We start from the raw sequence: 144,179 nt of genomic DNA on the forward strand, positions 1-144,179 counted from the left end.
GTCCAATAGACTTGGTGAATGTAATGACCAAAACGTTCTATCTCTGAACTGTCCAGTATGGTAGCCAAGCTCCACATGTGGCTACTGAGCCCTTGAAGTGTGGTGTGACTAATGACATAGATTTTTAATTTTGTTTAATTTCAGTTCATTTACATTTAAATAGCCACATGAGACTGGTGACTACCATAATGGCCAACACAAATCTTTTCCTAAATATAAACAAATTTAAAGTAAAATGAATGTTTCATATTGCAAAATACTTTTCAGTTGCCAAGACTGCTAATGCCGCCTTGTCTGTACTTGAAAATCCTATTTCATTATGCAAAATCTATCAACTTCATGCTGAGAAGGATTGTTATTTAATTTGTTTTCTTACTTAGTTCTGCCACTCAAATTATTCCCCCACTCCTGATATAGTGTCTGTCTCTATTGTATTGTCCTAACCAGGACAGAGATGTGGAGAAATGTTTTGCTGGGGCCTGAACTGTTTTTTCACTATATGAGATCTTCTAAAATGGAGTTTAGGTGAAGGGCTTACCTTTTCCATATCTAGAGTAAAACTTGTGGGCAAAGAAGGTCCTGAGTTGAAAAAGGAAGTGGAGAGAAGAGGAAGGGGGACGTGAGTAGGGCACAGAAATTGGTTTATAACTGTCCCCTTTGCTTATCTCCCAAATGTGGAGATAAATGACAATTGACAGCTTCCAACCACAACTTTGTTTCCATGGAAATGTTCATTGTTCTGAGGGAAGAGACCAGGACTTTGTGTAATAAATATTCAATACATGATAATGGCTTAAATGAATAAACAAAGCCACATCCATGTACACCACCTCCAACAACATCAGGAGGGACTTTGCAGTCACCCATTCTTTGGGACACAGTAATTTGATACATTTAACTACAGTCCTTTAAGGACCTTGGCTGACTGTATCAGCTCCCTGGGATTCAGTTTCATCTTTAAAAATGGAAAGAAGAACCCATCTTCTTGATCTTCACTAGGGTGTGTTAGGTTCCCTAACAGAATTGTTGGATGTGTGGCAAAAGATGACTACAAAAGTGGCACATCCAGGCATTCCTCTGTATAGGAGCACCACTTCAGGGACACTGTATTTGTTAGCTAGGGCTGCCTGAACAAAGTACCACAAATGGAGTGGTTTAAACAACAGAAAGTTACTGCCTCACAGCTCTTGAGGCTGGAAATCCAAGATCGAGTTGTCAGTAGGACAACACTCCCTCTGAAGGCCGAGGGAAGGGTCTGTCGTAGGCCTCTCTCCTAGCTCTTGGTAGTTCACTGGCTCAAGGAAACATGACTGCAATCTTCACATGATGTTCTCTGTGTGTGTGTCTGGGTCCACATTTCTTTTTATAAGGATGCCAGTCATATTGGAATTAGGGCCTATTCTACTCCATTACAACTTAACTAATTACACTACAAAGACTCTTTTTCCAAATAAGTCATATTCTGAAGTTCCGGGTGTTAGGACTTAAACACATGAATTTTGGAAAGACATAGTTCAACTCACAACATGCATGTTCCAGAGTCAACCATTTTCAAATATGTTGTTATATTGCATTCACCTAGTACTTTATTCATTTTCTAAAATTTTTATGTATTTTTCCAGGTAGATCATGTATCATTTCCATTCAACAGATATGAGGTAAGAAGAGATAAAGAAGGAAAGGAGAGAAAGAGGAGATAAAGAAGGAAATTGTGACATTCCTAAATTACACAATTGTTTCCATCACTGGTTTCCAAGTATCCTGAATTCTAGGCCAGTGATTTTATGATTTTACTCTAAGATTAGATTATCTTGCCTCTTCACCATACATTATTTATTTTTCTAAAGCTGCCTTTATTGCTGTTGCTCTAATTCCCACCCAAACTAAATGTTTAAAAGCCACCTGATCTTTCCTGTTTTCTGTGCCCATAAAAATTCCAACTTGATCCTTTGTTATGTCATTTGGTCTGAATAGTAAGATAAACTTTTCACAAAGATTGACACTGGGTTCTGGGTCTTCCTGGAGGCAAACCAGATAGTTTGAGGCAAGCCTTGGTTCCTCAGAGTAATGGGAGTATTCTTGGGCATCAGGCTGATGGAATCTCTGGAATTTACCAGGGGCAAACCAAAGAGATAGTGGAAAATGCTGAGGGTTGGAAGTCAGGTAGGACCTGGCTAAAGTTCCACAATGGCCATATACTAGCTGTAAGTAACATCTCAGGCTTAATATAATCTCAGTAATACAATTGGACTCATCAAAATCCATATAAAAGCATTTTATAAATCATAAAACACTGTACAAAGTGACTGTAATGGGGTTTGTGGGGGGCACTTGGTGAAGGGGGGAGTCTAGTAATCGTAATGTTCCTCATGTAATTGTAGATTAATGATACAAAAAAAACCACTGTACAAATGCTAGTTCTTCATGTAATAGTAGGTATATTCCACTATTGTCCCACTGAGCACCCGAGCAGGTTGTTCTGGCCGTACTGCCACCTCCTGCCATCTAGGTGTTCAGTACTCTCCCCTCTGTTCCTCAGTATCCTGACCATGGAAAGTATTCTGCCCAAAAAGATGGGTCAAGGAAAGAGTAAGTAAATGTGAGGCACAAGTGGGCAATCCTGCTGATGACCAGAATGGAATGAGGAGGCTGTGGATGGGGGGACATGTCTGGGAACAATGACTGGACCCCATGCTCGCCCCAGCTCCAGACGTTCCTTACTCAGGGCTGGCACTGCAATTCTATCTTATCCATGCAGTTCTCTGTACTCTTCCCTTCATACCATGGAAACATCACCTACAGCAGGGCGAGTTTCAGTATGGTAGGAGAAGTTATACTGGGTCAAATAATCTTTCAGTTCTTTCTGAACTTTTCAAAGCTAAAGAGTCAAGAGTTTGACTGCTCTCTCCTCTGTTGACCTTCCTCAAGTTAATGGATAGCATATAATTAGATACCTGGCAATAAATGGAAAGGGCTTCAGGCCTCAGAAAGAGGGTGGACTGGGCGATAGATAGATAGACATATTAGATAGATAGGCAGATGATAGATAGATAGATAGATAGATAGATAGATAGATAGATAGATAGATAGATAGATAGATAGATAGATGATAGATAGATAGATAGATAGATAGATAGATAGATAGATAGATAGATAGATAAATAAATAGATAGATAGATGATAGATCTATATCAAGTCTTAAAAACCTTCTTATTAGGAATATTAGGTAGAAAGATAGACATGAGTAGCCAGGAAAGGAGAAGATAAGCCTCAAGAAGAAGCCACCTGGATAAGGGTCAAAGAAAAAGCCACTGAACCTCTGCCCAGGTAGGGGGTCCCATGTGAGAAGAGCAAAGGCTTTGCAGGGAAATAACTCCCTCCCCAACCAGACCCCAATGGCAGCACAATCGAATGGAACTAAGAACTGCCCAGATCACACCTCAGCGTGGGGAAAGGACATGCTCACGGAGAGGGATGGCTGTACAGAAAGGCCTGTAAATCAAATAACCCCACCTTGTCAGGGGAAGAGGCGCCTCCTAACCGGAGTGCAATATACAATCCTCCTGCCCAACAGATCGAGGCCTTTGTTTACCGTGACCCTGGCCCACTCCTCCCTTGGAGTGCATTCAAGTAAAACTGTCCCTGTGCTTTGCTATTGTGTCTCTGCCTTTCAATTTTTGGTTTCACTGGGGCCAAGGACTGAGGAGAACAAACTCAACCAGTAACACCATCATTCAAAAATCTGGTCAATACATATTTCATAGTGGAGACTTCTCTGCCCCATTATAAGGCAAAATCACGGGTCAAATTCATTCTATGAAGGTCATGTAATATAGATGTAGTCAAAGAGGCTTCTATTGGGCAGCAGGGAATCTACTGAGTACCATCTTGCTTTGCTAGTATCAACTGTGTGATCTGGGGCTGGTCCCTGAACACCTGTGATTAGCTGAATAACGGTTTACAAAGATACCAGGTTCTAATCTCCTGAACCTGTAAATGTTACCTTGTAAGAAAAAAGGATCACTGCAAATGTGATTGAACTAAACATCTTGAGATGAAGAGATTATCTTGGATGATCTGGGTAGGCCCTAAATGCAAGAATCTCTATAAGAGGTAGAGGAGGATTTCAGTTACAGGGACAGAAGGTGATGGGAAGACAGAGCAGAGAGAGCTCTGAAGATGCCACACTGCTGGCCTTGAAGAAAGAGGAAGGGCATCATTCACCAGCGAATGGAAGGAATGCCCAAAGCTACCAGATACTGGAAAACCCTAGAGCCTCCAGAGGGATCACAACTCTGCCAACACCTTGCCTTCTGCCTCAGTGATACTGATTTCAGACTTCTGGCCTCCAGAACAATGAAAGAATAAATTGCTATTGTTTTAAGCCAAGAAGTTTTTGGTAATAGAATCATCAGGAGAGCTTTAAAATTATCTTGATGTGGGTCTGGCACCAGAGCTCCTGTTTTAATAGTCTGGGGTGAGACCTGAGTATCAGTATCTATAAGAGTTCTCCAAGTGATAAGGTGTAGGAAGGCACGGTGTCTCTAGACTCGATGGTTCTTCCCAAATCGAACATGCTTTGGTTCTGGGTCTTCGCACTTTAACACAATTAACTGTTTGAATGTGGGAGAATGGATCTCTGGGGAAGAAAGAGTAAAAACAGCCTCCAGGAGAAACTGAGACTGAGTGTTGATGAGAGTCTGAGGGACATCACACAGCACAGCGCCCATTAGCATGCCTTTGGTGTTCATCGGCCTTCCTCTCCTGGGGAGGGTGAAACCACCCCTGGAAGAGAGGAAACACTGTAGAATGAGGTGACTTTCAGAAAGGCTCCATCAAATGGTGGGATAATTGAGTTCTGTGCTCTGCCAGAATAAAAATCAAAGGGCCAGCAGGAATTTAAAGGACCCTCTTTTTAAATGATTCATTAATCCATTTATGAAATACTTATAGGACTGCTTCCTTGTATGACATTCAACAGTATGCTATTCAGTCATTCAACAAATACAGGGTGCATACTGTGTATTAAGCACCCTTCTAGGTACTTGAGATCCAGACCAAATCCAGAAAGATCCTATCCTTTATGAGGTGCTGTGGAGAAATACATGCTGTGATGAAAGATAAATCAGGGGTTGGAGAAGGGAGAATGGGGAGGGAGGCAGTGTGCATAACTGAACAGGGAGCGGCTCACTGAAGATACAGTCCAGCAAAGCCCTGAGGTGGGTGAAGACAAGGGCCTTGGGCATTTACTTCAAGAGCTTCCCCAGCAATAATACTGGTGGCCACTTTTTCCAAAAATCTAGAGAATCATCTATTCCAGAACTTGATTACTTGATTCAAGAATCTATCTATTCTCTTCTGCTATGGTCTATTTAAAAATTACTTGGAAATGGGAAATATGAGAACCTTTTTAAATAAAGGGAGACTGCATTGGTGAAGAATTGGGTCTATCAAGAAGCCCCTTCTTTACTCTTTTTAGCAATGAAAAGAGCAAATGGAAACTTTTCAGGCAAATACCCCAAAAGCAAAAGCTGAGCCATTGTGGGGCTTCAGTCTCCAAAGGGCAAATTCCTTGACAAGAAGCTCAAGGGAAAATCAGTGACAGGGCAGTAGAAGCCACTAGGCTCCATGCTGATTTTCAGCACTGTGATGTGATTTCTCTTCTATCATTTTTGGACCAGTCCCCTTTCCAATTAGAGATCACAGCTGCTAAGAATAAAGTGGTGTCTGCTTAACTGGCAGAAGACACAATGGCCCACTCAGACCATCAATAGGAGTCATTGTTTTGGAAATACGACCATTGAGATTTTTAAAATGCTAATGCATTAATTTCTCTTTCAATGCTGATTGTCACCCAGTTCCTTTTTTAAATGAGGGAGATTTTTTTTTCTATATAGTGGGTCAAAAACTTTTTTCATGAAAACACAGTTTCCAAATTTTAAAACTTCCAGGAATCTTTGATGTTGTTTGTTTAACCAACTCATTTATAGGAGAGAATGCAGCCCAGAAAGGCTGAGTAACTTGGTTAAAGCTACACTGCTACTTAATGGGGGAGTTTGGAACAAGGAACCAGACTGCAGTCTCCATCCAGCATTCTTTCTACTATAGCAGGCTGTGCCCTCAGAAACATGAGGGTGATCTCTAACTCACCATTACCTTTTCTTTGCAATAAGCAAGTGCCAAAGAAGCATCTCTTCCCAAGTAATTTGTCCTTAGTATTCAAATGTGAAGATGAGTAAAATTTCTCAGCCTTCTTGTTGAAGCACTGCTGCTACTTTTCCCACTGGAGGAAAGGAAGTACTTGCACACTGGGCAGATTGGGTGAATCAAAGGGATGTGTTATTCTTTCAGACATAGGCATGTTTCCTGGCGCAGCACGTTCTGTGGCTTATGTGGACTTTAGATTTCGAGTTTGCCTCCTTCAGGTGGCCCAACGCGTGGTTCGTTCCTGGTGAATTGCTCCTGCCAGATACCTGAGGATGCTTCAGCCATCTGAAGGCAGTGACCTGAAGGCTGCACACTCAGGAGTCTCATTTGGAAAGGGGATCCCTCTACCATTCTGGAAAATGCAAGTATGATTCAGTTCGCACCTAACATTAGGCAAGCTTTATTTTATCTGCATATCCATAATTCTGCTGTCACTAGCAGGAAACAGAACCCTGATTTAGATATGCAGCTTTAGCACCTACAGAGCACAGTGAACTTGGAGTTCAGAGAATTTTTGCTTTAAGTGCTGTATTCAATTTATTCAACAAAAATATTATTAAGATCTACTAAAAGCCAAGCCCTATACTAGGTGTTAAAGAAAAATCATTCATGACAATTGTTCAAGATGGAAAGCAGACTTCATTCAAAGGAGGACTGTGGAGATAGGTGTAGGGACCACTCTAGGTAGTTACTGCAGGGGGAAAAAGATTGGGCTCAACTCTAAACACAGCCTGGGCAGGGTGGGGGTCAGTAGATAGAAACTTACTAGAAGGAAACATCAGGGGTAAGAGGAGATCCTTGCTAAACCAACCTAATACGATTCTGGCTGAAGAAAGTCCAGGATGATCAGATATTGCTTGGAGGTTGAGGAGTGGGGCTGGAGAATAGGAAACCCAATTAGATATCATGGGTGATCAGATGTTGAGGATGGGGGGTTCTGGTTAAACCTACATAGGAAGACTCTTGCTAAAATTGAGAAAAGACTGCAGGAGTGCCTGAATAGTTTGGTCAAAAAAAGAATCTTTGTTAAAAGCAACAAGGGATAATGTTGAGCTATGACAGGTTTCCTGTTTTGTCATGACTTGCAGTGTGACCTTTGAGAAATCCATCTTACATCTCTCAGCCTCAGTTTTCTCATCTTTATGACAGACATTTTAATACTTGCCTTCAGATCTTCACATGCAAAATATAATACCTTATAAACTGTGAATCATGTTTCAAATGCAAGCAAGAATTTTAAATATGTCCTTCTGGGGAATGTTAGTTGATAACAATAGGTGCCAACACTGTACTAGGATCATTTCATCATTGCAACATCCTGCAAGGTAGGCAGTACTATTTCCTTAAAACCAGCGGTAACTGAGCTCAGCGAGGTGAAGGGCTTGCCCAAGTCCCCAAGGTCAGGAGATGGAGGATATGGGATTTAAGCAATTTTTGCTGCTCAGAAGGCTCTAAAGTGAAGGCCATACATATGTGACTTCCTCAGAATGGACCTGACTTCAATTTAGCAAGAAAAAAAACAAATGGCTGTCAATCTCTTGGAGTAAACTAACTGTTAGATAGAAAGACATGAGCAGCTGGGGAAGGGGAAGATAAGGTTCAAGGAAAAACCTGCCAGCCACTGAAGGAAACAAAGGCTTTGCAGGGAGATTACTTCCTTGCCTATTGGGACCATGTTAACTGGTCCCAACCAGATCACAACATAGGAGCAATGAAACAAAACTAAGAACTGTCTAAACCACACTTCATCATAATCTCATTAAAGTAAAATTACAGTTTTTTTGCTCACTGCCTCTCCCCACTCCCCTACCACTCTACATACCAAGGGCTTTTCTGTGTGCATTTTGGGACAAGACATGCGCATTGAGAGGAATGGGTGTATAACTGGAACTGTCAATCAAATGACCTCACCCTGTCAATCAAAGGGGCACCTCCTGGCTAGGACATGATAAATAGAACCTCCCCTAAAAGTTTGGTGCCTTTGTCTGCATTGACTCAGGCCCACTCCTCCTCTAGAGTGTATTCAAATAAAACTTTCCCTCTACTTCACTATTGTGTCTCTGCCTTTCAATTCTTTGCTGTGGCAGGGATAAGAACTGGGAGAACAAACTCAACATGCAACATATTTGGTGCCCTGACATGGGTTGCAACTCCTGCCATTAAGGTGTGCTAAATAAAAACCTCCTGCAGCTTAAACTTTATAATGTGTCTCTTAACTGAATTCTTTCCTTCAAGAAGATAAAAACCAAGGAATTCCACAATCCACCTCCCACTAACAACCAAACTGGTTTGTAAAATTTTATGCACTTCCAGCGACATACATCCCTAGTCCCCCAGCAATAGAAATTGTCTTCTAGACCACAGGTCTTACGTCCTGATACAAATTACAGAATCACCAAAAGCAATCATTGAAATCATACACCTAGGCCAATCAGTCTACAAACTTGACAACTTAGTCAAGAGATATGTAGTCTCCACTGTCAAAAAAAATTTTGTGTGTGTAGGCCCAAGCAATTTCAGTATGATAAACTGCGATAAATAAAGTTTACCTGGGACTCATACAAAGAATTTTAGGAACTGACCTTTGTAGGTCTAGACACTGCTTTTTTATTTTTTTAACCACAAGTAAAAACATCAAAATCAAAACAAACCTAAAAACTAACAACAAAAATTTCTAAATCAATAACTGTTCTTTAGAATACTAAACATCCAGAAAGAATTATCAGGAAAGAAAACTTTCTGTGAGTTTGTTCGCATCTTTTTTTTTTTTTTTTTTGGCTCTGCTTAATTTTATAACATTATCAAATCAAGTCTAAAAATTAAATAACAGATAATACACCCAGATATAAGAAAAGCAAATGGGAGTCAAAAGAAGAGTAAGACATTGATTAAGATGATTTGTTAGTAATAGTTTTTTTAAAAGTAATACCTCTCACTATAAAGATCTTTCCATCAGCTTCTCTAAGTTGATTCTGGTAAATTTAAATTATCTTTTAACTCCCGGTCTCTGTTCTGTCATAGCCACATTTGTGTTTACAAGTAATCACGCTTTCCTCCTGACAGCTGGTTTTCTAATTTTCCAGTTTCTAAAAACGTATAAACAGAAGAAAATCTGATAAAAATAACTCAACATCATGTGATATATTGACACATTAAAGAAATCCTGTTGTTGCTTAACCAAGGTCATATTTCTATTCTTAAATATTCCCTAACAAGAAACAAAATTTCTATGTAATGTCTGAATATCTTTGGTTTACACTTAAAGTCTCATATGCTATTTTTAGAAATGCACATGTAATACATTATTTTCTATTTTCTTTTTCATTATAGAGTGATGTTATCTAATAAATAAGCCATCTCTCAAACTCTGATCCAAAATGTGATTTACCACAAAATTCAAGTAGTTTAAGGTAGGGAAAAGCAATTAAAAGAGTTGTAAAATGGAAGAAAAAGAAAAGATGGGAAAATATATAATGAACCTTAACTTTCCATTAGAAAACAATTTTTCAAGTGAAACGTAATTTTTCTAAATGCTGAATGACTGTTATAGAAACCATGTGCAACACTATATGGGTACTTAAGAAAACAGGAAAATTGTCCCTTAAGACAAAAATTCGACAATATTTTCACAGTGAAAGTTAGGCAAAAGGTTTGGAAATTTTTAGAATGTTTCACTTAAACTATTCAGCAGTTTTGAATTACTTATGTAGTAACAGGATGGTTTACCTGTGAAAACCAAATACTGTATTAAGTTTCAGCACATATTCAACAATTATACAGAGTACTTTACAAAAGGAAAATGCCTTTCTTGATAGCAAAATGACAGAGAAATGTAAACTAAAATTACACAGCATTGAAAGGGAGCCTATCATTATTCCCTCTTATTTAAATCAACTGTCAGGAAGAAAACTGTTGGGAGTCATGGAATAAAACAAATGAACCATCATAACAAAGAAGACACAAGAATATTTCAAAACATAATGCAAGAGTAAAATCTAGCCCCTCTTAAAAAGTTTAGAACACACTGTTAGTTCACAGGCAATAATATGCCAGGTTAACCTGAAAACAGTTGTAGTGGCTTTAAAACATGTATGCAAATTCTCTGACACCCAGTCTTCAAATGATGGGCCAGACTTGGTGCCTCACTACCAATAAAAAAAAGTGGCATAAGGGATACTGTGATATCCATGACTCGTTGAAAGAAAGGACCCAGCTTTTGCCTGGTGTACGAGTTCTCTCTTGGGGCACTATTAAAACCCAGCCACCATGCTGTGAGGGAGCTCAGGCCATAAAGAACTATACTTTTAATTTAAACAAAATTTTGAAATATTTATTTATAAGATAATAACTGTCTTTGAAATTAAGCAGTTTACTGAGCAATTAGTTTTGTCCATACACATTTACATGTTATTGCTGTAAAGAAGATATTTGTAATTTCTCCAGTTTCAATGTGAACATACAATTTGTAGTAACAAGATGCAGATTCAAGTACAGATCTTCTAATTTTTTGTTCTATTTTCACCCACATCTAATAGGAATAATAATACCATTTTTTCAACTTACTTTATAGGTAGCAGGCATAAGATTCATATGAAAAAATTTGCCAAAATCACTAAACATAGGGTAAAACACATAAAGTTTTATAATATTAACTATGTTCTAACATTTTATTTGCTTTTTATAGTCTAACCAAAATAATGATTGCATACTTTCAGGGCTATGAAACTCAGTAGTTAGACAAGGTGAATTAAAGTAGTAAAACTAGTCATAATAATAAACCAATTCATCCATGTTCTCAATTACATTAATAATAATAATTGTAAAAAAAGGTTAACATCTTGTGAAAATACTCATATTTCTTTAGGAGTTCTTGCCCATATCAATGGACTGTCTGGCATCAGCCACGGCATCAGGCACTCGGACAGTCATATTGTCCATAGATTTTGTCAAACAGATTTGGCAGCCCAACCAGTATCAAAACCATCAATATCTAGATTATTTTCAACCACAACATCTAGTAGAGAGTCACCAACTTTTCCTTTGGCTGTTAATGTTACACCATCACGGTTTACAAAGTGGACTGTTACTTTATCTTCTGAGCTGCGGTGCGCCTCCGCCGACGCGCTCAGCGCCCGGTGCGCCCCCACACGGCCCCCCAGGCCCCGCTCGGCGCTTCCGCCCGCCCCCGGCCGTCCGGGAGGCTCCCGGCTCCTGCGAGAAGCAGCCGCCGGTGGGCCGCGCCGCCGAGGGCCGCGGTGGCGGTGCGCAGGAGCCGCGCGCCCCCCGCGGCGGCCATAGCCCGCGGTCGCGTGACTCCCAGATGCGACGCGGGCCGCGAGAGCGTCCGCGAGCGCGGGAGGAGCGCTGCGCCGACGCCCGAGGGCCGCCGCGGAGCGTGCGGAGGCCGGCGTGCCGGCCGGGGCGTGGCCTGGACGGGCGCTGTTCGCATCTTTCTTTTAAGGTGACACGAGTGGTCCTGTGGCACATCCACCAAGTTAAGAACACCCCAGATGGACAGAAAAAACATCTAAGACTAAAGCTGAGGCCAAGGCCACACAGCGGCAGTTGAACTAGGTCCCAAATAACTGTCCACACCAATATTACATCACTCTTTATTAACAATACTCTGGCTTTTATTTGATTAATTAAAATAATTAAATTGTTGTTAATCAATACAACACTCAAGGGATCGTTTAAGTAATTCATTAAATAATTCAATTATACTACTTTTAAATTTCTATTTTTAAGATTTGTGTGTATGTGTGTGCTCTGTGTAGTCTTTCTGCCAAACTGCAGAAAGAGTGCTCCCTTAGGCATAATTCCTCACTTGGCCTGTATATATGCCACATATGCTATATTTATCATACCACATAGTCCAAATCGGATATAAATGTGTTGATGATAGTGTCATGAAATGTATAAAGACATCTATCTGTATTGCTTTGTAGTCCTGTCTCTTTCTGTCTAGCCTTAAAAAAATCCTGCAAGGTATGTTAAAAAGGTACTATCGCTCCCATTTCATAGGTGAAAAAACAGACTCCAAGAGTGTAAGCGACTCACTTGATAAAGCCTAATAGAGTCAGTGTCAAGTTGTAGGAAGAGGGCTTGGGAGCTGAGCCAACCTACTGCTTATACTTACTACTGGCTTTGCCTTCCTCTCTTCCCCCATCTTTCCCTTTCTGTCAGTAGTCAATAATGATTGAACTTCTTGAATTCAGTAAGGCATTTGGTCCAGCCATTGATAAATTTGTGGCCATCCTCCCATTCCAGTAATCTACATCTGACTTGTGCCAAACTTGTAATTTTAGCCCCATCAAATCTTCCAAAACCAGGTGTTACCTTACATCCTAGCTATTATAGATGCTTTTGTTGGCTGATACAGATAAACATGCATAGTGTTTAATGGAACACAAAATTTGCACTACAACTATGTTGTGATAATATAAATATTCCTTCCTCTGCAAGTTTCCTTGAGAACAATGATTTAGGGCAACAAAGTTATGTCAGGTAGTCCTGGACAAGACACCCCTTATCATCCACCCACCCCTTTTCACCAGATGGTAGAACGTACCCCCAAACCCTCCTGTTTATGGTAGAGTCTCCTGCCTTATCAGGGTCTAACAAGATGTAAAAAGCCCAATAGGGCTTTGAGACCACCAGCTTGGGTTGGCACCTGGGCTCTAAGACCCAAAAGGTGACCCAGAGTTACCTCAGGATCATAATAAATTTACATTGCAATTTTGGCCCCACCCCATGGGTTTGCTTAGTGTGGGTGGGTGTCTGTGCACTGAGAAAGTTATATAACCGGAAATTGTCAATCAATATGTCAATTGAATGATATAAGACCTGGGGAAGGAGTTACCATCTGTGGGTAAAATTGCAATATTTCCAGAATCTCTCACCTGGCCTTGTTCATCTCCATATCAATGGGTGTTTCCAAGGGTGGAGAAAAATAGTCTATCTCCGTATCAGTAGGTGATTACGTGGGAGTAGTGAGCGTATAACTGGACTGGAGAAGTTTGGAGGGGTCCCTTTTTTGCAGCCAGGGTATGAGAGACACCGTGAACTGCAGTGGATGACTGCTTGTAAGCAATAAACGGGTTTCTCCCACTTTATTTCTCCCTTTGACTAATTTCGGTTTCAAAGGTAATTTGCCCCAGGCTGGGAGAAAGATTTTCCCTCCTGGAGTTACATTATCTTTTAAAAAATCAATCCTAACCCTACTAATGGGGCTGCTTCTTGTTTCCAGACAGCCGGCTCTCCACCCTTCTTTGGAGTGTACTTATGCTTTGTTTAATAAACTCCTGCTGTTTAAAAGTGTCCTAAGTCTGTCTCTTGATTGAATTCTTTCCTTCAAGAAGACAAGAATCAGAAAAATGCATTGCATTCCACCAGTAACAGTTTGGGGTAATAACTGAGCAGACTTCCATAAAGGACAATGACTCACTGGAGGCTTAAGGGATGAGGAGATAGAAGTTTCACCCCATGTCTCCAGCAAGCCCACCATTCTGTTATACACCCTTACAGTGCAGCTACTATTTTTTATTTTCAGTAATAATGCAGTATCATTACATTGCCCTTAATCGCATGACCTCAGGCAAGCTTCTGACTCCTCCATCCTTCATTCATGAAGTGAAGATACATATCAATTGTTTCATTGTAAACTTTGAATGAGACTGTCTGAAGGCAATCAACATTTTTATGATTAACATCATTAGGAGAGGTCAGTGGGCTGTGGAAATGGGAGGTGGAGAGTGAAAGGACAAAGAGAAAGGAGAAACAGTAGCATGGGAAAACTACAAAATCCTACTTGTAAGTCAATTACCAATTTCCGCATTTAGTTCCTCCTTAAAGGGAGAAAACTAGTCTTTCCCAGAATATATGTAAAGACACGATGTTAAGCAGGCTTGATCACAGAAAAAAAGGAAGCAGAGGAGGTAGGTAAGTAGGTAGGTCAATACTGGGCTAAATAAAATGTGGTTTTTATATTTTTAAACTTTAATAAGTGAATGAAAATTATAAGACAAGTACAGAAATGTTGGTTTTCACAAGTTTATATGATTGTGGGAATATTTTCTCACAGTCTGTGTCACAGAATGTTCTGTGAAACACATTTTGCTTATATCTATAAAAAAAAGAGATAACTCCAGATAAAATATAGCTGAATTTCTCACATTTACATAGCAACTTTCAGTTTATCAATTACTTAATTGACATAATCTCTATATACGACATTTTGATGTCACTGCCCCACTGAATTTTACCTAATTTCACATGACTGAGATTAAAGCAGCTTGTCACCCATGTAAACAATAGAATTCTTTCTTGCTCTCCCTCGAGTTCCTCCCATTCTTTTCATTCCTGTGTCCTCTCCTTTTTCTCTAAAGACTAGATATAGGTCCAGAGGGATCCCAGGTTCAGCATTTTCTTCTCTGCCAGTAAGATCCTAAAGAGAAAAGGAGCCCTAGGAGTGCAGCTAACTTTAAGTTCAACTGGTCACTGAGTATGTACCACCTTATCCCTTACTAGTTGGTGATGTTAAGGATACACCATGCTCCCAGAACTTGGAAATGTTGGGAGAGAATAGCAGCAAATCAGGACTATATGTATATAAAGGTAAATAAAAGTTAGATTATTATGTCCCAGTTTAATTGCTACTGTTGGACAAGAGAAGATATGGGAGAAGTTGTCTTTTCCCACTTTATATTAGAGACATTGCTAGTATCGATAAAACATAAAAATAATTATCTGATAGCCTTTGTGTCATTTTTACCAACATGGCATCTGTAGGACACAGTTGATACATATTTTTTGGCTTCTCACAGCATCTCTTTCTTGAGGAAAGTCATACCTTCTTCCAACTCTTGGTTCAGATGATGTAGAAAGGAAAAATTCCACCCTGCTGATGGCTGGGTGAGGAGCCCAAGGCCAGACAACTCCCTCCTTTGGTCAAAGGGATCAGCTGAGGGGTGGGCACATGACATCAGCAGGTCAATTAGTGTTGACCCTGAGGACTTTTGCTGAAATTCACAGGGAAGAGCAGTTCTTTGTTCTCTGTGATCACTAGCTACGAGGTGATGCAAGTCTAGAAATTCTCGGGACTCAGTTAACCACCACAGTACTGTAGTTTGATGAGAATGAATTCAAAACTGAGGAAAGCAGTGCCTTGATAGAAAGGAGAACAAAACAGTTTACTCATGGCATTATTTGAATAACTGGATCCAGCCCTCCTGAAACTAGAAACACTTCTGAAGTTCTAGTTTTATAAGCCAAGAAATTCCTTTACCTAGAAAAATTCTTTATGCGATGGTAACTAAATGGATTTTGATTAACACACTTTAGAATTCTAAGTCTTTACAAAGAAACTGAAGAATGTATCATTTTACCATTTTGTCAAAGATGATTGGAAGGAGTTAACTAAATGTTTTCCTTCTTTAGAAACCTAATATACAGTGACATTTTAATTATTTTATTAAATTTTACTTTATTTTACTTAGTATTTTAATTTTAATTTTAAATTTGAAAATTCAAATTTCTAATGAAAAATTATTTGACTATTGTTTTAGTAATTGTCCATTTTCTCTAATTTTAAAAATGTATTGGCATGAAAGTATTCCATTTTGCTTTCTTTTAAAAAAATCTTTGTTGTCCATCTGTACCCTTTGTCCCACTCCTGCAGATCAGTGGATTTGTATATTCTCCCTTTTTTTTTATCAGTTGGTTCATGGGTTTCTCTGTCACTACTCTTTACATTGACTTCATCTGGGGATCACTGATCTGCTCTGATTTTTGTTTCCTACTTCATTTCTTTGTTTTCTACTTTATTTCTGATTTTTAAATTAATTCTTTCTTTCCTTCTATTGTGTTTTACCTGATGGGTTTTTTCCCCCCTAATGCTACAAATTTCCCTGTAGTAGTATTTTAAAATTTTGATATGTAGAAAGTTCATATATTTCAGTTTTAAATATTTTCTGAATTCCATAATAACTACTATTCAGTCACTAGGTAATTAGGAAGTTTAATTTTTTTACTTGTTTGTTTTGCTTTCTAACCACATCTGGCAATTTTCATTTTCTTTCTGTTACTGTTTTCTACTTACACCGTGGTTATAGAAAGGAGTTAGTACATCACTACTTAAACTTTGGTTTTCAAAGAAATGCACTTTGGATGTAGATAGATACATGACTGGTTTTTGAAAATGATCAATGTATGTAATTGTTAAGTACAGTTTGATATAAGTCAGTTAGATCAAGATTGTTAGTTGTGTTTTAAAATTTTTCTGTATTTCTCACCATTTTTATTTCAGCTTCATTCATTCATTCACACATTCATTTACTCAATAGATATGTATTAGTGCTACTACTACATGCCAGGAACTACTTTAGAACCTTGATATACAGTGAAAACAACTATAAAAATAAAAGCTCCTCTCATCAGAAAGCTTACTTTCTCAGGGGGAGAAGTAAGATGATTAATGTCTTGCTAATTTAGAAAAGGGAAGGAAAGAAAGAATGAAGAGGTATATACAATTTCAGGTAATGATAAGTACAATGGAAAAATAAAGAAGAAAATGGATAAGGAGTGCAAGTGTGATAAAGAGAAGGGGCTGGAATTTAAGTAGGATAGATAAGAAAGGCTCATTGGGAGAGTATGAGCCATGGGGATATCTGAAGTCAGAAAATTAGCAAGTACAAAGGTCCTACAGTGGGAGCATGCTTACTGTGATCAATGAATATGAGGGGGGAGTGAAGCTACAGTGAAACAATAAGGGAGAAAATAGGAAATGATGAGTTTAGTAGCACAAGACACTGAGTTGAGGGTGGGGAGAGATCATGTGGGGACTCTTAGCTCTTTTTCAGACTTTGGCTTTTATGCTAAGTGAGATGGAAATCCATTGGAGAGAGGTGGAGTGATAAAACCAGGTCACTAGGATATCATTATTATTTTGCAGGGTGGAAATGGGGAGACCAACTTCAGTAGGCAAAGGGCAGAGCCAGGGAAAACTGATGGAAGGTAACTAAAATGTATATGCAAAAAATGATTGTGGCTTGGACCAGGACTGTGTGAGTGGAGGTGGTAAAATGAATGTCTTCTGAATATGGCTTCAAGACATAGCTGGCCAGATTTGCTAACAGATCAGACTTGGAGTATGAGAAAAAAGAAAGGAGTGAAAATATGACTGCAGGAAAAGTTAATCTCTTCCCTCCTTCCACAACACCAAAAAGATTTTGAAAACTTTTACTCATCAGGCCTCTCCTTTGTATGTGTTAGTTTTGTAGTATTTTACCTATATCTTGCTTTGAACTATCCAAGTGAATCATTGTTACACTTACTGTTTTATAAACAGCTATTGCCATTTAGATTTGTCCACAGTAATATCTGTTGTTTTTCTGGACTCACCTAACTTGTAGCATACCCCTTCCTTCTGTATTCAACTTCCTTTTATCTAAAGTTTATTATATCAGCTATTAATTTATTGCTTCTCAGATCCACATTCTCCCTTCAATATTCGCTCTGCAATCATGGAAGAAATTCCTTTAAGCATTCCTTCTTAAAGTTGAGTGTGATTCAAGCTTTCTCCATAGAGGGCATGGAGAGGTACTGCAGTAGAAAGGAGTTGTGCTGTTTCTGGATGCACCTGTCAGTCAGCCATGTGGGTATGAGGACATTCAGTGGTGCACTGCCCCAGACACACAACCGGAACATACGGTCCCTTGGCAGTCTTGTAGCTCCAGCCTGGCCTGATGATCACCTTTCGTGGTCCTCTCAATAGGGGGACTGTGAGTGCTGCCCACAGTGGCCCCTCTGAACACGCACCCCCTTCTGCAGAAGTTTGCCTCCCATGATGCTGGCCTGTGATTTCATGCTTCTGGCATCTTGACTTCTTCTGTTTGCCTCTGTTCTGGGAGGTTTGTCTTCTGTAGCCTTCCTGATACTACCACCTTCCCAACAGGAACAACACACAGTATGCTGAAGACCTCTTGCCCACACCAGTGCCCCCACCTGCCCTGTACATCTGCATGACTGGCCACTACCTGTGACATGCCAGTGGTTTGCTTCTGCACCTTGGAGTGTTTTGAAGGTACTCTTGTCATTTTCACTCTAGTCGCATTTAAGATCTTCTCTTTGTCTATGGTGTTCTGCCATTTGACAGTGATGTTTCCAGCCCCTCCCAACTCCTATTAGGTTCTTCTTGCATGTCTAAATATGAGAATCTATGCTCTTCATCAACTCTAGAATATTCTCATCCATTTTCTCTTCAAACATTCTCTTTTCCTTATTCTCCCTACCCTTTCCTCCTGTGCTCCTATTAGATAAAAGTTAGGCTTCTTTCTAATCCCATTTTTGTAACCTCTCTTTCATATTATCTATCTGTTTACCTTCTGTGTTGATAATTTCTTTGGATCTACCTTCTATTTTCCCCAATTCTCTCTTCCAAGCTATTAATCTGAAATTTAATCCAGCCATTGATTTCCTAATATAAATAGCTCCAGTTTATATTTCCAGAAGTTCTATTTGATTCCTTTTCAAATTTACCTGTTCTTTCTTCAGTTTCTTATTCTTTTATCTTTTACTAAAGTCCTTTTGTAGTTCTTTAATCATTCTAAAAGCACTTATTCTGTAACTTTTGTATAACAATTCTGTCTGTGCTTCCTGCCATTTGTTGTGTCTGCTGAGTCTCCTGATGGAAAAAAATTTTCCTCAACTGCTTTATAATTTTTCATTGGAAGTTTTCCTTCATAAAGGATTTCTCCATAAAAATGCCATATGTCATAGTTGAGAGTACATCCTTCAGAAGAAAAATTTGGCCTCCTGAAAAATGCCCAAACCATTTTTTATGTTAGTTTGTCACCATGGAATTCTGAAACCATGCAGATAGTAAACAGTATGATCACTTATTCAAGGGAAAAGATGCCAATGGTTTAATTTATCAGAAGGAACTTTGTTCCCACTTAGAGTCCAGGCTGATAGAGAAGGTTCCTTGTTATCTCACTGTGGCAGGGGGCCATTTATGTCCAGTCTATCCTTTCACTAAAATGGTAGCCCTTGAAAGGTCAGACTTAATACAGTGGTCTTATCTATAATCCTTTGTCTCATGTGGGCCGACACCACCCTAGGCTAGTATGACTGTCTACCATCCATTCTAGGACTTCCACAGTTCCACAGTACCAACTCACCTGTTCATAGGTCTCTTGGTACCCTGTGTCTTCCATTACTTATTGATGAATTATGCATTCAAAAGGATGTTGTCTATATTTTTTTTTGAGAGGGCATCTCTCATATTTATTGATCAAATGGTTGTTAACAACAATGAAATTCTGTATAGAGGACTTAATGCACAGTCATTAATCAACCCCAAGCCTATATCTCAACAGTCTTCAATCTTCTGAAGCATAACAAACAAGTTCTTACATGGTGAACAAGGTCTTACATAGTGAATAAGTTCTTACATGGTGAACAGTGCAAGGGCAGTCATATCACAGAAACTTTCAGTTTTGATCACGCATCATGAACTATAAACAATCAAGTCAGATATGATTATTCGTTTGATTTTTATACTTGATTTATATGTGAATCCCACATTTCTCCCTTATTATTATTATTATTTTTTTAAATAAAATGATGAAGTGGTAAGTAGATGCAAGATAAAGGTAGAAAACATAATTTAGTGCTGTAAGAGGGCAAATGTAGATGGTCAGGTCTGTGCCTATAGACTAAGTATTAATCCAAGCTAGACAAGGGCAACAAAGGATGTTGTCTATATTTTAACTGGCATTTTGAAGTGTTTTTTTTTAGGAGAGTTTTGGTTTATCTATTCTATTGTATTTCCAGAGATAGAAGTATGTTTATTATTTTTAAATATTTCCCATAGTAAAATGTAGGTTGTCCTCATTCTGGCACAAACAATTGTAAAAAAACACTGCATTGCAACTAGTATTACAACTGGCAGAGGAGAAATGTAATTTTCCTATTGATAACCCTTTGTTTCCCAAAGTGTTTCTGTTGAACTAAAAGTCTAAGCACAGAGAACACGTTCTTATTTAAGTCTTCTGATCATATTAATTAGTGAATATTTTCAAAGTGCTTTTTGAGATGAAACCATTATTCATCAGCAAACCCAATTTTTTTTTTTATAATGATGACTCCTTTTAAAGATGCTAATTGGCCCACCTGCCATGAAAGAACGATTTCACCTTTGCATTAATGACTGAAACAACATACCTAGGGATCCTATTTATGAATTCATAAGTGAAATCTTCATAGGCAAGAAATATATACTTTTACTGTTACAACAGGAATGCAAATTCATGGCAATGAAACTGAATGTTTTGGCAATGCACTGCCTGAAAATGGAATGTTGCTTGTGTGGGAGCCGCAAGAGAAAACCCATTGTTTCTGTATATGTGAGAAATATTTCCATATCTCTCAGCAGAATAGACTTTACTGGCATAGTCCATTCTCAACATCTGTCTTGTAAATATTGTTTTATGCTATTTCTATTCTGTTCCTAAAGGGAAGAAAATTATTAAGTGGTATTTTCACCATTTAAAGGAAAATAACAGTAATAAGTAATTATCAGTGACAAGAAGAAGGTTTCTCTCAGGTTCTTTTCTAACATGCAAATAGTGTATATTATATTCTCTATAATGTTATCCAAATATTTCTTGGCACTTTTTTCAAAAGTATATTTTTATCCATGCTGTATTTCAGGGGATATCAAATGTTTAATATGGCATTGAAATTGACTTGATTTTTTTCCCAAGGGCTAAAATTATTTTTTATAAATCTTCCCTACAGATTCAAAACTATTTGGAAGGCAGCAATAATAGCCCTCTCATCTGAGAAATGTGAGAGGGCTATAAAAATCTTGCATGGAAAGCCAAGTACACTACAGCTCTCATAAACCTTAAATCTAAAAATAAACCTTTTCATGACATTTGTTTGAAAAAAGAGTTGTTCTCAGAGAATATTCTAGAAATTAATTTAATCCAAATGTCTCATTAAAAAGAAATTAGTTTTGAAGTCTTTGTTCCATAATAAAACAATCTAGTATATGAACAATGCACTAGTTGTCAAGGAGGCATTTGGAGATAGTGGGTTAACTCTTTCATGGGCCCAGGTGCCTTTGAATGGACTAAAGCACTCATTTGTTAAAGCAATACCCCAGGATCAGAAGAGCTAAGGGAAGGTGCTTAAATTATTCTCAGCAACCAGATTCTATCACAGGATAGTCTATCTGATTCATTATATAAAAATGAATCCAACAGGAATTTTGAAAATCTGATGATATACATAATGTTGAGAATTTGGTGTCTTTTTTCTTAATTTAAAAAATTGGGTTGTTGGTTTATGGATTTTATACTATATAAGCTTTGCTGTGTCTAAATAAAAAATTTCAAATAACTAGACAAAGAAACTCTTTACCACCAAAGAAGTTAATTAGATACATTTCAGGGGGCTGCAGGTATGTGTAAAATTTAAGATTTGGATGCTTACCTTTATGTATTGTACTAGGTGGTGGGTACATTAAAGGTGAATATAACACTGTCTGTGCTGTCAATAGTCCCAAGTCCAGAAGGGAAGCAGACTCATAAATCTGTATTTATAAAATAATGTAGTAAAATGACAGTATACGCTTCAACGTGCCTTGATGGCAGAAAGGAAGGAGTGATTAATTCCACTTGGAAAGCTTAGAGAGGACTTCCTTAGGAGGTATTTGTATGAAGATTGAAAGCTAAGGAGGAATTGTCTAGGTAGATAAGGGGAACAAAAGTCATCCCAGCAGATGTATGAAATATGACAGCAGATTAGGAGAACTGTAAAAAGTAAGTGTAACTGGATCACGACATATACCCAAGAAAATAGTGGAACTGGGGTTCCAGAGACATATACAAATATATATTTATACTTGAATATTTCAGCTATTTTATAAAGGTACCCAAGGGTCAGATTATGTCAAGAATGTTGTATTTTGTAACATATTACAAATTGAGTGCCTTAAAACAACACACATTTATTATCTCACAGTTTGCATGGGTCAGGATTCTAGACATGGCTTAGCTGGGTCCTGCATTCAAGGTATCACAAGGATACAGTTAAGATGTCTATTGTCTGTATTTTTCACCTGGAGGCTTATCTGGGGCAAAATTCACTTCCAAGCTCATTCAGGTTATTGATAGAGCTAATTTATATGCGGTTGTATGAGTAAAGTTCCCAGCTCTTTGCTAGCTTGTTAGCTAGAGGCTGCTCTCACATACTAGAGGCTGCCCACAGTTCCTTATCATGTGGCTTTCTCCCTAGGCAGTTCTCAGTACAGCAGTTTGCTTTTTCAAAGTCAGTAGGAAAGTATCTCTCCACTTTGGTAAGACAGAATCTTATATAATGTAGCCTAATCAAAGAAGTGATATCCCATCACCATTACCATATTCTATTGGTTATAAGGAAGCCACTAGTTTTTCCTTCAATCAAAGGGAGGGAATTATACAAGAATGTAACTCATTCAGAGGTCACCATAAGATATGCCTGCCTCACAGGGCTTGGAGGGATCTTTCAGTAGAATCAAACAGAAACTGAGTAAACTGTTTTGTTTTGTTTTTTAGTCTTCCAACAGTTTATTAGAAAGAATGTAGACATTAAAAAAAATCCTCCCTGTCATGAACATAAATTGAGGTTTTCAGCCCTGGGACAGCTGAATCAAAAAAAGAAAAAAATCCAATAGTGTATTAACATTTTTTTCACTCATTTGCCATACTGACAGTGTAAATACAAATTCGGTCTAAATGTAGACTCTCAAGCAACAATGTACAGCTTTTCTTCGTCCTCCATGCTAAGAGATATAAAAGTTTAAGGGTCAAACAACACCAAATGCACAGGCTTCAGAAAACCATCTAAGTTAGGACATTCACTAGTTTTAGCTAAGATGTATCTGAAACACTGACAAGGTTATCACTTGTGTAGTTATGTGAAGTGAATTTTTTGAAAAATAAAACCTTAGTGGAATAATCCTGAGGGATACAGCAGAGGAACAACAGGTTACCAGTTTAAGTGTTCTGTTTTCAGTTATTTTGAGCCCATGTTCCAAGATCTAAAATTTAATTATCTTTCCTTAATCTGGGCACTTTCTAGCATGTCAGTATCTATATTATGAAGTAAAGAGATTGAGGTGAAATGTTTTTAATCATAACTGCTGTTATCAATTGCCTGGACCTCAGTAGCATCATGGAAATCTGGGAAATGTTCATGTGAAAGGTTACTTACTGCCTTAGCTGACTTAAAATTGCCCCATACAATGGTACATATCGACCCTTAGTGAAGCCGTTAAAAAAAAAACAGGTTGAAAAATGGGTTAAAGGAGGCAAATACAACATCTGCCTTTAGAGCTATCAACTTGGGAATTCTCTCAGTGACGAAATCCTGCAGAAGTTATTTTTCTTTCTCAAAATTCGTTGACAACATTCCTTACTCCAGGTCTGGCATTTTTTCATCGTCACTGTCTTGTGAATCGTCATCTGCTCCATCTACTTCTGGTAAATCTACATCCTCGTCACCACCCATGTTGTTCATCATCTCAGAGAAACGGTCAAAATTAGACATCTCTTCATCTGAATCATCTCCCCAGTCTTTCCAATTATTGAAGTCCACACTAAGCCAATTAAGCTTTGCCCGTTCTTTTGTTAACCTTGGCCACGACTGGCCAGATTCTCCTTTTCGTAAACAACATAAAATTGATCTGTCAGTTCTTTTTTGCTTAGAATCATTTGGATCAATACAGTGAAAAAGATCGATTTCATTTAAATGTTTAAAATTATCACTTCCTCCAAGACAACTGAATGTAAGTTTGGATTTTTCAAAATTTACATTAACATCCTTACTGTCTTCAACACAAAATGCAATAAAGACATAGTCCCTTGCGGGCTGCATCGCAAACCGGGCGGGGGACGGGTGAACGCGTGGGCAGGCCTCTCCGGCGGCGACAACTACGGGGCAGTCGACTCCTCTCTGGTGACGACTGCAGAGCTTTCTCCGCGGTCACGGCCTCCTCTCGCTTCCCCCAGGCGACGGAGACGGCGACGGCGCACTCGACCTGGGTTCCCACAATGCACCGCGCTGAGAGCCGCTCCTCAGGCCGGGGAGGAGAGAAGTGTAAGAAAAGCGGCGCGAGGACAGAGGATGAGCGTGTGTGCGTGCGTGTAGGCGAGCAGCGCGGAGCTGAGTAAACTGTTTTGATGGTCATTTTCAATTCCTAATTTTCCAACGACTTGTGCTACAAAAATGGAGGTTAATTCCTTTGGAAAAATAACTGGCCCTAATATAAAACAACATGACACATAGAAACATAAACATTCTCAAATCAAAATAATAAAGAGAAAATGAAGACTTGATGAACTAATAATGCTCCAAATAGGTCATAAACATTCAGACACTAGAAATGAAATAATGTAAATTCTGTATTTGATAAAACAAACTTAATATCTAAAAGAAAGCACAAATGATAGTGCCACATGAGATTCCATCATTCCAACCCTTCCTTCCATGGTTCACAACTGAGTAACAGGAGCTGAGAGCTATCCAGCACATTGTGGAAACTATTTGGCTTCTGGGAATGATCACAACTAAGTGAAGTATGAAATAAAGCAAGAGAAATGGCAATCCAAATGCAGAATGTAATAACACGGAGTGAATTTCTTACTAAAACTAGAGAAGAGAAACTTAAAAATTCCATTATTTATGCAACAAATTGGCACTCCCACATGCCAGGCACTGTAAAAGGCACTGGGGACATAATGACAATCAAGGGAGACTCAGTTCATGTCCTCAAAGAATTCTTGACCTTGTAATGTGCAGGTATAAAGTGAGCTCCTCTAGATTTGCTCCCCTGCTAAAATGTGTACATAATCTGATTCTCTCCTGGATGATGGAGGCTTAGGCTGTACTTCCCATGGCTGCTCAGAACCAGATCTGCTTGCCCCTTAGACTTTGTCCCTGCCCCTGGGTTAAGCCTGCGGTAGCTAAAGCTAATTTCCAAAATATAAGGGACATTTGTGGGGAGCAAAATCCAGGTACGTACCCAAAAATGTTCTCTAGCTTGACTACATTTACAGAGAAAATAAAGTGTAGAGAATTCTGGAACTCTTATAGATTTAAATAAACTCAAATTTCCTCTCTATACAAGTCCCATTTTTAGTGTTTTTTGGATTATGTTATTTTGGTTTCTTTTCATTTGTTTCTTCTGCAAATTTGTAGACAACTGGGAGTTTGGAAAGAGGTGGAAAATCACTATCTAATAGCCTTTTGGTGCCTTTTTTTCAATAACCTAATGTAAAAGTATCTAGTTTGGTGTTGAACCATCCAGTAGAAAATATAATGTCTACCACCTTATTCCTGTCACTACTCTGGGCACTGGTGTAAGCTGAAAGAGGACACCATGAAGCAGAAGGAGGGCCAGGGGGCCAGTTGCCGAAAAACCTGCCTTGTAGCGTTGCATTCATTATATGAGCAGGGAATGATAGTTCTTAAGCTCAGAGATTTGATTCTATGAGAACATGAAATTATATCAGGGTACTGAGGGGAGGCTTAGCATATGCAAACTTCCCAGAGACTGATAGAAAAATCTAGATCTCCAATTCAGTTACTTACATTGGGACGTACAAAGTCAGTTCCTAAAAATAAATTCCAGCATACGAGTCTTTGGCTTGCTTGTCTTTTTAAATTCGCGGGGCTAAATGATATTTTACACAGTTTTGAGCCAAGTATTTTTCCCAGCATAATTGAGATGAAATTGACATATAACACTGTACGTTTAAGGTGTGCAACATGACAATTTGATATATGTCTATATTGTGAAATGATTTCCACAGTAAGGTTACTTAACACATCCATTGCCTCACGTAGTTACCTTTTTGTTTATTTGTGGTGAGAACTTCCCTTAGCAACTTTCAAGATGCAACACAGTATTGTTAAGTATAGCAGCATTCTATACACTGGATCCCCAAAACTTACCCATCTCATAACTGGAAGTTTGTACCCTTTTACCACTTTCACCCATTCCCTCCCCTCCCTGATCCCTGACAACCATCAATCTGCTCTCTGTTTCTATGAATTCATTTTTTTTAGATTCCACATTTGAGAGGGATCATACAGTATTTGGCTTTCTCTGACTTGTTTCACTTAGCACAAAGCCCTCAGGTTTCACCCATGAGGTCACAAATGGCAGCATTTCCTTTTTATGGCTGAATAATATTCCACTGTGTTGATGTATTTATGCATCACACATTTTCTTTATTATTTTATTTATCAACACTGAGTTTGTTTCCATATCTTGACTATGTAAATAATCCTTCAGAAACATGGGAGTATGGCTATCTCTCAAAGATGGGTATTTCATTTCCTTCAGCTATAATCCCAGAAGTGAGATTGCTGGATCATATGGTAGTTCTATTTTTAATTTTTTGAGGAATATTTTTCACTGTTTTGTTACTGATTTTAAGTTTATTACGCTCTTATCAGAAAACATTTTGTGTGAATTGAAATTTTTTCACTTGTTAAGATTAGTTTTATGACCCAGCATATGATCTCACAGCATATGTCATAATGCACACTTGGGAAGAATGTACATTCTGTGGCCAGGCTGCACACTGGAATGTCACTAGGACCTGTTGGTTGGTAGTGTTGGTCTGTGGTGGTGGTGTTCTAGTTACAGCTTTTCTCTTCTCAGTTGTATCAATTTTTCCTTCGTGTAATTTGAAGCTCTTTTGTCAGGTGAGTGTACATTTAGAATTTCATGAGTGAAATCATAACATTATGTAATGTCCCTCTTTACTCCTTATAATTTTCCTAGCTCTGAAGCTCTGAATATTTTGTCTGGTATTAATATAGCCTTTAGCTTTCTTTTGTTTATATTTTACATTTCCCTTAATGAAGGTCAGATTCTCTTAGCTTTCCATCATCTAAGTCTCTCTCTCTCTCTCTCTCTCTCTCCCTCTCTACTATTTTTGCATTCGTTCCACAAAACTTTTGCTTAGATAAAGGATTCTCTTCTGGGTTGGCAGTTCTTTTCTTTCCTCACTTTAAAGATACTATTGAACATTCTGTGGCCTCCATTGTATTTTATGAGAATTCTGTGATCATTCAAATTTTAGTTTTTCTTTTTAGCATTATGACATTTAGGCTTATCAGGCCTAACTGTTTGTTACTCATTTTGAATTTACACCTTATTAGGCCTAAACTCTTTGAATTTGCTCTGTTTGGGACTTCCTGAGCATATTGAATATCTAAATTTACATTTTTGTCAAAGCTGAGATCTTTTCTACTCTTAGTAAGAATACTTTTATCTAAAAAATGATTTTCTTTTCTTTTATAGAACACCTATAATGTGAAATTTAGACAATTTGATACTGTTCCACAAGTTTCTAAGGATGCATTCATTCTTTTCAATGTTTTTTCCTGTCTTTTCTTCAGTGGAGATAATTTCTACTACTCTGTTATCTTCATTATCTTCACATTTACAGACTCTTCTATCATCTCTGTTCAGTGGTTGAGCCCATGTAATTTCTTTTGTAATTTTTGGTAATTATATTTTTCAGTTCTAAATTTCACGATGTGGATTCTTTTTTATAGTTTTTCTTTTTTGGCTAAGAACTTTAGTCTTTCCAATTTTTTAAGAGTATTAAGCATTACCATATTTAATATGGCTATAATAGTTGCTTTAAAGTATTTATGTGATAATTCCATCACGAGGCATCTCAAAATAGGCATCTGTCCCTTCTTTTCCTTGAGAATTTTTCACATTCTCCATTGGTGTGGGTATGTGTGTGTTGCTTGTTTAAGCATGTACAGTAAATTTTGCATTTTGTTCTGGAAATTTTGAATATGATACTGTCATTTCTGAGTCATGTTTGTATAGGTGCATTCAGACCATTTACATTTAGGATGATTATGGATGGGTATGTACTTATTGCCATTGCAGGCTTTAGATTTGTGGTGACCAAATGTTCAAGGGTTACATCCTTACTATCTAAGAGACTAATTTAACTCACTTAGTATGCTATTACAAACACAAGCTAAATGTTCTTTTTTCTCTCTCTCCTTTTCTTCCTCCTCCATTCTATATATTGGGTATCATATTCTGTACTTTTTGTCTATACATTTTTATTATCTCTGGTGATAGCTATTTAACCTTAAGAACACTTCCATCTATAGGAGTCCCTCCAGAATACACTGTAGAGATGGTTTGTGGAATGTTAATTCTAGCAGCTTTTGCTTATATGGAAATTGTTTAATCCCTCCTTCAAATTTAAATGATAGCCTTGCCAGGTAGAGTATTCTTGGTTCGAGGCCCTTCTGCTTCATTGCATTAAATATATTATGCCACTCCCTTCTGGTCTGTAAGGTTTTTCCTGGGAAGGCTGATGATAGCCTGATGGGCTTTCTTTGTGTGTGATCTGTTTACTCTCTCTGGCTGCTTTTAATAGTCTGTCCTTATCCTTGATCTTTGCCATTTTAATTAGTACACGTTTTGGTGTGGTCTTCCTTGGGGCCTTGTGTTTGGAGATCTGTGCACCTCCACGGCCTGAAAGACTATCTCCTTCCCCAGATTGGGGAAGTTTTCAGAAATCACCTCCTCAAAGACACACTTTGCCTTTTTCACTCTCTTCTTCTGGTACCACTCTAATACGAATGTTGTTCTGTTTGGATGGGTCACACAGTTCTCTCAATATTCTTCCATTCCTAGAGACCCTTCTTTCCTGTTGCTCTTTCAGGATTAGTTGTGTTAATTATATTTTCATACTATATGTGGTTTTGGGAGGAGGCCTCTGTCTCACCTCCCATGCTGCCATCTGCAAACCAATCCTGTCAGTACTGTGGCTTCCTTACACTGATGTTATACTCACTGAAGGCAGCAGTCAACTCCTCCATGGTTAACTGTACTTACTCCCTTCATTTTGTGGTGCCACAGAGCATTGTGGGCAATATCTGAGATGAATTTATGGGCAGCTAGGGAGATGAGCTGAATTCCATGTGTGTTCTCTATTCCTTCACGGCCTCAAAGCCAGCATGGTTCAGGCAGTCTCCAGTCATTACATCTGGGAATAGAGATGTGGAATCCTCCAGCTGCAATCAGGAAGTCCACTAGAGGTGTGCTGAACACTGTCGGCCTCACTGCTCCATGGGCAGTGTTGAGCATCGGGTAAACGCCATTAGACAGGGCCCCCTCTGAGGATGCCCACCTCCCTGTGACAGCTTCCCCACTCAGCTCAGCCAGCTCTCTAGCCTGCGCCACCCTGTGTCCCATGCCCCCTGCTGCACCTCCAGCCCCAACATCTGTACTGTCACTGTGCCTTCTTCTTTTTGGAAGCAGTGCGCTGAGGGACGTGCTGCAGGGGCTGAGGCAGTGGAGGCCGGTGCCTCCTTGAGGTCTGAGTCTGCGTCGCCACAGTTTGTCATCTGGGTGGAAGAGGCAGCTCTCTATTCCTTCTTGAGAGAGTTTTGGTGATTGATAAGTACCACTACCAAGTAATTTGCCTATTTCAGCTATTTTGTCAAATTTACAAGTTTAGAACTCTTTATTGTATTTCCTTATCCTTTTAATGTCTTAAGGAATATAGTGATATGCCCTCTTTTGGGTAATTTGCTCTTGTTTTCTTTGGTTAGCTTGGAAGAGTTCTTTCAGTTTTATTGACATTTTTTTCCCTGCAAAGAACTAGCTTTTGATTTTACTGATTTTGTTGTCTACGTTCATTGATTTCCATTCTGTTCTTTAGTATTTCCTTCTATATTTAGCTTTGGTTTTATTTGCTTTTCGCTTTCTAGGTTTTTAAGATGGGAGCTTAGAGTATTCATTGGAGTTTTCTTTCTACTATGATTTACTGCCTTAATTTCTGTGTAAGAATCCTGTAAATTTTATGTTCTATTTCTATTTTCACACAATTCATATTATTTTCTCTTTGCCCTTGAAATGTCTTTATTGACCCATGGGTTACCTTGAGGTGTATTTAATTCCAACACTTGAGGTCCTGTTTTTTTTTTAACTGTTTTGTTACTGATTTTAAGTTTACTACCCTCTTATCAGAAAACATTTTGTGTGATTTGAAATTTTTTCACTTGTTAAGATTAGTTTTATGACCCAGTATATGATCTCACAGTGTATGTCATAATGCACACTTGAGTAGTATGTACATTCTGTGGCCAGGCTGCATACTGGAATGTCACTAGAACCTGTTGGTTGGTAGTGTTGGTCTGTGGTGGTGGTGTTCCAGTTACAGACTTTTCTGTTTTCAGTTGTATCAATTTTTGCCTCGTGTAATTTGAAGCTCCTTTGTCAGGTGAGTGTACATTTAGAATTTGATGAAGGAAATCATAACATTATGTAATGTCCCTCTTTACTCCTTGTAATTTTCCTAGCTCTGAAGCTCTGAATATTTTGTCTGGTATTAATATAGCCTTTAGCTTTCTTTTGTTTAATATTTTACATTTCCTTTAATGTAGGTCAGATTCTCTTAGCTTTCCATCATCTAAGTCTCTCTCTCTCTCTCTCTCTCTCTCTCTCTCTCTCTCTCTCTCTCTCTCTCTCTCTCTCTCTCTGTTATTTTTGTATTCATTCCACAAATCTTTTGCTTAGATAAAGGATTCTCTTCTGGATTGGCATTTCTTTTCTTTCCTTACTTTAAAGATAGTATCTTTGCTTTTTAGCATTATGACGTATTTAGGACTTATCAGACGTAACTGTTTGTTATTAAGTTTTGACCTTATTAGGCCTAAACTCTGAATTTTCTCCTTTTGGGGCTTGCTGAGCATCTTCAATCTCTAAATTTATGTTTTTTGTCAAATCTGGGATCTTTTCTGCTTTTAGTAAGAATTCTTTTTCTAAAAAAAATAAAATTTTCTTTTCCTTTATATAACACTTTAATGTGAAATTTATACAATTTGATACTGTCCCACGAGTTTCTAAGGATGTAATGTTTTTTCTTTCTTTTCAAAATTTTTACAAAGTTTTATGTAAAGTCATGCTTGTAATAAAGGTACTATAATTTGATAATTCATAGTTCTTAAATAAGTTCTTAAGTACATAGAAGGCTTTTTGTTTTTCACAGGTGTATAAATTGAATAGGTACACTTTATATAGAATTTAGTTCAATCTCCTCATTTTAGGAGTGATAAGTTAAATGACTTTTCTGTGGTCACATATTCTTGGAAGAATTGTAATTGAAGCATTGTTCCAGGGAACTAACGTCCAGAGCAGTGTGACTGGTAAAAGTGAAGAATATGTTGCAGCCTTGAAAATTTAGAAAAGGAATACAAACTAGTAATTTGAATTTTTAGTGCAATGTAGTATTAATTTAGGGAAGTGCAAAAGATATGTAAATGTGTTTTATGTAGTTAGATATTTAATAACAAGCATTATAATTGGTTCAGTTGACCACTAAAAGGGAGACAGGCTTAAAAAATTCTCTGTCATTTAAAAAATTTTTGAAATTAATAAAATTAAAAACATTCAAAAATTTAAAAAATATGCTTTGGGCATGGGAAAAACTGGCTAGAGCTTTATTTTCCCTTATGAGTTTAATGAAATCAATTTTTGTAGTTTTAAATTTTAATTGGTAAATTGAAGGAGGACATGTTAACTAACATTTAATGTACTGCTTACTGTACTAGTCTACACTTAACATTTATTAACTTGTTTAACCCTCACAGCTACTCTAGGAGGTAAGTTATTTCTTTCATTTTATAGACTTGGAAAATGAGGCTACCCAAGTTCATAGTTTGGTAAATAATTGTTGTCAGGATTCCTATCTAGGCAGTGTCATTCTAGAACCAGGTTCTGAAGCCTCTCATTTATAGCAGCCATTTTTGAAATTTGGTAATCTGATACAAAGGAACTGATACCAGACCCACCAGGGAATTCTGTAGTGTATCTATGTACATAATGAAGCAGATTTGATAAGGCCATATTTTAATATGAATCAGGTTATGAAGGAAACTTTTATCTATCTATGTTAAATTCATTATTTTCTCCCATTGCATTTTTCTTAGGAATGTCTGTGTTAGACTTGATTAAACACTGCCAAGTGGTATCTGAAAGGAAAAGAAATCTTACTGAATAAAATCTTTTATCTATTTTCTTGCCTTTGAAGGTTATTAATAGATGGGAATCTTCCTGTTGTTAGAAACATATAATGGGTACATTTTGAGTTGTTGGGCATGTTTTTAATGGTCTTCCTACTGTATTATCTCTTTTGCTTATGAGCTTATTGCATCAGAGTATACTGATACAGAAAGCCTTCCAGTACATACAGATTTATCTAATCTTTAGAAGTGTATGTATAGTATGTACTTACATACTATGTATAGTGGGAATCTTTTTTTTAAAGCAGCTCAGGTGATTGTGTTGATGAGCTGGGTTTAAGAGTCCTGCACTGGTGGGAAACACTTTTTCAGTGAAATTCCAAGTCTAAGATAATTTTATGTATGTAGTCAGAAAATGATATACTAATTATTCTTAGCAACTTTTGCTTTTCCTTTTTTCTTTTCTATTTCTCTACAATTGTTTATGCCAACGTAGCTTCATTCATACCGATTTCCCAAGGATTGGGAGAGCAGCATAATATTAGAATCAGCCAGCTAATTGCCCAGCAGGATGTCATCAACTATCCAAGCACAGAGCCTGAAGGACCCAGAGATTGCAGAGCTCTTCTCCAAAGAAGATCCAGAGAAGCGCTTCACAAATCTCATAAAAGTTGGCCAGGGAGGCTTTGGAGCAGTGTTCTTTGTAAGTGTTAAAGGCTTAATGTCAGTAACCAGCATTTATTTAATATCCAGTCCTTGCAGAGTAAAAATCAGTAATACAAAAAGACACAGGCAATAGTCTATTTTATAGTCACTTGCATTAGGTGTATATAAAAAGAGATCATTTTATTTATTGAGCTTCTTAGATTATTGAAAAAATGGGAAAGATATTCGGCTTTAATTTCCATGTTGTCTACACTACTTTAGCAGTTTTATGACTTACATTGTTATTGAATCAAATATTGCAAAACACTGACTTATGTAAAGTCCCATACACACATTTCATTATTATTCATTCATTATTTCTTCCTATTAAGAATGCTTTTTTTTTCTCAGCAACAAGTTTTGTATAGATGTTTAATATTTTGGTAATATTACAGATTTAGCTTTTTCATTTTAATGGGTACCTTAAGAGTAAAAGAGAAAATGTGTTCCAAATTCTTAACAGTTTGAACTTTTCACTTAATTCTCATTTGTAAATTAGAGGTAAAAACAAGGTAGTAGAAACTCCCTCTGCAATTTTCCTACCCAAAGGCAGCTGCTGTTAACATTTAAATAAACATCCTTGCAGAGTCTTTTTGTGTACACATGTTTTATGTGTGTGTGTGATGTAGGTTATGTTTGTTTGATTTCTGGATTGGACACAGAATAAGGGAAGAGGCACTCAGAAAGCAGGTATTTCATAAACAACCTTTTTTCTATGTTACAGTTTTGTCTGAATGTAAGCTTCTCCCATTGTTCTCCTTAATACTACTCTGGAGAAATATACAATAAAGAAGGGAAAAAATATACAGCCTCTTAGAAATGGGCCCAATAAGAGAACCTGTTGAAAAAATCCCTGTCATGTAGCCATTCAATGTGTGTCAGTAGTATTTTTTAGTTGACTTATTTTATTAAGTATAATTTATATACAGTAAATGCAGATATGTTAAATGTACAGTTTGATGAAATTAGAGAGTTATATGCCATACAACCAACAATTCAAGATACAGAATGGTGATAGTTGTGGGGAATAGAAAGAAGTAGAAAGAGGATAGAATGATAACTTGTTTTACCTCTTTTGATAATAAATATTTAGTATATTTGAAAGTTAAAATTGTCATTATGTATGGGGGGAGTCACTAATAGGCAAGCAGGAACAATGAATCCAACTGTATTTGGGCTATAACCACATTGGAGTAAAAACCAAAACTAATATGAGTAACTTTCATACACAGTATTTTAGCTGTATACCCTCTGTCTGGTTGGGAAGAGGAAACTGCAAACAAATCTTGAACTCTTCTCCGTAAACTTGTTTCATATTGGTATGGGTGTGACAGTTCTGAAACTGTGTGTTATAAGATTGAGTAGTGAATACTTTTGATGTCATTTTGGACTCAGATCCTAACTGAAAAGAATGATAGAAATAGGAAATTGGCAAATGTAAGGAAGAACCACGTGGGACTAGATAGGTATTGGAAAGGAATTTGTGGCTTTAACATGAACTAATTACATGACATATATTTCCTAGCTCTCTCTTCTGTAAGATTCTAGTTGCGTTGATATCTTAGTAGCAAGCAGCACACTTAGCACTCAGATCTTGGATTCCTCACTACATGGATCACGAGCTCTTGCAGTAATGGTTCATTCTACTGTGGGGACAAGGATCATAAAAGATAAGCTTTAGAATAACTTGAACCAGAAATTTAAAAAATACTTTTAAAATGAAAAATAGGACCTTTCAAGAGGATTCTAGAACCAGCTTGAAGATGCTCCTATTGGCCCCATCTGGAACAATTTGAGCATCAATATAGACATCTATTGATTATAACCCATTGAATATAATAGGAATTCCTAATTTCCATGACAGATATAGGATGGATAGATAGTTAGAAAGGGAGGGCTTTTCTTTATAATAGACTGCTGACTGATAAATGCAAAGGGAATGGTAGAGTTGGGAAAAAGCAGCATTTTGAAATCAACATTGCAAAGATTGTTTGGGGCTAGAATCTTCACTGGTTGCTAAAACCAGGGGGAAAGTTTGATGAGCAGAATATTTATATAGTTTAAAAGTATCTCTCCACAGATTGCTTGTTAGGTACAAAGTAGGAAACAGTGGTTATAACTATATACATTGGAAAGAAACAGTCAAACACCTTGAGTGGGTGATGAAAATTTGTAAGCAGTGATGAGCAGACATTGTATGCATCCAGATATGATACCCTGAAAAGGACACAATATTACTCATGTAGTATTTCAGCCAGAGATATGTAACCAGAATCTAATCTTGAAGAAGTTTCAGACAAACACAAATTTAGTAAGATAAGTACTGCTGTGTAGTCTCAAAAAATGCCAGTGTCATAAAGGAGAAGGAAGAGTTGAGGAAATTGCTCCAGATTAGAGGAGATGAAGAAGACATGATAAGTGAGCACAACTTGTAATCCTGAAGGGGCAGAGAAACATGACTGTGGATATTAAATATTTTTCTTTTGTTTTTTTTGTGTGTGTGTGATAGGCAAAAATAATCTCATTTTAATTGATTTAATTTTAATGTAATCATCGTTACTAATGAGTTTGGATTTTAATAAATTAGTCACTTTAACTTACTATTTTAAAGTAATACTAGAGCTGCATATTTTGCAATAATAATAGAGTTTACCCTATAATCTTCTTCTAGATCCTTTAAAGTTTACAAGTTTCATAACCACAGAACCTTTATCAAAACTAAGAAATCAACATTGATACACTGATACTATTAACTAAACAATACACTTTATTTAGATTTTCCCAGTCTTTGTGCTCTTTTCTGTTCTGGAATCTACTCCACGTGACCGCACTGCATTTAGTATACCCTCTTTTGAACTTTATCTTGCGCTAGTTAGAAATGCAGCTCTTTAGCAGAGCAATGAAATTGGACCCTTACCTCATACCATATGTGAACATTAAAATTATAAAACTCTTAGGGTAAAACTGCATGACCTTGGTTTTTTCAAAAGATTCTTAGAAATGAACAGAAGAAAAGCATAGATATTGGATGTGATCAAAATGTAAAACTTCTATGTTTCAAAACTGAAAAGACAACAATAGAATAGGAGAAATTATTTGTAAATCATGTGTCTGCTAAGGGACTTGTGTCTAGAATATATAAAGAACTCGTACAACTCAATAAAAAAAGGCAACCCAATTTTTAAATGGGCAAAGAATCTGAATTGACATTTCTCCAAAGATGTACAAATGGCCAAAAAGCACATAAAAAGATGCTCAACATTCACTGGTCTCAAATCTTGAAAACATTATACTAAGTGAAAGAAACCAGTCACAAAAGACCATATATTATATGGTTCCAAAGTGTACAGAATGGGCACATCTCCAGAGACACAGAAAGTAGATTAGTTGTTCCTTAGGGCTGAAGGGGTGACGAATAGGGATAGGAGAGTGATAGCTAAAGGGTGTGGGGTTTCTTTTTTCTTTTTTTTTTTTCATGGGGAAAAAATTTGAGGTAAGGTACACATAATATAAAATTTACCATTTTAACCATTTTTAAATGAAACAATTTGGAGTTTCTCTTTAAGGTGATGAAAGTTCTAAAATTGTAGTTATTGGTAAATTGCATATATCTATCATATCGATCAGTATTGCCATACATCTGTCAGTGTACTAAAAGCTATAGAATTACACACATTCAAATGGGTGAAATGTGTGCTATGTAAATTATATCACATTAAAACTGTTAGAAAAGAATGTAGCTGGTTAGACCCATTGACTGAAATCAAGGGGCTCACAAATTGATGAGTAGAGAACATTTTGGAAAAATTAATTCATATTCAAGATCTTATGCAGATAGATCCACTTCACCCATTATGTTAGGTGGTGCACATTTTCCTTAACCAGTCTGCTAGTAATTGAAATTGGAAGGTCATTAGTTGTGCCAAGGACCCACTTAAAAGAATATGTATATATATATATATTTTTAAGGAACACTATTTAGGTATAATTTACATACCTGCTTGTCTAATTTTTTAACAGCTTTTTTGAGATTTAAGTTACATACTCTCAGTTCACCAATTTTAAGTGTGCATTTCATAGATTTTTAGTAAGTTAGATTTTTGTAGCCATCACCATAATCTAATTTTAAAACATTTTATCTTTGGGAATTCATTAAAGACTGAATTGAAGATGAATTCTTGCACAGATGACTAGAGATGATTAACCCTTCTAACTGAACTCATTTGAAATGTTTTGCAGCTATCCTCTTGTGCCTTCTTTATATATCATCTTTTTTTTAAACACATAATGAGAATTTGGCTCTTACTTTCTAAAGAGTTAACTTTTATGTTTCTGTTATGCTTTCATTTTTTTATCAAAATTCTGCAGCAGTGGTAAATAGTAACGGTGATAGCATTTTAGCTGTCTTGTCTTAATTCTAGTTAATAGTTGTTTACAACAGACATGATTTATCATGTTGAGGAATTACCTTTCCCATGTGGGTTTTCTAAGAGTTTGGTCTTCCCTGCATTAAATACATTTAGAGTTGGGCTCTTTCTACATTTTCAGCATTTATTAAGCATTTATATGTATAAGTATATATTTTCCCCTTTGATTTGTGAAAAAATATGGCAAATTATGAAATGTTTTCCTGTATCAAAATTTTGCATTTCTGTGGTAATATATTTTATCCAAATGAAATATTCTTTTAATGCCTGGTAATATTTGGTTTTAAAATTTTATTTAGAGTTCCCTTGTCTACATTTATAAGTCAGATTGGTACCTAACTTTCTATTTTGCACTGCTTGTGAGGGTTTAGTTGTTGAGTTAGACGGCCTCCTTACAGTTAATGGGGTAGCTTTCCTTTTTCTCCCCTTTTATCCTGGGAAGTTCCCCTGGTGAAACTGCTCCACTCACAACAATTTTAAAGACAATTGGTATTCTTTTCAATCTCCCACCTCTGTTTTGCTCTAATTTTGTTCTCTAGATCAATTTTTATAGTTCTTTCCTAGAGAATTGTCCATTTCATTGAAATTTTGATATTTACAGGCCTAGCATAGACTTGTACTAGTCATTTTTTTGTTTGTTTATAGTTCTATTCAAATTTCTATATTTTTCCTCTCAACTAGCTGATTCAAAGATAAACATGTATTATTTTTATTTCAAAAGTACCAGCTCCTTGACAATTTGATATGCTTTTTGCTATCCATTTACTTATGTTTTTAATGTTCTTTAAAATCAGTTTTGGTAACTTTTTGGACATGGTAGTTTATAAATGTTAATTTTTACAGTGGTCTTCTGTCTTTTTTAGGCACGAGATGTGCACACCAATAACGTGGTGGCTATCAAGAAAATACCTTATAGTGGAAAGTTGGCTATGCAGGTAGGTGAAATATATATGTTTGTATTGGCATGTTAAAGAGGGCCATACCATTTTTAATTGGGGATAGGTGGAAATTTTTTCAAAAAATGTTGAAAAATATACAAATACAAAGGTTTATCTCAGTGAATTTTCTTCCACAGACTCAATGTGCCCATTAAACCTGTACCTAGAGCCATAAACAACATTCCTGACATCCCAGAAACCTCCCAACTGCATCCCTTACTTTTAAATTTTTTAGATATGTGCTGCTGACACAAGTTTAACTTTTTAAATTGTTCAGCAGATTATTCTATAATAGAGGGATTATCATGTCTGAGAAAGTACACTAGAATAAGGTACATTTGACAGTAAGTATACTGGATATAAATTTTTAATGGTTGAGAAATTATTTAACGGCTGTTTCAAATAATCATTGGCAGCAATATATATCTAATCTGAAAAATAAGGCAGTGGGTAATAATCTGAAAAATAAAATTACTGATACTGTGTTGCATGTACTTTAGTTCATCAGTGTTCTGATTAGTCCTTCCTTAATTGCATAAATTTATAAAATTACTTTCTAAGTCTGTTCTCTTTGTCTTTCTTTAATTCTTTAAAAAATTTATTAATTTTTAATTGTGGTAAAGTACACAAAACAAATTTACCATCTTAACCACTTTAAGTGTAAGTTCAGTGGTGTTAAGGAAATTCATATTGCTGTGCAACCTTCACCACCATTCATCTCCAGAATTCTTTCATTTTGCAAAAGTGATATTCTACAGCCATCAAACAATAACACCTCATTCCCTCCTCCCCGGAGCCCTTGGAAATCACCTCTCCACTTTCTGTCTCTATCAATTTGACTACTTTAGGTATCTCATGTAATTGAAACTATGCACTATTTGTCCTTTTGTGACTGGCTTGTTTCACTTAATACAGTGTCCTCAAAGTTCATCTATGTTGTAGTGGGTCAGAATTACCTTTCTTTTTAAAGCTGAATAATATTCCCGTGTGTGTGTGTGTGTGTAAAAACACCACATTTTGTCCATCTACCATCTGTAAATGGACACTTAGTTGCTTCTACCCCTTGGTTATTGTGAATAATGCTGCTATGCACATAGGTATACAAGTATTTCTTTGAGTTCCCACTTTTAAACTTTAGGGTATATGCCCAGAGGTAGAATTGCTAGATCAGTCTTTAATTTTCAAAGGTTTTGGCTTTCTACATTTCTGTAATCTCTGTTTTGTGGTAAATGTTGTTTTTTGTGATAATCATACTTATGGGTATGATAACACTGTTGTGATTGATCACTGTTCCATTATGTCGATACCTAAAAAAACTCTCAATTTCTAAAACCCCTAAAAAAACCTCCATTTTTTACAAGTTTAATTTAATTTGCCATTCTACAGTATAACTTTAAAACCAGCTTTCATAGCAGACTTGTGTTGGAGTCTGTTTAATCAGTCATGCCCAGAACAAAAAGTTTCACCTAGGGCATCATCTTCTCTCATGTAATATTGCGTCCTTCCTGGAAGTTTTTTTACTTTGAAGAATACAGGTTTTAGCTTGGTTTTGTTTTGAGAGTTTGCCTCCCAGAGCACTCAAATTTGAAATGTAAAGCCCATAAAACACTTTCTGAAGTTAGCATCTTACAGCTTACACATTTTACACTGTGAATATCTTGCTCTATTTTCTTGAGGGCTTATGAAATAACATAGGAGATACAGGATCTTAAATTCTAGTGCGAAACATTTTTTAAAGTTCTGTATTCTAGTTCCCCTACCTTTAGAAATATGATACGAGTCAGCGGTAAAGCTTGGAAAAATTGAAACAGGAACAAAAAACAGATTCCAAGTTCCCATCCCACATCCACTAAGCCTCTAGAGTCTCTGGGTATGGACCCAAGTACCTGTATTTTCAGTTCCCTGATTGCTTCTGACAAGTCACCCTACTTAGGATATGGCCTAAGTTTCTGAAGTTGCCATAGAGTAGCTTTTATTGCTGAAGGTTTATCTGTTACTAGTAGGCGTCAATGGGAAGGCTCTTCGGGAAATCCTGTAGGAAAATGTCTCCATCCTGCTTGGTTTTTCTGTGAACTTCCCTCTGTTAAAACCTAAGTGTTCACTAGCATTTTAGAATATGTGCATTTAGGAATTTAGGTAATTATTTGATTTGAGTTTAAACAGCAGAAAAAACTTAACATTTGGTTGACAATATAAGCCAAAAAACACAACAGCTGAACTTTAAGGTATGTAAATCATACAACAGTAAAGCTGCAAAAAAGAAGGGGGAGGTTGAAATTTTGAAGAAAAACCACTAAATATAGTATATAGTTTTCAACAGGCTTGGTGTGTGGTTCTCAAATTTTTATAAGACTCATTGATAATAAATTTTATGTGTCCTACCTGGAATGAATTTTATGTTATTGAGTTGTAAACTATATGAATGTAATTTCTTTCAAATATATTAGTTTGACATTTAAATATTACAAATAAAGCAAAGTTGTATGTTCTTGTTAACTTTTTAATCTAATAATTACTTTTGTACTTATATAGTTTTCTAAGGAAAGGCAACTGTTCCTAATTCTTTCCTTTATTCTTTTTTTTCTCCGCACAGAGATGGCAGGGTATTATTAAAGAAGTCAGGTTGCTAAGAACATTAAAACATCCCAACATTGTAATATACAAAGGCTGCTATTTACGTGAGCAGAGAGCATGGGTAGGTTTCTGCTCTCCCCTTGCTGTAATTTTAGTAGGTTTAGTTTATAATTAATTCAAAAATGTCTCAAAATAGTTGTGTAAAGTGATGCACAAACACCTTGAAATGTTAGTTCATACTGAGAAAAGAGGAGCAGCTTTTCCTGAAACTCTTAGGCAGTAAGAGATAACAGAACTTTTGCCGGTTGACTGCAGAGATTCAGCTGACCGTTACGTGCACGGGAAAATGTTCTGATGTATGTTAGCGGTGTCATTCTTCAAATGCTTTGTCAAACATTTGTTGAGAACAATCCTATCAAAGGATGAAAATCAGCATTTATTTTTGACATAAATGTATTGTAAGCTATTTAACCACAAGGATCTTGGTTGGAATATTGGTGGTGAATCCTGGTGAAATCTGAGCTGATTATGATCCTTTGGCTGAATAATACTAAAAGTAGAAAATTGGGACATTTTATTGCAGAAAATGGAAATTAATTTTACCCCATTGTTGAAACTAAGATAAGGTAGTAATCTTACAATGGTTTAGGCATAGTAATTATGTCTTTTCAGAGAAAGGCTGTTTTCTTTAAATGGGAATGACCTTTTATTTTTAATAAGCTACAGCTGATTATTATTTTAGTATACAGAACTTAGATTCATTTAGATTTGTAATGTTTGGTTTAATTTGATGGTAATGGTACTCCTAAATTTGAGGCTGTGGTAACAGAAAAAACAGTGGCAGAGAGGGTAGGCTGCCTCTCTGTCTTTCAAGTTTCTCCATCTGTAAAACAAGGATGATAATAGGGTCTCCTTCCAGAGGTGGTTATGAGGATTAAATTAGTTAATATATATAAAATACCTGGCACGTAAGAGGTGCTCTGTGTTTGCTTTATAGGAAAGATTTAAACTGTAACCTAAACTTTGTGTATATAGTACCAGAGGACGATTTTCTGCTTCCTAACAATACCGGTATTGCTACTATAGGTTAATATTAATGGAATATGTATATTCCTTTACAGCTTTAGTTAGTAATTATATGAAACACACATCTTCTACAAGCAGTTATATGTCGGCATTATAAAAGATTAATGTAGCATTGGCTTAACTTCATGTATGCATTTAACAAGTTTCAAAATGTATACTTATATTTAAAGGTAATTGATAACTATAGTTTGTTTCACTTCAAACTATCTTCTCAATCTCCTTGGTGAATTAATTTTATCTCATATAGAATCTTTTTATTTTAATCGTGTATTTTAATGTTTTTATCATTTTTTCCCCTGTAGCTTGTAATGGAATATTGTGCAGGATCTGTTTCAGATTTGCTGGAATGTAAGTTTCCTTTATTTATTAAGAAAAGTATTAGTATAATAAAATGAGAATTCATTATATAAAAAAAATTAAGAGATTTTTTAAATAATGTTAAAACTTTCAGGAAGAGTAAAAACCTTTGCCTTTTCTAGAGTCTCAGTGTGGTATGCACTGTGCTCATTAAATACTGTTTTAGCATAACAGATGAGTTTTCTTTCATTATGATTTAACAGGCATTTTTCTGCCTTCTTTATCATTAAACTTGATTTGTTCCTTCTGTTCAGAATGAAGATATGTAGGAATATAAAAAGGGAAAGCTTCTCTTTCATTGTTTTTATAATCATGAAATGTTAAATGTTAACTTAGAGGAAAATTGGCTGTGAATTATAATAACAAGGCACAACTGCACACTTTTTAAGTTCAATTGCTTTGTTTATTATCTTGGAAAGCAAAAAATTCCTTCTTGCTAAATGTTAGTTTTTTGAAATTTGCCCATATATTAGATATATGTATATATATTTTAAAATAAAAATGTTCTATAGAATAATTATTTTCAAATAAAATCTTATTTTAAGTTCACAAAATGCCATTACAAGAAATGGAAATAGCAGCAATTATACATGGTGCTCTTCAGGGATTAGCCTACTTACATTCTCGTGCCATGATCCATAGGTAAGTACTTTAAAAATTACCATATATTAATAAGCAAATTTATCAGACCTACAATTTATTAATCCTGGAAGCTTTGTTGGTTTTAGCTAAATAAAAGTATTCTGGAGTTCTACAAACTCTATTTTTCGGTTATCCATGTCTTAAAATGAATATACTAATTTATTTGATCTCTTGGATGAGAATAATTTTTATCTTTTTCTACACATGGTGCTGGGCTTTCTAAAGTATGTGCACTTTATAGATTTGTGGTAGAAATTTAATTATAGAAAAGTTTAATTTGTGAAGTGGAAAAGACGATAGGGATTATGTATTCTTACTTGTTTCATTTTACAGATGAAGAAACTGATGCCCCAATTTGTGACTCACTTCTCAAAGCTGATGAAGCAAGATAGATTAGACTAGAGCTAACCTAGATCTTTTGTCCTCCTGGTGACTCATAATGCAGGATTTGTTCCATTGATTCCATGACAGAGACAAGTAAAGCTACTTGACACTCTATGCTTTTGAGATAATCCTTGATAATCCTTGATAATGGATAGTAATTTAAAGATTAAACCATCATAAACTACATTTTTAGCATTGGTATTGGTTTTGCCTGTTTTTAGAAGGAAGCTAGCATTTTTAAAATTATGTATGTGAATCAGACAATACATAGTAAACATATAGTAGAGTCATTGCAAATTAATGGGTTATCAGTTTTTTAGATGAGGATAGTAAGGTCCAAGAGAAATCCACATGCATAGTAAATAAGAGAATGAAAGACTTGGAAGCAGAACCTACGGTTTTCTCAACTTCAAAGAACTTTCCATTTTTTAAGAAAACAAATGGAAGAAAATAGATTGACTTAATATTACACCCATTTTAATACTGTATAGTACGAATTGACAAGTGCTTAGAAATTTCTTTCTTTTTGAATGTTATGATGCCCATTGGGCATATAATCCCATTATAATTTTCTTAGTTCACATATACATTGCTGATTTAGAAAAGAGCTTAAAAGTACATTTGGGATCATTGATATTACGTTACCCATGTGTTTCAGTTTTCATTTCATATTTAGGTAGGAGAACTATGATAAAATTTGGAATGATATGAGTAATTAAAAAAAAAATTTGGGGCGTCAGGTTCTTTTTCTTCCATTATATTGTTAAGGCTATACTCAGAAATCTTACAGTCATATAAGAATGTTCAGCTAAATTTTTACAACCATTATTTGTACCAATAAACAGGCACTCAAATATCGAGTCTGTGCTATTAATTATCTAATTTTTTTCTTCTGTTTCTGCTGCTATTTTATCTTCTCTTTTAGAAAATTGTTACTATATACTTATAGGAATTCTGTGTATCTCATTTCTTAGTTTGGATCTTAATTCTCATTATCCCAACTGAGAGATTATCCAAGGCCTTAATTATTCTGATTTCTCCTTCCCTATTTTATAAATTTTTATATGATCTTTATCATTCTCAGTGTAATCTTACAAAGGAAAGACAAATAATTTTCTGTGTTCCTTAAACGCAGAGACATCAAAGCAAGAAATATCCTTCTGACACCAGAAGGCCAGGTGAAACTTGCTGACTTTGGATTTGCTTCCATGGCCTCTCCTGCCAAGTCTTTTGTGGGGACGCCGCATTGGTAAGCGTAGTCCTATCTGGTATTGATCCTCATAATTGAAATGGGCAGTGTGTGGTTGTACTTTTATCAGGTGCTTTACGTTTCTCCTGGAAATACAGTGCTGCTTTAGATATTACTCTAAGCACTGTAGTTTCAGATACAGATTTAGAGTGTTGCCCTTGTATCTCCTATTGTATCATTTGTCCCCCCTACGTTTCTTTCCTGTTATCATCCACATCATGTATTGGGGGTAGGAGTGAAAAAATTTAAATCTTTAAGAAGGGAGAAGAAAGAAATGCTAAGTGGAAATTTTCTTTAGATTTATACTTACTGTGTGTCAGTATCTTCTGAATAAGAGTACCTGAAGACTGGTAGCTGATTAGGAACTTTTTGTTTTCATTTTTTATTGTGGAGAATTTCAAGTATACAGGGAAATAGACAAAAATATAATGAAGGCGCACACAGCGGTCAGCTCAGCCTAACAGCACCTCCCCAGGGCCTGGCTGCCCTGTGTACTTGACCTTCTTGCCCTCCCTCCCACCTCCAGTTATCTGAAGCGACTTCAAGACATCATCTAATTTTATCCATAAATAATTCCATATTTATGTCAGCAAGTCTGAAGGGAATAATTTTCCACACCTTCAACTTCCATAGATGTCCTCTCTCTGTATATGTTGAGAAGTGTCTTAGGTCTACGGCATCTTCTTTTCCACCTACCTTTCAAATCTCCCAACTCCCAGTTTGTTAAAGAAAGGCTTCTCACCCATCCTGAAGAGTTGAGTGATGCATTGTTCTGAGAATTAAAAGCCTCAAACCATCCCCAGAGGGACAATCTGAGAACACATAACATCTAGAATATATAGCATCAGAAATATTGAAGATTTAGGACACCAAGTTTTGGCAAAGGGCCTTCTGCCTTCGCAGTCATCTCTCTTCAGTTCCTTTTACTCCTTGCTCTTTCTTTTCCCCAATTATCTTTCCTCCCATCTTCTTTTCTAGTGAATCACAAATTATCTCTTTTATAACTGCGACAATTGTTGTGAGGACACATTAACATGTTATTTACAATGAGAAATGAAGTTTGGCATTTCCTGACAGAAAATAATTCTGATTTCAATGGTTCATATGACCGTGCAGACTGGGTTTGCTAATTCGGTTATTATACAGCAGTGTTTTTAATGAATTGAATGAGCGAGGTCCTCAGCTCCAAGTTGTAAATATCTGTAAAGCACATATACATATGTGTGCATTATATCCTTTTCAATATTAAGTTTATAAAACTTAGATACCAACTCAAAAATGTACAAGTGGATACATTTTAAAATAAATTCATTGGAAGTAAGAAAATAAAACGTTTGAAGACCACTGTTCTGTATGACCAAAAATTTCTTATGTAGAACCCTAGTTTAGATAGAATCCTCTTCCCCTATATAAAAAAAGGGTTCTTTGGACAAATAATGCTTCTTAATGGTCACCCTCTTTACAAAACTGTGATCAATATTAGATACGAGAAAGGAGCTAAACATTAAAACAAAACTTAAAACATTAAAAACAAAACTACCTTTTTAACTGTTGAACTTGGTGACTCCCCAAGCTTACTTCAACATCTTAACACATTAGAAGCCCTCTATTATAGGCAATTGAAATTTGTATATGGTATATTAGGAACACAGCACTCTGTACATATTTACATATTTTTACACACAGGAACTCACATATGCCTGGGGACAATCTTATTAAGCAGACAGAAACTGTTCTAAATGTTTGTCTGTGCTTAACAAGTAGAAAGGAAGTATAAGGTAAAGCACCAGTGAGAACATCAGAGTCTAGCTGAAGATGCAAATTAGCATTTCATTTTATAGCCAAGACGCCTTCAAAGTTAATAATTGTATGTTTTACTTAGTTATGAGTGGCTGTCCTAGCCACTTTTATCACAGAACACTACTCCTATTTGCAAAGAAGACTGACAAACTGCTTATTCATTGTCGCTTATTATGGCAGATATTTTCTCAGCTAAATGTAGTGAGTTTGTTTACTTCAAGAAAACAAGTGCCAGTGATAAAAATTTAGACTTTTGTAATAAGATGCTGAAACCAAAATGTTTGAGAACTGCTGGCATTAAGGATATACAATATTTCAATCTGCAAACTTGAATTGATGCAGAATGCAACCCTGCTCTGGGGAGTCTTTCCTCCAGGATGCTGGTACGTGATCATGACAAATGGTGAGAATAAGTCTAACACTGTGTATGCAATGGTAAATATTTACCTCACAACCTGTAATGCATTTGTTTCCCATTATAAGAATTCTTATGTCCAGACATATCATCTGGAATTCACACAGGTATTCTCCATGTGGATGGTCATTACATTATTAAAGAATAGTATACTTTTCTTTTCTTTTGTAACTTTAAGTAACATTTTATGTTTTAGGATGGCCCCAGAAATAATTTTAGGCAGGAATGAAGAACAATATGATAGCAAAGTAGATGTATGGTCTCTGGGGATAACATGTATTGAAATAGGTAAGCATTGCTCTTTATTACTGTCTAGTAAGTTTTGATCAATGTTTCACCTCAATTTCTGTACCAAATTACAGTTTTTCATTTTTATGTCAGTGTTTAAGGGGAGCAATAAATCTATCAGGTTGTCACTTTGGTTATTTGGCAATTTGTATATATATATATATATATATTAGTTTAGGTATATTATATTTGCTGTATTAAATTAGGTCTAAAATAGTTTCTACTGTGGTATTAATTTTGAGGTATCTGTGTCTAAAATTTAATGAGTATTTGTTAAACACCTAGCATATATCTATGGTTATAGATTTACCATCTATGAAGGCACTCAAATAGAAAATGAAAACAATAGAGAAAATCAATGAGATCACAAATTAGTTCTTTGGGAAAATTAATGAAATTAATAAACCTCTGGCTAGATCAAACAGAAAGAAGACACAAGCAACCAATATCAGGAATGACAGGGGACATGACTCCAGATTTTACACATATTGAAAGGATTATAAGAATATTTTATGAACAATTTTATGTAAGTTTAAAACTTAGAAAAAATGGACAATTTCCTTTAAGGATGCAGATGATCAAAGGTCATTTTTGCTACAAAGGACATTATTGGGACATTTGATTGAAACTACAATGGAGCTTGAGATTAGATAACAGTCATGTATTCATATTAATGGTCTGATTTAATGACTATATTAGGTTCTCTTAGAATGTTCTTGTTTATTGGAAAAATACACTATTTAGAGATGTTGTGCATCAGGGCTGCAATTTCCTCTCTATTGACTCACTTAACTAAGTTCTCTGAACTCTAATTGCAACTTTTTTCCTAAGTTGGGGTTTATTTAAAAAAAAAAAAACTAACAGTGCTTCCATGCTCCTGTATAACAGGCACATATTTAACAGGAAGTTTTCTTTCTTTTATAGCGGAAAGGGAGCCTCCTTTATTTGCTCTGAATGCAAAGCATGCCTTATATCTCATAACCAGAAATGACCCCCCTACACTGCAGTCTAATGAATGGTGAGTATGGCTGAGAGATATATTGTTCAACATGGTAAAATTTAAATACTTTTTCATAATGTTATCAAAAGGATTTCATTTCAATTAGGTGAAGTGTATATAACCTGAAGAAATATTAAAATAGCTTTATTTTATTCTTACATCATGTTTATCCTTTATTATCTCTACTTTTCATAGCATGTATGTAACTCAGTTCAGAAATAAAAGATAGATGATGCCACATGGGAGCAAAAAGTATGGCTTTTGTATAAAAAGTAATATATTTTTTGTACCTTAGCAACACATACAACCCTGATTTTATAATAAATAGCATGATTTAAACGTTCATATTTTAAAACTGCAGTATATAGATTGCCACAACCTGTACAGATATTTAATTGGGGAATGGTTTATCATTGATATGATATAAAACATACGTAAAAATGATTTGATAATTTATCAGAATTACCAGATAATTCATAATTTTTGGATGATTTTAATTGCTTTTTATTATTCCGAATGTGCTTTGATGTTGCATCTCCTAGTGCCTCTTTGATAATACTGTTATTCATGTAAAGAAGTTTATTGAGAACAGATGGACCATTTTAGGAAAGAAGGATTTTTATCAGTGATAGAAAATTTTAATGGGAAAGTCTTCAGGTGTATCTAGCATTTGAAAAATTCTAGGGGACTACCTACCGTACTTAACAAATACTTTAAAATTCACAAGATGCATAAATTAGCAATAATTTATTTTTTATCATTACATTATTAAGGCAAGTTCACAGGTCTTTGCTGCTTCTGTAGAGATGTTTTGAAGAAATCTTGGCTCAGAGTTTATTATGTTGCATCTGAATAATAAATACATGAAACACAGGCTGTCTACACTGGTTGATACTTTGGGGATTCAAAAAAGAATTCTTGTATAAAAGAATTAAATCTTATTTGAATATTGATGACAAACATTGATGGAATATTTTTTACTTACTGCCTTACTGAACTCTATCAGTAAACTATATAATAGTATGTTACAGAATTCTACTTTTTAAAAAAAATTTGCTGTTTTCTGGAACTTTTGTCCATTTGCTCAAGGACACTAAATACTTAGGTATAAAAATTGTTATTTCCAAAACAAATAGCGTGATGTTCTGAAACATGCTATATGGAAGATGATCCAACAGTCAAATAAGAAAGAGACATGGCTAGAGAAAAGAAAAAAAATACTGAGAAGAATATTATCTTAGATTTGAATGCAAAAAGGAAAATGATTCACTTCCATAATTTACCGCAACATAGAATGAGTTGTGATACTTATGTATGTGAGAGCAGGATTTTAAAATAATGTGTGCAAATCTATCTTTCGAAAATACTAAAGATTCATTAGTTGCTTTGCATAACTTTTTATAGACTTACATGATGAAATATATAGTCTATTGTGTCTGCTTTCTTTTTATTATTTCTATTCTCCCTCCCACCCATAGGGACATGCCTTGATTTGTGGATGTGTTTTTAAAGGAAATAGCAATATGTTCACTTAATACTTTCCTTTACAATAGGTCCAGTTCTTTTCGCAACTTTGTAGAGTCTTGCGTCCAGAAAAACCCTGAAGATCGACCTACATCTAAAGAACTTTTAAAGGTCAGTTATACTCTGTTATGTACACCTAAGAAATTATTTTAAAGAATGTGTTTTATCCTTCTTTGATTCCGAATCAGTGTTCAGTATTCTCTACTGGGTTTTGCTAAAATACTAATATCATAATACCATTCTTTCTTGGAAATTTTCTTAGTTGCTAAGTTTTTCATTTGTTTTTCAAAATTAACTGCTTTTACCATGTCTGAATAGAATATATAGTTAAATATTCAATATAGTAGTACTAAATGACTTAATTTTTATATGTGCAAGAATATCTTCATGAGTTACAACTACAAATTTTAACTCATGTGGAACAATGTCATTTCTGTATTTTTTTTGTATCTGTCATTTTTGTATCTACCATACTTTATATATCGATTTGTCCTATATAAAGTAATATGAAAGGAAGAGAAATGATGTGTAATACATTTACATAAATACCTTGGGAGAAAAGAGATTTCAAAAGAACTGTTAAGAATGGATATCACATTTTGATTTCCTTTTGAGAAATATGTTTTTCTAACTTAGCAATGAAAATATTTTAAAAGTAATGTGAATTCTATTCATTTTTCAATAGGTTGGTTATCTAATTTAAATAAATTATTAGTATATGCTTTCATTTAGAGGTTGACATCTTATTAATAGCATTAATAGTATTGTTCAATTTAATATAGTTCTTAAAACATCTAGATAAGGCATTAGTGAGTAGCAGTTGACTATCTTTTTGTGACCCTAAGGAATTTTGTGGATTTTTCACTAGAAAATTAGACTTTCAGCATGGATGTTTTAGAATTTCAAATTTCAGTTTATTCTCACCAACACGCAGTTCAATATGGAAGGATATTGAAAGGATCATGTACATATTCAGTAGGGTTATTTGCAACTACAGTATGTAGAAGAGCAGTATAAAGTTTCAGTAATACTTAGGGAATTCTAGGCCCTAAGCACACTTAACAGTCTCAAATGAAAGCCCAAAAACTAGGTATTCACAATAGCAACAAAAGGTTCAGTATAGCTATGAATTATGTAAGTGAAAAACAAGCAGGATCCATTTGTAGAAAATTATTAAATGACTTAGAATTACAAGATATATTATTTTTGGATAAAAAAGACTGAATATTATAAATTGTGGTACATACCAAGCTAAGGCTCAGGAAAAGGAAGAATGTGACTGGCTTCTTACATTTGCCTAATGAAGGCTAAAGAAGCTCTTTTGATAATAACCCAACCCACCAGGAATGGATACTTGACCTTGGGTGATCCCAAACCTGCATATGTATTCATGTACCTGGTCCATTTTGTATATTGACATTATGGGAAGTGATAGGAAGAATCTGTCAAGTGCATCCTTCCCTTTGGCCTAATCACATTTCTGTTGCAGTCTGTCATAAGGAAAAAAATGAAATGAAAAAAAGTGACTTTCTGTATGAAGGTATTTATCTCAGAATGAAAAATTGAAAATGATTTTCCAGAATTAGAATAATGGTTATGTAATTTTGGCATGAACATTTGATGAAATAGTCTGTAGGCATTATGAGTTGAAATAACATAATACTTACAGCAATAAAAAGAATAATATATAGTTACAACTCTTCAGAGAAGAAATAAATTTGAGCTAATAAAGGAGGTAAAAGTCTGAAAAGAATTCAAGATCATCTCATGAACTCCAGTGCACAAGTCATCTTTCTGCAGTCTGTGTGCTAACTACAAAACAAAATCTATACATGGAAAATTTCTGAGAAGAAATAAATATCCAAAAAATACCAAATGTAACAATGATAATCTTAGTGTAGAATTGTTCTTTCTACTTTTCTGTATTGGATAATGTTAAGCTTTATTAAATATTAATGGTAAAAAATCACTAATACATAACATCTTTTAATCAACTGCTAGTGTTTTATGAAGTTTCAATAAGCAACATAAAGAACCCATTATACCCAAGTAGTATGTTATGTAATTCACCATCAGTAAATACATTCCTATTGAAATCTAATGTAATTCAGAACTGATAGTGTCTCCTCTATGAGACCAGTTCTAAGAATTTGTAAGCGATTACCTAGGGCTCTAGTTGGACTTAATTCTTAATGTTTACTTAGACTCTGATTATTTCAACTCTGCCTTTTCATTTGGCCAACAAAGGTGTCATGTTCAAAGTTTTCATAAAAAGTACAGGGGATGTTATGTAGGCACAGAGTGTATACATGTAAATTAAATTTTATAAATGTAAGAAGTAAAAAGCATAGCAGAATTAGATAATTACAGATTACATGCATTATCTATAATTATTTAGGATAGTAACTCTAGGGTCCAAGAAGGGATTCATTTGTTCTGAATGAAAAAAGATATAGGTCTCAACCTGACTTTTGCCTTCTACTCTTAACCAGCACCCGTTTCTTCTTCGGGAGCGCCCTACAGCAGTGGTAACAGATCTCCTTCAAAGGGCAAAGGAAGAGAAAAAAAGAGTGCTGGACAATCTGCGCAATCGAAAGACGAAGGAGGTCCTTTCCCAGGAGGCACATCAAGGGCCAGCAGCAGAAGCACAGGAAGAAAAGGTAATAACTTAGAAACGGCTCAAGTATTGGGGTCTCCTTATTGGCTTCTTTCCTTATGGAACTTTTCTTGCCAGGAATCTTTTCTATCAGTGGTTTCCAGATTGTGTCTTCACAGTGATTCTCTAAGGTCCCAGGTGGAGAAAAAGATTTTGCATTCTTTAAACCAACCTCTTGGTAGTGTACATTAGCTAGTAAAGCTCTGTGAAGTCTTTTATTAGAGAAACCTGTTCAACTTTAATTTAATCTAGTCCCTCTCAAAATTCTGGTCTACTGAACACATTTTTGCCTGATTGATGGCATGGGACACGCTTTTGGAAGTATTTGAAATCACAGGCTTTGGAAGTTGACGGTGCTCACAGAGAAGTCATTAGAATTACCAACCATTCTCCTTATCTTGTTTATTGTATAAACCTTTCCCCCAGTGCCTTTTGTGTAATGTTTGATAAATGCTTATTAAATTGGAAATTTCTTGCTTTTTTAAAAATGAGTAAGTAAATAAATAAAATAAACATGTGACTTAGCTAAATTTATCCTGGGGGGGAAAATTAACAAGCATTCTTATTCTGTTAGTAAGAACACTTCATTCTTTTCAGTTGTGTATAGGGATTCATTCCTCTACATGGTTCTAAAATACTCATTTTATAGGTGAGGAAAGTAAGGCTCAGAGTGGTTAACTAACTTACTGTAGAAGCAGATGGGTTCGGATTCATATATTACTCTTGAGACCAAGTCGTTTCCAAGTTGCCATGTTTCCAAATTTGCAGTAGAAATGTTACTGAACTTCCTCAAAGGAAAATACAAAGCTTATGATTTGTGGAGCTATCTTTTTTAGTCTAAGTATTTTCTGTTTTCTTCTTTGCTCATGACCCAATGCCAAAGCTTTGATTCTTTTTTATTGCTTTCTATTGAGAAAGATCCCTGCATTCTGAAAACAGGAGTAGTAGTTGCTTTTCTTTTTAATAACACTACATAATTAATGAACTATAAAATAGAAGACTTTCTTACATACAATTTTGGTATTTTTGATACTGGTTTTACTTCTAAGAGTAGTCACAAGAAAATTGGGGCTATTTTAGGTATATGAAATGCTTTAGTAAAGTGAAATTAATAAAATTCTAATGTCATTAAACATTAGAATAACAGCAACTTTTTAAGGCTGTGGATGTAAGGAAAGATCCTCCATGTACCATGGGTCTGTATTTATTATTCTGCATATCTTAAAGAGGTTTGGTATGGTAAGACTATAATATTGGTGCCCAGATACCAAAGCTTGTCGGGTTTCTTTGGAAGAACAGTCTTCCAATTATGATTAAATGTATATACAATTTTTAATTTTACATAAAAATAGATAGGAATTAATATTAAATTACTTAGTGGAAGAAGTTTAGGCTAAAGACTACATTCTGAGAAGAAAAGAAATATGAAAGGCTTCAATAGAAAATTACTAAAAGGGATGTTTATAAGATTAAAAAAAAGGTTGGGGTTTGTTTTCACCATTGGAATCATTGAGAAATGAGCGGCATCTCTGTGTATACCCCATGAGATGTGTAGGAGAAATGGATTTCAAAGTAATGTCAAAAATTTTAGAAAAAGACTACACTTTGGAAATAACTCTGATTAACTTTTTCACAGAGTTGGTTTGGCTTTTTGGCATTTACTCGTTGGTCACATTTTTAATCTGTCAACTAACAACTGATAAACTTTCTGGTCTTGGCAAATACAAGGAATTTCTCAAAATAGACCACTAACATTCTGAAGACTGTGTGTGCCAAGCGGTGTGCTAGGTGCTAATAATCAAGAATTCAGGAGATAAAGATTCTATACTTGGATCTAATACTCTTTTCCCTCAGGACCAAGATCACGGTGTTGAACAGACAGGAGCAGTGCACAATATTGAAAGTCATCAGTCTGTACCCCATATGTCCAACAGGACCAGGAGTCAAAGTGGTAGGGTTAACATTCTTCAGGATGCCTCGGATAACAAGGATGAGCTACAAGTGATGGAGGGAATCGAAACCATCAGGTCTAATAATTCTGCCATCCGTTCAAGACCTGTAAGTATTTGGATTTCAGTGAAAAAAATTTCAACTTTGGTAACTAATGTTCCTAGTCTGGTTAGTTTAAGAGTTTTGGGTTTTTTTTCCTTTGATGTATCAGAAGTTTGGAACATAATTTAGGCAACTTATTTTAAAATGGCAAAAGGCTTTTTAATTCCCAGTTTAATGTCTGCATTTAGGAACATGTTTTGAGAATGCAAAAAGAGTATTTTTAAAATCGTAGAATAAATAAATAAATACCATATAATGTATTATTTGAAGTTACTTAGATGAAAACGAAGGTATTTAAAACTAGTAAGTATACAACATGATATTAATGATAATGGTTGCCTTTGGGATGTGGAGAAAGGTTTAAGGTGGGTGATAATGAAAAGTGATTTTTGCGTTTTCCATAATGTTTACATTTAAAAAATAAAACTGGTTGTAATTGGAGAAAATTACAACTTCACAGTTTGGGAAATGTGGATGTTTGCTACACTTTCACGTGTAAGATTTTAAATTTTCTTGAAAACATTGGAAGGTCAGGTAACTCCTTTTCACAATTGATAGGAATGTTTCCTTTTTAACTTCACTGCTTTCAGTATTACCAAAAGTTACTAGAGTTACTAGGCACAATAGCTAAAAGATGGAAACAACCCAAGTGTTCATCAACACATGAATGGATAAACAAACCATAGTGACACACACACACACACAATGGAATATTATTCAGCTGTGAAAAGGAACGGTGTTCTAATATATGCTACAATGTGAGTGAACCTTGAAAAAATGCTACATGATATAAGCCAGACACAAAAGGAAAAATATTATTAGAATTCCACTTATACAAAATATCTAAAATAGGCAAATTCATAGAAAGTAGATTAGAGGTTGCTAAGGGGCAAGTGGAAGATGAAATAAATACTTTTATTTATTATTTTATCATTTTGGTGTCATTAATGTACAATTACACGAGCAACACTATGGTTACTAGACTCCCCCTATTACCAAGTCCCCACCACATACCCCAGTACAGTCACTGTCCATCAGCATACTAAGATACTACAAACATGTGTATGTCTTTGAACATGATGTTTTAATTTCTGTGACAAATACATAGGATAAAATGGCTGAGTCATAGGGCATATGTATGTTTGACTTTCATAAGAAACATACAGACATTTTATCTCAGATATGTCCTGCAAATATTTTTTCTCCATTTGTGATAAATTAAAATTTTTAGTTTTAAAATCCAATTCAAACAACCCACTAAAAATGAGTAAAGGCCATGAAAAAGCTAAAAACTTTTCCTCTAAAATCAGGAATAAGACAAGGATGCCTACTCACAACACTTTTATTCAACAGAGTATTGGAAGTCCTAGCTGCATTATCAGGCAAGAAAAAGAAATAAAAGGCACCCACACTAGTAAGGAAGAAGTGAAATTGTCATTGTTTGGAGATGACCTGATACTACATAAAAAAAGCCCTAAAGACTCCACCAAAAAACTATTCAAATTAATATATAAACTATACCTGAACTTTAAAAAATGTGTTAAAGACTTGAATAGACACTTATCCAGAGAATATATACAAATGGCCAACAGCACATGAAAAAATACTCAATATAATTAGTCGTTAGGGAAACGCAAATCAAAACTACAATGAGTACTACCTTACAGCCACTAGGATGGCCGGCTATTTTGTTGTTGTTGTTGGTAAGGTATCATTGATATACAATCTTATGAAGGTTTCACATGAGCAACACTGGTTACTACATTCACCCATACTATTGAGTTCCCACCTAACACCCCATTGAAGTCACTGTCCATCAGCATAGTAAGATGCTCTAGAATCACTGCTTGTCTTCTTGGTGCTATTACTGCCTTCCCCGTCTCCCCCTTTACACTATGTGTACTAATCATAATGCCCCTTAATCCTCTTCTCCCTCCCTTCACACCCACCCTTCCCACCACTTTCCCTTTGGTAACTGCTAGTCCCTTCTTGGACTCTGTGAGTCTGCTGCTGTTTCTTAGATGGCTAGCTATTAAAAGAGAAAAACAAAAACAAATATGGAAAATAACAACTAGGGAGAACATGGAGAAATTGGAACTCCTGCTGTATATTGCTGGTAAGAATGTAAAATGTCAGCTGCTGTGGTAAACAGTTGATGATTTCTCAAAAAGTTAAACATAGCATTTCCCTATGACTCAGCAATTCTACTCCTAGATATATACCCAAAACAATTGAAAGCAGGTACTTAAACAAATGCATATGCACAAATGTTCATAAAAGCAGTATTCACAATAGCCAAAAGGTGGAAACCACACAGAGGTCCAGCGACAAATAGATAGACAAATGAGGGTATGTGCATACAGTGGAATATTATTCAGCTACAAAAAGAAATGAAGTACTGTTACATCCTATACAATATGGAAGAACCTTGGAAACATGCTAGGTGAAAGAAGCCAGACACAACAGGTCACATGTTATATGAAACATCCAAAATAGGTAAACCCATAGACAGAAAATAGATTGGTGGTTACCAGAAGGAGAGATTAGGGAGCAACTGCTTAAAACATACAGGGTTTTCTTCTGAAGTAACTAGATATGGGCAGTCTTGCAGAACATCACGAATATACTAAGTACTACTGAATTGTTTACTTTAAATCATTAATCATACATTATGTGAATTTTGTCTCTAGGAATCTAGTTTGTACATTTTTTTCTTTACAATGGGGCAGTGGTTGCAGAATATCATGAATATACTAAATACTACTGAATTGTTCACTTTAAATGATTAAGCTTACATTATCTGAATTTTGCCTCTATTCAAGAATCCAGTTTGTACATTTTTTTCATTATAATCAGTGTTTTTTGTGTTGTACCCAAGAAATATTTGCTGACCCCGAGGTCATGACAATATTCTGTGTTTTCCTCTGCTCCATGATTCTGGATTTTAGGTTTAGGTCAAGTGACTCTATTCAAATTAATTAATTAATTTCTGTGTATAGCATGATTAAGCATTTATTTATTTTGAATACAGAGAACCAGTTGTTACAGCAGGATTTGTTAAAAATACTTTCCTTTCCTCTTTGAATTAACTTGACATTTTGGTAGCAAACCAATTGACTGAATATATGTGGGTCTGTTTCCAGATTTTACTGTGTTCCTTTGCTCTATTCAGCCTGTCCTTATACCAATACCACACTGTTTTGATTACTGAAGTTTACATCTACCAACTTTTCATACCCCCTCAAAACTTTGGCTATTCTAGGTCCTTTACATTCCCACTTAAATTTTAGAACCAGCTAGCTTCTCTGCTTTTTCAGATGAAATTTTATTAGAAGCTGTTGAGTGGGATCTCCTACATGAATTACCTACTTAGTTGATAGTAGACTGGTCTAAGATGGTTTTGAAAGAAAAAGGTTTTGCTTTACTTCATTCTTTCCTCTCCATTGTTGTAGGATACAAGGGAAATACCAGAACATGAGCAAGAATGTCAGCTCAGAGAACAAATGTCTGGCTCTAAGAGAATGACTCAGCAACATCAGAAACAGCTCATGAATCTAGAAAAAAAGTTAAAGGCTAAGATGGATGAGCATCACCTCAGATTAGAGAAAGACCTTGAAACTCAGCGTAACACCTTTGCTGCAAAAATGAAGAAGCTTCTCAAGAAACATCAGGTGGCAGTGGAAAAAGAGGTAGCTGACCAGTATTACTAATGTGTTTATTCCTTGTGACTATTTCAAAATTAGCCAAGATGGCATTTTGATGTTAGAGTATCTGTTCCCCAGAACTAGCAAGTCAATTGGGGAAGAGAACAAATATTTATATAATAGGTAAAATATCAAGTGCTGAGTTGGGAACCAGTAGATATGGAATTACATCCTGATAACTTGATACATTTATCATGTAACAGTGGTTAAGTCAGGTAGATCAGATTAAACATGATGATGTGAGAGGTGAGACAGAGGCCTCCTCCCAAAAAAAAATATAATACGAAAATATAGTTAATACAACTAACCCTAAAAGATCAACAGGAAAGAAGGCAGCACTAGACTGCTTACACATGGAGAAAAGAACAGACCTCTAAAAGGCTAACATACCAAAGCCATGATCTGGGGGGACCCATGCACTTCTCCCACCCCAGCTCACTGGCAGAAGGAAGAGAAATGGAGTGGAAACAGGATGGAGTCCTAGGACTGCTGAACACCCAGCCCTGGAGATCTGCTGTGGGAGCAAGAACCTATATTGGATGGTGCTCAAGATTAGTGGGGTTGGAAAGCTAAGACAGGAGGAATAGTTGGACAGACTGAGATTCCAGCTGTTGTGGAAAACAGGGATTCACATCCAGCTGCTCTGGGACAAAAGAAAGGAGGCAGTATGAGAGACTTCCTAACAGTGAGAGGGCTACTAAATGGACAAGGATTGCACAGGGCTTGCTGCTCAGGAGAAAGGACAGGTAGACAAAATTGTCCAGATGCACTCTGCCCAGCAGGTTGGAACTTTTCAGGCACTTCAGGCACTCCATCCCCCTGGCTGGCTACACAGCTCCGAAGGCTTCCACCATGATATGCAGCCTGCTGCACCTTCCAGCAGCCTGGCACTGGCTTACAAACCAGCTGCCCCTGCCCTGGCATTAGTCCATCCAGAGGGAGGTCCTGCCTACAGCAGCTACAAATGCAAGGCATAGAGGGTTACACCTGTGTGTTTGGCAGACTAGTCTGGCTGTGAAGAGATGCACAGTAGCCGGAAAGCAGGAAACAGCTCTTCCCAACCCCCAGTCACCAGCGTCACTCTGCTGAGACCCTGACATCACTCCACGGGCTAAGTAACTCCAGGGAGGATGCCTTCAGGGTCCTAGAGGGTGCCACATACAAAATATGAAGTGCCAAAAGAACCTGGTTCAAACGAAAATCCCCAAAACACCAGAAAAGAGGTCAAGTGAAAATGAACTCATCAATCTTCCTAAAAGAGATTTTTTAAAAATCATAAACACATCCATGTAGGTACAGAAAAATACTCAAGAATGCAGGAACTAATGCAGAACAGAGATCCATTCATTACAGAATACAATGTGGATATTTAAAAGCAGATTAGATATGGTGGAGGCGACGATAAATGAAAAAAAATTAAAGAAGAGGAATGCAAAGAAGCTGAGGCACAAAAAAAAGATCTCTAGGAATGAAAGAATATTGAGAGAACTGTGTGACCAATCCAACTGGAACAATATTCCTATAATAGGGGTATCAGAAGAAGAAGAGAGAGGAAAAGGGAAAGTGTCTTTGAGGAGGTAATTGCTGAAAACTTCCCCAATCTGGGGAAGGAGATAGTCTCTCAGGCCATGGAGGTGCACAGATCTCCCAACACATGGGACCCAAGGAAGACAACACCAAAACATATAATAATTAAAATGGCAAAGATCAAGGATAAGGACAAAATATTAAAAGAAGCCAGAGAGAGAGAAAAGATAACATACAGAGGAAAACCCATCAGGCTATCATCAGACTTCTTAGCAGAAAACTTACAGGCCGGAAAGGAGTGGCAGGATATATTTAATGCAATGAAGCAGAAGCAAGAATACTCTACCTGGCAAGATTATCTTTTAACATTGAAGGAGGGATCAAACAATTTCCAGATAAGCAAAAGCTGAGAGTATCTACCTCCCACAAACTGTCTCTGCAGTGTATCTTGGATGGACTGCTATAGATGGAAGTGTTCCTAAGGCTAAATAGCTGTCACCAGTCGTAATAAAACCACATTAAAGAAAGCAGAACAATAAATTACTAAGCAAATGCAAAATTAAATCAGCTATCCCAAAGTAGCTTAAGGGATAGACAAAGAGTACAGTATCTGATACTTAATATATAAACAATGGAGGAGGAAGAAAAAGGAGGAGAAAAAGAAGAATCTTTAGATTATGTTTGTAAGAGCACACTAAGTGAGCTTAGACTCTTAGATAGTAAGGAAGTTTCCCTGGAACCTTTGGTAACCACGAATCTAAAGCCTGCAATGGCAATAAGTACATACCTATTGATAATCACCCTAAATGTAAATGGACTGAATGCACCAATCAAAAGACACAGGGCAATAGAATGGATAAAAAAGCAAGACCCATCTATATGCCACTTAAAAGAGACTCACCTCAAACCCAAAGGCATACACAGACTAAAAGTGAAGGGATGGAGAAAGATATTTCATGAAAACAATAGGGAGACAAAAGGAGGAGTTACAGTACTTGTATCAGACAAAGTAGACTTCAAAACAAAGAAAGCCACAAGAGCAAAGGAGGACATTACATAATGATAAAGGGGTCAGTCCAACAAGAGGATATAACCATTATAAATGTCTATGCACACAACACAGGAGCACCTACATATGTGAAACAAATACTAACAGAATTAAAAGAGGAAATAGAATGCAATGCATTCATTTTAGGAGACCTCAACACACCACTCACTCCAAAGTACAGATCAACCAGACAGAAAATAAGTAAGGAAACAGAGGCACTGAACAACACTTTAGAACAGATGGACCTAACATATCTATAGAACAATCCATCCAAAAGCCGCAGGATACAAATTCTTCTCAGGTGCACATGGAACATTGTCAAAAATAGATTATATACTAGACTACAAAAAAGAACATCAGTAAATACAAAAATATTGAAATTGAACCAACCAGCTTCTCAGACCACAAAGGTATGAAACTAGAAATAAATTACTTAAAGAAAATGAAAAGACCCACAAACCCATGGAGGCTTAACAACATGCTCATAAATAATCAATGGATCAATGACCAAATAAAAACAGATCAAGCAATGCAAAATCTGTGGGATGCAGTGAGGGCTGTGCTAAGAGGGAAGCATATTGCAATACAGGCCTGCCTCAGGAAAGAAGAAAAATCCGATATGAACAGTCTAAACTCACAATTAACAAAACTAGAAAAAGCAGGACAAATGAGGCCCAAAGTCAGTAGAATAGGGACATAATAAAGATAAGAAGCAGGCTTAAATAAAATCGAGAAGAACAAAACAATAGAATCAATGAAAGCAGGAGCTGGTTCTTTGAGAAAATGAGCAAAATAGAAAAATCCCTAGCCAGACTTATCAAGAAAAAAAGAGTGTCTAGAAATTAGAAAGGAAAAATCACTATGGGCACTATGGAAATGCAAAGAATTAGTAGAGAATAGGGTGAAAAATTGTATGCAGAGAAACTTGATAACCCAGAAGGAATGAACCACTTTCAAGAAAAGTACAACCTTCCTTGGCAGACCCAGAAAGGAACAGAAAATATGAACAGATCAATTACCTGCAGCAAAACTGAATTGGTAATAAAAATCTACCTAAAAATAAAACTCTTGGACCAGATGGCTTCACTGCTGAACTTTATCAGGCATTTAGTGAAGACCTAATACCCATCCTCCTTAAAGCTTTCCAAAAAGTAGGGAATACTTCCACCCTCATTCTATGAGGCCAGCATCACTCTAATTCCAAATTTAGGCAAATGCACCACAAAAAAAGAAAATTATAGACCAATATCTCTGGTGAACATAGACACAAAAACACTCAACAAATCATAGTAAAAAATATATCAAACAGATCGTCTATCATGATCAAGTACAATTTATTCCAGGGATGAAAGAATGGTACAACATTTGAAAATCCATCAGCATCATCCACCACATTAACTAAAATAAGGACTAAAAGCACATGATCATCTCCATAGAAGCAGAAAAAGCACTCGACAAAATTCAACATCCATTCATGGTAAAAACATATCAACAAAATGAGTATAGAGGGCAAGTACCTCAACATAGTAAAGGCCATATATGACAAACCCAAAGCCAACATCATACTTAACAGTGAGAAGCTGAAAGCTTTTCCTCTAAGTCGGGAACAAGAGAAGGATGCCCACTGTTTCCACTTTTCTTCCACATAGTACTGGAGGTCCTCGCCACAGCAATCAGACAACACAAAGAAATAAAAGGCATCCAGATTGGTAAAGAAGAAGTTAAACTGTCACTGCAGATGACATGATATTATACATAAAATATCTTAAAGAATCCACCCCTAAACTACTAGTACTAAGAACTGAATTCAGCAAAGTGGCAGGATACAAAATTAATACACAGAAATCTCTTGCATTCCTATACACTAATGATGAACTAGCAGAAAGAGAAATCAGGAAAACAATTCCATTCCCAACTGCATCAAAAAGAATAAAATGCCTGGGGATAAACTTAATGAAGGAAGTGAAAGACCTATACACTGAAAACTACAAGACATTTAAGAATAAGAAGATACTAATAAATGGAAATAACATCCCTTGCTCAGGGATAGGAAGAATTAATATTGTCAAAATGGCCATCCTGCCTGAAGCAATCTACTGATTCAGTGCAATCCCTATCAAAATGCCAACAGCATTTTTCAGTGAACTAGATCAAATAGTTCTAAAATTCATATGGAACCACGGAAGACCCCAAATAGCCAAAGCAATCATGAGAAGGAAGAATAAAGCAAGGGACGGATTATGCTCCCCAACTTCAACCTCTACTGCAAAGGCAATTTGGTACTGGCACAAGAAGAGACCCAAAGACCAATAGAACAGGCTAGGGATCCCAGATATAAACCCAAGCAAATGTGGTTAATTAATATACCAAAATGGAGCCATGGACATACAATGGGGGAATGACAGCATCTTCAACAACTGGTGTTGGCAAAACTGGACAGCTACATGCAAGAGAATGAAACTGGATTATTATCTAACCCCATACACAAAAGTAAATTCAAAATGGATCAAAGACCTGAATGTAAGTCATGAAACCATAAAACTCTTAGAAGACAACATATGCAAAATCTCTTGAATATAAACATGAGCAACTTTTTCCTGGATGCATCTCCTTGGGCAAGGGAAACAAAAGCAAAAATGAACAAATGGGACTACATCAAGCTTCTGTACAGCAAAAGACACCATCAGCAGAACAAAAGGCATCCTACAGTATGGGAGAATATATTTGTAAACAACATATCCGACAAGTGATTAACATCCAAAATATGTAAAGCGTTCACATGCCTCAACACCCAAAAAGCAAATAACCCAGTTAAAAAATGGTCACAGGATATGAACAGACGCTTCTCCAAAGAAGAAATTCAGATGGCCAAGAGGCACTTGAAAAGATGCTCCATATCACTAATTATCAGGGAAATGCAAACTAAAAGCACAATGAGATATCACCTCATACCATTTAGCATGGCCAACATCGAAAAGACTAGGAACAACAAATGGTGGCTAGAATGCAGAGGAAGGGGATCCCTCCTACACTGCTGGTGGGAATGTAAACTAGTTCAACCATTGTGGATAGCAATTTGGAGGGTCCTCAAAAAACTAAAAATAGAAATTCCATTTGACCCGCGAATTCCACTCCTAGGAATTTACCCAGAGAAGAAAAGTTGTCAGATTCAAAAAGACATATGCACCCCTATATTTATCACAGCACTATTTACAACCTAAGTGTCCATCAGTAGATGGACGGATAAAGAAGAAGTGGTACATATGCGCAATGGAATAAGAAAGAAACAAATCCTACCATTTGCAGCAACATGGATGTAGCTAGACAGTATTACGCTCAGTGAAATAAGTTAGGGAGAGAAAGACAAGTACCAAATGATTTCCCTTATATGTGGAGTATAACAATGAAGCAAAACTGAAGGAACAAAGCAGCAGACTCACAAACTCCAAGAAGGAACTAGCGGTTACCAAAGGGGAGGTGTGCCGGAGGGTGGTTGAGGAGGGAGGGAGAAGGGCATTGAGGGCTATTAGATCAGTACACATGGTGTGGGGGGGATCATGGGGAAGACAGTGTAACACAGAAAAGACATGTAGTGATGTGGCATCTTACAGCACCGATGGGCAGTGACTGCAATGGGGTATGGGGGGAACTCGATGATATATGTGGGTGAATGTAGTAACCACATTATTTTTCATGCGAAACCATCATAAGAGTGTATTATCAATGATACCTTAATGGAAAAAAAAGTCATTAAGTATTCTGTTCTAGGCCTTGGGTACTTTGGTTATCTGAGAAATTTGATAAATCAGTTAGTAGGTGATTTAGGTATCAAAAAAACATTCATCATTCTCTATGTACTTTTTGGAAACCTTAAAATTTATAGTAGCATTTTTATATCAGAAGAATTGAAGAGTACTGTAATATACAGAGAATGTTCAATTAAGAGGAATTAAGAGGGTTTCAGATTCAGATTTAGCCCATTTGTTTACTACAAGTAAGTATCATTCTACTGTATGATAAAGTTGCATTTTTTTAGGAGTCTTTTGTGGAAACTGGTTTCTAATTTCCCTGGTGTCCCATTAGTTTCAATTTATTTTGATAATCACAGTTGTCAAGTAAAATGTAAACTTCTCAATAAATTTCACCATATCTTCGAATATGTCTGGCTAGTCTGCCCTGGGGCATTTATAGCTACCCTGCTCACCCTTCCCTGCAAAAAAAAGAAGAATCACCTCTCACAGGAACAGAGAATTTAGCAAAATAATTTCTGGTGTAAATGAATATTTGATTTTGAAATAACTTGGTGAAAGAATGTAGAAATATTTAGAATCCTGTTTGGTGTTGTACTTTCTTGAATACTTTGTAAAGAGGTAGATACTAACATTTTTAGGAATAGAATTCATGAAACAGGATGTACAATATGATTTTATATTTGTTTTATATATTTATATCAATATCTATACACACCTAGAAAAAATTAGGAAGGGTATGCACCAAAATGTTTATATTGGTTATCTCTGGGTGGTAAAATCATGCAAGATTTTTCTTCTTTGTGTTTTTCTGCATTTCCTAAATGTTCTACAATGGATATGTATAGTTCACCCTCAAATAACATAGGTTTGAACTGCACAGGCCCATTTATACACATTTTTTTTTCAATAAAGGTCTTGGAAAATGTTTCGAGAGACAGTTTAAAAGATAATTTTCTTTTTTCTAGCTTTATTGTAAGAACACAGTATAGAATTTATACAACATACACAATGTGTTTGAATATCTGTTCATGTTGTTAGTAAGGCTGCCAGTCAGCAGTATGCTTTTAGTAGTTAAGTTTTTAAGGAATGAAAAGTTATAGGAGGATTTTTTTACTCTGTTGGGAGTCAGCACCCCTAATCCCCATGTTGTTTAAGGGTCAACTATTGCATGTATCATCAGAAATAAAATAATAATATACAGGTATTTAGTTTTTAACATTTTCATATTATTTAAAATACAAATTAAAAGTCAGGGCTTAATACACAAGTCAAGCTAGATAAAAGGTCATAACTTAATTACATTTGTTTCATTTTATTAGTGGGGGATGTCGGGCAGCATACTCCACTTAAATGGGGGGAAAAAGGTGAAAACACTGACCCTGTAAAAGATCAGCATTTTAAAGATGAGTTCCATTTTAGTGGTTCTCTGAAATTCAAATCATAAGGATGCTGAGTAATACTTGTTAATAATTTATTGGATATTCTTGTTTTGGTAATGATTATACTGATTTTATATTCATAGGTGGGAGGAAATATCCTTGCTAATGTCTGTTAAACTGCTGCTTTGAAGCTTATCTACTTAGCTAATTCGATCCATTTAAAAATTTTCCTATAGGCTAAAGGGATGTCCAACAAGGTGAAAAAATTGCAGCAACGTATTCAGACTGAGCAGAAGAAAGAACTGAATAGCCTTTTGAAGACCCAGAAGAGAGAATACAAACTTCGAAAGGAACAGCTTAAGAAGGTATTTACTTTAAAAAACTTTTCAAGCCACTTACCTGCTTACTGGTTATATCCAATATTGATCTACTCATAGAACCATTAAGATAAATTTTTCTTTATCAGTTTAAGTGAGGACATTGATTATAACCTATTACTTTTCAATGGCTGAGATCCTCAGTTGAGTGGGATCTAAAAAGAGTGATCTCTTGAAAATGTGAATTATTTTATGAAGCTATTATTTAGTAGCTTTTCTAAGCACTTCTTAAGTAATTGAGTCACTAGAAATAAAAATATTTAGCTGTGAAAAAGAGCCATACATCTCTTCCTTTAAAAGTAAATCATACCTTCTTTCTTTGGGCTCAGATTACAATAATTTGTTCTTATTCTGATTTTAACACAGAAGAAGGATAAGAGGCATTTCTTCTCATCCCATTTTCTTTAATAGGAAAGCATGCTAATTATGTCATTATGGCTACAGGATCTCATGTGTGTTTTCCCTTTATGTGCTGCTTTCTTGAACTTATTTTTATCGCAGATCTAGTCTAACTGTGAGGAAAGCCATGTTGTCCTAAGGCAATTTCTGAAAGGGGATTATTATTCAGGATAGTGGTCAGGACAGGAAAATGGTATGTGTCAACTATACCATATTTATTATATTGCAGAGAATATAAATCAGCCATCTTTTGTAGGTATAAGATGATTTTTCAGAGACTATTGACCTGATGGTTCTTCACCTGTTATTCAAGAAAGAAACCAATTCTTTATTACTTTTGTGGATAAGATACTCAAACACATAAATAAAAAAAGAACATGAACCTGTAGTTCTCAACTGAAGGATGTCAATGAGAAGACAGAGAGAATACAGGCATATACACAAAGAATCATTTGACTATGTTTTCCAAAATCTTTTGCCAAGGAAATTCCCCACCCACCGAGACTTCCTCAGTTTACACCCTCTTTTACAGACTGATGGACTAAAATTTTTAGTCAATATAATTAATTATTAGCACACAGATAAATTAACCTTGATAAAATAACCATAATCTCTTTGGTATAGTGCTTTTTTATGTGTAGGAATTTGACCTGTAATTAGACGTATAAGTCTTATTAAGGACATTGGTGGCACAAAGCCTTGCTATATATACCCTGCCGAGTGAGGTTCATTGATAAGATTTTTCTAAGTTTGAAGAATGTAACCTGCTATGTATTCCCATTACTGTAATCTAAAAGCTAAACTCAATACTAGAACATGGGATTTGAAAAGATGGTAATAGGATTCGCAACTATAAATAAATATCCAACAAAATGCAGTTCTATTGTTGTTTCCTAGTGAAATCAGGTTTTAGTTTTATAAATGAATATGTTGTTTTAGATAATCCTTTAAGCATATAATTCATAGTCTAACTAATAAATTTGTTTTCTTTTAGAAGGTAGTTTTGTGTCTGCATATGTCTGTGTGTGTGTGTGTGTGTCTGTTCATTTAGAATGATTATTATCAGTGTAGAGGAAGGGACATACTATAGTCTTTGTGGGTGGGAAATGTCCTTGGCCAAAGATTTTGAAAAACATAGCCAAGTGATTCTTTCTGTATATGCCTGTATTATCCCTGTCTTCTCATTGAAATCGTTGAGAACTACAAACTTATGTTTTTTTTTCCTTTGTGTTTGAATATCTTATCAATGAAAGTAATGAATAATTGGTTTCTTTCTTGAACAACAGATGAAGAACCATAGGTTAACAGTCTCTAAAAAATCATCTTAGACCTGGGAAAGATGGCTGATTTATATTCTCTGCAAGGTTGATGCATTTTAGGTTGAAATATACTAGTATTAATTAACATCCTCGGGTTTGCATCATTGAACGTATTGTCAATATTCTCATCTTGTCCAGTATAAATACATTTTTTAGGTAGTTTGTGAGATGATATTTAAAATGCTGTAGAAAAACATTGGTCTTGCCTTGTTCAGTGGTTATAGTGCTGAATATTAAATCTATTCTAAAAGGTCTCTATTTTCCTGTGGTTTTGTTGATTTTCCATTTAATTTCTGGTCTTTTATACTGAACCCATCCTTAACTTTGCCAAAAACTTAGTATTTCTATTGTTGAAAACCAAGAAGTGAGACATAACTATATTTTAACCTTAATTTTAATTCATGTGTGATTTTTACTTGAAAGCACTGTCTTCCTCCCCTTTTTGGGAGGACTTTAAAGAAAGATGTTTTACTTCATTCACCAATCATTGTGTGCTTTCAAAGCTACGAGCCATCCTAAATATAGCTGTGCAAAGCTAAAAAGTATGCGTGTTTTCTAGTGTATGTTTTCTCTTTTCTTGTCCTACTTCATGGATAACTCCAGAAACAGAAAAATACTACCTACCTCCTTTAAGGTCATTGCCCTGCCTGCCCATGAGAGAGGGCACAAATTAAGTACTTCTACTGAAGATTACCAGCTACCAAATAGTATATTCATGTAGTTAATTTTTATGTATTTTGATCTCAGTTGTTTTTTATCTTGCCAGGAGCTGAATGAAAACAAGAGCACCCCAAGAAAAGAAAAACAGGAATGGCTTTCAAAGCAGAAAGAGAACATACAGCATTTCCAAGAAGAGGAAAAGACCAATCTTCTTCAGCGTCAGAGACGGTACCTAGAGCTGCAATGCCGTCGCTTCAAAAGAAAGTTGTTACTCGGGTGCTATAAGTTGGAGCAGGACCTTGTCGGGGAGGTATGTTTAAATGGTGTGAAATCAGAATCTTCCTGAAAATATGTCAGTCACATCCCACCCTCAGGGCCTTAGAGAGCCTCTGCTTGCCTTTGCCTAAGTCCTTCTTCCCTGAAACCCAACCCACACAGTTCACCTTCTCCTTCACTTCATATCTTCTCAATTCTGATCTCCAAATCCTCCTCCATTCTTTAAATATTCTTGCACCCCATTCTCTCTCTCTCTCTCTCTCTCTCTCTCTCTCTCTCTCTCTCTCTCTCACACACACACACACACACACACACACACACACACACACCACACACACACACGTATGTGCACACACTTTTTATGGGGATCTCTCTCTCCCCAAGTAGAATGGAAATTAGATAAAGTCCCAGGTGCTGTTCAGGGCTTTTATATCCTGTGGCTAGATATATCCAGGCCTTGTAGCTAGTGGCTGGCCCATAATAGGTATTCAATAAATATGTATTAAGTAAGTATTTAATAAATATTAAATCCATGAATGAAAGAACTGTTAATTTTTAAATATGAGAAAATTAATTGGATAACTGATGCCTTTTCATCTGAAATGGGTGCCATGAAGGTATATACTACCATTTACAATAATTTTATAATCATGAAATTATTCATTGGGAATATGTAGAAACTTATGCCAATGAAAACAACAGTTCTCATTATCAGGTATACCTATGAGCATAGATCAATTTATTTCCAAGAATGGCTTAAAATAAACTTCAAGTATAACATAATTATTCAAATTCACTAATAATTAAAGAAATTCAAATTAAAACAATTGCATCAATTAGATAAGATCGGTCTAAAAAATTGGTAAGTCCTAGTAGTGGCATGGGAAAGTGGTCAATGTTGGTAAGAATATAAACTGACACTGCGATTTTGGAGCATAACAATTTAATTTGCATGTATCTTCTACCCATCGAATCCGCTTGTAGAATTCTATCCTAAAGAAATAGTTACATAATTATATGGTGTATCATGTGTAGATGTTTATTGAAAATTTGTCATAAAGCAGAAAATAGAAAAACTATGGCATCAGAAAGCAGAAGCTTCCTATAAAAAATTTTTTAAAAAATCTGTATTTGTCCATTTTATTTTTAGGTAAAGAAAGCATATTATATGCCTATAATATATATTGTTATTCAATTTTAAAACTGTATGTTTTTGTGTAATAGTTGTGTCACGATAAGCACAACTTATTGGGGAAGGTTGGGAAACATATGCACCAGATGTTGGCCCCTGGAGAAGGGGCTTAAGAGGCAAAGGGGGCACGTCTGACTTTCTTCTATATAGAAAAAGAAAGAGAGTGTGTGTGAGTGTATGTGTGTGTGTGTGTGTTGTACATTTGATCTTTTAAACTGAAAAAATTGTAGTAACATTTATTGATCATGAGGTAGGTATTCTGTCAGCTTTCCACTTATGAACTCATTTCACCCTCACGTTAATTTTATGAAACAGCTGTGTTATGGTCTCCATTTGAGAAGTAATGAAATGGCAGCACAGAGAGTTTAAGTAATTAACCCAAGGACTCACTGTTTGTCAGTAGCAGAGCCAGGATTCAGAAAGCAGGCAGCCTAGCCCTAGAGTCTTGTGTTCTTAACCACTGCACTAAACTGGGTATACTGCATGTAATAGAATTGAATGTATACTCTGAAGAAATTCAAAGGATGACTTAGAAATCCTGTTCAATACAAAATTAGGAAACATAAATGACAGAAAGAGAGTAGAAAGGGCATTAAGTATCTTGGGACAGATTTGATATGTCTTAAGCTTTTTGCTAAAAGTAGTATAAATAGTAAATGAACAGATAAGGCAATTGTACTACTAATTGCCCGTTTTCTGCAGTTCCAGTAATAAAAGTCTAATATTCACTGTGCAGCCATTATTAAATCAGAGGATTACATCTATACATCCTGGTTATTCTGTTTCTTAGGATTTTTTTTCTCCTGGCATTGTACATCAGCAAATTACACCTTTGTCTTTTTTTATGGATTAGGAATTAAATAAAAGAAAGGCTCAAAAGGACTTAGAGCATGCAATGCTACTGCGACAGCATGAGTCCACGCAAGAACTGGAGTTCCGCCACCTCAACACAGTGCAGAAGATGCGCTGTGAGTTGATGAGTCTGCAGCATCAAACCGAGCTCAGTGACCAGCTGGAGCGTAATAAACGGAGAGAGCGAGAACTTAGGCGGAAGCATGTCATGCAGGTTCGACAGCAGCCTCAGAGTCTGAAGGTACCTTTAGCCTAAGCTTCTTGGCAAAGGAGAACAGATAAAAGGCATCACGTAAACAGTAAAAGTCTAAGCCAGATGCCTGTCATCAAGAAATTGAATAAGCTTTTTTTCTTTTCATTTTCAGCATGTTTGGTTAGTGTTGGTGTAGAGGGTCTATGGCTACAGACTTCTGCTTGTGTATTTCTCAGCAGAGTACCAAAAAATGGCCAGAACTTTTTAACTGTGGAAAGTGTCATAAATAAGATTCAAAATTCTCATTTTAAGTGCACCCAAATGTCCAGTGTTGATACTATAATCTATATATCAACATACTAACCTGCTGGCTTCTCTCTGTTGTTCCAAGTTTTATAGTTTTGGAATCTTATTTCCTCTGAATGTGATTTGTATCCAAAAGAGGCGGTAAGTTCTTAATTAGTACAGAAACCAGTGAATGAAAAATGCCTTTTTACCCCCTCTCCCTTCATTGTCAATACTCATCTTTAGAGGAATAGTGGAATTATCACACTGTTACTCCCATTCTTTCTGTGTTTGGTAACATAGGTAAGACCAGGGCATGTGTAGTTGGAGTGTATTTTTAATTAGTACATCAGAGTGAAGCCAGGTATTATATGCTGTCTTGTAGACAAATAAGGAAAGACAAGTGCTGGTGATAAATAATATTAAAGGACTTTAAATTTTGTATTTGCTTTGATAGAGAAATTTATTTATATGATACAAAATTCAAAAGATGCCAAAGTGTATTTATTATAAAGTTAAAGGTTTCCCTCTCCTTGTTCTTTAGGCCACCTGGTCCAGCCCCCTCTACCAACATCAACCAGAGTTAACAATTCCAAGGAATTTTCAAGTTGTATAACTTGCAATGAATATGTGAAGTATAATCACATGAATCTTAATAAACAAAAAACCAAAATGACCCACTATGTATGTTGTCACCCACAGTAGTACCTCAGTTAATCTGTACATGTCTGCACATTGTAAACTTGTATTTACATCCAATAAGGCCCCGGTTCCACACTATCTTCTTTATCCCCTTTTTCAAACTCTTTGACAATTTAACTATAAAACTATGAGGTAACAACACTTACCTGAATAACTCTCCTGAAGTGAAGTGAAATTCACTCACAGAAGTAATCTGTGTCCAAACCAGAAGCTAAACCACACCTAGTGGTGTCTCTGATTCCTATTCAACTCCATTCACACAAGTTGTCCTGAACAAAACACAGAAGCAAAGCTAAGATTCACCCTCTCCTTGTGAATCTAAGTAAAATTTTATACTTTGCTGTATCTTCAAAACAGCTAATGAACATGGTTTACAGAGTGGCTCGTACGTTGACTACCCTCATAACCGTCATTAGTTAATGCTTATCACAATCAGAATTCATGAAGATTTTCCAGATTTACTTTGTCTTTGTAGTGGTTACATAGTAGAGTTTCCCACCAAAAGATATTTAAAGCATGTCTATAAAATGAATTACAGTTTTAAAGTGAGCAGCACCCAGAAGTAAACCAAACTGAAAGCTTGTTTAGCGTCTTTGGTCAGACCATAAATCTGATACGACTTCATTTCTCTGGGGCTTGGGAGAGGTTAGTTGTTTCCTGTTTAGCCCTTCCTTTTGGTTCCCTGCTGTGGCAGCCTTCTCAGTTTGAATGCTTGTAGACACTAGTCTGATTTTCACAGATACTGTTAAAAAATCGAGGGGAAAATATTGTCTCACAGTCGTAGTCAGACTTCAGATAGAAAGCGTCCTTCTCATGATACATAAGCTCAAGATTTTCCATAAAAGAAATTGTTCTGTTACTTTAGTGGGAAAGAAAGTCACAGTGTTCCTCTTAGTTGTATATATCTATCTACTTGCACAATTTGAACAAAACAGACTCTTTTTTTTAAATTAAGGTATCACTGATAAACAATCTTAAGAAGGTTTCACATGAGCAACATTGTGGTTTCAACATTCATTCATACTATCCAGTCCCCCCCAACCCACTGCAGTCACTGTCCATCAGCGTAGTAAGACACTATAGAGTCATTGCTGTCTTCTCCGTGCTGTGCTGCGTTCCCCGTGACCCCACTATATTGTGAGTGCTAATAATAGTGCCCTTAATCCCCTTCTCTGTCCCTCCCCCCCCACGCTCCCCAACCCCTTCCCTTTGGTAACCCTACTCCCTTCTTGGAGAAAACAGACTCTATTTTAACATGTCATTTCATTTACATAAGTAATAGTTGCAACTTTTTAAGGTAAATTTGTACTTGCTAAGTAGTAGTTCAACTTCAATAGTTGCAACTATTCCAACTTTCTCTAAGACTTTAAGCGGAATAGGAGGACTTCAGTTTGCACACTTAGGTAAGCTGACAGTATTTGTAGACACTGGGGCACCATTTCTGAGGAATAACTTGGGTAAACACCTATTGTTTATCTGCCATTTCTTCATCTGCCATTAGGTGACATTTTGTCAGTACTAAGTAATTAAGAAACAACTGGAACATGTTTATCCTGCTTTCACTTGAGTAAAACATTGAGGAATATAGTTTGTTCTTGGTATAAGTATTAATCTTGTTGAAAAAATTTTTCAGGGAATTCTTTTTGTCATTAGCTAGTGATATGGAGTGACTATAGTTTTCTTGGCAATATATTTGAATATTTAAAAGTTTTTTAAAGAATGGAGGCTGTTACACAAAGTCAGAAGAGAATTCTAAATTTCATTGTTCCATTTCTGGCTAACTTGGAGGAATTTTATTAACCAAGGGCAGTATTTAAGAGCAGTGCTAAGTGTAACTAAACCAAGAGTTTGTCTTTCTAGCTAGACATTTCTTGACCCTTCACTGAATGAAGGTACATGACTATGACTTAGTACCTCAATTGGTATAAAATGCAGAAAAGGATATATATTTGATTTTGTAGTATTGGAGCAAAGAGTGTGAACTAGTTCCTTGGCAAGAGTGTTTGGTCATATGTGTATTTGCACACTTAGTCAACCATTCAATATCTGGCAGTATATATATTGAGGTAAATAATTTCAACTGTAGGTTCTGCCTTTGTGTAGCAAATGATTGTTGTTACTTGTAGGCCTGATGGGTACACCTTATAAAATAGATCTCATCTTGCTAAGTTTTGTTGAAACTTGAGTTCATAGAATAATTAACCTGTGATTTAAAGCCAGAGCTATTCTGTTTCTGAACTCAAATTATTTTATCTCAAAAATGTTTATGTAGTTCATGTCTGCTATCATTACCACAAGAAGGGTTGTCCCTTCCCTTGCCTCATAACTTTTCTTTGACCTTTGAAAGATTAGTTAGCTGACTTTCAGGTTTTTGCTCGTGGTGCTAAAGAGTAAACCCTACGGAGAAGCAGACCCAAAACTTAGCCATCTTAACTGAGCAGTATGACCACAACATTAATGAAATGCTCTCCACTCGAGCTGTAAGTTTACTTTACTTAGGCAAAACAAATTTAGTGCCCCTTTCCTTCCACCGCCTGAATAAAATCCCAACAATTGAAATATTAAGTCGGAAATGAAAACTCTGCTGCACCTTGGGAAATAGTGATGGTGGCCCATATTCTTCTTGTTCTCAGCATTGCTTGGAAATATGCATGATGCATATGTAATTCTCTTTGATACATTTGGACATGAGGCTCCACATAGGCTCTCTGCTGGTGCCTTGCAGAGGTTTAGTACATATACCAACAGCGCATCAAGATTGGAGAAGCACCTTTGTTAAGCAGTGTTCAAAAAGTAGTACTTTATCGGGAATCCAGATGGTCACATTTGAGTGCAGCTACAAAATAGTTGCTATGTAAGTTTACAGACTTTTTCTTAATGGGCCAGAGAGTAAATATTTTAGGAGGAAAAATTGAGGTTATTATGTGGGTATTTACATAGCCATTTAAAATGTGACCATTTCAGAATGTAAAAAACCATCCCTAATTAGTGGACTATTGAAAAACAAAAACAAAAAATCAGGTAGCTGTTCAGATTTGACCCATAAGCTGTGGCGTGCTTGTCCCTGTTGTGTAGTTATTTCCATTGGAGAGAAGAGATTCACAGTCTTATATCAATCAGAGTCTCTGTTTTTCTTTAAAAAATAATGATTATTTAGGCATCATCCAAATAGCTTATGATAGCTTTATTCTTATAACGCCGTCATTGGTTGCTGTGTTTTCCTTTTCCAGAGATGTTTACCCCAAGATGTAAAAGAGAACAGTTGTGCCCTATGGAAGAGTAGTCTGTCTTCACTTACACCTCCTCCTTTCCATAGGTCATGAGAAGGCAGCTCACAGGAGGATATCTGTTTTCTTTCTCTCTTTCAGCGGCATTTGGATGAAGCACAGGAGGCAGAGTGCCAGGCTTTGAAAACGCAGCTGCAGCAGGAACTGGAGCTGTTGACTGAACTTCAGAGCAAGATCAAAATGCAGGCTGAGGCACAACACGCTCAAGAGCTTCGGGAGCTTGAAGAGAGGGTCTCCCTCCGCAAGGCACTCTTAAAACAACAGGTATACGTAATAGAAAAAAGTAATTGTGCCAGTATTTGCTTTCATCAAAATCATTTCATAAATATATTTTCATGATGACAGAGGTGGCATTAGATTGTCTTGACAATACCTTATTTCCTTAATTCTAGTGGTAGTGTTTTCTTTTTCTTTAAAATTACTGATTCAGTAATTAACCTTAAAATTAATGAGTGTGATATATTAAAGGAATATACTTAAGTAGTAATTGCTAGAGGAATGATGTGGAGTTATGCGAAGACAGTTGAATTGTAAAAGGATAGCTCTGGCTCTGGCTTCCTCACTTCTTTGTGTACCTAGTTGTACCTAAAGAAATTGGAGAGAAACTTGGAGAGTGAAGGAAAAAACTTTAGTAATTGCTTGAGAGAGACAAGGAAAAGGGATCAGGAATATACTTTACTCATTCATCCCTGGTCTCAAACTGTACAGATTGATGCATTACTAGAAAAGAGAAGGTAAAACCAGTTTTACACAGATGAAGAGTCAGGCTGAAAATATTATTTCTAGATGTAGCTTTATTTATTTTACTTATTCTTTGTCACATATATTAGAATTAGAATCCCTAAATTCACTTGTGTCCTTTAAGGTACTGAGGCTGTATGTGTGTGTGTGTGTGTGTGTTGGAGAAAGAACAATGGGTAGAAGCTTTTGAGAAAGAAAGAGAGGAAAGGCATTTGTCCTGAGTAGTAGTAGAATATCAGTTGTATCCAGGACTGAATGCTATGTTCCAGAATTCCTGAGCCATAAGTTCCCAGCAGCTGGCACAGTCTTAGGTCCATTGTAAGTTAACACGTGCCTAATGGTTTTGTCTATTAAAAATTGTCATTGCTTCTGGACCATTAATTGGCCCATAGATTTCCTCTACTTTCTACAGTTCTTGTGATAAAAATAGAATACCTCATTTCTATTAAAAAAAAATATGTTCTTAAAAACTCCACCTAAATAAGGTGTTGCTATTTCTCTGGCACAGTTGTCTTTATTACTGGCTCCTTTAAGAGTTACTTGCCTCTAAAAATTATCTCAATTGTGTTTCTCATTCAAGATGGGAAGGCAGAAACACATATAAATTTTTAGAAAAATGTAGTTGTCCCATGTACAGAATTCATAAATCTGCCTGATTTCAACTTCCATATTTAAAATTTAATCTAAAGTTCCATCTCTTATGCTTCAAAATTATCACTAAAAGAGAAACCTATAGTATTTCAGTAACAGTGTTATGAGAGAAATAGTGGTACTGTTTTATTTGTATTTTTAGCTCCACCTAGTGGCTCCGAGTTAAAAAGTGCTGATTAGTATCTTAGTTGTAGTCTTATTTCAATATATGAACTAAGGCCTTTATGTTCTACAAAATCAGGTAAAATGTTGGCATGGGGCTGATAGCATTGCCAGAAGTGCAGTGGCACTCTCATACATTGTTAATGAATTTTGGAAAGCAATTTGGAATTATATATTGATCTTTGAAAATGTTAAGCAAAGAATTTAGAGAATTTAGAGAAAAGAAATCCTGAGTACAGGAAAAGCAATACACATCAATATGTTAATTATGGCATAGTTTATAATGGTTTAAAACACCTAACCATCTAAAATAATTAAGTGCTTATGACCAAGCCACTTAATAAAATCTTACTCAACCATTTAAATAATGGCTATAAAGATAGTACTAATGTGGAAAAATGCTTATGAGGTGTTGAATAAAATAAAGACAAATCACACTTAAAGTGAGTTGAACTAATACTTATAATGGCTATATTAATATGGTAGATTGGTTGTGGTGATTTGTATTTGATAATAGACATGCATAAGATTATTTAGTATTAAAAATAATAAATGAAACAGTGGAATGAATCTACAGTGCTTTGAGTTGCTACTTGATTTTTAGGGCTCATGTTTATAATTCAAGTGAGGTGCATCACTATAAAGCAGTTTGGGGTCAGTCAGTTGGCAACTACCAAAGCAGTGATATACCCATGGTATGATTTGAAAACATTGTAACATCCGTGTTTTCTGTACTTTGTGCCTACTGGTTGTACAGATAAAAAACAGTCATCTGAAAATAGAGGTGGAACCAGAGAGAATATTAGTTGTTTCTAGATGAATAATAATTCTGTTTGAAGATTGCTTTCAGCCTCCAAATGAACCAAGGACACCAACAGGACGCCTCAGTTGAGGCTCACATGAGGTCTTACTGCAACTTTCCTTGTGCTTCATTTACATTAAAGTTTCAGCAAAATGACAACATGACTATAAATGTTAAATTCTATGTGCATTTCATACATGCACAGGAAGTGGCAGTATTTCCAAAGTATAAATGGGCTTTTCTTTGTCTTAACATTTCTTTTAATTTTCCCTGAATATTTCACTTAATATCAACAAGATGGTTGGTAGTTTTTAAATAAGAATTGATGATTGGAATATCTTACAGGACCTTCCAAACTGAAAATATTCACACATTTGATTTCAGAGAAGCTAGGTTAGGAGAGAAGTCTCAGAAGTCTTATATCCAGTGAAACCACCTTTCTTATTTGCAGTAATAAATAAGATATTTTCAAAGGAATAGGGGTTAATATAACCTATCACAAATCTTAGTTTTAATTTTTATTGAAGAATATTCTGAGTTTCTTAAATGACAAAGCTAATTCAGCAAACAAAATTGAAGCTGTGTTTACTGGATAAAAGTGGATAAGCATTAATGTGTTTAATATTTTTATCATGAGTTTCCTTCAAATAATATATAGGGCATTCAAATTAGTTAAATACTCAGTACAAGCCTATCCTTTATTAGGTCCTTTGAATTAAATGTTCTTAATAAATGGATTTTTGAAATTTTAAAATAGAAAAGATTTAAAAGAAAAATTTGAAGTTATTTGAATCCTTTCAGATATATAAATTTAATTCTATAAGAATTGGGTATTTTATATGTAGATATTAAAAGAGTGGAAAAGTTATTTTATAAATACATATTTTTTTAACTTGGCAATTATACAGAAACAAATAGAAATTAAAATGTCTTTAATCTCACCACTCAGAAATTACCAGTTAACAATTTGATATCTTTCCCTTAGAAGAAGCATTGTGTCTAATCTAGGTTCTCTTTCAACCTTCATTAGGAAGTGCCCTCTCTCAACCTTTGTAACACTTTAGTTCTTAGAGTTTAATAATTTTCAAACTCACCCTACCAAAGTCCATTCTGGCCTATTTGTAATTCCACACACACATTTTATGATTTTGCATGCCTTTGCCCATGTTCTCTCTGCTGAAAATATCTTCCCCCTCCCTTGCCTTCTGGTAAACTTGTGCTTTTCCTTCTGAATCCAGCCAGTTTCTGTCACCTTCTCTGAGAAGACTTCTTTGCCCTACTCCTCTTCCCCTATAGAGTGAAGTACTCCATCCCTTTGTTTTTCTGCTTTACCTTATAAATCTGTTATTACATCTTATCATATTATGCGGCAGTTTTTTATTTGCATGTGTTTCCATGCTAAATTGTGTGTTTTTAAAAGGGCACTTTAAAAAACAACACATAAGAGAAGACTTGATGATATGGGTGAATGTTGTAACCACAGTGTTGCTCATGTGAAACCTTCATAAGATTGTATATCAATGATAACTTAGTAAAAAAAAAAGATACATAAAAATTAAGCACATTTGTTGAGCTAGATTTCTGTGTAGAGAACAATGACTATTGGCTTAAGTCCTCAAGTATCTTGAAACCTAATTTAATACTTCTTTACAAATACTCTTTATTTCCTATTTTTTAAAAACTTTGTACCATGGAAATTTTCAAACATACGTAAAAGTATTAGTGAAATTATTAAGAACTAGTATAATTAAGTCCCCAAATACTCATTACCCAACTTCAACAGTTATCAGTATCTTGTTTATATTTCATCTGTTTCCCGACTCCACATGCAACTTTTTAGGGGAGCAGAATAGGGGGCAGAGTATCTGAAATATTTTAAAGCAAATCCCAGCATAGAATCATTTCACTCCCAACACAGATAAGGAAATAAGGACTCTTTTACTTCAACATAGTCATAATTCTATTGTGTTAACTAACAAGATTATAATAAATGTTTAAGATTACCTAATATTCAGTCCATACTTAGATTTCCCTTTGTATCTAAAAAAAGTTCTTCTTGGTTTATTTAGATTGAGGCCCAAACATGGTGTAGACATTGCATTTGATTGTCTCTTAAGCCTTTTAGTCTCCCGTGCCCTTTTTTTATTATTGTGGACTGGCTCACTTGCTTTGTAGGAATTCTCGCATTTGAATTTGGCTGATTCCATCCTCGTGGTGTCATTTAATGCATTCCTCTTTACTTTGCATTTCCTGTAAACTGGTAATTAGATCTAGGGGCATGATTATATTTACTTTAATTTTTTTTCCTTTTAAAAATTTTTGCGAGGAATTTTCATAAGGGTTACTGCGTTACACTTCCTTTTGCATCACATCAAAAGATATATAATGTCTAGTTGTCCCACTTTGAAGTCATATTTGATGTGTGGGCTCAGATATTCTCATTCATTAACAATTTCTCCAACTTCTTCCCATTGTCATTGACTTTATTGTGTATTTTTTCACACTAAAAACTATTTCTAGTCAGCTATATATATTTGTAAACCTTTGAGTTGTCCAAAACTGATTCTGATGGCTACCCAACCACTGATTTCTAAGTACATAGAGTCTCCTAACTTTCTAATGGAACCTTTATGGTTTTTGTTTGTTTTCCACTTAATGCTCTGATCTTCCTGGAATATGGTATCAGATGAGTTTCCATTTTTATTTTCTTCCAGATGGTTAGCCACTTGTGCCTGTGTTGTTTTTCCCATTAAATTAATTTGCTTTTGTCCTGCATTAAAAACTTACAAACTTCATTGTGTTTCTATTTTACTAATTACTAGTTCCTATACCAATACCATATTTATTATATTAGAGTGACCTTATGGTGTATCTAATAAGGCTAGATTCTCCTTACACATTTTCTTTTTCAGTCTTTTTACCTAATGGATTTGGTAGCCATTGATGATAATTGCCCTGATTTATTGTTTCAATAGAGATTATTACCTTTGCTTTTAAGAACTTGATTTTACACATTTTAGCAATATAAGATATATGATTCCTACAGTACATCTCTTTGATTTTTAAATGTACATCCTTTAAAATAGCCAGAGTGGACATTTTTATGATTCACTTTAAACCAGAATAATTATTGTTTCTGTAGTTTATAGATTTTTTTAAATAAATGAGCTTTCTTTTTGCTTCCCCCCACCAACCCACAACAGATGGAAGAAGAGATAGTGACATCACAGAATGAGTGCACTGAAAGGATACGAAGACTGCTGGAGCGTCGAGCAAAAGAGGTGAAAGCTTTCAACTTTGAAAGCGAGGGACTAGGTTTCAGAAACATCCATTCTAACCTTGCCCCTGAAGCATTCAGCCACAGCTCCCCCGGAGCTCCTCACAGGGGGCATCCCATAGGTGGCCTACCACAAGCCTGGGGCCATCCAGTGCAAGGTGGGTCCCCAGCCATGCAGGTCACCCTGCTGAGCCAATGCATGGGGTACCCTGAGGTAGCAGTATCGGAGTTCACAATAGCCTTCGGGTTCTGAGGCGGACAGCTACCGGGGGATGAACGGAACATGGCATGAACAGAAGCACCAGTGTCACTTGACAAATATCTAATGGGTCACACATGTCTTACACGTAACTTAGTAATTGAGAATGGCGAGGAGGAGCCAAGATGGTGGCATGAGTAGGAAAGCGGAAATCTCCTCCTAAAAACATATATATTTTTGAAAATACAACCATTCCTAAAACAGAGATCAGAAGATACAGTACAACAGTCAGGCTACATCTACATCTGCGAGAACCCAGTGCCTCAGGAAGGTGGTAAGATACAAGCTGTGGCCTGGCAGGACCTGAGCACACCCCACCCCAGCTCCTGGCGGGAGGAGAGGAGTTGGAGCGAGGAGGGAGAGGGAGCCCAGGACTGCTAAATACCCAGCCCTAGCCATCTGCACCAGAGCACGGACACACAGTGCATGGTGTGCTGGATACTAGGGAAACTGAATAGTAAAACCTGTGAGCAGGTCCCTGCAGCTGGCACACCTGGGACAAAAGAAAAGCGAGTGCTTTTTGAAGGTCTTAAAGGGACAGGGGCCTCACAGCTGGATGGAGGTGTCCTAGCACACTCAGCCGAGCAGCTGGGAATCCCGGGGAACTCCAGGCGCCCTGATCCCCTGGGCAACAATGCAGCTCAGAGGCCCCTCACAGTGATAAACAGCCTCCCACCCATTCCCCCTCTGGTGCGGCCCCACCAGCGCAGAGCAGCAGCCAAAAAGTGGCCATGCCCATAGCAACCGTGCAGAGCTTATTCCACAGTAGCGGGGCAAGAATCAGAGACCCCGTCTGCATGCAGCTGCCCAGTAAAAGCCACTAGGGGTCACTGTTCTCCCAGGAAAGGAAGGCCAGGAGCAAGTGGAAAGGGACTTTGATCTCCCAGCTGACACACATGCCAAATGCCTATGACTACCTCTATCACCATGAAAAGGCAGAAGAATTTGATACAGACCAGACTAACCCAAACATCCTCCCCTGAGAGGGAATCTGAGGAGATAGATTTAACCAATATTCCTGAAAAAGAATTCAAAATAGAGGTCATAACCATGCTGATGGACTTGCAGAGAAATATGCAAGAGCTAAGGAGGGAGAATACAGAAATAAAACAATCTCTGGAAGGACTTAAAAGCTGAATGGACAAGATGCAAGAGGCCATTAATGGAAGAGAAATGAATGAAGAGAAATGCAGAGAAGCTGACGCAGAGAGAGATAAAAGGATCTCCAGGAATGAAAGAATATTGAGAGAACTGTGTGACCAATCAAAATAGAATAATATCCACATTATAGGGGTACCAGAAAAAGAGAGAGAAAAAGGGATAGGAAGTGACTTTGAAGAAATAATTGCTGAAAACTTCCCCAAACTGGGGGAGGAAATAGCCTCTCAGACCACGGAAGCACACAGAACTCCCAACATAAGGGACCCAAGGAGGACAACACCAAGACACATAATAATTAAAATGGCAAAGATCAAAGACAAGGACAGAATATTAAAGGTAGCCAAAGAGAGAAAAAAGGTACCTACAAAGGAAAGCCCATCAGGTTATCATCAGACTTCTCAACAGAAACCTTACAGGCCAGAAGAGAATGGCATGATATATTTAATGCAATGAAACAGAAGGGCCTTGAACCAAGGATACTGTATCCAGCACGATTATCATTTAAATATGAAGGAGGGATTAAACAATTCCCAGACAAGCAAAAGTTGAGGGAATTTACCTCCCACAAACCACCTCTACAGGGTATTTTAGAGGGACTGCACTAGATGGAAGCACTCCCAACGCTAAACAGATGTCACCAGAGGAAATAAAATCACAGCAAAGAAAGCAGATCAAATACTCACTAAATGCAAAAAATAAAATCAACTACCCACAGAAGTAGTCAAAGGAAACACAAAAGAGCACACACACACACACACACACACACACACACACACACACACACACACAAACACCTAACATGCAAAGAATGGAGGAGGAGGAGGAGGAATAAGAAGGGAGAGAAATAAAGAATCATTAGACTGTGTTTATAATAGCTTATAAGTGAGTGAAGTTAGACAGTAAGGTAGTAAAGAAGCTAACCTTGAACTTTTGGTAACCAAAACCTAAAGCCTGCAATGGCAATAAGCACATATCTTTCAATAATCACCCTAAATGTAAATTTACTGAATGCACCAATCAAAAGACACAGAGTAATAGAATGGATAAAAAAGCAAGACCCATCTATATGCTGCTTACAAGAGACTCACCTCAAACCCAAAGACATGCACAGACTAAAAGTCAAGGGATGGAGAAAGATATTTCATGCAAACCAGGAGCAAAAAGCAGGTGTTGCAGTACTAGTATCAGACTAAATAGACGTCAAAATAAAGTCACAAGAGATAAAGAAGGACATTATATAATGATAAAGGGGTCAATCCAACAAGAGGATATAACCATTATAAATATATACACACCCAATACAGGAGCACCAACATATGTAAAACAAATACTAACAGAATTAAAGGAGGAAATAGAATGCAATGCATTCATTTTAGGAGACTTCAACACACCACTCACTCCAAAGGACAGATCCACCAGACAGAAAACAAGTAAGGACACAGAGGCCCTGAACAACACACTAGAACAGATGGACCTAATAGACATCTATAGAACTCTACACCCAAAAGCAACAGGATACACATTCTTCTCAAGTGCACATGGAACATTCTCCAAAACAGACCACATACTAGGCCACAAAAAGAGCCTCAGTAAATTCAAAAAGATTGAAATTCTACCAACCAACTTCTCAGACCTCAAAGGCATAAAACTAGAAATAAATTGCACAAAGAAAGCAAAAAGGCTCACAAACACATGGAGGCTTAACAACATGCTCCTAAATAATCAATGGATCAACAACCAAATCAAAATGATTGAGAATGGTCTTTCCGCTGGAACAGTCCACCAAAAGAAACTCCCTGTAGACATCATCACAAGCAGCCTCGTCACTTGGGTGCTACAATGTGGAAGCTGAGTACATATGGTATATTTTATTCATTTTTGTAAAGCGTTCTGTTTTGTGTTTACTAATTGGGATGTCATAGTATTTAGCTGTCAGGTTTTGTGTTTTGTTTTGTTTTTAACTTTTGGGGAAATTTTATGTAAAGGAGAATTGGTGTGTATGTGTGTTCATCAAATACGCACACACACGCACACATACAGTGCACATGGTAAAAAGAACCTGGTTAGATGGGGGTATTTTCTGAAAACTGCAAAAACAATTCAGCAACGTGGCTTGAGTCATCACTTTTGGACAACTCTGTCCTAAGAAATTTGTGAAAAGATCTAAAGCCTTTCTCTGTATACCCCAGGTTCTTATGAGCCGCTCACAGCAGGCAGCACATGCTAAAACAAGTTATTATGGAAACACACCTGTATCCCCTCACCAATGTATTTTGTTTATTAAATAAATGTATTTTGTCTGACTTTTGTTGATTAAATTGGCCTCATTTGGAGTAGGACAAAAGTGGAAATCCATGAACACTAAAGGGTTGCACTGACTCAGAGTGTAGAAGACAACCTAATTCTTTTTCTGAATGCTGCAAGCTTGTCAGTGATTTTTTTTTTTTTTTTTGGTCCGTTCAATTGTGCCTTCTTTGTGGCATGGTGAGATGGAGGTGCTTCAGGAGACCACAAGTTTTGTGGAAATTGCATCATCAAACCTGTGAGCCTCCAAAGGGGAAGACAAAATGGTGAGAGGGGCCCCTGAAAGCTCATATAATGGGTATGTTCAATAGCAGAGTGTGGAGATGAAGCCTATATATATGCTGACGTTTTGTTGCTTATGCTGTGATATGTCATCCTAGCTGAGCTAAGCTCTGTTAACTTCAAGACCCCAAACAGTACTTTTACTTTGTTTATACAAAAACAAAGACATATAGTAGCCAATACAAATCAAAGGCCAGAGGTATTTGAATGATGCCGTATTTACAGACCGCCATCTCCTGGAATTCTCATCACACTACTTAGACATAATTCGATTACCCTCTTTCGGTTTATGGGGTTTCCTGTTTACAAGTAGAATAGCCCCTTATTTAAGTGCTTAGTTGCCATAGTGAGCCAGGAGTCACTGAGCCTGTGACTTTACCAGCTGCTGACTAACCCTCAGCACCACTGTAGGTTTTGCTGCACGTGCAGATCCTTTTCTTTTTTTTTTTATTGCTGTTTTTGTTGCTGCAATACTTTACAAACTTCCAGTTCCTTGAGACTTAGTGATTGCTTGGCATCATGTGAACATCACATGACAGAAAACACCACTTCCAGAAGTCTAAAGCCTCGGTGCTAAAGTACTACTGAAAAGGAACCAGCCAGTTTGGCAAATTAAAAAAAAACAACAAAAACTAAAGTGAGTTATGGTGGTCAGGAAATCTCTTGACGAAAGCTAACTTCTCTTTTCCAGAGAGGGGTGTGTTTTGTTTTATTTTATTTTGTTTTGCAATGAAGGATCCACCCGATGCTGACAGTCAGATGTGACTTGGGGTCCCTCCGCCAGTGTGGAGACTGAGCTGCAGGCGGGTGGGGAGCCATGAATATGACTTGAAGGGAAAAAATGTCCTTCCCGGTGAGCACTCAAAGTTCCTTTAGGTCACTGTCCTGCCCTCTCCCCAGTTGTCTTGAAGAACCGGGAGCCCTGCTGCTGACAGATTCCTGCTTTTCACAGAGGGCTCCCAGGTCGAATTCTCCACGGCCTCTCAGTGATGCTCTCCGCCTAGAGCAGACTAATCACCATTGAAATCTTGGTTTTCTCAACCAATGTAAGTCTTCTCCAGGCACGTCAGTCCAGTCTGCCTGAATCCACCCCTTTAGGAGTTTCTAGCATTCCTTTAAAGGGAACTGGGAGAAAAATTAATATTTTAGTGTAAATATTTTTAAAATCAAGATCACAGTAGAATTCACACACAGTCACAGGCAGTGTTCCATGTAGCGCTCTGGTCCGTCGTCCTCTTGGCCACGGTTCAGATGACCAGTTTTTAGGTGGACATAACATGTACTTGATTCTACTGACAGGGACTTTTAATTATTTCAATGTCTCTTCTGCATTCAAATATTGTACAGTATCTCCGACAAATTGAGATATCTACATGTTTAGAGGAAAATGAGAGGACCAAGCTTTAGAATGTATAAAATGTCCAAAAATATAATGGAATTTGATACCTTTTTAAAAAATTCTTACTAGATCTGGCTCCTTTACACTACTGAAGCAGACCAGTTTTGCATAGAAAACTCTAAAATCGAAATGGACTTAAATCAGTCAAACTGAATTACTGAGGTCATGCAGACTATATATATGTACTTGTAACATCGTGATTGAATACTGAGTCCAAATGTCTGTCCTGTAGGGCTTTGTTTTTGCCACACAAATCTGATTGAATTGTGTGGCAACCAGTTTTACATCACTATACCTGGATTATTCCATTAAGTTAATTTGAATTAAAATATATATAGTTTGCAAAAAGATTCAAATTAATTCAGATTAATCATTCAGATTGGTTTGTGTGTGTTTGTAACATTAACTTCTGAGGAATCTCAATCATGGTAGGAATCATCAAAGAGTAAAAGCAGAAAAATTTGAAGGATTTTGAAAGACCCTAAAGAAAGAAGCAGGCACTTTCTCAATCAGTGTACAAATGTCAACCTTTGATTAAACTAATACTACCTTCTCCCCAGTGTTGGTGTTCACTTAATATATATGTGTTTAAGAAAATAAAAAATATGGGAAATTTGTCCAGCATATCAGAAATTTGTAAATGCAGTATCTGCTATCCAGAACTTGGCAGTAAAAAGTTTCCTGTGTTCACTATCTCTCCCTTTTTTTAAGTTAACATTTTCAAAATGTAAAACCTCATACCTTGAGATAATCCTTAATTGGGTTCCCTTCCTTTCATATATATTTTCTCTCCCTTTATTAAAATCAGCTGTATCCCCAAATTACAGTGTCTACAGGTATTTTCATTGGTACGTAAGGTTAGCTGAAAAATGTATTTATATTATTTTTATTCAGAGCTGCCATTCAATTTTTAGTAATTTCTACACCTGGAGATGAATAGCCCTGCATTTAAAGCCACACCCACAGGTATAATATGCTTAGTACTCTAAGCCAAGGATTTACCAGTAAATTGAACTATTTAGCATAATCCTCATGATGTTCAGCTGCCTAGACATCAGGTAAACACCACTCAGCACACTAAGGAACTGTCCTTGACACTCCTTCCCACTCCCGCCTGTTTCCTCACCCCCTTTTCAAAAACCAAAAACTTTTATGAGTGTCTTTTTCAGACCATAAGGCAGACTTTAGCAACTTTCTAATTTAAGTACTAAATGTCTGGCATTTTAAACTTTCATAGAGTACATTGTGTTGGACACTGGAATAATACTCTTATTTTCATTTTCACCTGTGAAATATGACTTTATTGTACTTGAAACACCTCTTTTGCATATCTCCATATGTGCCATTCACTAGTGGAAATAAATTGTATTATACGATGATCTACTGGCTTTTTAAAAAGTTGTTAAGTATGCACATTTTTGGTATAGCTATTATCATTTATATGTATATATTCTTTATACACACGAGTGCCTATATGTGTGTATAGATAGGTGGATGTATCTCATACTGTACATTTTCATCAGGGCACTTAAGGTTCTGTTACTTGGTTATTTCAGTCCTCAGTTAAGGAAAGAATGCATGTGTTTCTTAAGAGTGAGTACTCTGCATTGATATTTAGGAAAAGATGATCATTAGATGCTATCTTTTCTTTTTTAATACCCTCTTAGCACTTGTGTGGGTGGAAAGAAAGCTGGGTAAAATGTGGATCCATAAGATGCAATGTAGTAAAATAGTACTGGGGATGGAGCCAGTTAGTGTTTCCATGGGTCTGTGTCATGATACAGTAAAAAATAAGTGATGCAGAGAGAAATGAACAGTGGAAATTGAAAAACACTGGTGATCATTCCTCTGCAAAGATGATAACCAATCACATAATCTTCATGTGCGCTATCTCTACATTTTTCTTAGTGATGCCATTGATCCTTGTACTTCCTGTACTCCATTAATACTAATAACTATTAATTTTGCTGAGGACCAAAACAGCCAAGAAAGGAATTACTGCTATGGCATCTAAGGGTCCCCTAAACTAAAATCAACAGGCAGTGGCCACTGGGAGAGGGATGTGGTGTTGGCAGGGGGTTTTCTCTCTCCAGCTGCCTCTTCCTGCTTGCTAATAGTTCTTCATGCACCCTCTGCCCCTTCTGAGCCGCTACCGTATAAGCACAGATGTGGCCCAACACAGCAGCCCTTTCCTAGGAATTTTACATGGTCCTGCATATTTTTGTCCCATTCTCCCAATGTAAAGTGTCTAGTGTGTATTCAATTCAGGAAACAATATGTTTAAGTACATAAGTGTGAATCTCTATTAGTGATGTAAGGAGGTTTCTGTTATTTGATAAACTTCTTCCTTTACGGGGAAAAGTCACATCTTGGGGTGCCATCTTTGAGCTGCTTACCAAAATACAGACCATTATTAAAGAAAAGCAAATTCGCTATTCTGTTTTTCCTCATCTAACGTGATAGTGCTCCCACCAGTTTGTAGCATTGCCTTTGAAAAGGCCCTCTGAGTTGGGAAGAACTGGAAGTTTCTCAGGCTCAGATTCCTTAAAATGATGAAGAGTGTGCTGTACATTTAGCAGACTTGCCTCTAGTGCACAGGGATTACTGATTGAAGTCTATTTTGCTGTGAGTCTGGTTATGTTGTCTGAACTTTTATGAAATCACTACAATAGGTCTGCATTGGAAATGCTTCTTTGTGAAAAACTCATTTTATTGAACACTGTCTAGAAAGAGAAATTGAAGCTGAGAACTCTTCCTTTATTGACATTTATAATTTCTACTGAATTCTGGTAGCCCTCTTTAGAGTCACATTGACTAATTTTTCCCTCATTTATATTCAGATTTACAAAATCTCACCCATACAAGGGAAGAGAAACCATTTGGCCTAATGATAGTCTTCATATCACAAGTTACCAAGAAAGGACTAACAGTTACCAAAGGGAAAGGGACTGGGGAGGATGGGTGGGAAAGGAGGGATAAGGGGGAAAAGGGGTGTTATGATTACCACACATAATGTGGGGGGGGCACGGGAAAAGCAGTATAGCAACCACAATGTTGTTCATGTAAGTGTATATTAATGATACCAAAAATAATAAAAATAAAATAGAAAAAAAAAAAGAAATGATAAATGTGCCAGGTGGGGAACTGGAACTCATTACATTGCTGATGGGAGTGTAAAACGGTACAACTCTTTTGGAAAACTCTTTAACAGATGCTTATCAAGTTAAATAAACATTTACTATGATAGAGTAAGTCCTTAACTAGTTATAATTTACTCAAAAGAAATTATAACACTGGCACTCAGGAACTAGTACACAGCAGGTTTATTCATAATGGCCAAAAACGGCAAATAATACAAATATCTATCAATAAATTAATGTGTTATAGAATTATGGTATATTCACACAATGAAGTACTATTCATCATAATAAAAAGGAATAGAGTACTGATACATGTAAGCAACACAGGTGACTATGGAAAGCATTATGTTCAGCCAAATCCAGAAAAAAATAGTACATATTTACAATTTCCCTAAATTCTCTAACAGGCAGAATTTGTCTAACGTGATAGATCTATGGTTGTCTGGGGCTAGTAGGGGGCAAAAAAGGGGACGTGGATACAAAAGGAGCCACAGGAACTTCGCAGGATGATAGAATGTTCTACATATTATTGGGATAGTGAATTATACAAGTGTACACTGTTCAAAACTCCAACTGTACATGCATTTACTGCATGTCATACCTCAATTATATATATATTGTGCAAACTTATGAACAAAGTATGGAAGGATCTGTATGAAATGCTAATATTTCTCTCTTAAAGTAAGTAGGGCTGTGAAGAGCATTACCTGTTAGCCTAGACATCTGCATTACCTAAATTTTTGTAGCAGTCACTCATAAATTTATAAAATTTTGTTCTAAATTTGAGAAAAATAAAACTATTTTTTTTTGAGAGGGCATCTCTCATATTTATTGATCAAATGGTTGTTAACAACAATAAAATTCAGTATAGGGGGGTCAATGCTCAATGTACAATCATTAATCCATCTCAAGTCTAATTCTCACCAGTCTCCAATCTTCTGAAGCATAATGAACAAGTTCTTACATGGTGAACGAATTCTTAGATAGTGAATAAAGTCTTACATGGTGAACAGTACAAGGGCATTCATCACAGAAACTTTCGGTTTTGATCACGCATTATGACCTATAAACAATCAGGTCAAATATGAATATTCATTTGATTTTTGTACTTGATTTATATGTTGATCCCACATTTCTCCCTTTAATAAAACAATATTTTAAAAACCACAACACATACTCTAATTAGGGAGACTACCCAAATGTCTATTAGGAAATTTTTTTTAATCCACAAAAGACTAACGCATTTTAAAAAATTTCTATGTCAAAAAATTTGAATCAAACACAAGAATGGAAACATCCAGATTAAGGGTTAATTAAGGGTTAATATTCCTTAAATATATACATATCATTTAAATCACTCAGAAAGTACCTAATCCACCAATATATAAATGGCCAAAGGATATCAACATTCCATAAACAGGTAATATAAATAATTGGGAGAAGTCAAAACCTGAAGCATAATGGGTGTAGTCATGAGTTTTCTGATTCTGTTTTCCTCTATCTCTTGGTTTTGACCTAAGAGTTGCCTGAGTAACTATTTTGATAGTGCTGATGACAAGAAAACCCTTAAAAGGAGTCCCCTTCTTCTGTCCCAAAGGAGATCCTGTGATCTGGAGATGGTGAGGAAATATGCTAGTTTTTTTCCTGTTCTTTTACCTCTTAGCCCTAGACTTGCAGTGCCAGAGGAACAGGAAAAACCTTTCTCTCTGGCCAGAAATGCTAGAAACAGGGACTCTGTCATCCAAACGGTATGAGGGGAATTGCCATTATGTTTTATTTCCTTTTCCCTCCTCTTTCTGCACTTTATGCAAGGACAGCCCCAGTTACGGGGGAACTGTACAATGCAGAAGTCCAAAGGCGTCTGTGTCTTTCTGATCAAAGTAACTGGGAAAGGCCACTGGAAACTGAAGAGAATGGGGGAAATCATGGAGAAGAAAAAACTGGAAAAGACATCCCTATTCTGGGCATAAAGTAATACAAATAACAACTTGTGTTTGTTTAAAATAGACTCAGAAAGTATAGCAAAGGTTATGAGAAAGAGAACTAATAATGTATGATATATACTACTGCCTAAGTCCTAGACTATCACTGAGAGACATAGCACAGGGCAAATGCAAAGAGCACAGGGAAAGTTTTGAAAGTAGAACTGGTATTAGAACCACCACCCACAGAAAGTGAGACAGAACGTGTCATCTACACTGGTTGCTGTCTGCTAAAACAAACAAATCAACCTTCTCCAGAAGATGCAAACATGACTCAGAAATGACAATATCATATTCAAAATGACCAGAATAAAATCCAAAATTTACTGCACATGCTAAAACAAACAACACACACACACACCACTGGAGAATGTGGCAAATTCTCAAGGGAAAGAAAGGACAGATGCCTATTTTGAGATGCCTAATGTTGGAATTATCACGTAAGACTTTAAAGCAGCTATTATAACCATAGCAAATGCGGTAATGGTTAACACTCTTGAAATAATTGGAAAGACTGAAGTTCTTAGCAGAAAAATAAAAACTATAAAAGAAGATCCACATCGAGAAATTTAGAACTGAAAACTATAATTACCAGAAATTACAAAATAAATTGCATGGGCTAAACCACTGAACAGAGATGATAGAAAGGTCTGTAAACTTGAAGATAACAGAGCAGCAGAAATTATCTACACTGAAGAAAAGACAGGAAAAAACATTGGAAAAAATGAATACATCCTTAGAAACTTGTGGGACAGTATCAAACTGTCTAAATTTCACATTATAGGTGTTATATAAAGGAATAGAAAATTTTATTTTTTTAGAGAAAATAATTCTTACTAAAAGCAGGAAAGAGCCCAGATTTGACAAAAACATAAATTTAGAGATTGAAGATGCTCAGCAAGACCCAAACAGAGCAAATTCAAAAGAGTGTAGGCCTGATAAGGCCTAAAATTAAAATCAGTAACAAACAGTTAGGCCAGATAAGGCCTAGACATGTCATAATGCTAAAAAGCAAAGATAAACTAAAATTTGAATGATCACAGATTTCTCATGAAATACAATAGAGGCCACAGAATGTTGAATGATTAAGGTGAGGAAAGGAAAGAACTGCCAACCCAGAAGAGAATCCTTTATCTAAGCAAAAGTCTTGTAGAATGAATGCAAAAAATGGAGAGAGAGGGAGAGAGAGAGAGAGAAAGACTTAGATGAAGGAAAGCTATTTTACAGGGAAATGTAAAATATTAAACAAAAGACAGCTGAAGGTTATATTAATACTGCATGAAGTATTCAGAGCTTCAGAGCTAGGAAAATTACAAGGAGAAGAGAGAGACATTACATAATGTCATGATTCCATTCATCAGATTATTTAGGCCTGCTCTAATTTTTATTATGTCCTTCCTTCTACTGACTGTGGGCCTCATTTGTTCTGCTTTTTTCTAGATTTGTTAATTGTGACTTTAGACTGCTCATATTGGATTTTCCTTCTTTCCTGAGGCAGGCCTGTATTGCAATATACTTCCCTCTTAACATGGCTTTTGCTGCGTCCCACAGATTTTGCAGTGTTGAATTAGTGTTGTCATTTGCTCCATGTATTGCTTGATCTATTTTTATTTGGCCTTTGATCCATTGATTATTTAGGAGCATGTTGTTAAGCCTCCATGGGTTTGTGGCTTTTTCATTTTCTTTGAGTAATTTATTTCTAGTTTTATACCTTGGTGTCTGAGAAGCTGGTTCAATTTCAATATTTTTGAATTTACTGAGGCTCTTTTTTGTGGCCTAGTATATGGTCTATTCTTGAAAACGTTCCATGTGCACCTGAGAGGAATGTGTATCCTGTGGCTTTTGGGTGGAGTATTCTGTAGATATCTGTTAGGTCCATCTGTTCTAATGTGTTGTTCAGTACCTCTGGCTCCTTAGTTATTTTCTGTCTGGTTGATCTGTACTTTGGAGTGAGTGGTGTGTTGAAGTCTCCTAAAATGAATGCATTGCATTCTATTTCCTCTTTTAATTCTGTTAGTATTTGTTTCACACTTGTAGGTGCTGCTGTGTTGTGTGCATAGATATTTATAATGGTTATATTCTCTTGTTGGGTTGACCCCTTTATCATTATGTAATGTCCTTTTTTGTTTCTTGTGAATTTCTGTGTTTTAAAGTTTACTTTGTCTGATACAAGTACTGTAATTCCTGCTTTTTTCTCCCTATTAGATGCATGAAATACCATTTTCCACCCCTTTACTTTCAGCCTGTGTATGTCTTTGGGTTTGAAGTGAGTCTCTTGTAGGCAGCATATAGACAGCTCTTGTTTTGTTATCCATTCAGTGACTTTATGTCTTTGGATTAGTATATTCAAACCATTTATGTTTAGGGTGATTATCAATAGGTATGTACTTATTGCCATTGCAGGCTTTAGATTCGTGGTTACCAAAGGTTCAAGGGTAACTTCCTTACTATCTAAGAGTCTAACTAAACTCACTTAGTATGCTCTTACAAACACAATCTTAAGGTTGGTTTTTTTTCTCTTCCTTTTTCTTCATCCTCCAATCTTTATATATTAGGTATCATATTCTGTACTCTTTTTCTATCCCTTAACCTACATTGGGGTAGTTGATTTCATTTTGCATTTCCTCAGTAATTAATTGTTCTTCTTTCTTTACTGTGGTTTTATTACCACTGGTGACAGCTATTTAGCCTTAGGAACACTTCCATCTATAGGAGTCCCTCAAAAATACACTGCAAAGACAGTTTGTGGGAGGTAAATTCTCTCAGCTTTTGCTGATCTGGAAATCGTTTGATCTCTCCTTCAATATTAAATGATTATCTTGCTGGGTAGAGTATCTTGGTTCCAGGCCCTTCTGCTTCAATGCACTAAGTACATCATTCCACTTCCTTCTGGCCTGTAAGGTTTCTGCTGAGTAGTCTGCTGATAGCCTGATGGATTTTCCTTTGTATGTGATCTTTTTTCTCTCTCTGGCTTCTTTTAATACTCTGTCCTATCCCTTGATCTTTGCCATTTTAAATATTATATGTTTTGGTGTTGTCTATCTTGGCTCCCTTGTGTTGAGAGATCTGTGCACCTCCACAGCCTGAGAGACTATCTCCTTCCCCAGATTGGGGAAGTTTTCAGCAATTACCACCTCAAAGACACTTTGCCTTTTTCTCTCTTCTTCTTCTGGTACCCCTCTAATATGAATATTGTTCCATTTGGATTGGTCACACAGTTCTCTCAATATTCTTTCATTCCTAAAGATCCTTTTTCTGTGCCCCAGCTTCTTTGTATTCCTCTTCTCCACATTCTTTTTCATTTATCCTCTCCTCCACCATACCTAATCCACTTTTAAATCCCCCTATTGTACTCTGTAATGAATGGATCTCTGTGCTGATTTCTTTCCTGAGTTCTTGAATGTTTTTCTGTATGTCCATGGTCATGTTTATGATTTTCTTTTGGAATCTCTTTCAGGAAGGTTGATGAGTTTTTTCATTTTCACTTGACCCTTTTACTGGTGTTTTGGGGATTTTGGTTTGAACCAGGCTCCTTTGACATTTCATATTTGTATGTGGCACCCTCTAGTACCCAGAAAGTCTACTCTCTGGAGCTGCTTAGCCCATGGAGCAATGTTGGCAGTCACAGGGGGGTAGCGCTGGTGGCTGAGGATTGGGAGGAGCTGTTTCCTGCTTCCCAGCTACTGTGCCTCTCTCCACAAACAGACCAGTGGGCCAAGCACACAGGTGTGACCCTCTGTGCTTTGCCTTTGTAGCTGTTGTAGGCAGGGCCTCCCTTGGCTGGACTGATGCCAGGGAATGGGCAGCTGGTTTGCAAGCTAGTTCCAGCTAGCCAGTAGGTGCAGTAGGCTGCATATCATGGTGGAAGGCTTCGGAGTTGTGTAGCCAGCCAGGGGGATGGAGCGCCTGAAGTTCCTGAAAAGTTCCCAGCCTGCTGGGCAGAGTGCATCTGGACAATTTTGTCTACCTGTCCTTTTTCTTGAGCAGCAAGCCCTGTGCAATCCTTGTCCATTTAGTAGCCCTCTCACTGTTAGGAAGTCTCTCATACTGCCTCCCTTTCTTTGGTCCCAGAGCAGCCAGATGTGGATCTCTGTTTTCCACAAGCAGCTGGAATCTCACTCTCCAAGTATTCCACCTGCCTTAGCTTTCAAACCCCACTAATCTCCAGAGCACAATGCAATATAGGTTTGTGCTCCCACAGCAGATCTCCAGGACTGGGTGTTCAGGAGTCCTCCACCCTCTTCCCCTACATTTCTCTTCCTTCTGACAGTGAGCTGGGGTGGAAGAAGTGCATGTGTTCCTCCAGTTCATGGCTTTGGTATGTTACCCTTTTTCAGATCTGTTTTTTTCCTCCATGTGTAGGCAGTCTAGTGCTGCCTTCTTTCTTGTTGATCTTTTAGGGTTAGTTGTATTAACTATATTTTCATATTATATGTGGTTTTGGGAGGAGGCCGCTGTCTCACCTCTCACATCGTCATGTTTAATCTGATCTACCTGACGTAACCACTGTTACATGATAAAAGTATCAAGTTATCAGGACGTAATTCCATATCTGCTGGTTCCCGACTCAGCACTTGATATTTTACCTATTATATAAATATTTCTCCCTTTCCCCAATTGATTTGCTAGTTCTGGGGAACAGATACCCTAACATCAAAATGTCATCTTGGTTAATTTTGAAATAGTCACAAATTAGAATAAATACATTAGTAATACTGGTCAACTACCTCTTTTTCCATTGCAGCCTGATGTTTCTTGATAAGTTTCTTCATTTTTGCAGCAAAGTTGTTACACTGAGTTTCAAGATCTTTGTCTAATCTGAGGCGATGCTCATCCATCTCAACCGTTAGCTTATCTTCCAGATTCACCAGCTGTTTCTGATGTTGCTGTGTCACTGTCTTACAGCCAGACATTTGTTCTCTGAGCTGAGTTTCCTGCTCATGTTCTGGCATTTGCCTTGTAACCTCCAACAATGGAGAGGAAAGAATGAAATAAAGCAAAACCTTTTTCTTTCAAAACCATCTCAGACCAGTCTACTATCAACTAAGTAGGTAATTCATGTAGGAGATCCCAATCAACAGCTTCTAATAAAACTTCATCTGAAAAAGCAGACAAGCTAGCTGGCTCTAAAATTTAAATGGAAATGTAAAGGACCTAGAATAGCAAAAATTTTGAGGGGGGATAAAAAGTTGGTAGATTTAAATTCTGTAATCTAAACAGTGTGGTATTGGTATAAGGACAGGCTGAACAGAGCAAAGGAATACAGTAAAATCTGGAAACAGACCCACATATATTCAGTCAATTGATTTGCTACCAAAAAATCAAGTTAATTCAAAGAGGAAAGGAAAGTTTTTAATAAATCCTGCTGTAACAACTTGTTCTCTGTATTCAAAATAAATAAATGCTTAATCATGCTGTATATAGAAATTAATTTGAAAAGGTCACTTGACCTAAACCTAAAATCCAGAATCATACAGCAGAAGAAAACACAGAATATTGTCATGACCTTGGGGTCAGCAAATATTTCTTGAGTAGGACACAAAAAACACTGACTATAATGAAAAAAATGTACAAACTGGATTGTTAGAGACAAAATTCACATAATGTATGAATAATCATTTAAAGGAGAAAATTCAGTAGTATTTAGTATATACATGATGTTCTGCAAGACTGCCCATATCTAGTTACAAAACATACATAATGCTTTAGAAGAAACCCTATATATTTTAAGCAGTTGCTCCCCCATCTCCCCTTCTGGTAATCACCAATCTATTTTCTGTCTATGGTTTATCTATTTTGGATATTTCATATAATATGTGACCTGTTGTGTCTGGCTTCTTTCACCTAGCATGTTTCCAAGATTCATCCATATTGTATAGGATGTATCAGTACTACACTCCTCTTTATAGCTGAATAATATTCCACTATAGGCTCATACCCTCATTTGTTTATCCATTTATTTGTTGCTGGACCTCTGTGTTGTTTCCACCTTTTGGCTATTGTGAATACTGCTGTTACTTTATAGATACTGAAAAAGGAGCCAGGTGTTGAGGCTATGATTATTCCTTTTTTTCTCCCCATACATTTACCTCTCCATGTGATTTCCCTCCATACTTTCTTCTGTGATTTCCCCACTCCAACTATGTGGACATTTTGCCACCATACCCCTCCCTTTTTATATGCCTAAGAAAAGTTAGTACACACACACAAAATTATAAACCAATCTCCTTGGAGAGCAAGAGTTAGATGAAATAATAACAGCTCCAATCAGTCAATATATAATAAGAATAACATGAATTATCAAGAAGGATGAATTTCAAGAAGATAAGGATAATGTAACATTAGAAAACTGGTTAATATTAATGAAGTCTATTTCATAGATCAAAGGAGAAAAATAGGACCATCCTAGTTTTTAAAGTCTTAGTAAACTGAATCTTGAGGAATACTTCCTTTGCATGATAAAAATTTATATTTAATTAACACTTATTGAGAAAAAGCATATGCACGGCATTGTATAATGTTTTAGTGATTCAAACATTAAATAAGGCAAATACTGCTCTGAAGAACCTAAAACTTGTGGTATTGCTCACAAAACATTCAGTCTCCTTTTCTGTAGCAGACTATCTCACACCTGGGAGTTAATCCAAAGGAAGTAATTCAAATTAAGATACTTTCATAAGTTCATTGCAGTGTTATTTTTAGGAGCAAAATCTCTTAACCTTAATGTCCCACAATAGGGGAATAGTTGTGGAAATTTCTTCACATTAACTCAATGGACTATGATGCATCCATTAATGTTTCCTTCAGTACCCACAATGTGCCAGCAAGCTAGCACATAGACTAAATTAGTTCAAAGGCCCTGCAGTAATATTGAACTCTATATGTGAAGTAAAATAAGTTGCACAAAGTATAACAGAGTTTTCCAACTGCCGCGTCACTGACATTTTGGATCAGGTAATGCTTCCATGGGGGCCAGGGGTTTGTCCTGCACACTGCAGGATATTTCACAGTCTCCCTGACCTTCACCAGTGGGCCAGCACACCCTCCTGCTTGGTTTTGGTAACTGATACCGTCCCCACATGTTGCCACATGTCCCCTGGGGGGCAGGCTTGCTTTGGTCAAGTATATTGTGTATTTGACATATAACACAATACTCTATAAATAGTTTGACTACAACTATGTAAAAACCAATATTGAAAAGAATAAAAATTGGGAGAAACAATGAGGAAGTATTACTTGCCATAATTATTTGAGGTAAGGCAGGGATATGGGACAAGCATCAAGATTAAATTTCCTAAAAATGCTGAGATAGAAATAGTATAGTAAGAACAGGAGGAACTGTATGTTAAGGCTAAGATTCCATTTTTTTTTTAGAAACGTGGGAGTTAGGAGGTGAGATTCCTAATGTATTTTATGGTAATCATTCAATAACCTACCCTATCTTAGGGCAGGGCAAGTAGTTCTAAATGATATGTCCCCATTGCTTGAGGGTAACCACTACCTTGGAGAAGAACAGGATTAAGAAATTCCCTGTGTTAAGTTTATCTCACAGAATATCTAGAAGATAGACTATAGATGAGGACACTCACCAGAGATAGACATCATGAGACCACATGTCAAGCCTGCACCACCTAACCCCACCTCCCTGTGCCCCAGTCTTGAAAGCCTTAAAAGACAGAATCCTAAGCCTTTAAGTCTGCCTCCTCTCTGAGGTTGCCCACACTCTCCTTTCTTCAAGTGTGTATTTTTTGTCTTAAATAAAAGACATCTCACCACTCAACTTATTGTGTCTTGTCTTCATGCTCTCCCAGTAGTAAGTGTTTTGGTTACTTGGCTATTTCATTCTATTTTCCAGACTGAAGTACATGTCTTCATTCTGTCTCTGTTCACTCTAGACAAGAAAGGAAAGGCTACTGAGATTTCTGATTTGGGCTTACAAGTTACCGTCACCTGGGTGACCAGGACAGGACTGCAACTGTATGATCATGCTCTTTAGTAGCCTGCCTGAAAATCTTTGACTTTTGGAAGCTCTTAGAACATAATCTCAGTCCATCCAATGATCCATGGCTCCCCCAAATCCTGGGGTGGTAGGGCCTTTGTTCCCACACTGTGCAGATTCAAGCAGACACTGGACGTCAGGGGAGCCTGGCTTCACGAGTTAGCAAGGGATTTGCCTTATGCTGAGCAGGAATTCAGTGAGTATCCCTTTCCTCCCTCTGCTCTTCCTTGATCTCTATTGCCTGCAGGGCGGCTGCATTCACTACTATTCTCACTTTAATGAGTTCTTTCCTTACCTACACTCCTTCGACCTCTTTGAGAATTCTTTCTTGTTCAGAGTCAACAGCCCTCCCCACCCAACACCCCTAACCTCCTGTCCCTCCAAATCCCCCCCTGTCCAGGTTGAGGTTTCACCTAGTACTCAGGGAGAAACCTCACCAGAAGCAGCTTCCAGACAGCGTATTAATAGAATTCTGATTGCAATTCCCTTCCTCAATTTTCTAATCATTTTAGCGGTAAACAGTGCATTTTTAAGATGTACTTTCTAAACAGTCCAATTTAGGAAGAGCTCTCAGCCCAAGGATACTAGCAATATTCTCTGGCAGTACCACTTCTCCCTGGTGGGCTGATGTGTGGTTCTTCATTTCCTTTATGCCTTCCCTGAGTCCTAGCACTCTGCAGAGGCCTTGGCTAGCTGCACATCTCCCTGTGTGTGTGTATCAAGATCATCCACTTCTGCTTGTAGCCATTTCCAAATGACTGTAATTTCTGGTGCACCTTTGATATCAACCATGATGATTAATTCTATGTGCCAACTTGACTGGGCAATGGAGCACCCAAATGTTTGGGAAAATCTTATTCTGGGTGTTTCTGTGAGGGTGTTTGGGGATGAAATTAACATTTACATCAGTAGATTGACTAAAGCAGACTGTGTAATGTGTGTGAGCCTCAACCAATCAGTTGAAGTCCTACTTAGAACAAAAAGTCTGACCGCCACCTGAGTAAGAGAGGATTTTTTCATTTGACAATCTTGAACTAGGACATCAGTGCTCTTTCTGTCTTGGACTCCAACAGAAACATTGGCTTTTTCTAGGTTTCAAGTATTTGAACTCAGACTGAAAACTAAACCATCAGCTTTTCTGGATCCCCAGCTTGCAAAATCACTCTGCAGATCTCAGGACTTGTCAGTCTCTGTAATTGCATGAGCAAATTCCTTACAAGAAATTATATATATGTTTGTTCTTCTCTGCAGAACACTAGCTTATACACCAAAAAAAGGTTTACCTCCAGGCCCAAGGACTGGGCCTTTCCAGAAAAAGTCCATGAGATGATGTCACCAGCCTTGTAAATTCATCAGAATCAAACACAAGACTCACTACTCTGGTTTCCACACCTAGTTCTCAAAAGGCTTTGACCCTGGACTGGCTACCATGTTGGTTAGCCCTACTCAGATCTGACCTTTCTCAATGCGCAAACCCACAGTGACCTTCTCCTTTGATTCTTCTTTTACTCTAAAGACATGGTTTTGGCAAACTCTCCATATATACCCTAGAAACAACTACAACTTGCCTGTGTACTGTCTTCACTTCACCTTCAGTGCTGGAAGCCGATAGAGATTGGCAATGTCCTTGCCCTGCTATGTGACTGAGAGAGGACAACTCTGTCTAGCTCATTGAGCATTTTTGGAAATGCAGCAAAAATGTATTCTGACTGATGCCTTTGCTCAAAAAGTGGCCCCTGTGACTAGATGTTGCTTTACCACCTGGTGATGGGGAAGGAGTTAGACAGGGCACAGCATATACCAACACAGCCAATCACCCAGGGGCACTGGAGCCTCAGGATGCCCAGGAGCTTTTGGGGGCAGGAGAACTTGCTTCAAGGTTCCAAATATCCAAGTGTTCCTGGAATATGTTACCTTGTGACATGGACCAGGAAGGAGTCTGGATTTAAATGATGAAATTATGGGATCATGGGACTGAAGATATTGCTCTTCGCAGAACCAAAAGAATTCTGACCAGGGTCATGTTGCTGAAGCAGACAGACTGAGTAATGAAGGAAAACAAACTTAGTCAATCATGCTTAGTTTTCTCCTTGTCTCACCTATTCAAACTATTTTGTAGGGTGTTTGCAAGAATCAAATGAAATAATAATAACAATAATAGAAAATACTTACATAGAACTTAATACATGCTAGGCATTGTTTAAAGCACTTTACATGCATTAACTTGTAACAGTGGTAAAACATTAAAACTTATAAAAATCACTCTGTGAAGGTAATATGCGATTATTAGAAATAAAATTACTTCTTATTGTTCTCATGCCCTTTTGCATGGGAAATTATATCCAGAGCAGGTTCTTGCTATAACGAGATATTGCTGTGACCACTGAGGTAGTAATGGTGACCAGGAAACAAATGATCTAGCCAGGCAGATGGGACAAGCTATACTAACTCTAGGAAGCCTCGTGGCCTTACCCACACGATATACTCTGCCTTCCCCAGCAGAAGCGCACGACACTGACAAGCTGCCTAATGCACAGCTGTCAAACCTTAAATCGCCCAGGTTGTCGTTTCTGACTATCCTCATCAGCCCATTACTCTCTGTCCTACAGAAGCCACATGGCCTTATCTTTCCTTCCTTTATTTTTGATTGCATCTCCCAAGTACTGACCATATTTCCCAAGCTTTGATCTCCAAACTGATCAGACACAGTGGCACCAAACAAAAGAGAGAACTGGTTCCTCGTTACTTGACTCAATCAAGTCTGTTTATTGAACTGCGTGGCTCAAGACTGAAAAGTCACTCACTTTCAAAAGGAGAGTTGAAGATTTATGTCTGTTGCTAAAGAAAAGAGATGAGCAGAGCAGTGTGCAGACTGGCCTGTCCCCCAGGCTCCTGCCCTGTGATTAAGGTGATTATTCATCAGTCCTAGGGTCCAGTTATTGTCTCAAGATAATTATCCACAGAGCATTTCCCACTCTCCAAAGTGTTGTGGTTTGGGTGATAAGTCATGTGGTCGCTCCATCTATGATCCTCTCTGGGATGCTGCATCCGGGGGTGGTGCAGACACACTGAGAGTGGGGGCTGGAGGACCAGAGCACTAAACCCGGCTCCACCACTGGCTCCAGGGGCTTAGGCAGCTCCTTTCCCCTCTTGGATCCTCAGCTTTCCTGTCTGCAAAATGGACACGTTTCCTGCTGATGTCTTCACAGATGTGGTGAGGAATAAGTGGCATATTGGTGTGAAAGCACTTGATCAGCTTTGGAGCACTAAATTTAGATGCAAGATCTTTTTAGGATGACACTATAGATCGGGAGCCCATAATTTTTTTCTATTATCCAATAACTTACTTGGAGGTTTTTCTGTTATGCAGTTGAGAAGAATCCATTTTAGAATAGAGACTACCATCGGGAACAAATGACTTGTCTACACCTGACATTGTGCAGATCTCATACTGTAAGGTTTCCCACCTTTTGCAAATTCTGTCTCCTTCCCATTCCCACCCTAATAAAGGGTCACCATGGAATTCATCCCAAAACAACATGGCTGATATTTTTGCATACTATCAAAGAACTTGATGGTCCAAATGCTTTGTGAAGATGTACATTCTTGGTCACTGGGCCTGAAGTTTTCTAGGATCTTTATTCTTCTGTGGCGAAGAAAAGTCTGAACACTGGTTGCTAAAATTCAGGGATCTGACTGCACAAATTTCCTAATAGAATTGTCTTCTAATGCCAAATTCTGTGTTCACCTTTTCACCTTATAGGAAAGGAGTTCTGACTTCCTGTAATGATGTGATGTGCTTCTCTGGGCAGGTCTGCTAAGATCTAGTACCCATTAGGTTTCACTACTGAGAAGGGGTCAGCATCCATGGCAAAAATTCCTAGGTTTGCTTGCCAGAAACAGGTAAGTACCCAGGGCATTGGCTCTATTTTATCTGGGCATTTTCTGAAGACTTAGTGGCTCAGTGCCATGAGAGATGTCATTTGCCACCCTACAAACTTTGCAGAGGAAGTAAACTTGGAGGGCAGAACAATGAGGAATAAGTCAGAGAGGAGCCTGTCCTTAGACCTTCCAGGATGTGATTCTAAGGAGCCAGTTCTTGGGATTTCCTCTGCAAGCAGGGGAAATCCAGTGAATGAGCTCACAAGCTTTAAAGATAGCCTCTCTAATTAAATTACTTCCTGCTCTCCTTCTTTGATATGAAAGGGAATGAAGAAGAAAGAAAACTCGTTCATTAATTCAATACATATTTATTGAGCTGCCGGGTACTGTTGTAGAGACTGAAGCACAGCAGTAATTAAATAGATAAAGAACTTCTTCATGGAGTTGACAATCTGGTCAAAGAAGAAAATAATAAACAAAGAAACAAAGACATATAACATGGAATGTCAGGTAATCATATGAGATTAGGTGGCCAGGGAAGGGATGAGGGGGTAATAGCACCTCCCCTCCGCCCCTAGGGTCACTTTTTAAATCTAAAACTCTTCACTTTCAGACAGAGGGCTTCATCATCTTTCTGGAACTCACATAGCAAGAACTCTGAACACCAAACCAGGCCATCAATATGCTAAGAAAATAAATTTAAATAATTCTTTCTCAAGACAAGAGCCTGGCGAAGAATGTCAGTATCGTCTTGCAGCCAAACCTTGTTTTTGAATGACAAAAGCTAAATATCACCCTAGTCTGTCACTTTGCAGTCCTTCAGTAAGGAGTCTTGATGTCCCCCCCAAGGAGATGACTGGCTCATGTGAACTGAGATGAAAGGTAAAATGCCTAAGCAAATGAATTGTTTTAAAGATATCACACCTCACAATTACTAAGCTTCTTTTGAGTGCCAGACACTGTGATAGTTCCTGGCAGAACAAAGTTGAATATATGGCATCTTCCCTGAAAGGCAAGTCTAATGGGGTCATCTGTAAGATGAAGAGTCAGGACCAGATTGGTGTTTCTCCAGAATAATTGTGATTCTTAATATCAAGAGATTTATGTTCAGTCCCAACCCTTCTCTGGGTCCCAGTTTTATCTTCTGTAAAAGGGGTAATAATATAATGTCTTCCTTATGCAGTTGTTTTGAGTGAGTCAGTCACGATGATGCTGTAAAAGCTCATTGCTGGCGTGAGGTGATATCCCATTGTGGTTTTAATTTGTATTTCTCTGATAACTAGCGATGTGGAGCATCTTTTCATGTGTCTGTTGGCCATCTGAATTTCTTCTTTGGAGAACTGTCTGTTCAGCTCCTCTGCCCATTTTTTAATTGGATAAAGAAGATGTGGTACATATACACAATGGAATATTATTCAGCCATAAGAAGAAAACAAATCCTACAATTTGCAACAACATGGATGGCGCTAGAGGGTATTATGCTCAGTGAAATAAGTCAAGAGGAGAAAGACAAATACTAAATGATTTCACTCATCTGTGGAGTATAAGAACAAAGGAAACTCTTAATGAACCAAACAGCAGCAGAATCACAAAACCCAAGAATGGACTAACAGTTACCAAAGGGAAAGAGACTAGGGAGAATGGGAGGGTAGGGAGGGATAAGGGTGGGGAAGAAGAAAAGGGGTATTATGATTAGCATGTATAATGGGGAGGAAGGGGTGGGCTGTGCAACACTGAGAATACAAGTGGTGATTCTACAACATTTTGCTATGCTGATGGACAGTGACTGTAATGGGGTTTGTTGGGGGGACTTGGGGTAGGGGAGAGCCTAGTAAACACAATGTTCTTCATGTAATTGTAGATTAATAATAGCAAAAAAAATAAAAAATTAATTTAAAAAATATTGAAAAAAAAAGCTCATTGCTATGTATAAAGCTCTGGGTGAATAAAAAGACAACTCATCCGGGGTCTGTGAGTATTTCCCAAGGGAGGGAGAAACCTAGGCCTCTGTTCATATTGTCAAGATGACCATTTGCTGTGCCCATGTAGGTCAAGCTAGAAGGGCAGGGAGCTTCTACCATGTCGTGCCCCCTCCAGTGAGTAGCCACTGCCTTGAAGCCTCTTCCTTGTCCCATCCCCTTGCCACCCACCCTTGAGTCTCAAGTGGGCCTCAGTTCTGCCCAGAAACCCTGCCTTTCTGCAGTCAGCTTATTCTCCGACTTTCTAAAACAACTCTGGGAGAAACACCAGGGGCTCTAGGGCTAAGCAAAGAGTTTTTAGACTTGACACTGAAAGTACAATCCAGGTTTAAAAGGAAAAACCAGTAAATTAGAATTCATCAAACCTCTGAAATACTGTTAGGATGAAAAGACAAGCCACATACCAGGAGAAAATACGTGCAAGTCACTCAACTGACAAACAGCTTTGTCTAGAATATATTAAGAACTCTCAAAATTGAACAACAAAATGTTAGAAACTGAAAAATAGGAAATGAGCAAAACTCAAACATTGCATTGAAGAGGATACACAGATAGCAAACAAGAACATGAAAAGCTGTTCTATGTCATTTCCATTAGGAAAATGCAAACTAAAGCCACCAGGAGCTGTCTGGATTGTGAGAGTGTACTCTAGTTTACAAGATGTTACAACTGGGGGAAAATGGGGAAAGTGTGCACAGGATTTCTCTGTATTATTTCTTACAGCTGCATGTGGATCTATAAGTTCTTGAGATAAAAAGCATAAATAAATAGATGACATCACAACCCTGCTCCAAACCTCCAAGCGTTTCTTACTGTGCTTAGAATAAATCACGCCTTTCAAGTCCTACAGAGTCTGGTCCCTACCTCCAATTTGATCTCCCACCACTCTCTGTCTGTCTCTCACTCACTCTTCTTGGATCTGGCCTTCTTGTGATCCCTTGACTATTCAAGAACATTCAAGGCCTTTGTATTTGAAGTCTCCCTTGCTGGGAACCCTCTCTCCTCAACCCTTTGCATGATTTTCCCTCATCACCCTGGTCTTCATCAAATATCATGTCTTAGGCCTATCTAGATCCCTCTCTCCAAAAGCATCCCACTCCTTGTTTCTCTCTCACATATTCTGATAGTCTATTTTGTATAGTATTTGCTTGTTTGTATATTGCCTCTCTCCCTAAAAATGGTAGGGAGGCTCACTGTGGGTAGGGTCCTTGCCTTTCATGGTTAGCGCTGCATCCCCACAAGCACGGTGCATGGTAGGTGCTCAATAAATCTTGTGGCAAATTGATGTAGGTAAATGTTTGCTTTGACACACATTACTCGGTACTAAGCTTTACATTCCTTGTAAAGCAAATCTTCTTAGGCATAGGAAAATATTCCAGAAAGACCTAGGTTTGAGTCCCACCTCTGACATTATACTGACTACATGAATTTTAGCAAATCACATAAGCTTTTTGAGTGTCTAGTTCCTCGTCTGAAATAAGGTTTGGCCTAAAGAGCCTACGAGTCATAAGATATCAGTATCTCTCCCTCCGTCCTGCTCCTCCTCCTGGTTCTCATCTCAGCACATGGCACCACCATCCACCCATGTGTCCCAGCCAGGGAACTGGATGGTTCTGTCTCTGTGCCGTCCTTCTTCACTGCCCCCAGACCCTATCAGTTGCCAGTTCTTCATAGTCTACTCAGAAGTCTCCCCGACATGTCTCTTCCACGTTTCCCTTTCACATACTCATCATCTCTTGCTCAAACCATTGCAATATCCTCCCTTATTGGTCTTTTCCACTTATCCACTTATCCATACCACACTGATGGATAATTTTTCTACTATGCAAATCTGATTATATCAGCACCTTACCCAAAACCCTTGAATTGTTCTCCATTGCTATCCAGATAAAGAGCATATCCCTTACCTTGACCCTGATCTGGCCCCTGCTCACTTCTTAGTCCCATTGTTTAACCCTCCCCAACACTTTCTGTAAACTCCAGCCACACGCTGAACCAAGTCACTCTCAGTCACCTCTCCCTAACCTTGCACATATTGATTGTTCCATCTGTCTGGATGCCCTTCTATGCTGCCTGACACCTACAAGATTGTGAAGGTTCAGTTCAGCCTCACCTAGCAGTACCTGTGTCCTTCTCTACATTTTCATCACAATCCATCTAACTATATCACAACACAGGGCTTAATGCATAAGGAGGCACTTAATCTTTATCAAATGAATTTGTTAAACATTAATAAGAATGTTAAACCTGCAAATTCTTGTACAAATAATGAGTTTGTAAGGGATTTTTTTTCCTTTTCTCTAGCACTTGAGTTTTTGTAATTTTCTGGAGATAGTTTGGCTTTGGCCCTGCCCAGGGCAAATGGAAGGACAAAGTGACCTCTGAAATCACCCGTTCTAGAGTTCTTCCAGCTCAGTGTGTGAGCTTGACTAAGGAACCATGTCTGGATTCAGAGAAACATGGGTTTGAATCCCGACTCTAGTAGCTGAAGGACCTTCAGCCTTAACCTCAATAAGGAGAGTATTGGGACCTCTACAAACTATTGTCATGAGGATTCATGAAATGATGCAGGGAAAGCACATATACTCTTGCTGGGCACATGCTAAGCATCCGGTAAGTTTTAGTATATCTCCACCTAGTGGCCTTGGCGCAAAAAAGGAAGGCAAATAGACCACTGAGGGGCAGGACTGTCTCCCTCAGGAGAGTGAAGATGGGTGAGGAGGAGCAGACAGTGTGAGCTTTGCAGGAAGACCTGCGGCTCCTTCAATCCAGAGCAAATGAAGTGGACACGGAAAGGCAAACAGGGACGTGGGCAGGGAGGAGCTTGCTGGAGTGGCCCTCACTATAACCAACTAGAGCAGCCCGGGTTTAAAGGACTGAGAGGCTATTCCCAGAAAGCAGGTGGATCTGTAGGCGCTGAGGTATTTTCAGAAGAAAGAAAGAGGAGGCCTAGGCCCCCTCCCGCCTGTGGCAGTCATATCTAACGGCCATTTCCCTGCGCCCCATCTGCCAAAACATCGCAAGCACCTAGTCAGCACTGAATCTTGGCTGCGCCAAAGGGTGGGCGCCAGGGTGGGGACTGAAAGGGAAATCCAAAATGGGCAGCCAGGGGAGCTGCGAGGGGCGCAGGCTTTGCAGGCTGAGAGGCCTGGGCTGCCCTCTGGGGGAGCCACACACCAGCTGTATGACATTGGCTGCATCATTTAACTGCCCTGGCCTCCAATTTCCTCATCTGTAAAATGGGGATAAACTACCTACTTTGAAATATTTTGGAGTATTAACTGAAATAAAGTTGCAAGTGTTTAGTACAAAATAGACAATCAAAATTGCGATTCCTTCCCTTTTATCCAAGTTGCTTGGCTTTCCCTTATCTTTAGCTTTTACGACCTAGTAGTTTCTAGAATTGTTACCAAGTCCAAGCTTGCTCTCCTCACCACACGACAGGCCAATGAGTAAAGATGAGATGTTGGGGCAAAGAAAGTGATTTTTTTCGGAAAGCCAGCAGACCAAGAAGATGGCAGACTCATGTCCCGAAGCCCTGTCTCAACGCAGTGTTGATTTCAAGCTTCTGTTATGCTAAGGAGAGGGGAGCAGAAGGGGACTGGGGTCGGGCGGTCACGGTGGACCTCAGACATCTGGATATCAGCGAGGGGCTGAGGAGGACTTCTTGTCCTTGGTTAGTCGACTCCAATCATTTTATTGACATGGATCTGGCGATGATGCACCTATTAAGTCCTTTACAATCTGATCACCATTCTTGGGCAACCTTCCTTATCTTTTGGGCAGAGGCTGGTTTCAGGTGATTGGTTGCATCAGTCTTAAACTGGGAGCCAAACTCCTTTCAATGATTAACATGCCTGTATGCAGGGCTGCAAGGCTGAGCAGAAACTTTTTGTTCCAAAGATTAAGGCAGCAGGTGGAGAAAGACAAATACCATAAGATTTCACTTATTTGTGGAATATAAACCAAAGCAAAACAGACGGAATAGTAATAGACTCACAGTTACTGAGAAGTGACTAGTGGTTACCAAAGGGGAGTGGTTGGGGCAGGTGGAGAGAGAGAGTGAGGGGGGTCAAGGGGCACAATATTTCTCAACGACAATATAACTTGGTCCCAGGGATGGTAGTACAGCATGGAGAATGCATTCAGTGATTCTGTAACAACTATGTTGATAATAACCGCACTAGAGGAGGTGAGGATTTAATAAAATGGGTAACTGTTAAATCACTGTGTTGTATATCTGAAACCAATATAAGATTGTATATCAATGATACCTTAATAGAAAAAGAAAAGTTTAAGGCAGGAGACAGACATAATACATGAAGGCAGAGATGCCAAACTTTGCCACTCTGTTACAGAATTCGCTTGTTTTTACTATTTTATGTGTCCCACCCTGGAACACGAATCTCCTGGGAGCAAGGCCTTTGTCTGGTGTCTTGTTTGCCACTAGAGTCTTGGCACTCAGCAGTGGCTGGTGGTATTAAAAAAATTGAACCAATAAATTCTGTTCAATTAACTTCCTCCACTAGAGTGTAAACTCCATAACAATAGGATTGTTTATCTGTTACCTATTGCTGCATAACAAATCACCCACAAATTTAGTGGCTTAAAACAACAAGAACCATGGCATTTGGGGATCAGAATTTTGGAGTTGCTTAATAGGGCAGCTCTGGCTCCGAGCCTCTCGTGAGGTTGCATCTCAGATGCCAGCAGGGCTATTGTCACCTGAAGGCTGGATGGAGTTGGGAGCGTCCATTCACAAGGTGGCTCACTCACACTGTTCACGGTTGCTGACTCTGCATTTCCTCACCCCATGGTTATTTGGTGGGACTGCATGGCCTATCTTTCTGCTATGGCAGATGGCTTCCCCTACAGCAAGCAATCCAAGAGACTGTGAAGGAAGCTGAAAACACCTTTATGACTGAATGTTGTGATACAGGGCTTTGGAGTCATTACTCCCCCCATATTCTGTCAGTCATACAGTCCGATCTCGATTCAGGTGGGAGGAAACCATAAAAGGGCATGAATGCCAAGAGTGCAGAGCAGTAGGAGCCATCCTGGAGGCTGGCTGCTGAAGGACAGTTTCTTATGGCTGTAACCCCAGTGCCTGGCACATAGTGGGCATTCAAAAGCATTTGCTGAGCTGTGAGTAAAGGTACATGTTATTGTACTAGGCATAGCAAGGGGCTCATGCCCTGCCTTCAAGGAGCTGGCCTTCTAGTGGATGAGACAGACGCATAAAGAAACAGTTATAATTCTGTGTCCTGTACCAGAAGATGGCTTACAAATTCCGGGGAGGCACATTCAGTCAGCTGGAGGTAGAGATCAGGAAAGGGGATGACATCTGGGCTGAATTCAAAAGGGTGAGTTGAAGTAGCCAGGGGAGGAAAGAAAGGAAGTTATAAGGAAGGGGGAACAGCATATGCAAAGATCCAAAGAACAAGAGGGAGACATGGCCAAAGGGAAGGCGAAAAGGGGAGAAAAATCTGTGTCATCAGAGTCATGCTTATTTAACTTTTATATGCATCAACTTCTGTTAGTGCGTTTGTCTATTGTAATTTTAGTGTAATACATAATATATATGGTGATAATCAGTAATATAATAATAAAAATAATGAGGGAAGTACTGAAAACAAAATCTGAAATGTGTTACTAAGTTGCACATCTCATAGTTGTTCTCATTCAACACGTATGGGGTATCTATCAGGGGCCAAGCTCTGTACAAAGGGCTGAGAATACAAAGATTAGTAGCATAAATGGTCTTTCTTTGTAAGCAGCTAAGGATTTGAGGGGCTAAGGCTAAGGCATGCCACCCCTCCCTGGGAGGGGTACACAACAAGGGCTCAGAAGGCCAAAGTGGGGCACTGATACAGCCATCTGGAGGGACTACTGGCCACACACACGGCCCTGAGAAATCTAAGAGACCAAGGTGATCTGAGGTCAACAAAGACAGTTCTTTGTAGAGACAGGTCCGGTCCTTCTCAACACCCTTCCTGCAGGTCTTGGTAAACCACCGAGAGGAAAGGGCAGTCCCGCTGTGTCCTTGCAAGCTCCGGGAGACGGCCTGGTGGGCAGCTCGTGGCCGGCCGGGGCAGAGCGGCCTGGACAAGCATCCCGCTGGACTCCTTCAGTGTCAGGCATCCCCATGGCCAGCTGGAGAAGCACAGGGGGGCAAAGGGGACAATGGACAGCCACGCTCTCCATGCCCCAGTTCCTGACAGCCTAGGCTTAATTTATTGCTTAATGTTAGTCCTTCTCTGTTGAGCTTCTTTAGTCCTAAGGAAATGAAAATAGTTCTTACATGTCCACCCCCACCCCGGCACCCATTACCAAGGGCACTGCACAGAGGAGCGAGTTAACTGCACCATTTTAAAATAAGGATGTTGAAGCCAGGAGGCAGTAGCAGCCTTGGCCCAGCAGTGAATTAAGGTGTGAAGCTGGGCTTCTGACGCCAGAGAGAAAAGCCCTTCATAGATGGCCTGGGAATGGAATCCCAAAGGAGCAACCTGAGAAGGGACTGCAGGGATGGACCTCACCCGATGATGAATGCACTGTGAGGCCACAGGGCCTTAGGGGAGAGCCACAGCAGAGCCTGGACACCGAGTCCCCATCTGGCACTTTCCACTGCATATCATGCGCTGGCTGTAGTCTTACAAGAGCCCGCTGAGAATTTGAGGACTTGAGAACCTAGAGGGCAGTGGCCAGCTCTTCCCACCTTTCTGTTGTCCCAGGTAAGCTACTCTTCAGGCTCTGAGGGCCTCCCTGGTCCCCAGGCCATGCCACAACCCAGGGGCCTCAGTGAGCCACCAAAGCACATTCTAAGGGACATTAAGTTCATACCCAATCATTATCGACCACATCATGGAAACAGTGAGAAACACCCTCTCCAGGCAGCATGAATTAATGAGGCTGTAAGCATCCACAGTCACAGTATCCATAAAGCACTGGTGCAAGGAGAGGAGTCATGATTCAGCCCCTGACCTCACCCGGTGAGGAGCAGGAGGCCTTCCCTCACCCAAAACCAGAGCAGGAAATAAAGAGCCCCCTGAAGTTCTTGGCTGCATCGGCCATTAAGAATGCTGGGTTTTCTGTAAATTAAACTTCAGTTACTAGCAAGGTCATAATCCATGTGCCTGGCTACAGTGAAGCCCAAGGGAAGAAGAGATCAGCTCTCCAAGGGGTGGGCACGGGAACAATCTGGACAGCTTCATTCAGAAAGTATCCTTTAAGTTGCATGGTGGGAGCTGTGTCTACCAGACAAGCTGGATGGGGAAGGCATCCTGGGAAAAGAAACAACTTGAACAAAATAGAGGAGCATGAGGCATGGGCACCTTTGAACAGCTATAGGCGGCTACACAAGACTCATGCCTTGGGGGGTGTCAGGGTGAAGCACAGCAAGTGACAACCTGGACAGAAAGAGCCTGGGTCACAAGGACCTTGTGTCCAAGCTGAAAGTGTGCATTTTACCTTGAAGATCATAATTTGGGGTCATTAAGTGTTGTAAACCAGAGGGTAACAATGGAGCATTTAATGGATGTGTGATGTGGAGAAAGTGAAGGTGCCTGTAGCCAGGATTCTTACTGGCCTGCTTGCTCACTACACACATGTGGGCAATATGTTGTTATTGACTGTTTACAAAGAGCTCTGCCCAGGGCTCTGGGCCACTGTAGCAGCTGCAGGAGAGCAGAGACTGGAGTGGTGGCAGTGCTGGGACAGAGACTGAGATGGTTGCAGGGGCGGAGAGGCCCAGAGGCAGAGACCGGCTTGCTTCATGCAGACTTGCTTTGAGTGGACGGGACTCTAGTGACTGACCTGCCACTGTGGGAATAAAGTTGGGTATAAACCCTTTCACCCCAAGAAGCTTCCACCATCATTTTTTCAGTCTCATTAATCTGTAGTGAAACTTGTCTGGAGCTGAAACCCACTGGCAAGGTACTTCTCTGCACTTCTTTCCTTAGCTGTGAAATGAGGATAATGAGAATATCATTTTCTGGGGCTTTTAGAGAGGTTTTTAAAAGAAATTATACATGTGAAGAGCTCAGCACGATGATTAATATACAGTAAATGCTCCACAAGTCATAAACTCTTATCATTAGTGCATTTTAGAAAGATTGCTCTAGCTTATAGGTGCAGAATAACGTAGAAGGAGCAAGAATAGATCAAGGGGCCCACGTGCGAGGCCATTGCTATGGCCCAGGTGTGAACTGATGGTGGCCTAAATTGACATGGAGGCACTGGAGAATGCACAGGACTAAATGGGAGACGTTGAGAACACAGAACCTTCTGGAATGAGTGGCCCTTGGGTAGTAGAGATGGAGAAGGAGAAGGAGGAACATAGATTTGCCTGCTAGTCATTGAGATAGAAAAGACAACTTGGGAATGGCATAGTAGCTGTTGACATGTTCAGTTTAAGAATGTTGACTACCCAGCAGGAAGCAGTGAGTTGTACACGATATACCTCCACTGGAGAAAGGTCATCTGGGGACAGCCCTGAGGGCCAGCAGTGCACAGCCGGCTGTTGAAGCCATCAGGGAAGACAAAAGGGCTCAGGGACTGTGTGTGGCTCGGAGACAGCCTTGCCAAAATCTTTGAGGGAGTGGGCTGAGATGTTCTCTCTTCTGAAACCAGAGCAGAAAATAAAGAGCCCCATGAGGCTCTTGGCTGCATCGGCCATTAGGAATGCTGGGTTTTCTGTAAATTAAACTTCATCTTCCCTGCCCTAGAAGAGTTTGAAAATAGAAGTGGATAATGAACTCTTAGTGTGGACTATTTTCTAAATAGAGATCTTCATATCTTGGGTATCAGGACTCTAACATTTGAAATTGCCTGTGCCTTGGTTTTAACCCCGTGCCCTCTGCTGTCAAGGTCATCAGAGAAGCACTTCCCCTCTCTGCTGAGCCAGAGCCCACCTGTCTCTTCTGACCCACCACAAATGCCCCTCCTCTACCACTTCCTCTCCCACCCAAGGCAGCCAACATGGGAATAATTCTGACTTATGTCCCACAGCAAAAGCAATGAGACGTGACTTTGGGGAAAACAAATCTCTCGATCTGTCTGCAAATCAGAATTATCTGTGGAGTTTAAAAAAGATACACCTGCCTGGGACCTTTTTTGAGGCTATTAGAATCCCTGAGGGGACTTGCTGTGAGGCCAGGATCAAGAGCCATCAGGAGCCAGTTTTCCTCATCTGAGTAGCCTGGTGACTGGTTACCGAGAGGGTGACAGCAACGAGACTTGGGTGGAGACGGGTAGTCCCAGCCGCACCCCCCCCAGGTCCTGGGCCCTGGTCTCTGGGGAGAAGCTACTTTTCTGGCCCCAGACCTCATGACAGTAGCCCACTCTAGCTCAGCGTGCCAGGCCCGAGGAAGTGGTGCTAGCCTCTCCACATCTTTTCCAGACTGCTGACATCTGAAATGACGTGGGAAGGGCTGTGAGCTACAGTCTTGGCTCCTCCCTATCCCAGCTCATCTCCCCATGGTGGAGTCTCAGAAAGATCCCTGGCTGGAGTTTCCCTTCAGTGATGTGCGTCCGAGGAGCCTCTGGACAAGTGTCTCGTCACTTTCTTCTGCCCTGCGTGAAGGGCATCCTCATTCACACTGACGTTTGGGGCCTAGTCATTCTTTGCTGTGGGGCTACCTTGCACACTGTACAGCAATTAGCAGCCCTTCTGGCCTCTGTCCACTAGATGCCAGCAGTAGGACCACCCCCTCCAGGTGGAACAACCAAAAATATCTCCAGACATGGCCAATGTCCCCAAGGGGGGCCAAATTGCACCTGCTTGAGAACCAGGGAGAATTCTCTGAGCACGGGGTTCATATCTAGTTCAGCTCTGAGTTTCTTTCCATGCTTCACATAATGCCTGGCACTTGGTAAATGTCCACTTGGGGATGGTGCTATGAACTCCTTTGGGGGATGCCGCACGGGCAGAGATGTGATGATGACCTCAGTCAGAGGGTGACATGTGAGTTTTCTGCTGGAGTCTCTCTTTCCTCCTCCCACTCAAGCATGCAGCAGGCCCTGCATGGAGACTAATGTCCAGACTCTTGTTTCCAAAAGTCCACTGAGGCAAACAGTGTCTGAGAGCAAAAGGATTTTCCTCTGGATTGAGAGCTTTCCAGAGACTTGGGCAAGAGATAACAGAAAGGTGGGTGGTTCCCAGGAGTCTCCCGAGGCCGTGGCTGGAAAGGATGCACCAGGAGACATGGTCCTGGGCAGAGGCTCACAGGCATGGCCAAGACCTTGGTTTCCATGTGAGGCACACCGGCACAGAAACCTCCTGGGCTGACATAATGGACTTCTGAGTGGATGGGGGATGAGAACCCACAGGGCCCTCCAGAAACCTGGGCATTATATAAGACCTCAGTCCCCTGGCACAAACCCTGGAAGACAAACCCTGAGGACAAAACTCAAGAATGACCAAGGCAGTAGGAGGTTGGGGACCAAGTCAAGTTGATTTATTTAAATTAAAGAGATGCCAGTATTTGAGGCACACTTGACTTTCTGGCTAAGACAAACCCTGAGGACAAAACTCAAGAATGACCAAGGCAGTAGGAGGTTGGGGACCAAGTCAAGTTGATTTATTTAAATTAAAGAGATGCCAGATTCATACAACAGTAAGTACAAAGTGCCCAATTAATAATAGCTAGTATTTATTGAGTGCTTATTTTGTACCAGACAGTGTCCTTTCAGTTTTTGGTGAATCGTCTCTTTTAATTTTCCCAATAGTCCTATTAGTAGGTCTCACTGTAATCACCAAGTTAGAGGTGAGGAATTGGAGACATATTCTAGCTGGATGACTTGTTTGAGGTCTTACAGCATCTAAGTGAAGGATACAGAGTGATAGTAGCAAACACATAGAACACTTACTGAGCTGGGCACAGTATCATGGGCTTTACATGTATTAGTTTATTTAATCCTCACAACAAACTAATAAAGTATGCATTATCACCATTCTCATTTTATAGAGCCACAAATGGAGAAACAGCTCAAATATTAGTCCAAGTTTCTTGACCCATAGTTGGCAGACTTGGAATTTGGACTTGGAAAGCCTGGCTGCAAATCACATGCATTTAACCACTGGGCAATGCTTCTGAGACTCCAGGACCCAAGCTTTTAACCGTACTCTGCCGGATGGGCACCTGAATATTGGCAAGTGACTGAACAGTGAGACAGAACTGCAGTAGGGACCAAAGAGTGGTTAAAACCAAAATGGTCAGTTCACATTCTAAAGAGAACCAGGCAAAGCTTTGAGGTTTGGGCCCAGCTCTGGAATTTACAGCTAACACGGGGCTGAAGACCAGGTCATCCACCTGTGAAGCTATTTCTAAAATAAGGACATCAGTCCTGATGTGAAGGCTGATAATTGACGATAGCAACTCCTTATGTCTACCAGAGACATTAACCAACTGCAGCACGCTAAGAGGAGAAGAGTGGGAAGGAACCATGTCACGGGCAAACAATGGGAGGAATTGAGAATGTTCCACTTGGAGATGTCTGAAGGAAAATGCAGGTATTTTCAAGAACCCCAAGGCTCTGGGATCAAACCAACCAGGAGCTAGTATATATGCTCGACTGTTTGCAACCCCCAAAGTGCTCTGGCCTCATGCTTTGTCAGTTCATGCTCTATTGCAGGCTTCCCACATAGAATCAATGGATTTTGTTTAAGCCCTCATCTGAACTAGTGGCACAGACAGTTGTTGGGGCTTTTTGTTGTTCTGCTTTGTTTTAAAGAACCAGACAAATATACATCTGGACTCCAGTATTTTGTAATATTAACAAAATAATGTTCTTCTTAATAGGTGTGATACTGACATTGGAGTTGTGCAACAAAATGCTCAGCCTCCCTACCTACTTTTTAAAAAACATGTATTTAAAAGTGAAGTTATTTATTATGTGGGATTTGCTTTAAAATACTTCTGAAAAAATAGTTGGGATAGATGAAACAAGTGTGGCAAAATGTTGATGGATGTTGAAGCTGGAGGAATGACCAGGTTGTTGTCCTCTGTTTTTGTTTATGGATGGAATTTTTTATAATAAAAAGTAACAGATTTATTCATATGTAATTTTCATCCATAGTTATTTTGACAATTAAGAAATATAGAGGTTAGGTGGCTAAGTTTGACTCTGAGATTCCTGATACCTCGTGGAATAGAATCCAGTAGCCAAAACAAGCATTAAAGGGCAAGGGTCCCAGGCTCAGTCCCTCCTACATTCATTTCTACACTTGCTTAAGCCTCCCCTTCAGGCATCTTAATGAACACATTCCAGGCAAGTCAAGGAACATTCTCTAAAGGAATTTTCTGTGTCTCAGGCAAACAATCAAATACAATCAAATACATCCTCCTTCACGGTTCATGACAGCTTCTCAGCAGGCACATTTATGCCCAGAGACAAACGCTTCATCAGAGGCCAAATTTCGGGTGGCCCCAATCACACAGGAGAAGCCAGCCATAGGATTTGAAACTTTGACAATTTAGCATGGAGTCCAGGAATTATCTCCTGTATCAGTCTTTCCTCTCCATTGAAGGCAGACTCTTAGTGCCTGGCACAGAGCTTTGCATGGAGCAGCCACTCTGGTACTTCACTCACTACAGAGGGACAGGAATCTTGCTTTCCATGTGCACAACAGTATGCATGTAATGACAACTTCTGTGTAAAATGGTGTAGATACATATACATCAATATGCATATATAAACAGAGTTACTTATATTTTCAAAAAGCAGTAATGAAAGAATAGCCCCAAAACTAATGAAAGTGGCTATCATAGAGGAAGGCAGGCACAGGGAGGAGAGATGGAACTGAAACTTCTTTGACAGTACCAGCTATTCAGTATTATGTTTTGCAGGAATGAAAAGCAAAATTAAACTCAACAAAGCAAAATAAAAACTACCTGGCTACCTATTTTGACTCTCAAACAATGTAAAGGTTTTTATGTAAGTTTAAAGAATATTAAACAAATAAAAAGCAAACTCTGAAATCTGAAAACCAGTGAAACAAAATAACTTTTTTGTGGTGCAGAGTCATACAGAGAAGGAGTAACTTCAAGTGACCTCAAACTTGGTGTTTTGGCTGTCATACTAAGGCAGTGGTCCGCCCACGGCAGTGGGGTCTGCCAGCCGGCATTTCACAGGGCCTGGTGTTTGTGGCCATCACACCTGGAGGGTGGCTACTGGCCTCTAGCAGCAGGGAGAGCAGAGCCCACAGTGCACAGGGTGTTCCCATAACAAATAAATAAAGGAATTGTCTGGCCCAAAACGTAGGGTTGAGACTGAGAAGTCCTGCCCTAAAGGAGTATATTGTACAAACAAAAAGAACTAAAGGTATCTTCTCAAGATCACAAGCTCAATGTTCTGCTAGCAATCTGGACTTCTCTCTTGCTATTTGCAACGTGTACAGGTATATTGTAAGATAAAGAGAGTACGTATGTTAATACCACTAAGATTCAAGATTTTGAGCATAAGAGAAAGAGATACAAAAATAAAATCAGCGAAAAATGAAGTCAAAACTCAGTGATCCTCGGCGCTGCTGGGCCGGGTGTGCCAGGGATCCTCAGCCTTTCTCTCCAAGGGCACTTCATCGTCCAGGGCCTGTCCCTCCGGGCTGTGCGGGCTGCTTCCAGCACAGGGGTCCCAGGGTTTAGAGGAACTTCCTACACAGTACCCAGCTTCTGAGGCCGAAAGCAAAGCCCCCAGGTGAGTTAAAGGCTGTGCCTGGATGGGGCACAGCGTCCCTTCCACTGCATTCTGTTAGTCAAAGTGGCTCCTAGGCCTGCCTGCCTTCAGGGCAACAAAACAGATGCTACTTCCGGAAGGTGGAGCGGCAAGGTCACAGTGCGGAAGAGTGTGAGGGGGGGACCTACAGTGGGGTGCGGGACAGCCGCCTTCAGAAAACAGCCCACCACAGGGCGGTGGTGCATGAGCGGGGCGCAGGGCCCAGCCTTCCCACGCGGAGCCTCTGACTCCGCGAACAAGCAGGGCTTCTGACTCGAGTAATGGAAAATTCCCAACCCACTTTCCTCTGGACATTAGCTTACCAACCCTTTCAGATTTATCAAGAGTCTTCCAGAACTTTGAGTTACTCCTGATTTCCAGGCCCATCTCCACTTCCCCCACGTGCAGTGTGGTTGAGTGGGCAGTACTGGGGACCCGAGGAGAAATCCACACAAGCCCTGCCCTGGGGGAGGCTGAGTGTAGACACGCCAGACCAGAAGAGGACCGGCTGTCTTTCTGACCTGCGGGCCAACGGTGAGGGTGCCTCTGGGCTGCCAATGAAAGAAAACAGCTGGGCCAGGAACCCACCTCTCAAAACCACTCAGCGTCTGCACTGCCCTGCTCTGCTCTGCCTGTGGGCCCGCATCTGCCTCTCAGTCCTGCTGGGAAGGGAAGATGAGGCAAAACTGGACAGCTCGAGCATAACAGGTGCCTGAGGAACCTGGGGCAGGTGGTTGCAGGAGCTGGGAGGGCGGCGGGGCATGATTTCAAAGGAACGTAGGCTGTCCGTGTGCTTTACCGTCTGGCAGCTTCTCAACCACGTGGAGACCCACAGCTTTGTGGGTGCATGCTGCATATAAGACCGAATACAGAGGGAGGGGAAGAGCCAATTGAAGATAGTGGGGTCGCGTGGGGCAGTGGACGGACTGTGGGCACAGAGAAGTGGGGTGCAGGCTGGCACACTCCCAGCTAGGCTGGTGTGGGAGGCGCTGGCCTCTGCCCAACCCCATCCCCTCCAGGGGATTTAACTTTATCTCTGCTTGTTTTCTGCCAAGCTCAGCTCCTCTCTTTCTGCTCAGAGCCCAACTCCATGGCCCCGATCAGGGTAAGGACACTGGTATGAGAATGACTCTTTTGGAGAGGGAGGCAAAGAGAAAGAGGAGAAGGAGGAGGGAGGAGTTTGGTCCTCAGTTTCCTCTGGCCAGGGGCAGGACCAGGGGTGCGCCATGGGCAGGAACGCACCACACTCAGATGGACTGCCGTCAGTTTTGAAGAGCAAATAGCTTCTTTCTCTCCATGTGGTCTCTATCCTGGCCTGCCCTAGTTGTCTGAAGTAGCAGTGAACTCGTAGTAAGGGGCAGTTAAAAAGTATGGCCTGGGCTTTGGCACATCTTATTGAATAAAAGCAGAAGCAAGCATTACTTAGTAGTTCCACTGTCTTTACCAAGCCTTCCGGGTCCTGAAGAGCATTGCTGCCCTGCTGGTGGCCACATGTCTTTGGTGTCTTTCACTTTGGCTTGCAGCACAACCTTCCCCTTTCATCAGAGAGCACCTCCCTTCATTTATTGGGAAGTTGACTCTTCTGCCTTTGATGTGGTCCGCGCTATGGTGGCTAAATGGCTCAGGCTAACCACAAAACTCCGTCTCTTGGGCATAAAGACTACTTCAGGGTATACATGTGACATCACGGACCAATCAGGAAATTCCCTGAGATTTTCTATATTGTTGCTGGAAGAGATTGTGTATGTCCTCCTCTAAAATCAGAGCCTCTGTAAGCTTAGAACTGTTGGTGGGGCTTGCCTGAGTGAGGAAACGCCCAGAGCAGAGCACAGCTAAGAGACGGAGAGAGAGAGAACTAATCTGATGACACAGTTCGGGTCCCTAGGGGGTGATCTAAGGAGTTTTAGCAAAAACTAAGGCTTCATCCCCAAGCCTATCTCAAGCACTGCCACCCAGAGTTCTCTGCTAGATAGCAGCAGCAGAGATGGAACTAAAGATGTGCCTCCCAGTGCAAACCTGTTTGTTCAGATGGGCTCAAGACAACTGCTCTTACATTGACCCTGGGGCAGAGCATGGAGGTTTGTAAGTTACATTTTTAGGCTGACCTATGCCAACCAGATCTTGGCTATTTTTTTTTCTTTTTCACAGGAAATAGATCTGAAGCAAATAGACTTAAAGCCTAAGTGCGGTTTCTTGGAGAATTACATTGCCCAGGGAACTACAAGTCTGACCTGGCAAAGCCGTTAACACCAGGTGCAGATCTAGGCTTCAACCCCAGGCCTGCAGAGAGGGACTGTGAGAGCCCAGCAGCCCCCACCAGACTCTCTGAATGCCACTTCAGATGAACAGGGAGAACCCTCCCAAAGGGAAAAGTCAAAGGCCATAGAGCCTGTCAGTCATGGAGGGTTTGTTCCCCTGCGGTCGGGGGGCAGAACCGGGGTGACCAGGCGGGTCCACCATGTGACTCACTCACTGACAGAGAGGTGAGTCTTTTCAGGTCCTGCCCAGTGGAATCTGATCTATTCTATGGCCCAGTAACTTAGGTTGTGTTTTCCTTTTCTCCCTTTCTGAAGGGGACTTTCTATTGCAGTTTTCCTGTTCCCATGAACCACTGGATATTGGCGGTGGAAGATGTGAGGGGGACCACCTGTTTCTTCCAGTTGTGGTACCACCAACCACCAAGAACCCCACCCTCCTGATTGCTTAGCACTCAAGAGTTCCTAGCTTTACATCTAAATCAAAGCATTTGAGATGGGGGACCTGTTCCCCCCCAGAGACAGGATAAACGTGTCTGCCTTGGAAGAGGAGTTCCCTTAAACACTTGGGGGCCAAAAGTGCCTGTTAGCACCCAGAGCTAGTGCTTCTCTTCTTTTAGGCTAATAAGACACTTGGATTTTTGTCCTGGGCACTTGGCCAGGATATCTTCAACCTCCCTTGCTGCCAGGTGTGGCCAAGTGCCCAAATTAAAATGAACAGAAGTGAGGTAAATAACAGGCCCTTACAGGGAAGGGGCGCATCTGCCCCTTTGTTCTCCCTTTCCCCCCACTGTGCTGCTGGAGCTCAGATGGGCTTGGGAATCATTTGGACATGCAGCCTAGGATAACCCTGGGGACGGCGATGATTCTGTGTCTCAACTCCCAAACCTTCCAACCAGCTGGCCACAGGTTGTATTCTTTTCCTCTTTTGGCTTTGAAAGTTCAGCAACTCGGTCTGGGAAGTATAGAAATTATACACTACAAAAATTACGGTAATACTGGAAAGATATAAAAGTAGCAAATTTGGAAAACTGTAAAATTAAGAATGAGGTTTACAATGAAGAGAATAAAGAAGTTAAATTCATGTTATTAGCACTTTTATTACCAGTCTTAGCAGTTGAAGTGTATGCAGCTTACAGGTGGACTACATATTAGTGAAAACAGATTTCTCAGGCTCACGTTGGCCCTCCCTCTCTCTGCTAAGTTCCTAAGGGAGTTAGCCACTGACCCAGATTGTGGTCACAAGTCTGAGGCCATCAAGACTTGGAGTAGCTAAGCACATGGATGGCACAGCCCTTGGCCCCAGAGCTCTCAAAAGAAGTGTGCCCCTCTGGGAGTACAGCTGACCCTTGAACAACGTGGGTTTGAACTGCACGGGTCCTATACTTAAACATGGATTTTTTTCCCATAAATGTATTGGAAGTTTTTTTTTTGAGATTTGCAACAATTTGAAGAAACATTTTCTTTTCCCTGGCTTACTTTATTGCACAAATGCAGTATGTAATACATCTAATATAAAAAACATGTATTAATCAACTGGGTTATCAGTAAGGCTTCCAGTCAACAGGAGGCTACTTGTAGTAGTTAAGCTTTAGAGAGTCAAAAATTGTATGTGGATGTTTGACTGCAGGGGGTCGGTGCCCCTAACCTCTGAGTTGTTCAAAGATCAGCTGTACTGTCCTCCCAGAGCTAAGGGGCTCATTTCCAGGGTACCACAGCCTCTGCTGTGGGAATGTGTTGCTACAGGATTTTATCATTTCAGGAAGAACTTATGTGTGTATGTGCTGTTTTGTGCTACCTTGGCTAATGTGTGGTTTTTATAAGTCTACACTTTTTCATAGGGTAGAGTCTTCCCAAGAGTTCTGTAGAGTTCCTAGATGCTCTGGTGCTCAGCTAAAGGGTTTTCATGATTTTAAATTCAGCAGTGGGACTTTGTGAAAATCATTTCACTTTTTTCAGATCCTGCTTCCCCATCTCAGAAATGGGCATAATGTTTCTACCGCCTCACAGAACTGCTGCCCATAAATATGATAAGTGAGCAAGGGCTTAGGACAACCTGATGTGGCAAGTTCCCAGAAATGTTATCGAGTTTTGTTGCTATTATTTCATCCTCACCACAGTCCAATGGGTACTATTGTTATTCTCATTTTCTCCATGCAGAAACTGAGGCTAGGTTCATGAAGCTGGTAATGAGGCAGTCAGGAGAGGAATTGAGGTCTGTCTGACTGTGGAGCCTGGACTCTAAGCCGCTACTGGGTTAAATAGTATCCCCTCCAAATTAATGGAATCTCAGTGGAAATCACCAAAAAGTCCAATATGGATAAAGAAAATGTGGTATGCATATACAATGGGATACATTTCAGCCTTACAAAGGAAAATTCTGCTGTATATGACAACATTGGTGAACCTTATGGACACTGTGAGCCATAGTGAGGACATTATGCAAAGTGAAATAAATCAGCTACAGAAAGACAAATGCTGTGTGATTTCACTAGAAAAGCTATGCAAAAGTGTCAAATTCATAGAATTAAAGCATGGGAATGGTGATTGTCAGGGCTTGGGGGAGGGGAAAATGGGTAGTTACTAATCAATGGGCACAAAATTTCAGTTGCGCAAGATGAGTAAGCTCTAGATCTGCAGTACAACATTGTGCCAACAGTAGACAATAATATGTTTGCACACTTACACACTTATTAAGAGGGTAGATCTCTTGTTAAGTGTGCTGACCACAATAAAATAAAATAAAATAAAAATTCATGGAACCTTAGAACATAACTTTATTTGGAAATAGGTTATTTGCAGATGTGATTAGTAGGATGAGAACATAATGGATTAGGGTGGGCTCTAAATCCACATGACCTGTGTGCCCTTGTAAGAGGAACAGAGACACGGAGATAGACCCAGAGAGAAGGGCTCGTAAAGACGGACAAAGGCAGGTATTGGAGCCGTGCATCAACAAGGCAAAGAAGGCGAAGGATTGTTGGCAACCCCAGACATAGGAAGGACTCTTCCTTAGGACCTTCAGAGGCAGTACTGTCCTGAGAGTGCCTCAGTTTGGGGCTCGGCCTCCAGAGCTGTGAGAAATTAAATGTCTGTTACCTCAAGCTGCCCCAGTGTGGTACCGTGCTATGCTGGCCCTTGGAAACCAAGACAGCCACTACACACCCTGCAAGGTTATTTTTAACTTTAGCTTGTGAAGCTCACAATGAGGGATTTTCTCACTTTTCAGTAGGAGTCAGACTTTACACCCCAATGTGCAGATTTTTAAAATGGCAGAGCTGTAGAAAGGGCTTGTAAAGATGCACGGAGGGTAAGAGAGGCCTTTGCCTTTGGTGGTTGTGGACTCTGGGCAAAATATATCATCATCAACATCACCAAAATTATCCCGGACATTATTGTGCCAAGCACTGTGCTAAGCAGACCAAGTGCAGTCTCGCCTATAGTCCTCAGTGTACATTTTGGGGTAGATACGATCATCCCCACTTTATGGAGAAAACACAGCTCAAAGCATAAGCAATGCAGCACCCGAGGATGCAGGGAAGCCAGGCCAGGGCACGCATCTCATGCCCTTAAACGTCAGACCTGATGGACGGGAGCTTCGAGGGAAGCTTCTGTGAAAGGAAAATGGCTAGAACCAGTCAAAACCTCGTTTGCATTTCATAGTCTCCATTATATCAGATGAGGATGAAAATCACTCCAATCATCTTGAGTCCTGTACACTTTGAATGGCTGGAACTAAGTCAAATCACATTTCTGTTTTCAGCTTGAGGGAAAAAAAGAAAAAGTAATGAAAAACAGGGAGGAAAGAAGTAAAGGGCTTTTTGCTTTACTTTTCCTTGTTAGTTTGAAATCAGAGGCTTATACTACTATTTGTCTATTCCACTTAGAGAGTAATTTATTGAAGTCATGTCAGAGGGTGTTTCTGTGGCTCTAGGCAGAATTTTTCATAGAGGGAGTATTGACAAAACACAAACTTTAAAACTACAGGGAAAATTACAATTTAGTAAATACCCTCTAAGTGCCCTCTCTACTTTATGTATATTTTCATATTGATTCTTACTACAACCTGCAAGGTCAGCATCAAATATCCCTTCTTTAGATGATAAAAGTGGAGTTTGGAGATGTTATGTGATCTGCCTGAAGTGACAAAATGCTCATCTTTTTTATTCGGAAAGATACTTATAATTAATATTCCAGAATGTTCCAGAAACCATTTTAAGGATTTAACATAAATTGGCTCAGTTAGTCCTCACAGCAACCCTTAGAGGTAGGATCTGTTATTATCCCCATTTTAAAATGGGGACCTTAAACTGGGTTCAATCACTGTCCCAGGTCACCACATGGCAGAACCAGGATTTGAACCCAGGTGGCCTGGTTCCTATGCTCGGATTTTTACCCTCAAACAAGGATCATGCGGCAAAAGTAGTAGGAGCAGCAATTACAGTAGAATAGTAATAAAAAATAATGTGTAACTAGGTTAAGAAATTTTTGTTGGAATTTTTCTTAAAAGGTCTGTGTGGGACTTGAGAGCATGGGGTGTGGATGAGTAGGTCAGAGGCTAGAGGTAGGAGAATTCGTATTTTCAGATAGGGAGGAGTGGGGTGAAGAGGGGAGGTGGAGAGGGAGAGAGGGCCTGGGAGAAGATACGAGTTTTATCTTTACTATATCTTCACTATAGCTCAACGATGTTGGGAGGCAATTTGAAGAAGGACCCAGATGGTAGATCGGGGCAGATGCAATGCTGGAGGAAGGCCAGAGCCCAGGTGAAGAGTTGATCAGGAGAATGGAATTGCCCAGTAATGGGAGAAAATCTGTGAGAGAGGCTCAGAGTTGGTGAGGCCTTGGCACTGGGGTTGGGGAGCTGAAAACAGTATGCCAAGTTCTCAAGGGGAAGGAAAGCCCATCGGCTCACTTGCTGAGTTGCAGATGGTATTCAGATCCAAAGCAACCAATGCAGTTAGTTTTTAATTAATCTTGTTTTGTCTTTGATTATATCATTTCCTTGACTATGCCCTGCTTTCTTTTAGCTGAGGACTTGGGGATAGAGACATTGGGAAGAACATGAGCATGCTTCCAATGACTGCTGCATATCACCACCTAATGTGCATCACGCAGTTCAGCTTGAGAAAACCCAACACTACAATGCAAGGATAATTATCCCAATTTGAAGTTAGGGGAATAAGTTTCAAAGAGGTTTAGTGACCTCCCTAAGATCATTCTGCTAAATGACTCACCCAGAGGTAAATAACTTGCCTAGGAAATTAAGTGACCTGCCTAAGAGGTTGACCAAGAGGTTAGATGACTCTGGTGTTTCTGGCTCCAAAGTCATGCTTGAAAGTCTTGCACTGTCTTCTCCTGTTCCAGAGCCTCCCTCTGTCCCTTCAGCACCCAACACAGAGCTGAATTCTTCCTGGGCACTGAACGCAAGAAGTTTCTCTGTACTGTGTAACTGGGAGATGACCAAGTTCAGCTCCAGGACGGGCCTTTACCATTTTCTCCCACCTGTGTATCCAGAAGTGTCCCTGGATATCCTGGAAATGGAAACCAAACAAACACCCATCTTAGTTCAGGTAGCAATTTTACTTCTGATGATGTTAGTTCCACATGATACCCTCCCAGGCTCTCAAGGTCCCACTCAACAGGCATCCTCACTTGATTGGATGCCTTACTTTTTCTCTGGGTGGTGGAGGGACCTTAACGATCAGGTCATTCCTTGACCAGGTGTCTGCAGAATATGGAATCACTGCTATACTGTCCCACTTGCCTATCTTGAGATCCAGCAAAGAGGTCTGGGCTTTAGTTAGTTCATTTTCAGGAAAATGGCAATGTTGAATATGTTGTGAATTTGTAATGAATGTATTTTAGAGAGTCTTTAAAGTTCCTATCAGAGGGGAGGAGAAATCCTGAGTTCAGAGATAAATGCCTGCTTTAGAGTCCTGGCTTTGTCTGCTTGCTGGACCCTTGACTATATTCTTATGCTCCGAAGCTTCTATTTCCTTCATTGTTTCAAACAAAAAAATGATAATAACCATCCTCCGGTGAACACCCACCTGGAGCTGTGTGATGAGGGAGACAGGCAATCATTTGCAGCCGGGGTCCCACCATGGTTCACTCAGTGGCTTTCCTCCATACATGTTTCATGCTGCTCCACCACCCTTTCTCCACACAACAGCTGGAAACACATGGAACCACAGATCAGATCCTGGCCTTCTCCTGCTTCAGGTCAGGTAGCAAGCATGCTGCATTCTGCAAGAGGTGGACAAGAGCTAGTGCCTGGCAGAGTCTGCTGGGGTCAGTTTAAGGAGCCCCAGCTCTGAGTGGTGCCCTTCACCCTTCTCCGCAGCTTCACTCCTCAACACAAAGTACAAGATGAGGGCCTTCGATCCGGGCTAGTGAGAACTGGGCCAGGAAGCCTTGTCAAGGCTTCTCATTAATATAGAAAATTCTGTGCTTGAGTGGGAAAAGGGTACAAAATAAAATATTTTTTATACAAAATTATAAGGATGTGGTTTTTTTGATTAATAAAAGTTCAGAATATGTATTATACATACATACACATACATAAGGCATATATCATTATGTAATTTCATTTGAAATAATATATACCATTGAAAAGCACTATTGAAATATGGAGAGAATTTCATAAAATATACATATTTAAGTATGAAAGGGAAACAGTAAAAATGAGAAGAAACAAGAAAAGAACTCACTGTGCTGAGTAATTTACATACTGACAGCAAGTTTCTTTGAATGGAACATACAAATGTATGTAAATTGGGCTATTGAATAAAAAGATATGCAAATATATGTTCACAGAATAGGATCTCCTCAAATATTTGAGTGAGAGCCCCTTGCCTAAAGCAAGGGCCCTAGTATAATTAGATTTCTCTCTCCTGCCTTGACTTCAGATGAAAAGCTATATCCAATTAAAGATATGTAAGTATTAGGGATATAATGGGTAAATGATGACTGTATTTAATGCTGCTGTTTGATATATAGGTAAGTTTGGGAAGTCAAGCCTAGGAGTTCTCATCACAAGGAGAAATCTGTCTTCTTTTCTTTTTATTGTGTCTACAGGAGATGATGGATGTGAACTAAAGCTACTGTTCTAAGCATTTCCCAACATATGTAAATCAAATCATGCTAGAGACCTTCAACTTAATCAGCGCTATATGCCAATTATGTCTCAGTAAAGCTGGAAAAAAATGAAAAGCTATAGAATGGTTGTTAGGATCAAGAAAGGAAATGGCCAGCTGCCATCTTCCCTCCTCCCTTGCTGTGACAGGACCCGTCCGGTCTGTATGATTATCAGTGTTCCTTTCGCGACACTGCCCACGTGGTGGGTTCACCCTGGGTCTCGGCGTGGGTCACCTCTCCTTGGGGCAAATGCTATGCTTCCTCCTCGTCCTCATGCCAGACGCCACGTGCCACTGCATCCCGTGAACGGGGGTGGGGTACTGCTCACCAGGACAACGCCGAATCCTCTCCTTTGTTTCCTCTTCTCGGGGGCAGATGCTGTCTCTCAGTCTCTGAGTTTCACGGTTTCTCTTTGTTGAGGAGATTTTTCTTTGCCTAAGTGCGAGAAAAGTTTCATCCTTCCTGGTCACATCCGCAGCGGCTTCTCAGCCCGTTCCGGCTTGTCTCTCTCTCTGACTGGCTGCGCCTGATACAAGGTCTTGGTAAAGACCGAATCAACGATGGATCGTGAAGAACAGCACCGCCTGTCATCTCAGTTCACAAAGCACCTTCCGATTTGTTTATTTATTCATTTTTCTCAAAGTGGGTGGTTTTATGGCAGTTTCTTGACCTGCTTGTGATGGTTGAAAGTAAATGGCATTTAGAATGAGACAGCCTTGCATTGAAATCAGAGCTTGTCCACTTCTCAGCTGTGTGATCTTGGTGTCCCTCGTGGCCTCTCTGAGCCTTATTTGAGTCAGGACTAATGACAGAGAGATCACAAACTGTATCATCCACACCTAGATACTTTTGAGCTTGAAAGTGAGTACCTTTAACACTTGTATGAGGACACAGCGCACGCTGGCTCTGTTCTAGGACTATCAGATATATGACTGCTGTTGCTAACGCTAATACTTCCATCACTTTATAATACTAATACTAAACTAATACAATATCAACCACTTCTGACAATAATAATACCAATGAAAGCACTTGTATCAACAAGTGATTGTGAGGATTAAAAAATATATATTAAAAGCATTTGCATACCATCAAATGTTATGCAAATGTTCATTGTTTAATTAAAACCTGGAAGAGAAATTAGATTAGATCATTCCTGAACAGGTAAAAACTGAGGTACAGAGGAGCTAGTGAGCTTTTTCAGAGATACCTGGTGGGCAAAAAGCCAGAGCAGGATTTCTAACTTCCAGTTTAAAATAGATGTTTCTGTCACCTTTTTGGCAACATTCAGAGGTATGTTCTGTTATCCACCGGGAGGCGAGCCCTGGCTCTTAAGTCAGCGATGACCTCCTTGCAGGCAGCGCCTGGTTCTTGTCTGTGTGCTCTAGTACCTTCTGGAGCAGCAGCACCGTGAGCAGGCTTGATGGATGGAGTGATGACCAGATGAGCTGGAGAGTACGGCTCAGAAGGAATGCTGTGTACGACAGGTACTTTCTCTTTCCCCTAGACGGCAAGTACAAGGAATGACTCAGGATGCAAGCTACACCAGGGTAAGAGACTCTATACAAGCTGGCAGTGTCAGAAGCCAGGAATGGTGGCCTTAACTTCTATCTAGTCTGCTGACATCCATGTTGCCAACTTTTAGTACAATGCTTGTACTTAGCAGGTTCTTAACAAATGTTGGTTGAATGACTCAATGTCCACAGTGGAGGTCTATTGGACATAAAAAGGAACATGTGGTTTTCCCAGAAATCAAATGGCTATGAACTTTTGGCCGAAAGAACCAAGTGCCTGGAAAAGGCACGAGCAGGTAGTAGCACACAACACCGGCTCTGGACATGCTCCCTCATGTGCGGCAGCCCTGGAGTCTGATGGATGGCCTCCTGTATGGCTGATCTTCCCGAGCAGGAGATCCAGTGCGTGTCCTTTTGTCCTGGGTTGACCTGAGACTTCTTAAAGGTTTAACACAGCTCTTCCCAAAGGGCTAGGTATGCCAAGATCCCAGTCTCTGGGCGTTCCACAAAACTGTCCTTCCTCTTTTCACCTCTGCTAATTTAGCTTCCAGCAAAATTTCAACTGAAGGAATCCCTAGAAAATTTTGTACATCAGACACATATAACTATTCCCTGATCAATAGGACGAACTTGTACAAAGGCATACAAGACCAGCATTTTCCCAATTAGTATCCCACAGAACACTGGCTGTTCTGTGACAAAGGTCCTATGGATAATAAGATGAGAAGATGTGATATCCTATTTTTCCCCACTAACAGACTCCCAGTGTGCTTCAGAGGCTGTGGGAGTCTTTCCACAGAGAAACCTGGTTAACTTGTGGAACACAATACTCCCTGCATTTATTTTATTTCCAACCTCCCGTTCCCACTTAATAGCCTCTCGTAGTTCCAGTATTTAGTATAACACGTATTGTGAAATGCTGGGTTGGGACCACTTCTCGCGTTCTTTTCAACACTGAAATTCTACCTATCTATTTCAAGAGAGCAGCCAGTAGCCTATCTGGAGAACCTTGTATAAATGCTGTTGCTTCCTAACCCATACTTGGGGGATTTTTATTATGTTTTAATGGCTAAGTTTAGGGTGCTGGCGTAGATTATGCAGAAAACGTGAACCATTCTCATCAAGAGCAGTGGTCTCTAAGAAGCTGTCCGACTAATGAACCATTGATATGAATCCTGTGTCTGCTCATTGTGAGGAAACTGTAAAGAGAACTTCTGCCTCAGAGGAGGCCCTGAGATGCGTGAGGTTTACTGCTTGAGATAACTCAGCAGAGGATGAGACTGGGGAGCTGTTTACTCCATTCCAGTGGCTGGTATGGGGCCAGGGAAAAGCTGTGTTAGTGGTCTTGCCTGCAAGCCTCTGAGATCCTCACACTGTAAGAATTGGCACCTTTCAGGAAAGAGACTTTAAATAACCCAGAGCAGGAAGCCTGTGTTCCAGCAGGTTGTTCTCCCTTTATTTCTCACTTTGTTAGGTCATCCTCATCAGCCTTATTACTGCCTTCTATTACTGCCTTCTATTACTGGCCCAGCTTCTCCAGGCCAATGCAGTGGAGTTTCAGTGGTGACACAAGTCAGGGATACAGGATAAAGGGCACTCAGCTCTTGGTTTTTCCACATGGCAGAGCTGTCCCCTAATTTGCAGTTCATTGTACATTGTGCCAGGACACTTATCCTGGCCAGTGTAGCAGTTTCCTATCTTTGCCAGAAACAGGCCTCCGTGGAGATGACTATCTCAGGTTGGATTCAGAACTATACTGTGGGAAGCAAATGGTGGAGAGAAGGGAACACCAGTGAAAGCGTAGGACACGGATGACCTGGCTTCGATGTGGGCCCTGCAAACTCCCAGCCCAGGCTCTGAGCAGAGGTCTGGGCCTTTGGAGATTCAGATCCAAGCTTGCTTTCAGGGAACTTAACATTCTCATGACCCAGAGTAGACAGCGCACAAGCAAAGAGGTGAATATGAGAATTTCAACTGGTTACAAATACAGTGAAGAAACAAAATGTAAAGAAATAAGAGAAAGTCCATGGGGATGGGAGTGCAGTGGCCTAATGCGTGATCTGAGAAGGCCTCCTGAAGAGGTGGCATTTGAACTAAAAGCTGAATGACAAGGAAGACCCAGGGGCGGTGCCCTCTGTGCGGAGGGAACAGTAAACAACGGCCCTAACACAGAGGTGATGGGGGGCAGATTCAAGAACAAAAAGATGCCCAGTGCGGCTGGAGTTTATGGTGTGGGTGGGAGGCAGGATGTCTTTACCTGTGTACAGTCTGAAGTCACTGAGAATTTTAAGCAAATGTATCATACGATGTTATTTGCTCTTTGAAACGCTAGTTGTAGCTGTTTGGAGATAGGTATCAGGGGAAGTGGGGAGAAGAGCAGAAACAGTGAGACCAGGTTGATAAAGTAGAGCGGGTGGGGAAGGGGTGTCCTGGCCTTGTGGCAGCACAGATATCAGCATCCCAAATAGGCGATGAAGGGCTTGCCTCTCACGTAGTCAATACGTGCTGGCTAGTTAGTATGACATCAGTATCTGATGTCTCTTCAGCTCCATGTTCCACAGAGGTCCAGTTGTTTTCACATTTTTTTTTTTTTTTGGGTAAAAAGGGGGCAAAATATTGCCCTATTTCTGGAAGTCAACTCTTAGGTCCAGGGGGCTGACAGTGGTCAGAGATGCTGTGGGTAAGGGAAGGATATGTCAGGTAAGCTTCTAGAAACCCCAGTCATCCTCCTGGTCACTTGTCATGCCCACAGGCTTACCTTAGGAGAAAAGCTGGGCTCTAATCAACACAGGAACTAGCAGGCCCAGAGAACTTGTGGACATGTTCTCTTACAGGCTGTTACTGTGCCTGTTGGGGATGTGTATAATTGTCTATAAATAATACCTCCCAGGGCTGCTCCCTTACAATAAATCACTTTAATCTCCAATGAATCTTGAATCCTTTCACATTTTTAATGAAGGGCTGTATTTTTAAAACACTTATTTTATCTAGCTCAAAAATTACATGAGCAAAATTACCTTTAGCTGTGTTTTCCTCTGATTTATCCACATCTGACTGAGTCCAAGGCTCTGCTCAATAACAGACTGCATCTTCGTGCCTTCCTTATCTGTCGTGATGACTGTGTACCTTTGCTCTGATGCCCTTCCCATCCCCTGCCTTCTCTAACTGTAGAGAAAGATGAGGAAAAAGAACAGGCTATTCTAACCAATATTGGTCGTTGTTTCTTTCCTCCAAGAACATTTTAGCATTACTGCTATCCCAAAATATGAGTCTTTAGCATAAGAATTATTTTAGGCTGATTATTTTTAAGAAACAGCAGACACAGGAAAAGCTCTGCACTTGAGCAGAAGTTACCCTTTGTAAGACACATATGCACGGATAAGGGAAACCCCTTGTGTCCGAGTGTCTCCCTCTTCGTACAAGGAAGAGAAGGAAGCCTAAATGTCCAGAAGCTTTATCAGTGGAAAAGGCAAGGCCCTAAATCTGCAAAACTGCCCTTGTTTACCACTTTTTCCTGATAGCCTCCCTTACCGGTTCCCCACCCCAACATCTTCTTTGGTTTTTAGATGAAGATGGCATTTAAGGTGATAGGTTGGGCCATTTGGAGTAGTTACTTAGCTCTTCTGGGTCTTTCCCATGTATACAGGAGGTACACATATGATTAACTCTGCTTTCCTCTTAGAAATTTTTTTTAGCTACAAAGGACAGACCAGCTAATCATCTAGCAGAATACATTTCCTGCAGAGACATAGGATGGGTCTCAAGTATGTTTACTTATTTGAATGCTAATTTCAATATATCAAAACCCTTGTTTTCCTGTTGTCTTCCTTACCTGTGCTGTGTCTACTGTATTCCTACAACTTTGATTAAGAAGCAACAATACAGCAAGAATTTTCCTAGTTCATCCACACAGGAGTGGAAGTGAATTTATTTATTGTTTTGCTACTATGTTTACGTAAGAGAGACAAGCAGCAGGTGTCCTGGCAAGAACAATGGATAGGGAGGCAGGAAACCTCAACTTCAGTTCTAGCTCTGATTCAAGGAAAGGCATGACCTTGGGCCTGTAACACCAACTTTCTGGATCTCATTTTTCCTTTTTTGAGATGGCATAAACTTGATCACTAAATCTCCATCTTATGCTGACATTGTGGGACACTAGGCTACAACAGCTGACTTATTTGAGGGCTGGTTAAAGAGCCTGAATTTCTACGACACGTTAAAAACATGTATTGTGGAATTCCACTTTTATGCACGCGCGCACATACACACGCACACACACACACACACACACACACACACACACACACACACAAAGCCTCACAGCTTTTTAAAGAGAAACAAAGAGAAGGTCACTTAATCTCTTCAAACCAACTGGATCAGGCTACTAGACTAGGTTAATTTGGGAAAGAGCAGAGAAAATTATAGGCATTGTGAAATACTTAGAGAAAGGAATCCACATAGAATTCTGGCCACTTGGATGAGTGAAATGGATGAGTACAAGAGTTAGTGTCTACCTCTCTGCAGGGAAACGGCGATTACTGGCCCCACTCAGCAGGGGCAGAGGGGTGGGCAGAGAGCAGAGCATGCAGCTCCAGAGGCCTCCTGAAGGGGGCGCGCACGTGGCTGAGCACGGGCTTGGAATCCTGACTGCCCTAACCGCAGGCCTCACTGACTGTCCGGGAGCCTTCCCGACTGGAAGGGCTCAGGGAGGTGTGGGGCATGGTGATCAAAACAAAGACAGCCCTCCTGCCTTTTGACGGGGTGCACCTGGCAGCCTGGCCATTGCAGCCATCCTTCACGTTTGCCATCATTTCTCCTCCCCTTCAACTCTGTAAAGCAGGTACCTCCAGGCCACTCTTACAGATGAAAGCATAGCTCAAGTGGCCTGGAATTTGCCCAGCGTCACCTGGCTGGGACTTGGTTTGAGCCTGTGTCTGGCTAAAGACAGGCCTGTGTTCTTTCCATGGAGCTGCCCAGCTTCTCCCACCCTTCTGTACCTTCCAACTGGAAATGATTTCATGTTTTATCAGGTCCTGAAGATCCTTCTGAAAGCCCTTGATGAGAATTATTTGTGTCTTTATTAAGAGTAAGAAGACCTACAGGTTTTATTTCTAGTCTGTGAGGAGGGAGAATTTTATAGAAAGGAGAAAACATAGGAAAATATTTTCATTTTTCTTCCTGTGATCCAGTTGGATTTCTGAGGCTTAAAAAATGTGTCTTCCTTTTGCTCCTAGAATAAAATCCAAACCCTTTCCTAGACCCTACCAGGCCCTACATGGTCTGGCTTCCGGCTACCTTTTCTCATAAGCACGGACCATTCTCAGCTTTGCCAGTCCTTCCCAGCCCCAGGACCATGTTCCGTGCCTCAGACATGAAGAGACTGCTTCCACATCAGGACTCTTATCCTGGTGCTGTCCCCCTTGGACTGCCTGTCGGGCCCCTCTACTTCTTCCCCACTACACCCCCTAAGATCTTTTCATTTAAGTGTCAACTTAGCCTGACACCAACTCAATTACCTCAACTACAGTGGCCACACTCAAAACCACCATGTTTTTTTCTTTCAAAATGCTAATTAATAACTGAAATTATCTGCATATGTTATTTCCCATGACCTTTATGGAAAAAAGTATGGTAAGAATCATCACTTCATTTTGCAAGTGGGAAGACCTCAGACTCAGAGAGCTGGAGATCTGTCCCATCTCAAGATGAGACTCAAACTAGTCCACTAGACCCAAAGGTCTGTCCACCACACATTACTTCCTGCCCTGGGGAATTATACTTGTTAGGTGCTTACATTAGTTATCATCTATTCCTATTATGATTACCTATTTTTACATTGCTCTCCACATCATAAATTTGGTAGAGGTAGTTAGAGCAGATACTTTTTGTGCATCTTCACAATATTTGAATGTGGTGACATAAAGTCAATGCTGAGTGTGTGAGCAAACCAGTTAGTGTCTCTGCGGCTGAACACCCTTCAGATTCACAGCTGTATTTGCACCCCACTGGATATTATGAAGGGTAGGGTTTATTCACCTCTGCAGCTCTGGGACCTTACACAATGCTAGGCACAGAGTGAATGTTCAGCAATTGTTAATGGGATGAAGTTGTGGTGACTTGAGTGCTGTCCTCATTAAAAGCGACATTTTCCAAATTACCTATAAAAACATTTTCAGTCCAGAAAAGCTGTTAAACACAAGATACACACCAAGAAGTTCTTCTAGATTTAAGACTGAGATGATGCTCCATGGGGAAAATTTTAACTGTTGTTGCCTCTGGGCTGAATGCTGCCTGCTTCTTGTTAGTAACTAAGAGCGAGAGCTGCCCCCATATTTTCATTTCATGGCATTGATGGTCCCATGGCAGAGGGGGAGGTATGTTTCCAGACAAGATAAAAACCCCCCAAGAATCCTCCTTCAGGGCAGGATGAATATACATGCAGTGTTATGGTCACCCTAAGGAGATATAGCACTAAGATAATCAAATGTAAGAGAGAATATGACCAATTCACACTAGATAATTTTGGGGAACATTTCAGAATTGAAGGGAACTTGAGCAAAACTGCTTTTTCGCCCTCAAGTGACCAGAAATGGCTTGAATGGCAGTATCTGTTTTGCTGCACACATGATAGCCTTTTACTGACTTCCAGAGATGTATAGCGATGTGTCTAGAGGATTCTATTGTAGCAGAATATGGGGAGGACCCATGGATTGAGAATCAGGAGAGGACACTTGTGGATCACTGATTCTTAAGGTCAGTGTGGTGTCTGATTCCAGAAACTTTTGTTGTGCTTTGCTAAACTGGAATTGAAGAAGCAGAGGGGAGCTTAATATGCTATGTATCCATGCAGTTGGGGAAAGCTTACAGGTCAGCTTCCGTATGGCTGAGAAATTTCAGACTCTAATTCCTAATTTTCAGTGTTTCTAGATAAAATGTGCTAAACATCAAAGATAATGAGAAAGAAAATCTTTACAGCTCTCCCCGCCCATGTATTATTTATCCCTTTGTGGCTTTGAGGAGTTGGGAGACCAGAGAATTTGAGAGTATAGAATTTGTTTAGATCTATTTTAAATATTTGGTGTGAATCAGAGAAGGTCAGAGCTAGGAAGAAGCTCAGACTTCATGGAGCACTCATGGGGAGGGGAAGTGGAGTCAGGACGTGTGCCCAGCCTGGACTGACGCACGCTGCAGGTGCAAAACACACACCGGATTCCAAATACTTAGGAAGGAAACAAATGCAAAATTTCTCATGGATAATTATTAATTGATTGTTAAGTAATAGAACAGTGGATATGTTGGGTGAGATAATGTATTTAAAATTAATTTCACCTGTTTCTTTTTGCTTTTTAAATGTAGCTATTAGAACATTCTGAATGACATGTGTGGCTTGCATTCTATTTCAGATAGGGCTGGCTCAGATGAGGAAAGCAACTTTCCTGGAGCCACGGGACCAGTTCAAGTTGGGACTGGAAAACAGGTGTCCTGACTTGGGCTCTTTTTCCTGCCTCTCTCTTTTCCTCCTTCCTTCCCTCAATCTCCTTGGTTCGGCCTACATACTTGGCCCATTACTAATTCTTACTATCAGTCCATGCAAGACCACTCACTCCTGAGTCTGCATGCAGCCTCCTCTGCCCCTGCCCCTGACACTGCTCATAGCAGCCAATTTTATAAGATGGGTGACTCTAATTGGCGGGAATAGGAATCCACTCCTTATGGTTCAAGACGTGTTTGGGACATGTGGCAATTTAATAACTTGGGGTTCCTTCAGACATGCATTTAAAAATATTTGTTCAATATTTATTTAGGAAAATTAAAGATAAACCACAATTTTATTTAAACTTTTTCCTGCTTGCTTTTGTTCCAAATAAGGGCTTTATGACATACCAATGAACATGAAAGAAAATTGTTTTGAGATATTTTCTTAAGATCCTAATTAAACTTTTATCTGATTGAGCATTATGAGGAAGATGTAGTCAGCAAATAAATGTTTTGAAATCGAATGGGGAAGAAAGTTTACATTATAAATCCCTTTCAAAATAGTGAGAAGTCTACAACAGAGTACTTTGAACAATATTATAATTTATTACTTTCAAATATATACAATTATCTCACCTATAAAAAATGATTTATTAAGGTGTAATTCCATATCCTATAATCACTCATTTAAAGCATTCAACTGTTTTTAGTAGATGCACAGATATGTGGAACCATCACTACAGTCACTTTTATAACATTTTGTAATTTCTAAAAGAGTCTCCATATCCTTTAGTTGTCACCTCCCTACTCTATTCCCCACCCCACCCCCAGAATCAGATTTCTCTACTTTGGAATCATGTAATGTGGAATTTCATAGCTTTCCTATTACTCAAGACTAGATACTGGTCACTCACATATCTAGCGACAGGAGTTATATACAAATGGATTCTGTTATGACAGCAGTACCCAGTGTCCTAATTGCTTTTGGCATTTCAGCCGTAATAGCTCCAAGTAACGGGCACATGCCTACTGGCAGCATTGGTGATGACATCTCTGGTTGCGCAATTTAATTTTCAGTGCCATGCCACAAAATGTCTAACAAAGAAGAGAGCATCGGTAAAAAGTGCTTCCACTCTAGAGCACTATTTTATGGGTGAAAGTGGAACAAGTGAAAATTAATTGTCTCCAATTCTGTAGGTTTGAGATGAAAGCTTCAGCCGGCTGGCATCTGTTCTGATTTATTTCAGTCCTGTGTTAGTGCCTTTGTACCAATGACTGCCCCTTATTCCAGTTTGTGCTTAGCTTTTTCTTTGTATCGACTCGATTATCCTCCTGTTGGACTTCATACTCCTGCAGTACCCATGCTCCTATTTTTTCCCAACATACCTTGTTCTTTTTGCCTCAGTACAATGGGAGTCATCAAGAAGCTTTAATCAGAAGGTGGCATAGTCAGATTTGCTTTTCTGAAAGATGTCTCCAGCCACTTAGGGAAGATCATTGGGAAGAGTGTAAGACCAGCCCAACACAGCAAGATAAGTTCAGTGGGCCAGTGGATTACATAAACCACTGGATAGGAGAGGGCAGCCTGAGCCAAGAGTGTAGCAGTAGAGAGTGGACATTGTTCAAAGGAGAAATTGATAGTTGTTGGTGATTGAATGCCTGAAGGAGACCAAGCATCAGTGGTGACACCCAGGTCACGGTAGTTGGCACCTCCCTTCACCAAGATAGGATACACAGGAAAATAAACACATCTAGGATAGAAAATGGCTTAGCCTGAGTTTGATGGGCCTGAGTTTAAAATCTAAGAAGTGTTGAGTTGGCAGTTGTATATACAAGCCATAACTCAGAAAAAGCTTTGATCAGATACAGGTTTTTCAGTACCCAGTGTATTTTGGTTGCAATCACCCAGACTATTTATGGTTGCAATCAGCATATTTACAGTTGCAATCATCAAGCATATTTTTGGTTCACAAATATGGGAAACATATATGGGGCTGAGGTTTAAGAGATGAGCAGAAAGAACAATAGAAATCATGAAAAAGGCTGAGACATGTTAGCCAGAAATCTTGAAGAAACCACTGGAAGGATGTGGTGTCATGGAAACTAGTGGGAAAGGTTATTTCAAGAAGGAGGCCCATGTTTATGTAATTGAAGTAAGGAGTGAAAATGCCCATTGGCTTTATGGCAAGGAGGTCACTGGTGTCCTTGGTTAGGGCAAGTGGAGGGTGGGCTAGATAGTAGATTTCGGTTGGCCTAAAGATTTCTGGTGAGGTGAGAAAGTGGTGGCAGTAAATACAAGGAAGTTGGCCATATTGGTTGGTAGCTTGAGGATGATATAGAGTAAAATGGAATTATTTGTGCTGGAAGACAACGTCCATAGCATCTTAACACTGAACTTCTCAAGGACAAGAATGCTATTTTGTTTACTTTAGAATCTCCAGCCCCCTGACATACTATGAGTAGACAATATTTTGTTCTAATTAAAGGCTGTTTAATAATAGATGAATAAAAGGGAAATAACCAGAAGTATTCTTATGCCATATACTGTTTAGTTCTTGGAACTGAATTTAAAAAGAATACCTTTCAACAATCAAAGAAGATTGTCCAAGATTCTCTCTGCTGGAATTTGATGTCTGTATGGCAAGAGCAATATGTTTTCATTTCTGGATGCTCAGTGTCTAGCCCAACACACAGTAGGTACTCTCAGGCTTCTCACTTTAAATAACAGTGAAGTGACTGAATAGATGATGGATGGAAAGTACATGTTTAGCCTGAATTAGGCCTGGGGAAGAAAAGGTGCAGAGGTTCACAGCCACTTTCTTCAAATATTGGAAGGCTGTCAGTTACAGTAAAGATTGAAAGATTGGGTGTCTTTTCTCTGACCCCAAAGATTAGGAGTCAAACAAAGGGAGGAAGTCAGCAAAATATCAATCAGTAACTGAATTTAATTATTGCTTATGTCTGGGGAGACTGTTGATGGACCACTGGTGATGGATGCATAATTCAGAAGTGAGTATATGCTTATGTCATACAACTTGATTTTCTTGACTTCATTTCAGCAAAATAATTCCTTATGCTTTTATAGTAAAGTTTTCATGTTGTTTGTGTTCTCTTGATGAAAATACTCTACAAAATTAAAATACAGAGTTCTATTCAAAGTATATAAAAATCAGAATATATTCCCATGAAATGCAAGCAAAATGTAAGCTAAAATATAAATTATGTTTCTATAACATGTAAATACTTGAAAATTAAAATTACTTTGCAAATGTTTCTAAAATGTAGTGTTACAAAATATTCAATAATAATTAAATATTATAATTAAATATAATTAAAATATTATTTTTATAATCAAATATATTATAATTAAATATATCTATTACAATTAAAATATAAAATATATAAAATTGATTATATCAAAATGCAGTCAAAATTATTCAAATGCAGTTATATAATTTAATTTTTAAATGTAATTGTATATTATTAAATGTATGTGTAAGAATAGAATATATTTACATTTCTTGCATTCAGTGTCCACCAGATTGCCCATATGAAGTTTTGGGATAGCATTCCATGCATATCACATCTAGGCTTAAGAATATACCATTTTTAGGACTGTTGTACATTGTTTAATATTGCAAAATGTTTCTCAGTTGACACATGCAACAATTCTGACTACTGAATTAATTCTGAGTACCTCTGGAACCATAAATTCTAATACAGAGATTTTTAAGAAATGAATATTTGGCATTTTGGATGATTCTTTGTTATACCAAAGGCTGCTGTATGCGTGAGAGGAAAAAATTGGTGAGGTAATTATTTTATCTTTTCTCCTCCTTTAGCATTTTCACAGTCAGGTCCTTCATGAGAAGTTCTGTCCACCTCCATTCACAAATATTCATTGGCATTTGGATCTGGCCATCTTTCATTTCAAAATGTACTGCAGTCCTAAAATGGTATAGTCTTAAGCCTAGATGTGATGTGCATGGAGTGCTATCCCATCTTTTATTTCAAATATACATGGTAAGAGAAACATTTCCCTGAGGCCTGAACAGTGCTGGCCACGAGAGCAAATGTTTAAGTTTAGCGGTTGTGCCATGCAAATACTCAGTATCAGATCCCAGGAGACAAAGGAGGCACACATGAGCTTTAATAAATTCACTTTCTATGTACACTTGTGATATACGATCTCCTCCAAAGAATGGGATTCAGGTAAAGGTCACCTCTTGTGCCAGTGTCTGAGGGAGGTACTGGGCAGAGATAGCCGATCAGTGCTGAGCCTCCCCTCCAACCTCCTTCCTGGCTGTAAAACTGGTCATCTAAAAATCACATTTCACAAACTCACTTCTAAGTAGAGTTCTGCTAAATTTAGTTTCTGTCAGAGCAGTTGCACTCACACAAGATGTGGGAGGCAGAAGTTAATCAGAAACTATCTTTCCATTGCTATAGCTGCTGCAGCTGGCAAGGAGATGCTGGATTTCATGGAGCGACATTCCAGGCTCCAGTTTGGGTATGGGCCTCTGGCATTTGCTAATCAGAAGTGCAATGCATGCACTGACCACAGGAAGTGTCAGTCTCGTGATCTCTGGAGCACAGACAAGGTGGTATTTTCCTGGAGCCAGCAGGTGCTATGGCAGCTTTTTAGCTTCCTTTGTGCCTCTGGAAGAGGTAGCATCTCATCTGGAGGGCCATTTAGTGATGCAGCAGGGAGCAGAGGCTTGAGCAGGTAGATGAGGTTCAGGTATAGCCAAAGAGGAGAGCTATAGCCTTCAGTGGGTGCTCACATTCTCTGTCCTCCTCCACATATTTGCATTTCAGGCCCTATCTCATTAATGTCATGTAGCTCTGGAGGGAAGGGGGTTCTCTGCCCAGGGCAAGTTCCCATGAATCTGATGAAACCAAAGGAAAACAAGGGTGAGAGGTTGGGGATTAAAAGGTTTTATTCTCATGGCTCAGTTTCTTTCCCCTGTAGCATTCTGCACCCATCCTTGACAGCTCTGCTCTCTCTCTCTCCCTATGTGCTCCACCCCCAATCTGGGCACTGATACCAAGTTCTGTCTCCCTGGGTTGCCCCTTGCCTCTGAGGAACTCCTTGAGCAAGTCCTTGGTGACTGGCAGGCACCTGACCAATTATGCACCAGGAACGGAGGGGAGGAGAGAATTGCTATTTTCTTTCCACCCCTTACTGTGGATCAGCAATCCCATGATCGGTGGTTCTGCTGCCAGTAAACATCACATTGATGTGCAGATGGGCTCTTATATGTGTACACAATGGGCACTATCAAGGCCAGGTGGGAATTCTGGTCAAAAACTTCCATTTACCCCACATGTCACCAATTCATTTTTTTAAATGAGTGAATGAAATAAAACACCTAACACTGATTGAGGTCCAACTATGATCAAACTCTACCTACTTGCTTTCAAATTTATCTCCTCAATGAATCTTCACAGTAAAGCTTTAAACTATTAATCTTCATTTTAAAGATAAGGTAATTAAAGAGTAAGGTTATGTTGTCAATAAGCGGCAGAGGTGATTTTGGGCTTCTTGTTTTTATCTTCAACTTCAAAACCCTGTCCCCATCTACATGAGGGACAGAGATGCATTTAAAGAATGGGGATGGCTCAGTTGGCTCCTTGCAGGCTACTGGGGCAACCCATATATAAGTACTCCTGCAAATCTACAGTGTCCTCTTGCCTGTAAAAGTAGCAGTAGAACATCCTTTATAAAAATGTTTATAGTTTTTTTTTAGTGTGAAGTGGTACTTATTGTGAAATTGATTTGAAATAATTTGGATAGCACATGAAAGCATGAAAAAGGACAAAAAATTTTCTGAATCCCACTATCCCCTAATAACTACTGTGTTCACTTAGGTGTATATCCTTCCTTCCAGGCTTCTATTTTTTTTCTGTGCAAACGAATGTACACAATTATGGCTATACAGTTCATACTCTTTAATAATCTCCTCATTTCACTTAGCGACTGCTCATAATGAATTCCCGTATCATTATTTTTTCCTAGATCATCAGTTAAATAGCCACCTGGTATTCCATCTTATTAATGTCATGATTTATTTCACCAGTCTTGCATTTCAGAACATTTCTTTTCCCATTATTTTTTGGCTGCCACATACAATGCTAGATTGATATTGTTTCATATGTTCATGATTTCCTTAGAAATGGGATTCTGGGGTCAAAATACATTTGGAGAGCTTTATATATATATTATCCATTCCAAAAGATGTACCTTCTCACCCATGTTCTGTAAGGGTGGCCACCCTGCAATTCTCCACTGCTGTAATTATTGTCTTTAAAAACAAGCCTGAAATATTTTCCATGTTAAAGAGGAAGTTATGTCTAATGAAGCTAAGGCCATTTTAATATTGCATAGTGTGGGGCTTCATGGAAACACTTGGATATTTTTCCTATTATTTTACCTGATCTCCATGGAACTTGGAAAATATGCCACTTCTCTTATTCTCATCCCCTAGTTGAAACTTCCTGTCAAAACTTGTCCCATCTTTACATCCCTAGTGAGGTTTGACCTCCACCATCAAGATGAGATAGCATGCTGTCTGGCTAAAACCTTTTATTGCTTCAGTATGAGCTCCCTGGCACCTAGACCCATATGGACAGTACCATAAATGTTTGATGAGTTTAAAAGAAGAGGTAGAATAATCCCTAAATATATGAACTATGCCAGCGAATTCTCAGAACTGGCTTTAGTGTATCTATTTTTAAAAATCAGTT

The 144,179-nt window shown here is 38.7% G+C and overlaps 2 protein-coding genes and 1 pseudogene across 2 annotated transcripts; 1 reads left to right on the forward strand and 2 right to left on the reverse strand.

The window, feature by feature from the left end:
• Window positions 1-9,333: 9,333 nt before the first annotated feature.
• Window positions 9,334-11,979, reverse strand: LOC140847988 (adrenodoxin, mitochondrial pseudogene; annotated as a pseudogene).
• Window positions 11,980-22,838: 10,859 nt separating this feature from the next.
• LOC140847994 (prostaglandin E synthase 3-like) lies at window positions 22,839-24,144 on the reverse strand. Its single transcript, XM_073230035.1, has one exon. It carries the CDS (start codon window positions 24,127-24,129, stop codon window positions 23,668-23,670), a length of 462 nt encoding a protein of 153 aa, XP_073086136.1. The 5' UTR covers window positions 24,130-24,144; the 3' UTR covers window positions 22,839-23,667.
• An 8,698-nt stretch (window positions 24,145-32,842) lies between these two features.
• On the forward strand, window positions 32,843-83,519 carry LOC140845698 (serine/threonine-protein kinase TAO1-like). The gene is made up of 19 exons (XM_073220474.1): window positions 32,843-32,974; window positions 38,267-38,338; window positions 40,935-41,036; window positions 42,304-42,349; window positions 42,904-43,000; window positions 44,520-44,633; window positions 47,045-47,136; window positions 48,061-48,154; window positions 49,690-49,771; window positions 52,153-52,314; window positions 54,171-54,374; window positions 57,821-58,057; window positions 66,015-66,143; window positions 68,640-68,843; window positions 70,855-71,094; window positions 71,219-71,232; window positions 74,423-74,513; window positions 75,402-75,584; window positions 80,880-83,519. Exons 1-19 carry the CDS (start codon window positions 32,843-32,845, stop codon window positions 81,204-81,206), a joined length of 2,622 nt encoding a protein of 873 aa, XP_073076575.1. The 3' UTR covers window positions 81,207-83,519.
• The last annotated feature ends 60,660 nt before the right edge of the window (window positions 83,520-144,179 follow it).

Source organism: Manis javanica, chromosome 2, assembly GCF_040802235.1.
Source record: "Manis javanica isolate MJ-LG chromosome 2, MJ_LKY, whole genome shotgun sequence".
Classification (NCBI taxonomy): Eukaryota; Metazoa; Chordata; class Mammalia; order Pholidota; family Manidae; genus Manis; species Manis javanica.

Excerpts from the sequence above, each read along its gene's own strand:
- LOC140847994 (XM_073230035.1), bottom strand. The coding sequence starts at position 24,129 with ATGCAGCCCGCAAGGGACTATGTCTTTATTGCATTTTGTGTTGAAGAC.
- LOC140845698 (XM_073220474.1), top strand. The coding sequence starts at position 32,843 with ATGTCATCAACTATCCAAGCACAGAGCCTGAAGGACCCAGAGATTGCA. Across the intron at positions 42,350-42,903 it reads TGTTTCAGATTTGCTGGAAT|TTCACAAAATGCCATTACAA; the intron begins GTAAGTTTCCTT and ends TCTTATTTTAAG. Across the intron at positions 58,058-66,014 it reads AGGTGGCAGTGGAAAAAGAG|GCTAAAGGGATGTCCAACAA; the intron begins GTAGCTGACCAG and ends ATTTTCCTATAG.